We start from the raw sequence: 144179 nt of genomic DNA, 5'->3' as shown, positions 1-144179 counted from the left end.
GCTGATCGAATAACTCCAGCATCTGAAGCAGACCCTTCCCACCCACAAGAGATAAATGTGAAGTTCAGGTTGAGGTCACATGCTACCATGACATTCTGAGATAGTGTGCCTTTCCTATTCATATATGAGGGGGCTTTCTCTTCTGCAATTGTGATAGGCACATGTGTGCCGTCGATAGCACCAATACAATTCTGTAAAGAAATAAAACTTAAAAACAGAGCAAAATGTTGGAGAGACAATAAGGTCTAGTGTTATGCCTCACCTGAAAAAGGGCCAAAATCTAGGATCCGTAATGATCTTTGGTTGAGTTTGGTTGGAAGTAGGAAGCTTCAGAAATCTATAGGTGAGAGTGGGAATGATATTGAAAACTACCGATTGGGTGCATAGAATCACTGGTCAAGATACGTAGAAAGGTTTTTGGTGCCACGTTACATACAAATTAGTGGTTGAATGAATAAAAATTAATTTTGTTGCCGCGTAAAAACCTTTCTACGAGATGGACATTCCACCTGACACAACCGTGGTTGCCTCCACCAACATCACGCTTCCCAATATGAGAATGTATAATTAACATGGGAACAATACATACAACATGGAGACAGCACGCATAAAAAACGCTTAAAAATTGCTCCGACAATGTATAGAATTGTGTACCAATAATGTATAGAATTGTGTAGATGCGTACAGATAACTGCTCCGATGATGTAGTATACAAATTTGTTGTAACAATGTATAGAATGCATATCTGTGTTACAGTTTAGCCATGCATAGAAACTTATGCACACAAGCATACAAACACAAAATCAACATAAAAAACGATGAAGAGGCGTCGCTGCCGTTGTCGGAGATGTTGGGGAAGGGGCCGGGGGCCGGAGGTGCCACCGCGGGCCGTGGTGGGGGAGGGGCGCTAGGAGGTCGGAGCTGCCGCCGCAGGCCATGGTGGTGAGGGGGCGCCGGGATGCCAGAGCTCGCGCGGGGATGCCGTGTCCCGTCGCCGATTGTACGTTGCAGATTCCAAGCCGCTGACCCGTGACCCATGACGCCATCGAGGGGAGGGGGCTCGCTGTAGGTCGGGGGAGGACCATGCTACCGTGGGGAGGGCCGGAGAGGCGCTGGAGAGCCAGCGCCGCAACCTGTAACCAACCAAATCGATGGTGAGGGGCACACACGTGGAGAGAGGGTTGTCATAGGGGAGGAGCGCATCACCTCGTCGCTGGAGGAGGGCCGCGCCGTTGCAGGTCGGGGGAGGGGCGAGGTCGCGCCATCGTCGGACGGGGAGGGGCGGGGCCGCGCAGCCGCTGCTCGGGGAGGGCGCGGGGCCGCGGCGTCGCCGGACAGGGGAGTAGACCGCGCCGTCGCCGGAGGAGAGGGGCGGGGCCACGCTGCCGTTGCTCGGGGATGGGCGGACGCGACGCTCTAGGGACGACAGTCCGCACTCCAGGTGTGGGGAGTGGCGGGTGGCAGTGGGTGACGGGCAGGAGAGGATTGGTGAGAATTAGGGTTTGGAGTAATATATATATATATATATATATATATACACACACACGCGCGTGGGTAGGTCGGGCCTGGTAGGCTGGTGGGGAGCTGGTTTGGTGGAGCCAGACCAATGGTCGGAGCTTACACTAACTATGGGAAGCCCTGTATATATAATTCCGTGCCTCACTCAAGTCTAGCAGCTTGAACTCACCGCCGGCCGGCGAGCCGTGCGTGGCGCGACGCTCGCGCGCGGGGCAGCCGGGGTGGAGCAGCGGGTCAAAACGAGAGGATCTCCAGTTCATTTAACTCCGGATTTTCCCGGAGTGAATGCTGGGTCCTCACCGGCAGACCCGCCACTGCTACAGAACTTCCGCAGTAACGGCGGCAATAACTGCGGATCCTGCCGAATCTGGCGCCCCCGTACTGACGGCTGACGCGTGGGCGTGGCCACACGCCACAGTGCCCCACCCACACTGGCTGCCGAGTTGCCAGTGCAGCACCTGGCGGCCTGTCCCCTGGCTCCCTCTGGGCACTGGCTGCACACAACACCACACCGAGCTCGGCGCCCCGGCCTACGCCATCCGCCCGTCCCTGCCCAGCACCTGCCACGCCGGCCAGACGAGACACAAGAGCATGCGACGCGGCCGTCTGGGCCTGGTCTGGGGTCGCCAGCGCTACGCGACGCCTCAAACGCATGTCCCCGCCCGTTTCTCACGGTCGTCCTTTCCGAGGAGCGGAGGAGGGGAACTGGCGGAAGGCATCGGAGTCTCGGAGGGAATTGATGATGCGCTGCGCTGCCGATCGACAAGGGCCGGCGTACGGCGAGGGCGCTCGCGGCGGAGGAATTTGCCGGCACGGCAGGATGACGCATATGCTCCGAGACTCGAGATTTTTTGTAGCACCTGTCCCTCTGCAGATTCCGATCTTTATTGTTTCTTTGTACAAAGTGCTACACTAAAAAAAATCTTAGAGAGTCGAAGAATCTCAAGTTTGATCAAAATTGTAGAGATAATTATAAAGATTTAAGACGTCAAATAAACATAATATCAAAATATAATTAATGAAGAATCTAATGACATTTAGTTAGTATCATAAATGTTATTATTTTATCATATAAATTTAGTCAAACTTAAGATATTTTGACTTTACGACATTCATAAAATGACTTATAGTTTGCGACCGAGGGAGCAGTGCTGATGCCGTAAATGCCCCCATCCGTGTTTACGACCGAGGGAGCAGTGCTGATGCCGTAAATGCCCCCATCCGTTGTCGTAGCTTGAATTCACGGGCCGGCCGCCCGGCGGCTCTCACTCTCGCTCTCTTGCTGTACGAGGCCACATCTACGCCTCTAGATTCTACCAGGCGCAGTAGCATCGGTCAGGTACCAATGCGTCCATATGCCTTTTGCGAGTAGTACCATGAGATGAGATCTATCTCGGCACTGTACCGGTGGCACCGACGATTTTGGTAGGAGCAGAGAAAACCCTACCGATTCGGCCAAGTGCAATTGGCAATGTACCAATGGGGAGGCCGACGACTATCAAGGGCGAGGCAGGCCAGGGAAACCGCGTGCCGGCAGGTACAGCACTGTCTGCACTATGGACCGGCTGGCTGAGTCCGGCAAGATCGGTGAGATTTTCTACTGCTCTGACGAATCCGATGGCTGCAGCGCTTACCGTTGGTGGATACCCAAAGATGGGATACCATAACTCTCCCGCTCCCAACAAGAAATTCGAATTCAGCTCGTCAGATGCCAGAACAGAAAACCCATACTAAATACACGGATTTGCTAAAATTCTGGTGCCTGAATTTTAGTTTTGTTTCAGGCGATGGTTTTTGCATAAAATTACAGTTTTAGTTCATTACAATTTCTGTAGACATAATCTGCAATTTTTTTGTTCCGAGAGTAAAAAACCCTTTACACAAAACCACAAATCTATTATGTGTTGGCACAAAAACAATTTAACAACTTACAATTATTTCTATAGTCAAACAAGGACAAAAAATTAATACGTTACGACACAAAGACAAATAACAAACCACAAAAGTGATAATTTACTTGTACTAATTGTTAGTACAAGAGTGTTGTCTGAAATCATATAAAAATTCAGGCACCTCAAATATAGGAGATGTGTCTAAATATATAGTTTTTGCTGTATATTTAGATATACGCGTGTCTAGACACATAGTAACAAATGATATGATATATCTAAAAACGCTAAAACACCTTATAATTTGGAACGGAGGGAATAGATCCAGATAAGTTCACAAGTGAAAACAACTGTATATAGACTGTAAAATGGTACTGCTATTTATTGAAATTCATGCCATATAAAAAAAATACCATTGATTTCGTTCCAGAGTTTGGTCACAATACAAAATGATTGGTCAGGCTGGCCATCGATCTCAATCATTTAATATTTCATTTTGCCCTTCCAAGATATATCTCTGGATTCTGGAAAGAATGTTTGTACAGTTGGTTTCTTTGGCTGTAAAGGAACTCTGGATGACAATCATGTATATAATAATATAAGCTTTCCCAAAATGTGAATCCATGGCATTTCAAAATGGAAAGTTCCCTGTTAGCCGGATATGCTCCAGGGTGCGCTTCAGGCCGTACTGAAGAACGGCCCGGTTCCCGGCTCTGAAACCCTCTCCGTAGGCCATGGAAGTATCCGTCTCGATCTGATGCTTGAAAAAATCCCCAAGCTTGTGCTCAAACTGAGACCGCCCCCCCTTTTTGGATGACGTGGATGAAGAAGATCCTGAGGATGACGAAGCAGCACTACTGCCTGATCCGGCCATGATCTCTGACTCGATCCACAGGTGAGCAAGAACTTGGCAAATGCCCTCTTCTACGTCTGGACTCAGTGTCCGGTATCCTGTCATGACATGTTCGTTAGCAGAAATGTCTGTGTAACAGTTTCAAGTAGATAGGATATGTAGGCAAATGATTATGACAACTGCCAAATGAATGCAAGATTTTCTTCACTGTGAAATTAGCATTGATTGCGTTCTTATTTCTAGTTAGTAATTATCCGTGACACCAAAGTTGAGTCCCAACTATTTACATGGCAGCCTCACAAGTTCACTAGCACTGGCTAATAAAAACTTGTTCAGTCTTGAAAACAACTTAATGTCCTTGCTAGCCTAGAACTAAAAGATTACTCCCTCCCTTCCAAATTATAAGTCGCTTTGACTTTTTTGGTACATCCATTTTGCTATGCATCTAGATACAATATTATGTCTAGATACAGAGCAATTTGGATGAACCAAAAAAGTCAAAGCGACTTAATTTGGAACAGAGGGAGTAGTTTAGTTGCTATGTGTCATAGGTCTCCCTTGTATTGGTCCGAGGAAAAACACAAGAACTAGGTATCACCTTTAAGTCGCAACCATGCATGCATCATCTCATGAGCTAAAATTGAACCTGTCAACAATCTGCAAGAACAAAAAATCATAAAAGTCTATGCAAACAAATTTGAGCATCCATAATGATTCAATGATGTAGAAGCAAACAAAACAACATAGTATATCCATATCATATAGGACTATAGGAGAATATTATATTGTGATGATGGACAAGAGTAAACTATTTTCCTCATGAACTGTGCAGTCAGTTCATAGTCCAGACATCTCCAATTACATGCAACTTTTTTTTGAAGCCTCTCATCAGGGTACAGCTGTTCATGCACAAACACACACACGCTACTCACGCACACCCCACTCACACCACACATGCACAACTAGACATACAACTACACGAAGATCAGTAGACCATGTCCTTCTACGGATCACCGGGACCATCCATGGCTCCATAAGCGATTTGGGCGTCGCAAGCCCTTTGTGGCTCCAAGAGAGAGAGGTTGCAGACTATTATTGGGAATAAATCCCGGTGAGAGATGTGAGTCCGATTCTGGGAATCGAACTCGCGCCGGCAGCGAGCTCACCTGACTGCGCTAGCCACCTGAGCACTAGCTCGGTTCTCATGTGTTATGACCGGGGTTCAGTACGCCCGGAGGAGGGCCATTAGTGGCTAGAGGCGCAGGGAATTACGGGCTTGGCCCAATTTATTATTATTTATTTCCTATTATTAGCAAGGAGGAGAGTTATATAAGCAGATGTAAGACACTTTGTGATGGGAGGAAAAAAGAGCCAACATAATTGCTCGGCTTCCTTTAGGGAGCCGGGAGACCCCCAGTAGCCTTAGCCGCCTCCTTCTCTTCTTCTGCGCGCGACCACGGCGCCCAGAAGCCGTCGAGCGTGCCTCCAGCCTCGCCCTCCCCTCGCTCACTCGTACAACCTACGAACTTGCATCGGTAGGGATCGGATTCCTATCAATCTGGTATCAGAGCTCTCTGGTTCTCTGGTTCGATCATATTCCTATCATCATGCAACTCTTTTTTGGGCACACAGAAGGAACAAAATTCTGAAGGAACTGAAAGAAAAACACTTTGCTGACCTAGTTGTCCCCTTTTCTTCAACTCTGACCTCTAAACTGCACGTTTGCCCCTTTTTCTTCAACTCTGCACCATTGCCCCTGCTTTGACCAAATCAAACACACCAATCCCTATGGTTTTGCCTACTTTGATTGCAAAAAAGTGGCAAAACTAGGGGCAACTGTGTGTTGGCTTGGCCAAAGCAGGGGCAATGGCAAATAGTCAAAAGAAAGAGGGCAAAAGTGCATGTAGAGATTAAAGCTGGGGCAGCAGTGCTTATTGTTTCGGTCAGGAGGTGCTGATTGTGACATTACACAAAACAAAAGGTTGATGTTTCACCTTGGGAGACCATACAGAATGAGAATTGCAGTCACTTCACATCGCCGTGTCAGCCTATATGGCTCTGTTATCATTCCCATAATTTTGTTTCCAGCCATTCTTGGTCTCCTCAGTATCTGAAAACATCATTGTCTCATTCAGAATCCAGCAGAACAACAAAATTGGAACAGAACATGAACTAAATGAGGAAAGAATAATCCAATGGGTGTTTGGAAAAACTCTCACCGTGCTAACAGTCTGTTCTTCTGATAAGCACAGTCCTCTTGTTTCTGGAAGATGGTGGTGACCCTGTATCCAAAAGAAACAAAATAGTTACAGCTAAACAGTACAGTGGGGTAGAAAAGGAAATTTTGGGGTTTGAGCATAGTAAACATACAGCCTTCTCTCCTTCCATGGCTTCATTCAAAGCTTGTCTCTCTACCAGAAGCAGAGGAACCTGCTGTTCCACTTTCATATTCAGTCCTTCGTAAAATTCCTGAATTTCAAGATACAAAGGCTGGCACTCGTTTGTATCCATCACTGCAGAATCTAGGCACTCCAGGCAGAGCTTACGACCATCATCCAGTAACACATATCTTGATTCCCTTGGCTGGTAAGTAAAGGGACCATGTTGGAATGAATTGATCCAAATTTCACACAAAGAGGCTCTCTGCTAACCAAGAAATATGCCCACAAGACCAAATTAAGAAAGAAAAACGTGCTAACTGGGCATACCTCCATTCTTTCACAACTACAGCACCTCGGAGTACCATCCACTTCATGTGAGGGACAGTATTTTTGTAGCCAGAAAGGATGTGCCCTATATTCAATAAGGCCATTCATATTTGTAGGAATCTGAAAAGAAGAAACCATAAGATGGATGGCACCTAATAAAGGACATTAAAATTATTGGCAGCGTATGTATGGATGCTCTCTTGAGACTACTCCAATCATTTCACAGCTTCTGGTTGCTACTTCTACCTGTGCTGGCAGTTGGAGGGGTATTTTTGGCATATAAATGTACAGCACGTCTTCCCTGCCTGTGCTTAGCTGGGCCCAAGATCAGATTTTTTAATCTTCTTTCTCTCCCCCAACATTCTTCCCCACACGGTGCCCCTTCAATCAGACATCTGCGCGACTGCGCTCCTGCTGGCCTGCTCCTCGCAGCTCCTCCTCCACCGGCGCCATGCCTTCCTCCTCCCACGCCGGTGACCGAGGTCCCTCTCGGCGCAGGCGGCCGAGCGACCATGGCTGCGCCCCACTCCACCCCAAGCGCGTGGCCAGCGGGCGGCCCGCCCGGCGCGGATGCAGCACGCGGACCTCGCCAGCACAGAGCTTGCCCAGCGCGGGGTGCGGCACGGCGCGTGGCCGGCGGGCAGCCCGCCCGGCGCAGATGCAGCACGGACCTCGCCAGCGCGGGTGCGGCGCGGCGTGTGGCTGGCGAGTAGCCCACCCAGTGCATGTGAGATAGGCCATAGTATATCGCAGGTCAGTGGTGGGTGGGCTAGGCCGTATCGCAAACGCCCAAACAGCTTGGATATGTATCAGTCCACGCATCGGAATTTAGTTTTATTTATTTTTTTGCCGATACTTCACGGATACGTATCCGCCGTGTATCCACTGCGTATCCGTATCGGATACGTATCCGATACGGGATACGTGGCCAACCTCACGTATCCGTGTAACGTAGGATGGCACATATGAAAACCAAAAATAGAAGTCAACACAATCAACTTTCTACTTACTGCGAACATAATCAATCAGCTAACTAAAATGTGTAAGTCTACAAGCTTCCGAGCCTTGGTAGTTGCAAAAAAATTACGACAAATTCATGCAAGTAATCAGATATTAGCAAGAGTAAACATGCCAATCATGGAAAATGTAGAGAAAGCATATTCTCCCTGATATTGGAGGCAGATTTTCTTAGCACAAACAGGCATGTAAGTAAGATGTACAACAAAAACAACTTATAGCATAAACAGATCAGTCAGGGTAAATAAAGTGATTCTTACAAATTGCTTGCAGACATCACATTTTGGGTGAAACTGCTTCTTGTAGCAAGTTTTATGGTACGCATGGTTCCCGGACATGGAGAACTGCAGCATGGCTTTAAGGTCAGTACATTGAAAGAAACTGCTAAAAAGTTAACAAAAAAGTTACCTCATAGTCATATATCGGTTGACTACAGGCATGGCAACGAAAACATTCCGGATGCCAAACAGCTCCCATGCAACTGAGAAAACGCCCATGACCAATCTCTCTGTGACATCCTGCGCACGCTCTGCAGAAAAGTACACTTTGTATTAAAAATAGTAGAAAGAGAAAAAAATGTCAAAATGATATCTTCCATGCCAATCATCCTAGTGTATTCTTGAGCATTACAGTGTCTTTCTTATTACAATCGAGGTGAAAAATCATACACAATTTCTTGTTCTTTTGACCGCATTTGAAAGTTCAGACATCTACAATTTCTTATTCTTTTGATAGCATTGGAAAATTTCACATGTCCAAGGCATTTCTGTTTAAGGCAACCACATCCTTGAGGACATGCTTCATCCTTCTACATATAAGGTATATCATAACCACAGGCCCCATCCACTTTAAAAGATTTGCTTTCATTTTACATCTGAGCTCTAAATTTCACCACAGTTTGTAACTGTTGGAGGTAACAGAGAAAAAATCAGCCAGGGCAACTCTCCCAGGCGACTGCATTGCAATATATAGAGGATAAGTACTGCATTGATTACATACAGCTCACTAGAGCTTTAACTAGACAGAATAGCTGCCTGGGTACCCGCACAACTCTTGGGCTACCCAAGGACTTAATGACATAGATTAACAAAAAACTTAAATACACTAAATGTGCCTGGGAAGCAGGGCTTACAGCTACAGTTCTCCCCCTAAGACCTGCTTCAACCCTTCTTGATCTGCTTGATGCCAATTCTGCTTCTCATATCTTCAAGCTTGGCCTTGCCCAAAGCCTTAGTGAGAATGTCTGCCAATTGATCAGCTGTAGGGATGTACTCAGTCCTGATGCTGCCTTCTTCAATACAATCCCTGATAAAATGTTGCTTAACTCTGATATGTTTGCTCCTGTCATGGAAGACAGGGTTCTTAGCAAGTGCAATTGCAGACTTGTTGTCAACCCTCAGTTCCACAGTCTCCACCTTTCTTCCCAACAAATCAGCCAACAATCTTGACAGCCACAGGGCTTGTGTTGCTGCTGAAGTCATAGCCACATATTCAGCCTCACAACTAGACAAAGCCACCACCCTCTGCTTGATAGATTGCCAGCTAACCAAGCTGTTGCCAAAGAAGAACAGACAACCTGTTGTGCTTTTGCTGGAGTCAATATCACCGGCTAGGTCTGAATCACAGTAGCCCACAAACCTAGCAGAATTTGGGGCTCTTTTGAACTGCAGACCATAGTCCAATGTTCCAGCCAAGTACCTCAGCACCCTCTTGACTGCTTGCTGGTGCTCAGTGGTCGGTTTCTCCAAGAATCTGCTCACATAGCCCACTGAGAAAGCCAAATCAGGCCTGGTATGAACCAGGTATCTCAAGCTTCCAACCAGCCTCCTATACTGAGTTGGATCCACCTCCTTGGCAGTGCTATGCTTGCTGAGCTTCAGGCGCTCTTCCATTGGTGTAGCTGCTGGATTGCAATCAGACATGCCTCCCAGTTCTAGGATTTTCTTGGCATAGTGAGTCTGCCTCATGGTGGTCCCATTCTTGCCTTGCTGCACTTCAATGCCAAGGTAGAAACTGAGCAAACCCAAGTCACTCATCTCAAAGGTGGATTTCATCCTTTCCTTGAAAGCCTTTACTTCATCTTTGACTGCTCCAGTGATGATCAGATCATCAACATAGACCCCAACCAGCAACACTGAGCCCTCTGAACCTTTCCTGTAAATTGCTGCTTCATGTTTGCTCTGTTTGAACCCCATTTCCTTCAGAGCAAAGTCCAACTTAGCGTTCCACGCCCTGGGTGACTGCTTCAGCCCATACAAAGCTTTGTGCAGGCGATATACCTTGCTTTCTTCCCCAGGAATAGCAAACCCAGGTGGCTGCTGGACATATACTTCTTCCTTGAGCTCTCCATTTAGAAAAGCTGACTTGACATCCATATGATGAACAGTCCATCCTTCCTGGGCAGCTAGAGCAAGCAGCAGTCTCACTGATTCTATGCGCGCAACAGGAGCGAACACATCCTCATAATCAACACCCTCTTGCTGCACAAACCCACGAGCAACAAGCCGAGCCTTGTGCTTGATCACATCTCCTTTCTCATCTTTCTTCAGCTTGTAGACCCATTTTAGAGAAATTGGCCGATGGCCAGCTCGGGGAGACACAAGCTCCCAGGTGCCATTGCGCTCAACAGCGCGCAGCTCCTCTTTCATTGCTGCCTGCCATGCAGGATCATCTTTTGCCTTTGCATAAGAAATGGGTTCCCCAGAGTGGGTGAGGTGGAGCTCTGCGAACAAGCGCTGCGCCGGCGGCGGAACTTCCTGTTCCCCGCCCAATATGCCATCTATGGTACGATAGCGCAGCTGCTCGTCGTTGTGATAAGTGTCCAGCCGTTCCTCATCATCTTCCAAGGGAGTCACGTGCTCCACTTGTGGGCTGGCTGGAGCTGGTGGTGGTGAAGGCGTTCTGGATGTCTCAGACACCTCTTCTCCTGCATCAAGCACCGATTCTGCTGCTGGGAAAGCTTCAGGTGAGGCAGAATGGGGCTGAGGAGATGAGTGTGACTGCACTGAACCTCCAGCTCTAGGGACTTCTTCCTCCCAAGGAAATTCCACCACAAAATCACTACCAGCTGCCCCAGACGTACCTGCTGCTGGTGATGTCCAATCCCAACCTCTTCCTTCATCAAAAACCACATCTCGGCTGACACGTACACGCTGAGATGCTGGATCAAAAACTCGATAGGCTTTGGCTCCTTCAGCATAGCCAATAAATACTCCAGCTTCACCACGATCATCAAGTTTCCTGAACTGAGACAAACGGCGAGTATATGCCACACAACCAAACACCTTCAGATGGCCAACAGTGGGTGCTCGGCCATGCCATGCTTCATAGGGAGTGACATCACCTAGAGCCTTGGTTGGTGACCGATTCAGAATATGCACAGCAGTCATCACTGCCTCCCCCCAAAACTTGGCTGGCATCTGGCGCTGCTTGAGTAAGGCACGTGCCATGGCCACCACGGTTTGATTTCTACGCTCCACCACGCCATTCTGTTGTGGTGAATGAGGAGCACTGTAATGCCTTTTGACTCCTTCATTGGCACAATAAGCAGCAAATTCTGCAACAGTAAACTCTCCTCCATTATCTGTGCGCAGAACTTTCAGTTTACGCCCACTCTCCACCTCTGCAGCAGCCTTCACCTTCTTGATAGCATCTGCTGCAGCATCCTTAGATGACAGCAGCACTGCCCACATGAATCGTGTGGCATCATCTACAAGCAGCAGAATATAGCGATTACCTGCCGAAGTTGCTGGTGTAACTGGCCCACAGAGATCACCATGCACCAATTCAAGGTGATCCTGAGCACGATATGTTGCTGCAGCAGGAAATGATCGCCTCCTCTGTTTGGTGGTGACACAAGTGTCACACACTTGCTCAACATGATCGATCTTTGGCATCCCTCTTGCCATTTCCTCCTTGCCAAGCCTCCGCAGGGCCTCAAAATTCAGATGCCCAAAACGCTCATGCCATTGCCACGCCTCCTCATCCCTGCGCGCAGCAAGACACACTGGCTGTGCTGTCTTCATATGCAGTACATACAGCCGGTTCGCGCCACGCCTCACCTTGGCCAGTAGGCGACCGCTGCTGCGTTCCCAAATCCGCAGTACTCCATCATCAATCACCACCTTTGAGCCATTCTCATCAAGTTGACCGAGGCTCATGATCGAGTTCTTCAACGCCGGAATGAAATAAACTCCATGAACAACACGATGCTCACCGGTCTTTGCTTCAAAAACAATTGAGCCAACGCCCTTGATTTCCACCTTGGACGCGTCCCCGAACCGAACCGTGCCTCGAACGTCCGTGTTCAGGTCTGAAAACAGGTCACGCCACCCAGTCATGTGGTGTGTTGCGCCTGAATCAAGGTACCAGCCGCCAGCCATCTCTTCATCATCTGCTCCCAGATAAGCACGCGCACGTGGCTCAAAGAACTCAACGCGCTGCGCTGTATAGTTGAGCTCCGGCGTGCTCTGTTCCATCTCAATGAAGCCGTGAGACAGAAACAGAGCTGCATCTTCCTCACACTCAGCAAACTGGGCACGCCCTTCATGTCCTCCTTGCTGCCCAGCTTGGTTACCGCCGCCACGGCCTCCTCCACGGTTTCCGCCGCCGCGTCCACCACGATTTCCTCCCCCGCCGCCGCGCTCTGTTCCATCACGGCGCGGCTGGGGACATTCACGCGCCCAATGCCCTTCCTGATGGTAGTTGAGGCACGTGTTGGGGCCAACACGGCCGGCGCCATTGCCTTCTCCACGTCCGCCGCCACGGCCAGCACCTCTGCCCCGTCCGCGTCCACCTCCGCGGCTGCGTCCTCCGCCACCGCCGCGCTGGTTCTTGAAACCAGAACCGCCAGCTTCTTCTGCGCCTTTCTTCTCCTTCCTCAAACGCGCACGCCACTGCTCCTCAGTGTACAGCAGCTTGCCGTTGATGGACACCGGCTCTGTCACAGCTTGCGCTTCACGGTCATCCACCGCCTTGAGCCTTCCTGTCACCTCTTCAAGCGTGAGCGCCTCGAAGTCGAGGAACTGCTCAATGGCGACGACGATCTGCGCGTACTTGGTCGGCACCGTGCGCAGAAACTTTTCCACGACACGCGCCTCATCGATGTCCCTGTCTCCATGAAGCACCAGCTGCTGGTGCAGAGTTGACAGCCGCAGGGCAAAATCCTCCACCGGCTCGCCAGGCTTGACGTCAATGTTCTCCCACTCCCGACGCAGTCGCTGCAACGTCGCTCGGCGGACCCTGTCCACACCGATACGAGTCGCAGCGATGGCATCCCATGCCTCTTTTGCCGTCGCCTTGTCGAGGAGCGGGAGCCCCAACTCCTTGGGCACAGCAGCGACGATCACCTCCAGAGCTCGCCTGTCGTCGCGAAACTGCACTGGGCCTCCTTCGACAGCTTCCCAGAGGTCGCGCGCCTGCATCCTGAGCTTCATCGTCTGGCTCCACTCATAATAATTGGTCTTGTCCAGCATTGGCCATGATGTGCCGCTGCCGGAATCGCGGTAGACCACCCTGCCTTGCGGCGACTCATAGCGACCGCCGCCACGACGCCTTCGGTCACGCAGTGGTGACTGCGAACGGCGCCTGTCCCGCGGCGGAGTCCGCGGCCGCCGGTTCCTCCGGTCCTCCTCTTCTTCTTCCTCCTCCTCCTCATCATCTCCCTTCTCTGCTGCTATCTCCGCCCGCAGCTCCTGCGCTGTCCTGGCCGCCGCCTCCGCGGCTGCTGCAGCCTGCTGTGCCGCCTTGACAGCCAGCGCCGCCGCCTCCTCTGCTGCCTTCAGGCGCGCAGCCCTGCCAGAGGGGTCGCCCAGCTCGCCCTCAGTGGCTCCCTTGGTCTTCCTAGCCCGGCGCTCAGAGGAGGTTGACGTCATGGAGAAGATGAGAAGGTGAGAAGGTGTCTAACCTACTCTCTGATACCAATTGTTGGAGGTAACAGAGAAAAAATCAGCCAGGGCAACTCTCCCAGGCGACTGCATTGCAATATATAGAGGATAAGTACTGCATTGATTACATACAGCTCACTAGAGCTTTAACTAGACAGAATAGCTGCCTGGGTACCCGCACAACTCTTGGGCTACCCAAGGACTTAATGACATAGATTAACAAAAAACTTAAATACACTAAATGTGCCTGGGAAGCAGGGCTTACAGCTACAGTAACAGTTTTAATTTTTCAAAAAAAAGTTTGTAACAGTTTTCCTAAAGACTGGAAGAGAAGATAAGGAAACCGAACTTGGCATAATAACATGCACACTACATAAATCAGATAAAAACATTTCAGTTGTATACCTAAAGCTGCGTGGGATTTGTTTTTTTTCTAAAAAAATATGCCATCATGCCTTTTGGCTTCTTTACTGCATAATATGCAAACTCAACTGGATCTTTCCTGATAGGACAACCAAGTTTGTTCAATGGCCGTAACGTAATTGGTTAGTGGGGAAAAACCAGGCCGGGACTTTATATTAGCTGTTGAAAAGTGGAGACACCCATATTCGCTTTTTCTCTGTTCCTTCCAACGAAGAAATGCATAGCTCAGTTGGTGGGAGGTGTGGGATGTACAGTTTGATTCCTCTTCAGCTTTAATTTCTACAGATATTTTTAGCAGTAGTATGCAGCCTGTAAGGTCCATGAGTTCATTTAGTGTACTTCCTTTCTGGTAAACTAAAATAACAGTTCAGTTATATGCTTATTTGCTATTTCATAACCAACAAGTCAAATTGCACAAAAGCCAGAATAATAAAGTAACCAAACTGAAATGAACCTGAATCCGGATGAGAACATAAATGGTAATGGGTGATATGCATTTCCACCATTGGCACTGCCATTTTCGTGAGGTGGCTGATATGCATTGCCACCATGGCCAGTTTCGCGAGGCAGATGATATGTAGTGCCACCATTGGCACTGCCATTTCTGCGAGGGGGTGATTCAACATTCAAACTTTCCTGGATAGCTCTTGCAAGTTGCTCATCCTCCTCCAAATGCATATCCTTATCTAGAAGTAGAACCAAATTAAACCAGAAAGTGTCACACATTAACTGCATGAATTCATAAGAAAACTAGCAGTGCTAGAGACATGGAGTAAATTGAGTAACAATAGTCTTAGAGAAAATTTTGAACACAATACACTACTATGTAACACACTAATGCTCAATTCAGAAATTGGAGAAAAGATTCTTGAATCCATCTTTAAAAGTAAGAATATTGATTGGAAGGAAGGATTCCAAAAAAAAGAATTAACTATAAGATAACTCCTTGTTTTCTTATGGATGGATCTTTTTGCGACCTGATGTTTCCATTTACCTACGAAATCCATAGAAATATAGAACAAACTTTTTCCACTTAAAGATGGAAAAAGGAAAACCACTTTTTTTTATCAAAATTAGACAAGATAAAAAATGAACAGCAATAAGTTAACTATCATAAAGCAAAGATTTCCGATGAACGTACTATCATCATATGCAGTGGACTGGCTTCAAAGGTTTTTTTAAGTACTAGTTAACATGAGAGATAGGTGCTTCTCTAAAACACTAAGTACCTCGATAATGTCACATCATAGGTAAACATAAGTGACAACAATTCTTCTAAAACATTAAGAACCTGGATGAATATCACAGCATAAATTAATAAGAAAGCATACCAACCTATTGTCTTTGCCTTTCTTTGCTCCTCTTCCGATAGAGAGAGCGCTATAGCACGATCAATATCCTCATTGTTAAACTCTGAAAGGATGTCCTACATTGCATGTCAATATTTGATCAGTGAGATAATCAATCTATTACTTAGAAGGCTAAAACAAAGGCATATGGTATTTTTGAAGTAATTGGTCGCTTGGAGCCATCTAAAACTTATTAGAAGGTTATAGTTGTCCAGAAATTGGCTGATGTGTATGTACATATTGATTGAAGCATCAACGTTGCCACAACCACCACAAGCAATAGCAAAAATTTTGTTTTCATGTCATCAATCTCAAAACATTGCGAACATTAGTATCCATATAAGGAAAATTCTAATGGACAAGACATAGTGGTATATATTTATAGCAGCGGGAGTAAAAAAGCTGTCCTTTCAAGTCACTGGGGTACAAAATTCTATCCATTGTATACATCAGAGCTTCCATTTTTCTTAATAACAAGAACATGACAAGTTTTCTTGGAGCTCTCGCCAACTGCATCTCCTTTGCCTAAGCTAGATAAATAGAATGACCTCCTTTTATCCTCAACTAGAGTTTAGGAATGTACCGAGGAACTCCAGTACATGGCATTGTTCAAAAACATAAAATGGTAACAGGAGCGTATTGCATAAGGTTCTTACAGTGACAACAGGAGAGCTAGAGGGTTCGTTCCACGCTGCGTGTTCTGCAGGCCTGCTGTGATACTGCCCTTCCGAGATATTGTGGGTTGAGCCTCTAAAAAACTTGGTCAGCCAACCCATATCGCTCGAACTGGCAATAGAACAATAGCTGTTACCTGCAATTATTATATCGAAATGTTAGGACACACAAAACGAATGGTGGGATCAGAATGGGTGAACTTGGACCCCCACCAATTTTTATTGGGAAACAAACTGCACCAGCACCTGGGTGCCAAGTTCAATTGTGTAAGTCTCAACAGATTATTTATCGTCCAAATAGAGAACCTACTCGAACCATGGATGATTGGATTAGATTAGTACGGAACCACGCCGCAGACAAATCCGCAACTGAACTGAACCCAAGCGAGAAAAAGGATATGATTGATAACTCCAATCACTACTGTATAAGCTCTAGAAAATCTATCCAAGCACGCTGGGCCTGCTTACCAGGAGACGAGACCGATCCAAGTCCGGATGGATCTCCGCTTCACGGCGCCCGTAGAGACGGGGCGGGAGGCGGCGGGCGAGGCCTCTCCTAGAAGAGGGACCTGGCCTGCCCTGTAGCTACTGTACCCAGGCGCCGGTGGGACGATGGCCCGCGCAACAAATTGCCAAGAAGAAACGAGTCGGCGAAGGAATCGGAGGAGAAATCGGGAGAGCGGAGGAAGTCGAAGGCAGGCGAGTTGGGGGCGCGGGGCGGCCGAGAGCGACCGAGCGCGAGCGGGCAGGTTGCGATCCTAAGACGAAATGACCCTCTCTCTCTTTTGGTTCGACGGGGGGGTGTTCAGGCTGGCGTTGCTTGCCTTTTCAGGTGATCTTGGCGAGTAGAGGAGGCGCGGCGGCCGACGCGGTGGTCGGCGCGGGCGAGCCGATTGGCCGGCAAAGCCCGCTCGGGGTCGGGGTCGCGGCGTCAGGTGCCCACGCAGAGAAGCGAGTAGCGGGGTGGGGTAACGGGCCACGAAACCGAGGAACGGAGAGGGGTGGACGCGGACACGCGACAAGTCGCCCAAAACGGCTGCCGAATAGCAACCAGAAAGTCGCTGGGATTCTCTTCCCGTTTTTGGGCGCTTGAACTTGACAGTTTGTCACACTGACGCGCTCTCCTTTGAACGGAGAAACATCTATCTTCAGAAGATCTCTCCTACGGTCAATCTACTAAGCGAAAATTGGTTCGTTACCATCGAAAGGTTACGACCTTCGTAAAATATCATTGAAAGATTTCGGCCCCGTAAAATATCACTGAAAGTTACCACTGCGAACTAAAAATATCATTCCGTCAGTTTTCAGCAACTGAGCCGTTAAATAAGACCAAAATACCCCAAATCAGTAGAACGTGAATACATGACCCTAGCACATAGTAATAGGTTGAACCCATCACATATGATGATATGAACAAATAATTAAGCACCCAGGTCGATCCACATATTAACAACACATATATACAGATTCATCCAACATCATTTTTACCATTTAACACTTACACAAGGACAATCATTCCAGCACATTACAACTATCATTACAGCACATTACATTCATGGAAACACATCCATAGTTTAAAACATGCACCCAACACTTAATAAGTCTGCCAGCACACAAAGGTCTAATAATACCAACGCTAGCTAGAAAATAGCAGTGGCACTACACATAGGCTTTGCTCTTACAAATCCAATGCCTAGCCTACGATAAGTCGCCTCGCAATACCTCCTGGCGACGTTTCTGCCGTCCTACTCCTTGTTGTAGGCCCTGGACAGAGAGGACTAGAAATAGAAGCTACCCATCAACCTCATTGTTGGCCCTGGACTAACCCGTGTTTGTGTAACTAAGAAGTAGAGGCTGCTGCAGATGTCTTCTTAGATTTCTTAGGAGCTTTGGTGGAGTTTAAAGTACTTGTTTTTTCTTTTCTTTTCCTACATAACAGCAAGGTAATCAACAATTATACTCAGAAACAATAGGTATTGTACTAAGTGATAGGAGCATAAAATTAATAATTTACCTAGATTTAGTAGGTCTTGGGTGTGGTAATTCAACACCAAGCTCAGTTGGGGGTTCATGACAACCCATCTCAATGTGCCCAAATTAAAAACATCTTTTGCATTGGTAGGCTCATCATTTCTCTTGATTCTTTTCACTCGTGGTCAACCCGCGGACCTTTCTAGATTTGGAGGCAACATTTGAAACCTGGGATTAACAATAGGCCACTGTGACTTGTCAACCATTAGGTTGACCTCGAACTGATAAGTAGCCTTGAAACGATGACTGATTAGTAGTCATGCACATAGTCATCAAGTTTTATTTGTCTCAATGAACCTATAAAGGCTATAACATGAGTGCAAGGTTTACCAGAAATATATTGTGGCAGAACCGCCTAATCTAATGCCTCTTAGGAGTACTTGTCTTCTGCTACACACTAAGTACTCAAGGGAGGACATCAAATTACGCAGTTTCGTCGAGCACACCTCAAGGGAGAACTCAAAAATCCACATTTTTCCATCAGGATCACAAATGAGAGAATAAAACTTACAACATTTTAGCTATTTCTTACATCACTTTTTATGCAACATCAGAGTATAATATTTATTATTTATAATAGTGGAATATGAACATGTGATCAGAGTTATGAACACATTAAGTTAACAGCGGAATAACATCTATTCATGACATGATGAAGTATTGATATATATATATATATATATATATATATATATATATATATATATATATATATATATATATATATATATATAAACTATGACAACATATTATAAAACTTTTATTTATAAAAATATTTAGTAAGAGTTATAAATAAAGATTATGATCGCAGCGTAAAGGAATCCTCTCCGAGCCCACCATGAGGAATCCATACACAAGAGTCAGCTCTAGCATTCGCCTATCACCTGCAACAGGGGAAAATAAAACACTGAGTACTCAATTGTACTCAGCAAGACTTACCCGACAGGAGGAAAGAAAAGACTCCAAGAATATACAAGACTATCTGGCTGGTGGGTTTATTGCATCTACAGGAAGCATTACTAAGCGTGCGTCCTTATATCCGATTTTATTAGCAGTCATCATTAGTTCATTAACTAACCATTCTATGTAAACACCTGTGCTACTTTCAAGAAGGTGGTAAGCAATCAGAATCATTTTACCATCTTTCATTTTTTAGTTCTTACTACGATGCTAGAGTTTAGACAAGTCGTACCGATATGATGGCGATTAGCGAATCAATGAGCCCAGCCGGGTATCCCAAAACACATGTCCCGCTTGTATCCCAGGCATAAGCAGGACCAACCCACTACCCTCCTATCACGGAGCCCAGATCCCCGTCCAAACTGGGACTCCAAGCCCCGCCCATGAGTCCCGGACTCAGTGCAGTGCAAGGACCTTCACCCAAAAACCACCCTGACAGTCGGTTCGGAAAGAGCCAGAACCCATGACAAGAGAGTAACAAGTCTTTCATGCGCCCATACCCAAGTATATGCTCAGGATAATAAATCTGTGACTTGTCTAGCGTCTATTGCAACGGCCGGTCCTGAACCGACACAGACAGAAAAGCAGTGTAACTAAGCTATGCCCCATTAGCCGCAGGACACAACCTCTTACACCGACCAATACCCATGCCATATCCATGTCCGGTCTTCATTTTTCCTTTCCACTATTTATATTTTCCATGTGATAATAATACAGTAATATATTTCCTATCTCTCGCGAGTGATAGGCAATCACTCGACTTCTATCGGAGTCATGTAGCATAGCAATCTACACGATCATGTCATACTAGTAAGACTTATAGGATAAAGATATTTATATATGCAAGTGGGTTTCAATCAACTTCTTAAAACTTAATGCACAACTATAATTTAAAGTGTAGAAAAGTAGGGGTTATACACCAGAGCTTGCCCGGGTAAAATATAACAAAAAGTTAGCATTCCATCTTTGTGTCCTGATCCCTAGCACCATCTTTTTAGCTACTCCGTTTGATACCATCGATCCACCGTAATTTCTATTATGATATGCAATGCGATGCAAAGATGATGCGACCGTTAATTAACCAGACAACAACAACTCTTAAAACAGAGTACATACTACGAACTAACATGCTGGCTCTAATGACTAACGTACTAATCTACGTATCAACATCGTCAAGAAATGTATCATTTCTCAACAAGTGTTTTAGTTATACAATTCTAAAGTGTTTCTTTATTTCATTCTATCGATTTAATCTTTATTCGAAATAGGGCATCATTAACTATCTAGCAAATTAATTATTCTAGAGCTACAAAATTTATAGTGAGCAGCTAATAATATTAGTAATTTACTGTAAAATTTTCAGAGTCAACACTAACACCATTTTCTCACAAAAATTTCCACAAGTTCACATTTTAACAATATTAAACATTTAAAAATAATTAGAGCAACCCTAAAACAGCACCAACTAGATGAACCAATTACGCTAATAGATAGATCGTGATTTTAGGAACTTAACAAAACTGGTTTCATAATTTTTGGACAACTACACAAATTTATATTGATTTTACAAGTTTATTTTCGAAACTAAATTAACAATTACATTAGAAAACTAAAAGGCTAGCAGCCATCAAATCGGCCCACGTGGACGCGCGGCCCAGGCGCACAACGCACGCACGTGGCCCAGGCGCAAGCGTGAGCGGTAGGCCAGTAGCGCCACTCGGCCCCAGGCGCGCGCGGCCCAGGCAGCAGGTGGACCGCAGCCCAGCACGAGCAGGCCGGCCCACGTGCGGACGAGCGCGGCCCAACAAATCGGCCCACGCGGCCAGGACCCAGAGAGGGCGCGCAACTATGCAAAAAGGACCCTGCACTTTTTCCTTATTTAATTCGAGGTAAACAACACTATGTGATACTATTCATATGAGTCTCGTGATTTGCATTCGGAACCCTAAAACATTCTCTATTTCGATTTCTCACCTTCTCCCCTCCTCAAAAGCAGAGCACGGCAGGAGAAGCAATCCGCCGGCCAAAGGAGCGGCTCGCCGGCAGCGGTGCTGTTGTGGGGCGGCACGTGGGGGCATCAGCGGCTCCGGCCGCACCCGAGGACGACAACAACACGGCCAGGCGGGACTGGTGGAGCACTCGCCACGCACGCACACGGACAGCCGCGGGGCGATGGCGACGGTTGCCTTGCCGGCGCCAGGCAGCAGGCGGTGGCTGGCGAGGGCGGGCTCCTCAGCACCGGGTAGACACAACGTAACCCCAGCTAGGCCCTGTTCATGTCGGGGCAGGGCGTAGCGGCCTGGCAGCATGCGCGCAGCGCGACGGTGGCCCGAGCAGGGACTGCGGGCATAGCGGCGGCCTCGCTGCGCCGGAGGTGGCGCACGGTGGCCCGCTCCACGCGACACGGCATCGGCGGAGGAGGCACGTGGGAGGGACAGTGCGGGGGAGCTGTAGGTCTAGCATGGGCCAAGGTGCTTGCGCGCGTGAGGAGGTGGGTGGGTGGGGGGGGGGAAGACCGGCGATGGGCGAGCGGTTGGCGCGGCGTGACGATGGATGGCCACGGCGTACCGGGGGTGGCTGCGGTGACACGGCCACGACGGGGACACGGCACGGGACAACGCTATGAGCCTGCAGAGTGCTTGCGCATGCTCACGAGGGGAGGGCCGGCTATGGGCGAACTAGAGCTGGGACTCCTCCTCTTCGGTAGCAGAAAAAGAGAGGGAGGGAAAGCAGTGCGAGGCTCGGCCTCCACATGAGCATGAACGTAGGGGTAGGTGAAACGAGCGGCAGCTGCAGGTCGGTGCAGTGGAGGAGAGCAGCCCGGCGTCGGCTAGCGAGCGTGGCATGCCTATGATGACGGTGGCGCTGAGGCGATGGAACGTACATGCGGAGTAATAACGCCGCAGAGATGGGTCGATCGGTCACCGTCTTAGTGCGAGCTCAATCGATGTGCTACCTGCCCGCGCGCATGCTTGCTTGACTTGTTCACTGCTACCGTGGCCAAAGGCCCAATGGCCGAACCCATTTCATTTTCTTGATGTTTTAATGTAATTATTTAGTGGCCCAAACAAGCTCCAAACAATACCAACCATCATATTATCACAACGTACTTAGTTTGGTGCAACCCACTAAATAAGAATATAGCACTAGTGTTTAACTAGATTTTCTATAATTAATTTGCCAAAATGGCATTGCCTACCAACATTTCAAAGTTAAGGCTCAGTTTTAGACTAACAGCTACTACCACTTTTATCCAATTTTTTGGGATACCCAAACATTATTAATTTCGCCCAACGAATATTTCATTCATTAGCCTGCACTACATACTAGCACACGAAGCAGGATACTTAAGCACCTTTTAGCTATTTAGGCCAAATACTCTACCAAAAATGGCATTCGCAACGTAAGTTCATTGCCCCACCAATTGAACGAAACATTCTAGTTTGAATTACGGATTCGATTTCGAAGCTCCCAAATATACTATTAAACAACCTTTACTCACCAGAATAAAAATTTCATTCTCAACTACTAACTTGCACTTCAAATTTTATTTAAGTTCTAAATACAAGTTATATTTTTACTTTATTTATAAAAATTGTTTTCATGCTCAATCCAACAGAACAAGCCATTCACCATTTACTTGCTAGAATCGTTATCGAACATTTTTAAGCGCTTTCTTCATACTTTTTCAAAACAAGCCCTAAACAACTTTTGTCCACAAGATTATTTAAAAGTAGCTAAGCACCGAGACAAGTTGACTAGCGACACTTACTTGCTCGTTTTATTTACGAAAGCGAGTCACACAAACTTTGTTTATAATTCCACGTGTGCTTCAAACTTTTAAACCCAAAAATTTGTTTTACTAATTACTCTTAAGCATTAACCTAGGTGCTAAGCAAGCTCGTAACACTAGAGGTGTTACATATACTACTGCCCACATGAACATGTTTTGGTTTTAAGGTCCATAGCATGCCTCCAAGGATAATTGTCCTTAGTCAATCCAGATACATCGGCCTTAAGACCACCACTCCCTTTAATTGTGTACTTCAAGTTTCTACTCTTCATCTTTAGCTCAATTATAACACTAGGGAGAATTGTACCTTCAAATTTGTTAGCTATATACTGCCTCATAGCTATCTTTTTCATGATCATGGCCCTAATTGTGTCTATGAGGAGGAAACCCTTTGGTCTCTTTAATCCAGTTCATTGTTCCCAAGTCTGGGGTGGCCTTAAGTACCTCCTTGGCCCTGTTAGCAACCCAAGCTTTGCTGGCCTCCTTTCCCCTCACTTGGCTGGTGCTAGCACAAGTATAGCTAAAACCAATTGACACAACCTAAAAATAAACATAAGGGCCCCGTTCGCTTCATTGAAAAACAAGCCGAAACACTGTTCCTGCTGATTTGCTGCGAGAGAAAAACACTGTTCCGGCTGAGCTGAAAAGTACGGATTATAAGAGAAGCGAATAGGGCCAAGATATTAGATCTGAATTTAGTGTTCAAATATGGAGAGAACATGAAAATAATACATGTTGTACATTCTAAAAATAATACAAAGAAAAATAATACATGTTGTACATTCTAAAAATAATACAAAGAAAAATAATACATGATGTACATTCTAAAAATAATACAAAGAACAATAATGCATGTTGTATGTTCTAAAATTATGGGTAGAACATGGAAACAACAATTAGTATACTATGAAAGTAGAGCAACCAATAAGTTTCTTTGCATGAACTTTCCATCCACACTCTGAATCTGCACATCTTGCCCTATGTCTTGATTTATCACTATGCTCTACAAATGTTTGAAACACCCTTTTTATGGCATATTGCTTAATCACCAGTATGAAGGCCTTTTTGTCAGTAAATGTCAAACCTTCCTTTATATCAGGGTTGTCTCTGTCATATGTAGTGAGTGCAACATATGGAGCATCTCGCATCATGGTGGCTTCATCACTTGGCACAGTCTCAGGATCTGTAGTTTCAGTTACATTCTTGCTGCTCTCTGTTTTCTTATTTTTCTTGCTGCACTTTCTCATTGCTTCCTACTTCAGGTACCTTCTTGAAGTACCTTCACTCTTCATATACTCCAACCAGATCATCTCCCTCATGGTCAACACCCGGCTCCATATATTGTTCACCTTCCTCCTCCTCCTCTACTCTAGAAGGACCAGCAGCTGTAACACCAAGTTGAGGTTCCATGGCTCATTCTAGACCACCCAATTCTACACTTGCATGCATCTCCTTGAACTTTTCTATGACCTAAAGTTGTAGGTCATTCTCTTCGTCTATCACTTGTCCTTCATTCTCAATCAAAGCCATATCAACATACTCACATCTATCTACGATCATGATAAACTCTACCATTTTGGAGGCTCATAGCAAAGTTAGAAGCTCCGGTCGACAGTTGTCTGATCTCAACGGTCGATAGTTGACCGGACGCTCTGGCACAAGTGACCGGACGCTGAACCCCTAGCGTCCGGTCGTTTACAGTAAGATTCCAAAACCAGTTTTCTTCGACCGGACATGTCCAGTGGCACTTGACCGGACACAACCAGCGTCCGGTCAGTCACCCTAATTACTGTGCAGCTCCGTCAGCTCTGACCGGACACTGCCTTCCAGCATCCGGTCAGTCAGAGGCCCAATGTCCTGTCACATGACCGACCCTAGGGTATCACTACCACGCCTAACCGGATGCGCCGGTCTCCCTGAGATCAGCGTCTAGCCAGTTGTAAAATAGCAAGACTGACCCTCTATCATCTCTATCTCCTTCATCCTTGCTCAAATGTACCAATCACCAAGTGTATCACCTTGTGCACATGTGTTAGCATATTTTCACAAATATTTCCAAGGGTGTTAGCACTCCACTAGATCCAAAATGCATGTGCAATGAATTAGAGCATTTAGTGGCACTTTGATAACCGTATTTTGATACAAGTTTCACTCCTTTTAATAGTACGGCTATCTATCCTAAATGTGATCACACTCATTAAGTGTCTTGATCACTAAAACAAAATGGCTTCTACATTTTATACCTTTGCCTTGAGTCTTTTGTTTTTTTTCTCTTTCTTCTTTTCCAAGTTCAAGCCTTTGATCATAACCATGCCATCACCATTGTCATGATCTTCGTCATTGCTTCATCACTTGGAGTAGTGCTACCTATCTCATGATCACTTTGATAAACTAGGTTAGCACTTAGGGTTTCATCAATTAACCAAAACCAAACTAGAGCTTCCAATCTCCCCTTTTTTGGTAATTGATGACAACCCTTATACAAAGATATGAAATAAGATTCAATCGAGTTCATGTTGCTTGCCCAAGCATATTTATCATGTGTAAAGGATATGGACAAGTTTCATGAACTCCATATGGTAGCAATTGCCCCCCTACATATGTGCTAAGAGTTTGGATTGTAGCTTTGTACATATGCTTAGATAAGAAATATAGGAGACAATTTCTACCAAATGATGCTAAGGTATAAGAGATGGACCTTTGAAGCGTGATACCAATCGGAGTGCACTATTATACCATCCTTAGCACCATTTGTAACATATATAAAAACTAGAACACCCCATGAGATCAATATTACAAGTAACGGTCTAGTTTCCATATGATGAACATAAGTCTAGTTACTTTAGCTAGATACCACTTGATAGCTAGATACCACTTGTAAATACTTGGAAATGAAATCATTAGATATCCTATGCATGCTAGTTTTTCATTTCATCATTCAAACTTACACTAGCATACACCACACAAGCATGGATATTGAAATTTAAAACTTGTGCCATGCAAGCAAACATATGAGATGCACATTCAAATGCACCATACAAGTTCATGAGCTTGCTCCCCCTACTTGTGTGCTCAAGATTTTATAATTGATCATTGATCCCCTTCCTTTGTCATATCTTATCTCTCTACACTATTTCTCCCCCTATCACTTATCTTTGTTTCTCTCCCCCTTTGTCATCAATGACCACAAAGGCTTAAAGTATAGATAGGTTCAACTTATAGATAGGTTGGGGTGAAACCATGTGAAATGAGGACCATTTTCCAATTTGGTTCAATCTAGATTACTTGCAAAAAATATTTAACTTGGTTTGATCCAAGGACAAGCTTGTTCACACCTCCAAATAAGGGTTATCTTGTACCATGTTGAGTTAAACACTTATAGCTCATTTTATAGATCAAACACTAGGTTTACAAGCCCACAAACATGTCATATGCTACCACTAGATCATTTCAAGCATACAAGCAATAGTGGTACCATACAAGCATCAAATTCATTTGATTTTCATGAATGAGCCTATTCAAATGTGAAATATGTCTAGATGCACTAATCATGTCCTTGGCAAGGATGAATGTCATGCCAATCAATTTATACCTTGTATTGCTCGAAGGAGAGGCATATCATATAACGGGGGTGCATCAACACATATTGGTGAAGTCAAGTATGTTCAATTCATTCCTTAGCTTGCAAAATCTCTTTTCATCAAGTGGCTTGGTGAATATGTCGGCAAGTTGATCTTCGGTACCCACACTCTCTATGCAAATGTCCCCTTTTTGTTGGTGATCTCTTATGAAATGATGACGAACATCTATATGCTTTGTTCTTGAGTGTTGAACCGGGTTGTTGGTGAGTTTGACGGCACTCTCATTGTCACATAGCAATGGCACTTGCTTGATCCTAATTCCAAAATCACTCAAAGTAGCCTTCATCCAAAGTAATTGGGCACAACCACTACCAGCCGAAATGTACTCCGCTTCGGCGGTTGAAAGTGCTACACTATTTTGCTTCTTTGATGACCAAGATACAAGTGATCTTCCTAATAGTTGACATATGCCTGATGTGCTCTTTCTCTCAACTTTGCACCCCGCATAATCGGAGTTCGAATATCCAATCAACTCAAATCTTGCTCCTTTGGGATACCATAATCCAACATGTTGTGTATGCTTCAAGTATCTCAATATCCTCTTAGTTGCCTTCAAATGACTTTCTCTTGATGAGGCTTGAAATCTAGCACACATGCATATACTAAACATCACATCCGGCCTTGATGCGGTCACATAGAGTAGGCTTCCAATCATAGATCGATACATCTTTTAATCCACCATTTTGCCACTAGCATCACTATCCAAGCTTCCACTTGTCCCCATTGGTGTACTAATAGCTTTACTATCATCCATTCCAAACTTTTTGAGCATGTCCTTGATATACTTGCTTTGACTCACAAATGTGCCACTCTTCATTTGCTTGATTTGAAGACCAAGGAAGTAGCTAAGTTCTCCAATCATGGACATCTCAAACTCACTTGCCATCATCTTGCCAAACTCCTCACAAAAATCTTGATTTGTTGACCCAAATATGATATCATCAACATAGATTTGCATTACAAATAAGTCATTTCCAAGCTTCCTGGTGAAGAGAGTGGTGTCAACCTTTCTCATCTTGAATCCCTTAGAGAGTAGGAAATCCCTCAATCTCTCATACCATGCTCTTGGTGCTTGTTTCAATCCATACAAAGCATTTCTTAACTTGTAAACATGATTGGGTTTCTTTTCATCTTCAAAACCAGGAGGTTGCTCAACATACACAAGCTCATTGATGTACCCATTGAGAAATGCACTCTTCACATCCATTTGGTACAACTTGATGTTGTGGGCACAAGCATAAACTAACAAGATCCTAATTACTTCTAATCTTGCAACCGAGGCATATGTTTCTCCAAAGTCAAGACCTTCAACTTGAGTGTAACTTTGAGCCACTAATCTTGCTTTGTTCCTTATTACTATCCCATCTTGATCTTGCTTGTTCCGAAAGACCCACTTGGTTCCAATCACATTATGATTCTTAGGTCTCTCTACTAAATCCCATACTTGGTTTCTTATGAAGTTGTTTAGCTCTTCATGCATAGCATTGACCCAATCAACATCCTTTAAAGCTTCATCTATCTTCTTAGGTTCCATGGATGACACAAATGAGAAATGCTCACAAAATAAAGCCAATCTTGATCTAGTTTGCACACCTCTTGAAATATCACCAATGATAGTGTCCAATGGATGATCTCTTGCAACATTGATTGGTTGAAGCACTTGCACTTGATTGCTAGCATTTGATTGATCACTTGGTTGAGATAATGAACTAGCCACTTGTTGATCTTGCACATTGCCATCAATGGTGCTTACTTGGATTTGATCATGAGAACCACTAGCTTGCGCATTTGAGTTAGAGAGCACTTGATTCTTGTTATCTTCAACATCAATCACCTCTCTAGGCCTTAACTCACCAATGTCCATGTTTCTCATTGCCTTGACCAATTGAGTTCCTTTCACATCATCTAGATTTTCATCTTCCTCTTGTGAACCATTTGTTTCATCAAACTCCACATCATGAACTCCTCAAGAGTACCACTAGCCAAATTCCAAACTCTATAAGCCTTGCTAGTAGTGGAGTAACCAAGCAAGAAACCTTCATCACATTTCTTTTCAAACTTGCTAAATCTAGTGCCTTTCTTCAATATATAGCATTTACAACCAAATACCCGAAAGTATGCTATGTTGGGCTTTCTTCCATTCAATAGCTCATAAGGTGTCTTCTCCATCATGGGGTGACAATAGAGTCGGTTGCTATAGTAGCAAGCCGTGTTGATTGCTTTGGCCCAAAATGAATGACTCACATTGTACTCACTCAACATTGATCTTGCCATATCAATTAAGGTTCTATTCTTTCTTTCAACTAACCCATTTGATTGAGGAGTATACTTGATCGAGAATTGATGTCTAATTCCAAATTCATGACACAACTCATCAATTCTTGTGTTCTTGAACTCACTTCCATTGTCACTTCTAACTTTCTTGATTGTTGTTTCAAACTCATTGTGAACACCCTTGACAAAAGATTTGAATCTTGCAAATATATCACTCTTGTCACCAAGAAAGAAGACCCATGTGTATCTAGTGAAATCATCCACAATCACAAATCCATATTTATTTCCACCAATGCTAGTGTATGTGGTTGGTCCAAACAAGTCCATGTGCATCAACTCAAATGCCTTAGATGTGCTCATCATGTTTTTTCTTAGGATGTGTGTTACCAACTTGCTTTTCGGCTTGACATGCACTACATAGCTTATCTTTCTCAAAAGTGACATATTTCAAGCCTCTAACTAAGTCACGCTTAATCAACTTGTTCAATTGTTTTATTCCAATATGACCAAGCCTTCTATGCCACAACCAACCCATGCTAGATTTTGTGATCAAACATGTTGATAATTGAGCTTCTCTAGTATTGAAATCAACCAAGTATAGATTCTCATATCTAAATCCTTTGAATATCAAGTTAGAGCCATCTACACTTATAATCTCTACATCATCCATACCAAATATGCACTTGAAACCAAGATCACACAATTGAGCTACCGACAATAGGTTAAAGTTCAAGCTCTCTACTAGTAGCACATTAGAAATGCTCAAGTCATTGGATATTGCAATCTTACCAAGCCCTTTGACCTTGCCTTTTCCATTGTCACCAAAAGTGATACTATCAAACCCATTGCTCTTGTTTTCATTGATTGAATTGAACATTCTTGGATCACCGGTCATGTGTTGTGTGCACCCACTATCAAGCACCGAATGCCTTCCTCCGGCTTTATAATTTACCTACAAAAGAAGATCAATTTTTTTAGGTACCCAAACTTGTTTGGGTCCTTGTAGGTTAGTTACCAAGGTCTTTGGTACCCAAATGGCCTTCTTCTTTGGGCCCACAATTGGTGTACCAATGAACTTAGCATTTACACCGTTGGCACCCTTATAAAGCATGTAACAAGAATCAAATTTGTTTGAGGATACATTAGGTAGCTTGTTCTTGTTAGTTTTGCAATTTTGCTCTATATGCCCAACTTGCTTGCATCTATTGCAAAACCGACTATTGCCCTTCACAAAGCTAGCTTTGGGAGTGACAAAGGCCGTATTGCCTTTCTTGGGGGTATAGCCTAATCCCTCTTTGTTGAGAGAAAACCTTTGGCTACCCAAGCACTTTAGCAAGCGGGCTTCTCCACCATAGGCATTGCCTAAGGCACGAGTGAGCTCATTCACCTCCTTCTTGAGGGTCTTATTTTCCACCATTAGTGAGGTTTCACAAGTGAGACCATCACTCAAAGGTGAAGTAGAAGTGGTAGTGCTACAAGAAGTGTTAGTGGGAGCAACAAAAATAGATTCATCAATAAGATCACATGTTAGTCCCACATCACATGATATGATCACTTGCTCCTTCTTAGCTTCCTCCACTTTGCCTTGCTCAATAAGAGAGAAGTGAGCCTTTTCAAGCTTAGAGTGAGCTTTGCCAAGCTTCTCATGGGCTTCCATTAGCCTCTCATGAGTAGCATTGAGCTCATCAAAGGATTGCTCAAGAAGTTTTACTTTCTTGCGCAATTTTTTGCACTCCTTTCTCTTCATCTCATTACAAGCGTGCACTTGCTCACACATGTCCAAGAGCTCCTCCTTGGTGTACTCTTCATCATCATCATCATCATTTTCATTCCTACAAGAGTCACTTTCACATTCATCATCATCACTCTCATCATATTTTACCTTGGTAGGCTTTGCCATGAGGCATGTCGATGGAGTGTTGAAGATGGAGAGCTTCTTGTTGATGGCGATGCTTGCTAGTGCTCTCTTGATAGATTTCTTGTCACCATCACTAGAGCTATCACCATCTGAGGAACCGTCGCTATCCCAAGTGACTACATAGCCTCCACCTTTCTTCTTCTTTTGGAAGGTCATTCTCTTCTCCTTCATCTCCTTCTTTTCATTTTTATCTTTCTTGTGCTTCTTCTTCTCATCTTCATCATTATCACTATTGTAGGGACAATTTGCTACAACATGATTGGGGCTCTTGCAATTGTAGCATCTTCTCACATACTCTTTGCTCTTTGTGTGATCTCTTCTCTTTCTTGCACCATAGCCCTTCTTCTTCATGAATTTACCCATCTTGCGCACAAATAGGCCATGGCTTCATCATCAATGTCACTAAGATCATCATCATCACTTGATTCTTTCTTAGACTTGCCCTTGTTCTTGGATGATGATGAGCTAGCCTTGAATGCTATACTCTTCTTCTTCTTGTCCTCTTCTTCCTTCTTGTCATCCTTGTCATCCCCCTCCCTTTCCACATGGTATGTCTCTTGTGTCATGACATCACCTAGTACTTGGTTGGGGGTAATCTCCTTCAATCCTCCTCTTATGATGAGCAATCTCAACATCTCAAATCTTGGAGGTAGGCATATCAAGAACCGATGAGAGACATCATCGTCCTTGATCTTCTCTCCCAATGCCTTCAAATCATTGACAATCACTTGCAAACGATGGAACATCTCCGGAATGCTCTCATCATCCTTCATCTTGAAACTTATCAACTTGTCCTTGAGGATATATAATTTGGCACTCTTCACCGCCGGTGTGCCCTCATATGTTTCTTCCAATCTTTTCCACACCTCATTTGCTCTTTCACAATCCTTGATTTGCTCAAACACCTTAGAATCAATGGCATTGTATATGGTGTTGAGAGCCATTGTATTGCATTGCTTGTTGATCTTATCTTGGTTGGTGGGATCATCGGGATCGATGATAGCATAGTCATTCTCGGTCACCTCCCATACTTGATCATTGATTGAACCAAGATACATCCTCATCTTTCTCTTCCAATAATCATAGCATGTGCCATCAAAGAATGGTGGTTTGCCCCCCCACATGGTTGAACACAACTTGAGCCATAATTTGACACCGAGGTTGTTAAGCCTTCAATCAAACGGTGACCACGGCTCTGATACCACTTGAAAGGTCCTAATATGGCTAGAGGGGGTGAATAGCCTATTTAAATTCTACAAATCAACTAGAGCAATTTGATTAGTATGACAAATGGCGAAATGCAAACTTGCTCTAGCTCTACAAGGGTTGCAAGCCACCTATCCAACAATTCTAGTAGCAATAATTACTAGGCACCCAACTCGTAAAGATACTACTCACTAAGAGCTCTCAAACTTGCTACTCTAAAGAGCTCCACTAGATGAACTTAAAATAACAAAGTAAACTCTCAATTCTAATTACACTAAAGAGCTTGCCACAACTAGTTTGCAAGAATATAAATGAGTGAGTAGAGTGATTATACCGCCGTATAGAGGAATGAACCAATCACAAGATGAAGATTATGCCAATCACCGGGAGAATACAAATGACAAGAGACAACCAATTTTCTCTCGAGGTTCACGTGCTTGCCAACACACTACGTCCTCGTTGTGTCGACCAACACTTGGTGGTTTGGCAGCTAAGAGGTGTTTCACAAACCTCGTTCACACGATTGGACACCGCAAGAACCTACCCACAAGTGAGGTAACTCAATGACACGAGCAATTTACTAGAGTTACCTTTCGGCACTCCGCCGGGAAAGGTACAACTCCCCTCACAATCATCGAAGGTGACCACGAACAATCACCAACTCATGCCGATCCTCCACCGCTGCACCAAGCCATCTAGGTGGTGGCAACCACCAAGAGTAACAAGCGAAATCCACGGCGCAACACGAATACCGAGTGCCTCTAGATGTAATCACTCAAGCAATACACTTGGATTCTCTCCCAATCTCACAAAGATGATGGATCAATGATGGAGATGAGTGGGAGTGCTTTGGCTAAGCTCACAAGGTTGTTATGTCAATGAAAATGTGCAAGAGAGTGAGCTTGAGCCGGCCATGGGGCTTAAATAGAAGCCCTCATAAAATAGAGCCGTTGTACCCCTTCACTGGGTACTGATCGGGGTGAATGGACGCAGGGCTCAGCGTCTGGTCACCCGATGGCGGCCATGTGTCATCCTGCGTTCAACAGGAGTCGTCTGATCTCAATGGTCGATAGTTGACTAGACGCTCCGGCACAAGTGACCGGACGCTGAACCCCCAGCGTCCGGTCGTTTACAGTAAGGTTCCAAAACCAGTTTTCTTCAACTGGACACGTCTGGTGGCACTTGACCGGACACAGCCAGTGTTCGGTTAGTCACCCTGATTACTATGCAGCTCCGTCAGCTCTGACCGGACACTACCTTCCAGCGTCCGGTCAGTCAGAGGCCCAACGTCCAGTCACATGACCGACGCTAGGGTATCACTGCCACGCCTAACCGGACGCGCCGATCTCCCTGAGATCAGCATCCGGTCAGTTGTAAAATAGCAAGACTGACCCTCTATCATCTCTATCTCCTTCACCCTTGCTCAAATGTACCAATCACCAAGTGTATCACCTTATGCACATGTGTTAGCATATTTTCACAAATATTTCCAAGGGTGTTAGCACTCCACTAGATCCTAAATGCATGTGCAATGAATTAGAGCATCTAGTGGCACTTTGATAACCGTATTTCGATACGAGTTTCACTCCTCTTAATAGTATGGCTATCTATCCTAAATGTGATCACACTCATTAAGTGTCTTGATCACTAAAACAAAATGGTTCCTACATTTTATACCTTTGCCTTGAGCCTTTTGTTTTTTTTTCTCTTTCTTCTTTTCCAAGTTCAAGCCATTGATTATAACCATGCCATCACCATTGTCATGATCTTCGTCATTGCTTCATCACTTGGAGTAGTGCTACCTATCTCATGATCACTTTGATAAACTAGGTTAGCACTTAGGGTTTCATCAATTAACCAAAACCAAACTAGAGCTTTCAAAGTCGGAGGCTTTGAAGCGCTAGACCGCGTGGCGGGATGCTTAAGCAAAAACTTAGCGCCGATGGACCAATGCAACGGCGAAGAGCAAGTGATGTCAAGATCGATGAACCAATAAGGTCACATGATGTTATGAAGTGGATCATATCATTGTTGATCGTGTTGGTGCATGTGTTGCATCGATATTGGAGGAGATGGAATAGAATGCGCAAGGCAAAGGTATAGCCTATAGGGTATTTTATTTCACCGGTCATAGGTGTGTAGAGAAGTTTATGACTGGGTTTAGGATAGATGGCCGTACTATCAAGAGGAGCAAACTTGTTTGCATATCGGTCATCTAGTGCCACTCGAGTGATCTACCTTCACATCATTGCTAGGATCGAGTGGCGCGGTGAAAAGAGTGCTAATCCTTTGGAAAATGTTTGTGAAAAGCGATGGACTACATGGCAGTGAAGCTTAAGCAAGACTTGGCACTGATGGACGAAGGCAATGGTGAAAAGCAAGTGTAGTCAAGATCGATGAACCAATATGATCACGTGATGATATGAAGTGGATCATATCATTATTGATTGTGTTGGTGCATGTGTTGCATCAACTTTGGAGGAGAAGGAATGGAATACGCAAGGCAAAGATATAACCTAGGGCATTTCATTTCACTAGGTCATAGGTGTGTAGAGAAGTTTATGACCGGGTTTAGGATAGATGGCTGTACTATCAAGAGGGGCAAACTTGTTTGTATATTGGTCATCTATTGCCACTCGAGTGATCTAACTTTGCATCGTCGCTAGGATTGAGTGGCATGGCAAGTTGAGTGGCTAATCCTTTGGAAAATGATTGTGAAAATGCTAACACACATACACATGGTGGTGTACACTTGGTGGTGTTGGCACATTTACAAAGGGGATGAAGTTGGAGTTGATGTGGATCAACTCGGCAATGGAACAGAGGCAAGAAAGGTTCAAAACTCCACCGGTGGAGTGTCACAGTGTGCACCGGATGCTGGTCACGCAGTGACCGGATGCTGGGGTCCTACGTCTAGTCAGTGGCAGCAGTGAAGGCGTAGGCATCGGTCTTCGATCGGACGCTGGGTCACTTCGTGATTGGACACTGGGTGGCTGCGTCCGGTCTCGCTGATGTGGCAGCACAATGAAGAGGAGAAATGACCAGACGCTGATGCTGTGTTCGATCGTGACCGACCGGACGCGTCCGATCATCAATTTTCATGAGTGCAACCTTACTGGAAACGACCGGACACTGGGGTCCTACGTCCGGTCACTTTGAGCAGCCGCATCTGGTCTTCACTTGACCATTGAGATCAAGCGACTGAGGTTGAACAGAGGTGACATGTGGAGAGCATCCGTTGATCGGACGCTGAGGTCCTACGTCCGGTCGATATGACCAGCGCGTCCAGTCAACCCAAAAAACATCCAGTGAAAGGGTAACGGCTATTTTAGCCCGTGGGGCTATAAATAGAAGGGGGTCTCGGCCATGGCTTGGGCTGAGCACCTCAAGGGACTTTGTGTCCATGCTTGAGAGTGCTTGGGAGCTCTCCATCTCACATTTGCTTGATAGTGATCATCCGATTGTGTGACAGAGCGATTCTAGTGTGATTGCATCGTAAGGTTGCATCGAGTGGCACTAGGTGATTGAGTTGTAAGCTGGTGGTGCTTGTTACTCTTAGAGGTTGCCACCTCCTAGCTGGCTTGGTAGTGGTCTCCGTCAAAGCCCGCAAGAAGCTTGTGCGTTGCTCCGGAGAAGAGCTTTGTGAGGGGCATTGTGCTCGCCCCACGGGAGCCACGAAGAGCAACTCTAGTAAAGCGTGTCATTGAGCTACCCTCACTTTTGGGGTAGGTTCTTGCGGTGCCCGACATGTAGGCTTAGCCGGTGATGCCAATTAGCCACCGAACCACCAAGTGAGCGGTCTACACAATGGGGACTAGCGTGTTGGTAAGCACGTGAACCTCGGGAGAAAAATCACCGTGTCAACTTCATTCTTCCCATTGGTTTGCATCCTCGTTACACAAGCTTGTAATTACTTTCATATACATCGTGCTTGTGTAGTTGCTCTTGTAATTAGTTTGCTTGTATAGCTCACTAGTTACCTTCTTGCTTGTATAGCATAGAAGTAGCTCCCTTGCATGACTAATTTGGTTTGTGTAACCTTATTAGTCACTTTGCTTAGTTTGTGTAGCTAAGTATTTGCGCTCTGTAATTTGGCATTGGTTGCCTTGTTATTGAGCATTGCTAGTGAGCTTAGTTGGCTTTGTGCTTTTGCTTACTAGCATGTGTAGGAGCTCCCTCATTGCTTGAAATACTAGTGGCATAGGTTTGTGTGACCTTGCTCCTAGATTTTGTTAGGTGAGCTCTAGCTAGCCTGACACCTTTGTTGCTTAATTAGGATCTTTGCAAGGTGCTAGAGAATATAGATAGAGGGATGTAGTCTTGGCTAGACCGATAGTTTTAATTTCGCACTTGTTTCGATTAGCCGACGCGATTAAGTTTTAGAAATGACTATTCACCTCCCCTCTAGTCGCCATCTCGACCCTACAACCGCCCTAATTTTCCAGAGACATGGTGTTTCGGGCACCACCCCTAGGGTGGTGCCACCGCCACACTATTCGGTGACCAACGGCTAGTTGCTAGCCGTTGGAATTCGACCGTTGGGTGGGCACCGCCCTGTCCAATGCTAGGCACCGCCGTGTCCGGTGCCCTCGCAGAAACCAACAGCTTTGCTCCAACGGTTCTATTTGGCTTGGAGGCTATAAATAGAGGTGGAGCTCGGCCTTGGACTGGTTGCTGAGCACCCTTAAGCCTTGGTGGATTGTGTAGGTGTGCTTGGGAGCCCTCTAACTCACATACGCTTGATAGTGATCATCCGATTAAGTGTGAGTGTGATTCTAGTGCGATTGCATCATGAGGTTGCATCAAGTGGCACTAGTTGATCGAGTTGCAAGATAGTGGTGCTTGTTACTCTTGGAGGTTGCCACCTCCTAGATGGCTTGGTGGCTTGTGACTCCATTGAAGCACGCGAGAAGATTGTGCAGTGCTCTGGAGGAGGATTTGTGAAGAGGATTGTGCTCACCCCGCGAGGATTGCGAAGAGCAACTCTAGTTGAGCGTGTCATTGAGCTACCCTTACTTTCGGGGTAGGTTCTTGCGGTGCCCAACGTGTGGGCTTGGCGGGTGATGCCAATTAGCCGCCGAACCACCAAGTGAGCGGTCGACACAACGGGGACTAGCGTGTTGGCAAGCATGTGAACCTCAGGATAAAATCATCGTGTCATCCTTGTCTTCCCGTTGGTTTGCATTCCCTTTACACAAGCTTGTATTTAATTTCATTTACATTGTGCTTGTGTAGTTGCTCTTGTAATTAGTTAGCGTGTGTAGCTTGCTAGTTACCTTCTTGCTTGTGTAGCATAGAAGTAGCTCACTTGCGTGACTAATTCGGTTTGAGTAACCTTGTTAGTCACATTGCTTAGTGTGTGTAGCTAAGTAATTTGCGCTCTCTAATTTGGCATTAGTTGCCTTGTTGTTGAGCATTGCTAGTGAGCTTAGGAGCTTCGTGTTTTTGCTTACTAGTTTGTGTAGGAGCTCCCCCGGTTGCTAAAGTACTAGTTGCATAGGTTTGTGTGACCTTACTACTAGAATTAGTTATGTGACCTCTAGCTAGACCGACACCTTTGTTCTAATTAGGGTCTTAATAAGGTGCTTGTGAACTTAGATAGAGGGATGTAGTCTTGGCTAGATCGATAGTTTTAATTCTGCATTTGTTTCAGTTAGCCGGTGCGATTAATTTTTAGAAAGCACTATTCACCCCCTCAAGTCCGCTATCTCGACCCTACAGAATGCCCAATCAATCACCGAGAGAAATCCAAGAGACAAGTGACACAATTTTTCTCCCGAGGTTCACGTGCTTGCCGACATGCTAGTCCCCGTTGTGTCAACCAACACTTGGTGGTTCGGCGGCTAATAGGTATCACACACCTAGCCAACACTTGGCACCGCAAGAACCTACCCACAAGTGAGGTAACTCAATGACACAAGCAATCCACTAGAGTTACCTTTCGTCTCTCCGTTGGGGAAGGTACAAGATCCCTCACAATCACTGAGAGATGGCCACAAACAATCACCAACTCGTGCCAATGCTCCTCCGCTGCTCCAAGCCGTCTAGGTGCCGGGAACCACCAAGAGTAACAAGAAATCCGCAGCCACAACGATCCCCAAGTGCCACTAGATGCAACAACTCAAGCAAATGCACTAGGAATCACTCACAATCTCACTATGATGATGAATCAATAATGGAGATGAGTGGGAGGTGTTTGCTTAGGCTCACAAGGATGTATCATTGATGAAAATGTGCAAGAGTGTGAGCCCAAGGTGCCCCAAGTCTATTTATAGAGACCCCAAGCTCAAAGAGCCGTTGGTGCCTCGGGGGGGCTGACCGGGCCTAGTAACCGGACCTATCTAGAGTCTGGTCCTGGCGAGTCTGGTCCTCCAACTAGCCAACCAGGGCAGGCCACATCAGCCTGTGTTTCAAACTAACCGTTGGCGCCTTTGATCCCCCGCGCGCACAGACGACAGGACCCGCAGCAGGTGAGACCAGACCCACGGCCCCCTTAGGTCCGGTTCTGTCCAGACAGTTCCTTGAGCGTTAAAATATGACCGGACCTAGTCCGACATCGCATGACCAGACCCAGAGGTGGGTCCGATCCACACACGTTCAACTCGCTCGCGCCAACTTAGTCAAGACCAAACCCTCTTCACAGATCGATCGGACCCTGCCACGCTAGAGTCCGATCACGTAAAAAACTATGCAGAGAGGGTTTTTGACCCTCAGACCGAGTCTGGTCCTCACCACTGGACCCAGAGCCAGGGTCTGGTTCTTCTCCATGTGCCATGTAGCCTCCTGCACACCGCGCTCGCCACTGCGTCGACATCATCACCTAACCGGACTCTGGGCGTCGGGTCTGATTCTCCCGCTCGCCTAGGTCCAGTCATCGCCTGGCCCTCTCGGCCTTGGTGCAGCAGTGACTGAACTTAGGCTGGCTAGGGTCCGGTCCTGGCCGAGCCAGGGTCCGGTCCTAGACCAGCAGCACCTCTTCTTTTTCTAACTCCTCAACCTCTTCACCCTTGCTTCCAAGTTGCTAACCACGGTGTGTATAACTCGTGTGCATGTATGTTAGCATTTTTCAAAGCATTTTTCAAGGGTTAATTGTTAGCACACTAGGTCCCTAAATGCATATGCAATTGCAACTTCACCTAGTGGCACTCGATAACCGCTTAGCCAAAGATTTCTCCACTTTATAGTACGGCTATCGATCCTAAACACACTCACACACTCTATGTTGTCTTGAGTGCCAAAACAAAAACCTATTTGATACCTTTGCCTTGATCATCACTTGATTTTTGTTTTTCTCTTTCTTCTTTTCCATGTTGGAGCACTTGATCTTCAGCTTTGGCCACCACCATCACCATGACCATCATCTAGCTCCATCACTTGGTGTGTACAACCCTATCTTAATCACAACACTTAATGATAAGGGTTAATACACTAGGTTTCATCAATTATCCAAAACCAAACTAGGGCTTTCACCAAGGCGAATTGTTAGATTATTCTGACCCACAAACCAAAAGCTTGCCTCCTGATAACTAGCCCAATTAAAGTGCTTGAACACATCTTTCTCCATATCAATGATGGAGTACTCTTCTGCATCCACCCACCAGTCCAAGCATCTGCCCTTTTTGTACATAGATCGACCATCCTCAATAGTTGAGTAAGAAGAAACATCAATCACTACTCGACATGCATTGTTTGGATCGATCCTGAAATAGTAGTAGTGCAAAAAAAATTAGCACTACAGCCAAATGTCCTTTCTCATCGGTGACCATCCTCATACCTGGTGAAATCGCACGCACAAATGAACCAGATAACACAGAAACAATCGCAATATGTAAATAATTTTAGTTGTACTACGAACCATGAACAAGTAGATAGCTAGGGTTTCATTCTTACCTGTCAGAGATCTCAGATCGATGCATTGTTCCACCACATGCGCACTAGAGGAGGAGGAGTCGACGGCCGGCAGAGGCGCCGTAGTCTCAGCGCGAGGAGCGGCCTACGATGGACGGCGCAGCGGAGTCAGAGCACGACGCGGCGCGACCTGCTCCCTTGTGTGCGACCCTTTCCTAGGTGCCTGAGCCCCTTTCACGTATGAGGATAAGGCAATGACAACAAGGTCACCAAAATTTTGGAGTTTATGTCAAATTAACGCTTCTGTGTGTAAAAATTGACAGAGTGGTACTTTCAGTTCACGGTGACAACTTTCAGTGCTATTTTACGGGGCCGAAATCTTTCAATTGTATTTTACGGAAGTCGCAACCTTTCTATGCTACATAACCAATTTTCCCATCTACTAAATCTAGTTAGATCTATCTCTGATAAAAGTAATGGTAATGTAAACTTTAGGTGGGTAGACCTTTTTAATGATTGGGTAAGCAAATGGGGTTTAATAGAGTTGGAGTTAAGGAACAGGAAGTTCACTTGGACCAATAATCAGGAGAATTTGGTTATGGCTAGATTAGATAGAGTTTTTATGTCAACTGAGTTAGAGGTTGTTTTTCCCCTGGCTAGGGTGAAAGTTCTTGATAGAATTCCTAGTGATCATAATCCTATTTTGGTAGACTTAGAGGATAGTCTCTTTTATGGTAAAAAAAGGTTTAGATTTGAGAAATGGTGGTTATTAGAGGAATCCTTTAAGAAAGTAGTTGAGAAGGCTTCGACTTGGTCTTGTAATGATAGGAAAAGTATAGATATTTGGCAGTTTAGAGTTAGAACTTTTAGAAGACTTGTTAGAGGGTGGGCTGCCAATCAGCTAGCTATTAATAACAAGACCAAAGTCCAGCTGTCTCAGGAATATAATATATTAGATAAGGTGTTAGAAGAAAGGGATTTAGATGAGTCTGAATGGACTAGGTACAACAAGTTAGAGGTTGAGCTTGATAAGTTTTGGAGGATGAAGGAGATTAAAATCAGACAAAGGTCTAGGGATAGGGATATCTTAGAAGGGGATAGGAACACAACTTATTTTCATGCGGTGGCTAACTATAGAAGTAGGAAAAAAAGAATTGACTACTTAGAAAGCCCTATTGGTCATGTGTCTGATCAGAAGGGGATGATGAATATAGCTGTAGGTTTTTATAAAGATTTATTTGCTTGTGAGATAGAGGTGATATCAGACTTAGTGATGATTTCTGGGAAGAGTCCCAAAAAGTTAGTAGAGAAGAAAATGATTTCCTAGTTGCTCCATTTTCTGAGGAGGAAATTAAAGAGGCCATTTTTAATTGTTATTCTGAGGGAGCTCCTAGACCTGATGGGCTATCATTTCTCTTTTATCAGAAATTTGGGATACCATTAAGAAGGATGTTCTTGCTATGTTTGCTGATTTTTATAAAGGAGAGCTAGATATATATAGGTTAAATTTTGCTTTAGTGACTCTAGTGCCAAAATTTAATGATGCTTGTAATATGAAACAATTTAGACCCGTTAGTTTGCTTAATTGTAGTTTTAAAATGTTCTCTAAGCTCTTGACCAATAGATTAGGGAGTGCTTTTATTAAGGGTAGATACATTCTTGAGAGTGTTGTTGTTGCTCATGAGATAGTACATAGTTTACATGAATCAAAGGACAAAGGGGTAGTACTAAAATTAGACTATGAAAAGGCTTACGACAGAGCAAGCTGGGAATTCCTATTTAAAGTACTAGAAACTAGGGGATTTTCCACTAAGTGGACTCAGTGGATTAAGCAGTTGGTTACAGGAGGTTCTTTAGGCATTTTAGTAAATGGAGAGGAGAGCCCTTACTTTAAGCCTGGTAAAGGGTTAAGACAGGGGGATCCTCTGCCCCCCTTGCTGTTCAATCTGGTGGGGGATGCTTTTTTCTAGAATGCTAGATAAATCAGTTAGATCTGGACTTATTCAGGGTGTCCTCCAGGATTTTAGAGAAGGGGGTATTCTATCTCTGCAATATGCAGATGATACTATCCTTTTTTTCAAGTGCAGGCTTTTCACATCCTTATAATTTGAAGCATGTGATCATGTGGTTTGAACAAATTTCTGGGATGAGGGTCAATTTTCATAAGAGTGAAATAATTACTTTGAATTTACAAGAGTAGGACACTCAGAGAGTAGCTAGTATCTTTAACTGTCCCATTGGTTCCTTTCCTTTGAAATACTTAGGGGTTCCCCTTCATTATGACAAGTTATCTAGAGAAGAGCTGCAACCATTAGTTGATAAGTTGCTTCATAGAATTGCAGGTTGGAGAGGGGAATTGCTATCCTTGGCTGCTAGAGATTTATTAGTTAAAACTTGTTTGGCTAGTATTCCTATCTATCTTCTTTCTTTTATCAAGTTTTCTAAATGGGCTATAAGAATCTTAAATACTCATATGAGTAATTGCTTGTGGAATGACTTAGAAGGAGCCCATAAGTATCACTTAGCTAATTGGGAATTAGTTTCTGTAAGTAAGGAGTTTGGGGGCCTTGGGCTGCCTAATCTTAGGGATTTAAATATTTGCCTGCTTGCTTCTTGGCTAAGAAGGTATGAGCAGGATAAGGAAAAACTTTGGAGAGAGGTGTTAGATTTTAAATACAACACTAGCAATGTGAATATTTTTCAAGCAAAATCTATGGGAGCTTCCCCTTTTTTTAAGGGGTTTATGTGGGCTGTTCAAGCAGCTAAGATGGGGTACAAATGGGGTTATTGGGAATGGTAGAAGAGTAAGATTTTGGGAAGATAATTGGTTAGGGTCCTCTAGTTTAGCCATTCAGTATTGGAAACTATATAGACATGTTAATGAGAAAAACAGTTCAGTAGCTAGTTTGTGGGATGGAGTCGAGTTGAAATGCACTTTTAGAAGAATGGGTGATGTGCATATGCTGGAACTTTGGGAGGAAGTTTGTCACTTGCCTCCACTATCAAATTTAGTGAGGAGGAAGACTCCATGATTTGGCAGTTCTCTTCCAAGGATATTTATAATGTGCAGTCTTTATACAAAATCATCAATTTCAGAGGCATCCAACCAGTTTTAGTTTCTTCAGTTTGAGATATTAAGATACCTCCTAGAGTACAATATTTTTTATGGTTACTAAGTAAGAAGAAGCTGTTGACGAGGGATAATCTTGGTAAAAGAAGGAAAGTAGAAGATTCTACTTGTCTCTTCTGTAATGAGCAGGAATCCCTTAACTGTTGGTTTGATCTCCCAACCACAGTGGCCCAATGGCCACTTGGGCCTTGACCTCGCGCCCTGATCGGGGGCGCCCAGTCCATCTATGGCTGGCGGGCCCCCATCACACTGCGCATTAAATAGAGGTGGGGTCGGCGGCTCTCAGTACGAGGTTCACCTGAGCCGTACGCCCCACCTAGAAACCCTACTCCGATCTAACAGAGGGGCGCAGCCAGTGACGGGAAGCATCGCCGCCGCCACTGCACTGCGCCACCACGGTCTTCACCGCTACTCCGACCGTCGCTGCCGTGTGCAGATCTTCATCGACGAACCAGCGAAGGCAGGGAGCTCCTCCGACGGTCAGATGCTCCTACTCTCTCTCTGTCTCCTACTCCCGAAGGAAGCTCTAGGTGTATTTGATTCAACTGACAAAGAAATCACCCACTGGATCCACAACTAGATGATCCAAAGTGAATAACATCGGTACTAGAGCAAGGTTTAGTATGTGGATCTTGTCAGGGGCTAGAAATCGATTAGAAAGGGGAGGGGTACCCATAACCCTAACCCTAACAGAAGGGAAAAGAAATGGACGGCGGACCACCACCGGCTTGCTGACGCGCGGGAAGAGAATCAAAAGAACAGCAAAGAAAAGAACGGTTTAGATCCGTTCGGATCTAGACAAAGAATGAAGGTTTTCTGAACTCTAACCCTAACTAGGTTAAGGAAAGAAAGAAGAATAGTGAATCGAATCGGCCCTAACCCTAACTTGCCGAAACCCTAACCCTAATTCCAATCCCCGTCCCCAAATCGAATCAGATCCGAGTAGAAAAGGAGAAACGCAGAAGGGGAAAAAGAAAAGCAAGGCCGGTGGCTTACCTCACCGCTGCCATCTCCGCCGTCGTGCGGGAAAGACCGGACCACGCCGGTGTTCATCGCCGAGGTGCATCCACGCGGGTATGGGTACAGGGCGCCGACTTCGTCGTCTCCTCCGGCGCGGCTCGCTGTCGCTCAAGATGCGTCGCGCTGCTGAGAGAGAGAGACGCGCGAGAGAGAAAGGGAGAAGAGGAAATGAAGCTAGGGTTTCTGCATCGTGGGCGGCCTGACGATTTTGCGCACGGACGGCCGAGATTGAGCGGGCTGCATCGTGGCCCAGGCGGGGCACGCTGCCGTGGCACTTTGCCGGCACAGGCCCACGTTGCGGCCTGGGCAGGCAGTGCGCGCGCGTGAGGGAGAGGGGCCGGGCTGAATGATGAGTTGGGCCGAGCCAGCTTCTGCTGTCTTGGGCCGAGAAAAGAAAAGAATGAGCCTGGTAATGCACAGTGGTGATTGAGAATTGTTTTTTTTTCAGAAGCAGATTTCGATGATTTCATTCAAAGAGTGATTTAAAATCTCTGATAATTTTTGCACCAACGTGTTAGAATTTTCAAAGAGTAGAAAAGTACAGAAAAATGCTTCTAAAAAGTATATAAAGAAATTTTGTCAAGTTTCCGCTGCAAAGTTAAAGATGTTGTCTTCTTATTAAATTCGAACCAACGGGAGAATTTAATTTGAAGAGCAGTTATAGTTATTCAGTAAATGATGAAAAGTTTATCCTCCAGTTAAAATTGGAACCAACTGGAAAATTTTTTAATTAGAGGTATAGTCGGTTGATAGTTAAGATAAATTATAATATTGTTATTTTCTGACCAACGTTGATGATAACAATATTATAAGTTTATTTATGAGTTTAAGTTTAAAGTTAAATTATGGTATTGTTATTTTCTGACCAACGTTGATGATAACAATATTATAATTCTATGAGTTTTATGTTTAAAGTTTAAATCTCTGATGAATTTTGCATCAAAGTCACCAATTTTTAGAGAATAGATAAAGTTCAAGGAATGCTCTTAAACTAGATAAATGTATTTTCATGTTTCCGCTGCAATGAAGTTGATTGTCTTCTAATTAAATTCGAACCAACGGGAGAATTTAATTTTGAGGAGCAGTTCTATGTTTTCAAGATTATTGAATTTCTATACGTTAATTCCATTTCTGCCCAACGGTGATGTGGAATTAATGTAGAAGAATGATGTTTTATTCTATTTCTGCCCAACGGTGATATAGAATAGAACATAAAGTTTTCAAAGTTTAATGAGCATTATTGTTGAATATTTTTCAGACAAAAGACATACATGCTTTCATTCTTGAAGGTAGAAAGAGAAATGAGCTGGGTACTTGTGACTCAGATGATGAAATGCCTAAGGGCGAGTTATGTATGAAAGTATGCCATTGGTTAAGGGACTGTGTTCTCTTTAAAGAATGGCTTCAAAAGAAAAGAATTCTAGGATATTGATCCAAGAAAAAAGATAGATCAATGAGAGTCTTCATTGAGAAATGTCTTTTATGTACTCTCTGTGGAGAAGAATTTATTTTCAGTTTCACTTAGGAGAGTTGTAAAAGTCATATACATGTTTAATTTGACTAACATTGGATTAAACATGTGTGTTAAAAGAATATTCGGATTTATTTCTGAATTTGATGATTGAACACGAGCCAATCCTGGCAATTATGTCCGTTCAAAGGAATATCTGGCATGGCGGGAAAAAGTTTGTGATAGTACCCGCATGGCGGGAAAAGTTTGAGAAAATACCCGCATGACGGGGTAAAGTTGGCATAGTACATATGTTAACCAATCCTGCATGGCGGGAGAGTTTGGCATAGTACTTATCCCGCATGGCGGGAGGAGGATGTGATGATTCATATGCTCTAAAGAAATATCCCGCACATGGAGAGAAGTTTGGGATAGCTCTTATGCTATTCTAGTATTTACCGTACACTCTGATTGTGTCATGGTCATAAGTACTCAATGAGTTTGAGAACAAAAGAAAGTTGCATGTGAACCAAGAGATAAGAATGATATGCAAGTGTGACTTGCAGAAGTATTGATAATAATAGACTATGTTGAGTTTTGAAGTGTAATGAGGAAAATGTACTCCCATACGAATTTTGTTTGCATGATGTAATCATGTGGATGAAGTAAGTAATCAAAGTTTCCTCATTCACAAGAGTTCTGAATGTTTCGAAATTGTGGTAGAAAAGTTCATACCACATTTCGAGGGGGAGAAATGTAAGATTAATTAAGAAAGACAATTAAGAAAGATACTTCCCCCCATACTTCAAATAATGCAATGCATACTATGCATTGAAGATAAAAGTGATCTATAAAAGATGAATGTGATCGTTGAGGGAGTAAGACGGTCATAATAACGATACCCCTAAAGTAAAGAAATAGCTAAATTCCTGGACTTTTTTATAGTTCCGATGGGAAGATAGCATAGTCGACTAGTATTCATACTGGACGAGTTCAGAGTTATCAAGACGGTGCTAAACACGCCGTATGAGTTTTTTAGCAGATTAAACCCAAAATAAGAAATTTAAAGATACACCATCTTTACAGAAGATGGAGTAATCTGGGGGAGCATGGTATGTAGATACCTAAGGCTTGAATAGAAGTGGGATTACATATCCACTACAGTGTTTTTTAGAGCAACAAATTGCTTTATACATGCTGATGTTGTATGACATATACAACACCAGATGTTAGCTCTTAAAGAGGATGAATAAGTAAATAAGGATCTTGTGATACAGGAGGCTATAGAACAATTGCCTTTTGGCAATGAAGAGTAACAATAGCCCCATATGAAAGAAGTGCCACGAGGCCCTAGAAGGTCTCAAAGAATAATAAAATCAGATATTTCTGGTGACTAAGAAGTAAAAGTTAAGAAAGAAATTCAAATAGAGAGTGATTCCACCTCATTTGAAGAAGCCATGAGAGGCGTTCACTCGTCTAAATGGCAAGAAGCAAAGGAACATGAAATGAAACCGATAAATACCAACGATGTTTGGGACTTAGAAGAAATTCCTAATGGAGCCAAAACAGTAGGCTATAATGGGTCTACAAGACAAAGGTGACTCCAAAGGGAATATAGAAAGTTATCCAAAGGAAATATGGAAAGCTATAAAGCGCCACTTGTGGTGAAATGATTTACATAAAAAGAAGGAATAGATTATAATGAGCTTGCAAGGATTCTTTTATAATCATAATGGTATTAGTGGCACATTACGATTTACAGTTACATCAGAAGGATGTAAAGACACATTCCTCAACGAGGATTTGTATGGAAACGTTTACATGGCATAACTCAAAAGGTTTCGTCGTGGAAGGAAAAGAACGTAAAGGGATGTTGCCTAAAGAAATCCATTTATGGATTAAAGCAAGCTTCAAGACAGTGGTTCTTGAAGTTTGACAGTACAATAAGAAAGTTTGGGTTTTAAAGAGAATGTAGAGGACAATTGTATTTATGCAAAGTTTAAACATGGGAAATTTATTTTCCTAATCCTGCATGTGGGTAGCACCTTACTCACTAGTAGTGGTGTTAATCTACTGTTGGAGAAGAAGCAGTTCTTGTCCTCAAGTTTCAATGAGAATGGTCTTGGTAAAGCATCATTCGTTCCAGGAATTGGAACTTACCGAGATAAAAGGAAAAGGGGTATTAGAACTGTCTCAAGTGTATACTTAGAGAAGATTCTAAAGAAATAAAGTATATATGTGAATAAACCTGCGCCTGTTCCTATAGTCAAGGGTAATAGTTTTTGGAACTTTCAGTGTTCCAATAATAAATGTGAGATCGATCAAATGGACGTCCTATATGCTTCAGCTGTTGGAAGCTTACTGAATGCTTATAAGCAAGAACTTACCCTGACACAGTTTATGTATCCGAGATGTTTTTTTGGCAGAAGTCCAGTCCAGATATAGATCACTGGAATGGAGTTGAGAATGTTTTGCAATTGTGCAAAGATTTATAGGCCTCATGGTAAGTGAGAAAGAATAAGTACTCTCAAATAGTTGTGGGTACAAAAGTTAAATTTTGACGAGATGTTTAGTGAAACCCACATAGTAGCTAACACTCGCAGTTGGAGTTTTATTGTGGAAAAGCTCCAAAGAAACAGTTGTGGTGTCATCAAAGATGCATAACCATGGTATAGCTTGTTATGAGGCTTAAGGACATGCGAAGTGGTTAAAAGAACTTACACCCGGAATTGATAATGGTATGTAACAGCAATAACCATTTAAGTAGTTCGCTCCTATAACAACGGGTCAAGTGTGCTGCCAAACACATTGACGTTAAAGTTGTACGTTGTGAAGGAGAAAGTCCGGAATCATACTAAAAGTATTGAACATATAAGTAACAAGCAAGTGCTTGCGGATCCGCGTACAAAAGGCTTACCACCCAGTGTGTTTGGAGAACACACAGTCGACATGGGTTTATGGTATAGCCTATGATTTCGGAACAACAAAGGGCCCAAAGTTAAAGAATCTGTTTCAGAACAGAGATGTGTATTGTAGCTGTTAAGTCTATCGGCAATTGACCGTGACGATGAAGCATGCTCTATGCACTAATCTGTGATGGAACAAATAAAAGTGAAAATGATTAAAGTCAAAGTTTAAAGTTAAAGTATGAGTTGAGATCAAGGGGGAGAATGTTGGTTTGATCTCCCAACCACAGTGGCCCAACGGCCACTTGGGCCTTGACCTCGCGCCCTGATCTGGGGCGCCCAGTCCATCTATGGCTGGCGGGCCCCCATCACACTGCGCATTAAATAGAGGTGGGGTCGGCGGCTCTCAGTACGAGGTTCGCCTGAGCCGTACGCCCCACCTAGAAACCCTACTCCGATCTAACAGAGGGGCGTAGCCAGTGACGGGAAGCACCGCCGCCGCCACTGCACTGCGCCACCACGGTCTTCACCGCTACTCCGACCGTCGCTGCCGTGTGCAGATCTTCATCGACGAACCAGCGAAGGCAGGGAGCTCCTCCGACGGTCAGATGCTCCTACTCTCTCTCTGTCTCCTACTCCCGAAAGAAGCTCTAGGTGTATTTGATTCAACTGACAAAGAAATCACCCACTGGATCCGCAACTAGATGATCCAAAGTGAATAACATTAACCACTTGTTCTTTGACTGTGTGGTTGCTAAACAACTTTGGGAGGTTCTTTCGAGTATCTTCGGTATCCAGTTGGGGAACTCTTTAGACAATATAGGGAAGTTTTGGTTAAGTAATAAACATAATGGAGTTTTGAATATTTGTACTTATGCTGCTGTTTGGAGCCTTTGGAAGCTTAGGAATGATTTATGTTTTCAGAGAAAAATGTGGAGGAGTATGGCGATACTCCTTTTCAACATGGCTGTGATGTTGCAAAACTGGATCATCTTATGCCCGGAGGAGAAGAAGGAAGATCTCAAACAAAAAGTGTTGCTGATTAAGACGGAAGCTACTCAGGTGTCGTGGCTCCGCTGGAAGTAAACCCTGCCAACTGCTGGTGGGGGGAATCGTTGAATAAATCTCTAATTAACAAATTATTTAAATGACCAAGACCAAATCATGATCGTTGAATAAATCTCTGAGTAACAAATTGTCTAAATGACCATGCAACAAATTACATTTTCGATAAGCACAGGCACATTTGCTAGTAATAAAGTAGAAGCCGTACCAGAACATCGCAGACGACAACAAGCACATTAGGTTCCAGGCTCTATAATAAAGTGCTGCTTTTAGTTGGCATACAAGCCATTTTGTAACACTTATTAAACAACTTTAGCATCTCCCCAGCACATTTACAGCATTCACAACAGTTACATTTCCATCACATAGCATCAGATATGCTCTCGAGGATGCTTATACAAGACGATTTCCTCCTCGACCTCGGTCCTGGCGCCACTCACCAGCACCCAGACCTCGGAGATCTTCTCCACATGCCCTTCAGAGAGCTCAGCAATGGTGAACGCGCGCAGCGTTGGAGCTATGGATCCCGATCCTTCAGGTTGATTTTGCTTGAACCTAGGAATTGTTTGGGCAAATTTCACTCTAGGGACAACTACTCCGTTCAGATATATGGTGTGGTTGGCTCCAAAGGCGATCATCTTCCTCAAGCCTCTCCCATAGGCTAGGCTCTTGTGCATGTGCCAAAAACGACCAGTGGGATGGAAACTCTGGCTTCCCTTTGCAGATCGGAGATGGCTCGCTCAAGATCTACATAGTTTTGTTCAAGCATGCGAAATATGAAGTAGTTGTATGAAGAGAGGCAAAGTAAGTAGAGGGAAAGTATTGACATGAACACCAGACCTGGATCGACATGGTCACCGCCACCAGGTACCCAATCCCGCCCACAGATAGATATCATCCATTCTTGAACCTAGACCTGCATAACCACAGCATTGTATAGTCATGTTATGACTTCAAACACCAATTAAATTTGCTCAATCAAATGTTAAGAGACCTGTTGGTCCATTATGTGCAAGCAATACGACAGAATGTCCCTCTGGTGCACCTGCAGCAGCATCGTATATCTTCTTTGCACTTCCAGCAATATCATTGACACCATAACTACAAGGTATTGTAACAATAGTAAATGGCCAATGGTGATTGGTGAAGACGGATCAAAACTAGAGGTATCAACAAGGGCTAAACCTCCTCAAAGGAAAAGAAGGAAACGAGAATATTGTGTGACATGAAGTGAGTATATTTGATCGAAAAAAAGAAGAAGTGAAGCTATATTTTCTGGAGAGTAGTTATGCAATAATGAAGAAGGCAGTGGCATACATTGCCAACGCAATAAAACCAGGTATAGATCTAAATTTTTCAAGAGCTACTGTGACTGACTACACCAAATAGTAGCCGATTTAGCTAGAGCTGCAAATTTCCTATTTTAGTCTACCATTTGGTCCTAACATCATGGACAAAAGGTGAAGAGTAGTTCAGTGATAAATGATAAATTTTGGGGATGAGTTGTGTTAATCATAGTTAGTGATGTATGAATGTGAATCAAAAAAGTTAGCTCCACAATCAAAATCAAGCGAGCAGACAAACTGTGTGCATCCAGTCATAGGTAGCCATCCTTCTAAAGAAAAATTTGCCTTCAGTCCTTAAAAGCATCAATCTATAGTGCACTGCTGGACAAGAGCCAACTCAAATCGAACAGGTACCAGTTATCAGTTATCACCATTCCACCCAGCTTCCTATCACCTAAGGTCATTCCAGTTGTAATTCTACAGCCTACAAAAAGAACCTGATAACCAGTCAAGTGATACAACTAGGATCTCAACAATACAAAACATTGAATCAAGGCATCAATTCTTATTTCTTGCGAAATCCTGATCCAGATTGGTTTAGGTTCCCCGACAAACCCCAGTGAATGCTCTTGATGGAATTTAAAAAACAAACAAGAAACAGTCGCTTTCCTTATTCTTGGAGGTTAGCCACCCCCATCACTCCATCAGTTAAGTTACTAGTATTTATTCAGACAACTGCATGAACATGTGCAAGAGATTGTATGACTATGCTTTGGAATCCTGCAGCTGAGAGACACACACATGAAAATGGGAGTAATACCATGCATGAAATGCAGTTGGTGAGAAAATAACTCCTACAGTTTATTCCGTCTTGGGTGATAAGTTGTAAATCCATGATTCCAAGAATATTACAAAATCTCAAAATAAATTCAAGGAAATGACAAAAGAAATATCAAAGTACAAAACAGAAAAGTTAACAAGCATATGTGATTATTAGTTATCATATCTCTTACCAACCATTTTGACAGAAGCTTTGGTCTAAATAGCCTATCACCCCCACAGGAAAATGGCCGTCCACCAACAACGCTCAGCTTAATTGATGGGAAGTCCAAACATTTGTATCTGTTATGACCGGTAAGGTCTATAGGCGTAGACGCCTAGATAGGAGTCCGGCTTAGCCGACTAGTTGGCTAGGAGTCCGGCTTAGCCGGCCTGTTGGTTCTCAGGTCCTAGAATTTAGGACGGTTATCTATGAGAGTTGGTTATTGGATTGAATTAGGTTTGAGTAGGTTGAGATCTCCTTGTATAAATATTAAAGAATTATAATAGAAGAGGTAACCTGGGATTGAGACTTACTGTCTCCCTTGGGTGCCCAGCCACATTACTGTTCATCGTCTCTTCTTGCCGCAGCCACCACGGCTCCTGCCCGCCAAGCCCTAGCTCGCTCTCGCGTTCCTCGATCTCCTCCGTACTTCCTTCGAAGCAAAGCCCGCCGCCGTAACAACCTAGGATCAGAGACCATGGTGACATCCGGGGACTCGTCGGCGACGGTCCCTCCTTCCTCCGCTGTTCCCACGCCCGGCGTGTCTGCCGCCGCCAGGCCACAATCCGCCGGGTTGATGCCGCTGGTGGCCACATCGGGCACCCTTATAGCCACTGTGCCGGCCGCATCCCAACCCATGTCGACTGTGGAGGCGCTCCAGGCACTGACACAAGCAATCGCGGGTCTCCAACTCCAGATGATAGCCGTCAACCACCACCTGGCGGACCAGGGTGCCCGGCTGTCGGTGATCGACGGTCTGCCAGCGTTCCCGCAATTCGGCGTGCCGGGGTTCGGTGGGGTTCCAGCCCTACCCGCGGCCTCCGCTCCGGTGATCTCCGAGGTCGCTGCACCATCCGCGGAACCAGCCGTGGCGCCACAGCCGTTTGTGCCAGGGTCATCTTCAGCGGCGCACGGCTCGGGGCCGCCTGCTCCACCACCGTCGACGGGAGTACCAATCACCCAGATCAAGTTCCCGCACTCACCGTCCCCGCTGCCGGTGTTCTCATCTACAGGACTGCTCTACGTCTCGGCGCCGACGTCGCACATGTCCTCGATGCCGCCACAGATCCCCTTACTGCCAGAAGTGGAGGGCGTGGCTGTGCCAAAGTACCACAAACTGACGTTCGCCACCTACGACGGCAAAGAAGACCCGCTCGGCTGGCTCAACAAGTGTGAGCAGTTTTTCCGCGGACAGATGACACGGGAGGTAGACAAGGTTTGGCTCGCATCATATCATCTCACGGGCGTGGCTCAACAGTGGTACCTCGTCTTGGAAGGCGACATAGGCCGCCCCGCGTGGCCGGACTTCCGTCGCATGTGTCAGCAGCGCTTCGGGCCGGCCCTCAGCACCAACCACCTCGCCGACTTGGCGCGGCTGCCGTTCGGAGGATCGGTGGACGCGTACATGGCGGAGTTTCAAGCCCGTGCCGCTCACGCCGGCGACCTGTCTACGCTGCAGAAGGCACGGCTGTTCACCGGCGGGCTGCCGGAACACATCCGCATCGACGTCGAGCTCCTCGAGCCACTGGACCTGCAGCATGCCATGCGGCTTGCGCGTGCTTATGAGTGTCGCAACGCCTCGCAGGCTCCTGCCTTGCTGGCGCCACGCTTGGCGCACCGCCCTATTGGCACACCAGCCACGCTGCCTGCACCGGCAGCATCCAGCGCCACCTCTTCGTCATCAGCGCCACGCACGTTCAAGCGCCTCACACCAGAGGAGATGGCGGATCGGCGCAAGATGGGCCTATGCTACAATTGCGATGAACAATACATCAGGGGGCACAAGTGTGCCCGGCTCTTCTACCTCGAGGCCTCAGATTACATCGTGGAGGAGCCGGATGAAACGGAGATCGCCCCGGCTGCGCCGCCATTCGACCCCGATGAGCCTATGATCTCTCTGTCCGCCATCACGGGCATCTGGGCCGAAAAGACCATGCAGCTCCACGTCCACATTGGTGCACACCAGTTCACCGCGCTCCTGGACTCCGGTTCAACTCACAACTTCATCAGCACAGAGGCAGCTCGGCGTGCAGAACTGCAGTTTCAAGACAGCCACGGTGCACACATGGTTGTGGCGAACGGGGACCAAGTCGCGTGCCGTGGTCTCGCCCGCAACACCAAGCTCGAGATCGTCGGAGAGGTTTTCCCAGTGGACTGCTTCTCCATCCCGCTGGAGTGCTACGACATGGTCCTGGGGATCGCCTGGCTGTGGACCCTGGGCCCGATCCTGTGGGACTTTGAGGGACTTCGCATGGCGTTCGTCCTCCGCAGCCACCACATACTGTGGACAGGCATTGGATCGCCAAGTACGGGCCGCACCGAGCAGCTACTCTCCGGCCACATCCTCATCGACAAGGGGGCGGAGCCACTCCTCCTGGACCGTCTCCTCGACGCCTACGTCGACGTGTTCGCGGAGCCCACAGGGCTCCCACCCACGCGTCCCTGTGATCATCAGATACACTTGAAGCCCAGCGCCGAACCTATCGTCGTCCGCCCCTACAGATATCCCTACCTCCAGAAAGATGAACTGGAGAGGCAGTGCGAAGCAATGCTCCAGCAGGGGGTCATACGGGACAGCACGTCCCCCTTCTCCGTGCCGGTCCTGCTCGTCAAGAAGCAGGACGGAACTTGGCGCTTCTGTGTCGACTACAGATCGCTCAACACCGTGACGGTGAAAGACAAATTCCCGATCCCGGTCGTCGAAGAGCTTCTGGACGAGCTCCATGGCGCCAAATTCTTCACCAAGTTGGACCTCCGTTCAGGTTATCACCAGGTCTGTGTCGACCCTGCTGATGTGGAAAAGACGGCGTTCCGGACACACCACGGCCACTTCGAGTTCTTGGTCATGCCTTTCGGCTTGTCCAACGCGCCTTCGACGTTCCAGGCGCTCATGAACCTCGTCCTCAAGTCGTTCCTGCGGCGCAGCGTCCTCGTCTTCTTCGACGACATTCTCGTCTACAGCTCCACGTGGACCGAACACCTACAGCATCTCCGCACCGTCCTGGACGTCCTCCGCGAGCATCGGCTGCATCTCAAACGGTCCAAATGCTCTTTCGCTACCTCGTCGGTCAACTACCTGGGCCATGTCATCACGGCTGAGGGGGTGGCCATGGACACGACCAAGGTGGCGGTTGTCCAGTCGTGGCCACAACCGCGTTTAGTGCGCGGACTTCGTGGTTTCCTTGGGCTAGCCGGCTACTACCGCCGGTTCATCAAAGACTACGGCGCCATTGCCGCCCCACTGATGCAGCTCTTGCGCAAAGAGGGGTTCAGGTGGTCAGAGACAGCGGACGCGGCATTTACGACCCTCAAGGCCACGCTGTGTGCAGCGCCAGTACTCCATCTTCCGGACTTCAACGCCACATTCGTCGTAGACTGCGACGCATCCGGCTCCGGCTTCGGCGCCGTCCTTCATCAAGACGGGAATCCCGTGGCGTTCTTTAGTCGGCCCTTTGCGGCTCGCCACCTCAAAGCGGCTGCATACAAGCGCGAGCTCATCGTTCTCGTTCAAGCAGTCCGCCATTGGCGCCCGTATCTTTGGGGTCACGCCTTTGTCGTCTGGACTAATCACTACGCCCTCAAGTTCATGCTCGACCAGTGGCTTTCGACAATTCCACAGCATCAATGGGTGAGCAAATTGTTTGGGTATGATTTCAGGGTTGAGTTCCGCCCTGGCAAGGCGAACGTGGTGGCCGACGCGCTGTCCCACCGCGACGGCGACACCCCGCTCTTGGCGGGTCTCGAAGACGCTGATGCGGTGTCCCTCGCGGCGCTCTCGACTCCGACGTTCCGGCTCTTTGATGACCTCCGCCAGGAGCTGGACACCGACGCCACGCTGCGTGCACGCTGCGACGCCGTGGCCGCCGGTGCGCACGGGGCCTCCTGGACCGCCCGGGAGGGCCTCATACTCCACGACGGCCGCGTCTTCCTGCCGGCAGCGTCACCGCTCCTGGACGACGTCCTATAGCTCGTCCACACAGGAGCCCATGAGGGTGTCCAAAAGACTCTGCGGTGGCTTCGTACCCAGTTCTACGTCGAGCATGATTGGCGCGTCGTCGGTGACTTTGTGCGTTCTTGCTCCACGTGCCAGCGGAACAAAACAGAGACATTGCACCCCGCGGGACTGCTACAACCATTACCGGTGCCTTCGCGAGTTTGGGCAGATATCTCCCTCGACTTCATTGAGGCGCTGCCCAAGGTCCACGGTAAAAGTGTTCTCCTCACGGTGGTTGACAGGTTTTCGAAGTATGCACACTTCATTCCCTTGGGCCACCCCTACACGGCGTCATCAGTGGCGCGAGCCTTCTTCCAGGACATCATGCGCCTCCATGGATTTCCTGAGTCCATCGTCAGCGATCGTGACCCGGTGTTCACGGGCCATGTGTGGCGTGATCTGTTTTGTCATGCCGGCGTCCAGCTTCGGATGAGCACGACGTTCCACCCACAGACGGACGGGCAGTCCAAAGCGGTGAACAAGGCCATAGCCATGTACTTGAGATGTCTCACGGGTGACCGCCCTCGCGACTGGCTGGACTGGTTGCCGTGGGCGGAATTCTGTTACAACACCGCATATCACACGGCGCTGCAGACCACTCCGTTTTAGGTGGTCTATGGCCGTCCTCCGCCCGACCTGCTGCCATATGTTCCAGGGGAGGCGCGCACGGAGGCTGTCGACACCATGTTGGCCAACCGGGATGAGTTCTTGGACGAGGTACGCGCTCGCCTCCTCCAGGCGCAGGAGCATGCTCGACGCTTCTATGACGCCAAGCACCGTGCATTGGAGTTTGCCGTTGGGGACTGGGTACTGCTCCGCATGCTTCATCGACACACGTAGTCCCTAGTTCCTGGCGGTCGCGGCAAGTTGGGGCCCAAGTATGCTGGCCCTTTCCAGGTGATTGAGCGGGTGGGCGAGGTGGCCTACCGGCTTCGTCTTCCGGAGGGAGCCCGGATTCATGATGTCTTCCATGTCGGGGTGTTAAAGCCGTTCCGTGGTACACCGCCGACGATCGAGCCTGTACTACCTCCACTTCGCCACGGCTGGCCTCTCCAGCGACCGGAATGCATCCTACACTCTGAACTCCGTCGTGGCATCTGGCACGTCCTCGTCGAGTGGTCCGGCATGCCTGCGTCCGAGGCAACGTGGGAGCCAGTTCCTGCATTTCGGGAAGCTCACCCTTCGTTTCAGCTCGAGGACGAGCTGTTTCCTGAGGAGGGGAGAGATGTTATGACCGGTAAGGTCTATAGGCGTAGACGCCTGGATAGGAGTCCGGCTTAGCCGGCCTGTTGGTTCTCAGGTCCTAGAATTTAGGACGGTTATCTATGAGAGTTGGTTATTGGATTGAATTAGGTTTGAGTCGGTCGAGATCTCCTTGTATAAATATTAAAGAATTATAATAGAAGAGGTAACCTGGGATTGAGACTTACTGTCTCCCTTGGGTGCCCAGCCACGTTACTGTTCATCGTCTCTTCTTGCCGCAGCCACCACAGCTCCTACCCGCCAAGCCCTAGCTCGCTCTCGCGGTCCTCGATCTCCTCCGTACTTCCTTCGAAGCAAAGCCCGCCGCCGTAACAGTATCCAACATGATGCTCACCAAGGCTGATATTAATAAGAAAAAGGAAATGAAATATAAGTACTATTGATCATTTTCCAGCCTAGAAAGTATATTAATCTAGTGAAGAGCAAAGACAGTTAACCCCAGGATCATTCTACATGGCTATAACCTGGTTGAGTACCATCAGGTAGTTAGGCCAGGAATCGGCTTTTAACTTAGTCCTAGAAGGCTAGTATAGTTTTACTCTACTAACTTCCAATTGGTTCAGTATTATTCCAATTTCATTCTTCTAAAGAGGAAAGAAATTGTGACTAGGGGCTCATGTTGCGTTTCAACTCTAGCCTACCCCAACTTGCTTGGGACTAAAAGGCTTTGTTGTTGTTGTAAAGAGGAAAGAAATTACTAAACAATAAAGCTGAAACTCTTAAAGTGGCCGTGATCAAGTGCGAGACAGCTGAAAAGCATAACATCAATTATGCAATCTACAAGGTGCAACATCTACTTCAACAAAATTTCCTTCCTAAGAAACCCTGCTATCCTAGCAAAATATTGAAGTAAACAATTAAACACATAGCTTATTGCAAAAGGCAGGAATATCTTTACCTTGCGAGCTGAAGCCGAACACGATCAACCTTCCTGAATGCCAACCAAGTACATGATGACATAAAAAGAAATTGAATTACTTTAGTACTTTCTCCTTTCAAGATGAAATCATGACTCTTACTTCTCTGAGAATTGATGCGTGTGCCAGCAATCATGATTGCCAAGAATTGCCGCCTTTGGTAACTGAAGATCTGAAATGCTTTTGACAAGTTCAACATTCTCGTTTCCATAATCACCTGCCATATATGGAGCAAAAGGAAAACAGAAGATGGCAAACACCAATAATTCATTTCACAGAATAATTGAGTAAAAAATGAAGTAAAGGAAATATCTGGAAAGCAGCGTACCTATAAAAAGCACTAAATCCGGCTGCATTTTACAGAGAGCAAGTTAGAGTTTCTGAGGAAAAGAGTTTCCTACAGTGATGTTGATACAAATATTTTCTGTTCAGTTCTGATGTTACTGTGCGTGGAAGTATTGCAAATGCATGGAAAGCATATGGAATAGGACATATTTTAGACAATAGCACATTGTAGAACTATAGAAGTAGAGAGAAGAGAGAAGCTAAATATGAAGTGTACACAGCCTAACAAGATATCCAATGGACTAGTTTATAAGAAAGCTGAAAGGTCAATATGCAATACCTGAAGAAATTGGAGTGCCTTTGAATCTTCCTCAAGGGCCCAGTCATTGTGCTGCAAGGATCAACACATAAAATAGCACAAGGATCAACACATAAAAGCCAATAAATTAGTACAGCACACGATCAGAGATCTCATCATATGAATTTTAAGCCCAGAAGAATACATGGTACAGAAGTTATTCTGTTACTACTACAATTAATGGTCTAACACTGACTCTGACCAAGCCACAAAAGTAAGTCATTCACTCCTACTCCTAAATCATATCCACGAGAGGAATCCAAGTGACTAGAAGCTTTGTGTTTGATCAGCAGAACATGGAATCAAAGGATCCGCCAGAGACTCTATGCTTGGTCATGCTCAAATTTGGGGGAAACACAACCCATGTAATTTGTCGACCCCGAAGGCTCAAGGGCCAAAGGAAATCATCTCCCCATTTCAAACATTCTAAACTGGAACACTAGAAATCAAATACCGCCTGAGTCCCGCGCCCATCCACGAACCCTATTGAGGCTTGCATCATCCAGTGACCCCAAAACCGCAACATTCAGGGATTTTTAACTTTTTGCCATCATTACGGATGACACTCCTTCATTTGTCGGTTTTGTGCGTGCTCCTACACAATTGCCATCACAAACAGTAAACCTCATACGTTTTTGTCACTTTTGTTGACGTGGCACACCAGGTAGGCATGCCAGCATGGCAGCGAGCCTAGGAACCTCTACAGAACATGCGAAATGGCCTATTTGCCCTTGTTGCTCTCTCCTTCCACTCATGTATGGGACCCACATGTCAGCTTCTTCTTCAACCTCTAGCTCTGGCTGACCACCGCTCCGGCTGTTGCGGCCTCAGTGCCCTGACCACCGCAGACCTCTCTTGGCGCACTGCTCAACCAGTCCACGTGCCGCCTGCCACTACCGCGCCCTGCTGCTGCTCACCGATGCCGAGCGCGCACGTACACCGACGGGCATCCTTGCTGTTCGCCGCCGATGCCGAGCGACGCGCACACGCCGACGGGTGGCCTCGCCGTCTCGCTGCGGGCAGCCTCGGTCGCTCCGCGCCGGCTCGCCGGGCCCTTACTTGCTTGCACGCACAACTAGGGAAGGTCACGCGGCCTCCATTATGCCGTCGCACACGAGCTGGCCTCCGTGGTGCCGTCGCACACGAGCTGGCCTCCGCGACGCTGCTCGCAGTCGCAGCCAACCACGGCGTGCACCTCCCATGCTCAGTAGCACTATGTCCTCCTATCGCCGGTAGTGCACGCCCCACCGCGCTCGGATCCCACCCGTGTTCCTCTCCACGTTGTTGTGTGTGACTGGAACTAACGCCGTGACGCCATTCGATCGCCACAACGGCCAAGCTAGCTTACCATAAGTCAAGCGCTTATTAATTATTATTGGCGTAGTAGTACTGCGATGTGCGATCTGTCTCCGAGCTCTGGATGGAGTTTAGTGGCAGCTTCTATGCTGTTTTCTCCTTCGCCCTGTCCCAAAGCCATTGCAGCCCCGTCACCTCGCTCTGCTGAAGCAAGTCACGCACGCACGCTGTCTTGCCGAGGCCATGCACGATGCAGCCAAGCACTAGCCGTCGCCCAAGCTCGTCCACTGCAGCCCCACGACCACACCTTGCCCACTTGGTTGGCTGGAGCTCCTCCCCTTCCCTCGCTGCATGGTGATGGTGGGAGGTTGAAGAAGAAACTGACATATGGGGCCCATACACCAATGAGTGGAAGGAGAGAAGTAGTAGGGGTAAAAAGGTCATTTAGCATGTTCTATAAAGGTTTCGGGCTCACTGCCACGCTGACATGCTCACCTGACGTGCCATATCAGCTAAAGTGGTAAAAGCATAGGAGGTTTACTGTTTACGATGGTAATTGTGTACGAGCACACACAGAGCTGGCAAATGAAGGAGTGTCGTCCTTAAGTATGGCAAAAAGTTAAAAATCACCAACAATCAAGTCAATGTTCAGAACCCCAGCTCTCAAATCCTCTCTTGTCTCCTCGCTTCTAATCCTTGAACCTGAAACCCAACATGGGATAACAAAGGGCTATACCCGTACCAAACCCATATGTCTGGCGTCCCCTCCCTCCTAAGGAAGAGAGTGCATGGTTGTCAAGAGAGATGCAGGGTACCACGTCGCCAACGACTGCGATTCGGACGCGGCGGCGGCCTGCGCCGGAAGCAGAGTCCATGACCCTGCGGCTGGGATGGGACGGAGGCGAGGATGGGCGAGGAGGAGGAGGGTTTGCGGAGGCGCGCGCGGCTACAGCTGCTCCGGCCGCCGACCACGAGGAAGGAGAGCAAGACCGCAATACCATTTTCTTTTTCAGTTTTTTATAAGATTTAGAATTTTCGGAACTACTCTTTGCTCGCATTATTTTCCCAACCTCCTGATGGGCCGGGCCGCATTGTTTGGTGGCTCGTGCACGGTGCACTGGACGCACGCGCGCGGACGGGCGGACGGCGGACCTGTGTCTCTCAGAGTCAAGTCAGAGGACGCACTCCGTGTTGACTGTACGGCACTGAGGGCTTGTGTCATTGACTCATTGTGTTTCACTAACTTTAGCATACAATAACTCCATAAAAAAAATGAGTTTCTAGAGTACATTCTTTAGATGCTATGCAAAACAACTGGAGTTGGCTCTCAATTCAGTTTTTTAGTAGAGTTTGTAGAATTGACTCTATTTGGCTAGTAAAGTTAGGAGCGAAGCTGGAAAAGATAGAGCGAACAGTCCCAAACGAGCTCTAAAACTAATTAAGTGTTGCAACTTGCAATAGTAAATTACATAAAGGTATCACTCATAGTCTCGTATGAAATGTCAACCTGTCAAGTCTCTGTTGATTGGGGCTAAAGATGCATGGACGTTGCATGAATCAATATCGGACCGTTCATGCTTCACTTAAGACGTGTTGCACTTGGGCGAGCATCTCTATAGGACAGATCAATACCCCGGGTGCGCTCTCCTCATGGGTGGCACCCGCGGAGTGCTTTTTCCAGCGTCCTACAAAGGTTTATATTACGTATATCCATATGCATGTATGTATCAGCTTGCTTCTTGGATTGGATGTTTTGCATAGCATATTTCTCATATAATAAAAGATAGCTTCATCCCTCTTCTTAATTAATTTGCAATGAGAGCAACAAAAAATTACACGAGACATTTAGTAGCCAAGCTAAAATAAATACCATAGTAATCATTCTATTTTGCACGTATATTGTACTCTATGATGTGAAGTCATATGGAGTGGTATTGATTTTTCAGAAATAACATATAGTTAAGAAATCAGAGATACAAGATCATATTTGTAACAAACAGTTCCGAATCCGATTGAATTTTCTAGAATATTTCAATGTCATTGCTCTGAATAAAGAAACTACCAGTGTCAAGTGAGGCTAAGTCATCACAAGTATTCCCTAGCCTCCAAAATTGCCTTCAAGGCTTTGAGCCTGCTTTAATATGTCAAGTGCCAAAAGAAATTCAGAGAACATAAATCCTCATGCTTAGATACGACCAGTTTGAAAAAAAAAATAACAAAAGGATGACTTAACTTCATTTGTCTACCTTGCCGTAGTTATAACCATGTTTTATTAAAAATTACAATCAAATGACAGTTTGCTCCTCCAATCGGCAGTCCTTGTATTGCACTATGCAGTATGCCAACACTACATACTGATGAGTCAAATCATGGTCTTTAATCCTCGTGATTGATGAGCACATATATAACTTAAGCTTGATTATGAATTGATTTAGTTCAAAACCTAAGCATTTTACTGCTACCATCGACACTACTGGACCTGCGCTGGCAGTCTGCCACTGCATGCTTTTGCATACCGGGAGGGAGAAGCTGTAGTCGGCCGCTGGTCACCTGTTATAGCATGACTGCGTGGTATGGTTCTTTGGCATAAAAAAGGTCGATACAAACAACCCTGATGAAGGATACGGTGGGTGGAACACTCTTTGCTATAGTGACACCATGATGACGGACGCCACATAGAGACAGGCAAAGAGTGGACGTTCACGTTCCTGCTGAGCTCCAATGTGTTAGATAGATCGTGAAGCTATCAGAAAATTTGGAAATATTTGGGTAATGAACAGTTGCGCTATACAACGTCGGGTTGGTTTATTCTCTTTTACTGATGAACTTACGGACAGGAAGAATTGCATTTAAAAAAACTAAAATAATGTTGTGCGCTAACCATAACAAAGTTTTTTTAGAAACAAGAGCTTTATATTACTTCCGTTCTTAGCATGAGACTAAGTCATGTTGAATATATTGAAGTAAAAAGCTAAGGATATTATTCATTCACATACATTCAGAATTTGAAACCAAAGAATAGTTGGCTATATAATGCATAGTGTGTTTGCTTCCCTCCTTACATAAGCAAAATCAAAATGTGTACATCTCCGACAAAAGCTCTTGAATTTGATCTAGACCCAGAAGAATAGCACACATATTGTTAGATTTCGGATGATGCACTGCACTGTACAGTAGATTTCAGATGGTTTCGAATGGTTATGGATGATTCAATAGTGTTCTGTGAGAGAAGAACAAGCTGAAACAAGCCAGCAGTAGACCAGCCGAACACCCCCTATAGCTCTAAAATTCCATAGAGACTAATTCTTAACAATCCGTCTCAACAATAACCTTTGTCAGTTCTAAATTCTTTATTAGTAGTGCCGCATCATGACCGGTATGTAACACCCTAAAAATTGCTCTTTTTGAAATAGGGTTAAAAAGATTTAATTTGGTATTTTTGTGCTCATAAAAACATAGGAAATAAAAATTTTCATTAAATTAAAATTTATCATAAAGCTTAGCAACATTTTTGCGCATACATGCTGGTGCATGTATAAAATTCAAATTTTCAAAAGGATTTAAATTTGAATTGAATTTGGATTTGAAAATTTGCTTTGGAAATTTAGAAAAGTAAAAAAGAATTCTTTTCCTCCCCTTTTCCTCTCTTTTGGCCCAGCTCCCTTCCCCGCGCGGCCCAGCAAGTAAGCCGGCCCAGCAGCAGGCCGTGTTGCCCGCGTCGCTCCTCTCTCTCCCTTGCTCTGTCTCTCTGCTGACCGGTCCCGCGCGTCTCGTCACCGAAGGTGGGCCCGCTTTGTTAGCCGTCTTCTACCTTACTTTCGTTCCCGAGCCGGACTCCGCCGCCGCCGAGAGTCCGCAGCTGCCCCGTCCTCGCCGATTTGCGTGCGCTCCAAGCCGCTCCGTCCCTATAAAATTTGAGCGTCGTGCCACGTCACCCCATCCAGCCCTATCGCGAGCCGCCGCCTCCACCCGAGCTCGCCGCGCCGCCGAATCCCTAAAGCCGCTGCCGCCCGCCGAGCCCCACGCCCTCTCCGTTCGATTCCCCGTCTTCAAAAAGCCCTTGGTGAGTTATAGCTCCGATTAGAGTGCTTTTCGCGTCTGTGTGTTCGTAGTAACGTGTAGAACATCTTTAAAACCTTTTTACTTGCTGTTTATTATGTTTGGTGTACTATTCTAATTTAGTCCTATTGTTTGCTTCGTGTATGATTGTATGGATGCTTGTATGGTGTTCTATGATTGTGTCGAGTCGGTGAGCTTTGCGTTGGTGATATAAAAGAAGTTGGTGATACAGAAGAAGTCCTTTGGAGGTTATAATTTAATAGAAGAAGGATCTGAGTTTAAGGCAAGTATAACATGGGATCTTTCTTGTTATCCTATTCACCTTTAATCATTTAATTCATGCTGCATGTGTCTACCTTGACTACCACTAAGGATTTCCTAATACTTCGTTATCTTGTACCTTGATTCCTACAGGTTATTACATTGGGTAGTATGATGCTGGTGCTCAACTGAAACCATGATCTTGTAACTTGACTGATGGTATACGCAATAAACACTAAAAGATGCTTTTTAGCAACATGAAACAAGGAGGGTAGAGCATTGGGCTATTTTTATGGTGCTCTAGATTCCTCTCCCTAAGGACTTATCTGTAAGCGAATATCCGAGACTTACAGTACAACTGTGAGGGCTATATGGCTCTGGCTTTAGCTCAGTATGAGGACTTTTTCTAGCTTGTTAGATGTTACCTTTATAGCGTAAGAATGGCTTGCCGAATTGGGTATAGTGCGGCCTCTGTCCCCTTGTGTATAGGCTGCGCGTCATTGTGCTATCGAGAAAGGGGGCTCTACATCTGTTTGCCAAGTGAATCTAATGGCCCTAACTTATTAGACGAACCTTTGAAAGGTTTCATAGTGAACTCTGCAGACCTTCCTTGGTAGTGGGTCAAGAGGTTGGCCGCCTCGGGCGAAAGGGTAAATCACGACTCACAATGAAAGTGTACAACCTCTATAGAGTGTAAAACTGGTATATCAGCCGTACTCACGGTCACGAGCGGTCTTGGACCCTCACGAAATAGATGATGAACACTGATGATAAAGATGCCCATTAATGGTTAATTGTTTATGCTATTCATTATTCATGTTTACCTGATCATGTGTTTATATGGGCTTGTGAATAAACTTGTTGCCACCCAATTGCTAAAAGATGACTCATTAAAAGTTAATCGCAGTTAAACCAGTGTCAGCCTTTTAAGCCTCATGAACCCCATGTTATATTTCTTGAGTACGACATGTACTTACGCTTGCTTTATTTTTCAATTATTTGGATAAAAATTCTGGATGGGTACCAAATGGCTAGAGTCTGGAGGAATTAGGCTTGTGATCAACCAGTCAGTCGTTCCTTTGGAATTGGAGTCTTCACCCAAAGATCGGAGTTGTCTTTTCCGCTGTTTGTTGTCGAATATTATATTCTTTATACTAAGTACGGTATATATTGAGCATTGTTTTTTATATTACCCTTATTTGTAGCTATAGGTGAGATTTGACTTTCTGGGCTCATATATGGTGTGTATCTAGTTTTGTTCTTAAAACCGGATGTTAAAGGTATAAGCTTCAGCGATACGAGGCATTAGATATCAAATCATGCCATTTACATTCATTTGCTACGAACCGACCTTGTGCATTACGACGTAAGACCACTCCCATTTGGAGGACATCGGTGAGCTCTCTTCACTTGATTCTTCAGATCGGTATATGACAAGGAGCTATAATGGATAAGATCAGTTGCCATTTCCCATGCCCACTCGTGTGATTGAGTTACAGAAATTGTTCTTTTTCCCCATGTTTTCATCTTTTTTTTCTGTCCATAATGCCCATGCCACATAAGATAGTATTACATTTATCCTGTAAACAATGTACCGTCAAGAAGGTCATGGCTCTAGGTAGTTGGGTGCAGCAGTGGTAATTTAATGTCATACATAGTTTTGAAAGAACTTCATAAAACACTATCCAAAGTGTATTGAGTTAAAGCATGGTAAGTTGTATCCTCTTCAACTGCACAATCTAGACAAAAAATTGGACATCTATATGTTTTTTGGCCAATTTTGCATGACTAGGAACAAAATTATTGATAACAAACCACCAAAAAACTTTAGATCATTGGGGGTGTATTTTAAATCACCAAAGAACTTACGAACTGGATTGTTTTCATTAACTAAACTGCAGGCAGTGTTATTTTTAAAATGGTCAGCCATTCTTGAGCTAGAAATAAATAATCACTAGGTTGAACTTACAATATACATACCATTCTTTTCTACACACCAGACCCAGGTACTTTCCACAAGTCTTTCAATGTGCCTACCAAGAATCTCAATGGTCGATGAGATCTCGAACAGGAAAGCGACCCTAGCTCTGACATGATAAAAAAGGTCAAGATGCGAAGGTTTTGGAGTTTACTAGACTGTAGTTGTTGTGCTCTTTTTCCCCCTTATACGAGTTAGATAACATCTCAATACGAGAGTGTACTTAAGATATACTTGAGATCGCCATACATATGTTGCACTAGCCTAAATACATTGTATTTAAGTTTGCAGGTTTTAGTATCTTATTATTGGTACCATATATTTTTTAGATTGTGAGTTAGGATCATAAATCATATGGAAACATATTATTAATATCAAACATGATTTCATGAATGTTGGAGAGCATAGTGATACATGTTGCAGTTTAATGTTACATTTTTTAGAGACATCGTCTTAGCTTTATAGCGCCAGCTATGCAAAATTATTAATTGTGATCTTCACTGTACAATCTTGATAATAAGGTGGTGCTAGGCACCTTTTCCTTCAACAATGTCACTATATGTATTTGTTAGCCTTTTATTTTTAATGATACTACTATGCTCATTTAGGCATGCCATAAAAACCATTTGTATTAGGAGAATGGATTAGCAGCACAAAGGTTAAGATCGAACACAAACTAAGTTCTACAAGAGAGCAATCAGGAAAAAAAAACTTAAGAAATGGTAAATGTGAAGCCAGCTAAGTAAATGTGGTAGAAAACTTTGAACTTTTTTTGTCTGCAAAACCATGCCTGTCACAAGCATCAGTTCCAAAGGTGCTTATCTGGAGGCACTTTATAATACATTAATTTACATGTTCCCTGGTAGCTAAATACTGGCAACATACTAAGCCAAATATACGTGTTCCTTTGTAGGAGATAAAATTCCCTAGAAGCCTTCTTTTGGCACTTTGCCACTCTGTGTCTCTTGTGTTCTGGCAGGCTTGGGGGCCTGTCATGTGTGCCCCTTTGTCACTCCTGTAATTCACTCTTTTTTGCTTTCTTCTTAATTGAAAGGCAGAGCTCCTGTCATTGCGTTAAAAAACAAGCCTCTAGTCATATAACCAGTTGGACTGAATTATTTTCACTCTTACTAATGATTCCAGAATCAATACCAGAATATGAGCTTTACATTACTCTATGTAATTAGGCATGTGTGAGCCACTGAGCCAAGGTTACAAATCCTATACTAAGAATATTGAATCCAACATTTGCTGATTTGCATATGGATGCACATATTCATATTTCAATATTCAGGAACTAACTATTCCAAAATGAACCAGGGAGAAGGACAGACAAGCACCACCATAGATGTATAATATAAAGGAATGATTCTAGTTATTAAGCTTTAGCTGTTTTTAAATACGTAACCTAAATAATACTGAAGGCATATGTGTTTGGCTTCTTCAACTGCATGGCTGTTTGTGCACTTAGAGCATCTCCTACAGGTTAGCTAAAAATAAATGCTAAATCTCTTGATTTAGCCATCATGTAAAATAGAAAAGCCTCTCAAAAACATGATGGCTATAGCAGCCTAGCTAAAGATGCTCCTTTTCTATAATTAAATGGGCCAAGACGGACCTGAAGGTTCTTGCATTGGCTGCCAGGCCTGCTAGCAAGCAAACGCACGCACCACTGCCGCCAGGCCTAGTCGCCAGCAACGCACCCACCAAGCCTGCTCGCAAGCGCAACGCACGCACCACCGCCGCTGCTCGCAAGCAACGCACGCACCGCCGCCAGGCGCAAAGCACGCCTTGGTACGGCTGTCCCTGCGTGGCCGCGCCGTTCGGTGCAACGGTGTAGCCAAGCAGCAGCCGCAGTGAGCACTTCATGCATTCAGATTTTGTCAGGTGAATCCATCAGCCCAGCAGCAACCGTAGGTGTGTAATGGATTCTGAAGCCGAGTTCAATCTGCTGAATGAAGTGGTCGATTCATCGTCTTCGGATGATGACGATGAATTGTATATTGCCGCTGCAGACATAGTAGCAACGGATATTGGCAATGAACCACGTCATCGTGGTTCCGTTGAGAGACATCGTGTAATAAATCGTGATAGACAGTCAGGGCACGTGAGACTTTATCGAGACTATTTTTCAGATGATCCTACATACGGGCCAAATTATTTCAGGCGCAGGTTTGTACGTACCCCATATTTCTTTTCAATTATACCTTGTATATATATTCGATTGTCGCCTAATTAATTTGTCTTCTTGCATAGATTTCGAATGAGGCGTCATGTGTTTGTCCGTATAATGAATGCTGTCGAGGATTATGACAACTATTTTGTGCAAAAGAGAAATGCAACTGGTACCCTAGGACTTTCTTGTTTGCAGAAGGTTGTGGCGGCATTTCGGATGATAGCTTACGGAGTAGCGGCTGATGCTACGGATGACTATGTTCGTATTGGTGAGAGTACTGCTCTAGAGAGTTTGAGAAGGTTTGTCAGAGCTGTTGTTCATATATTTGGGCATGAGTACATGAGAAAGCCTAATGAACATGATACAGCTAGATTGCTTGCAATTGGTGAGAGAAGAGGTTTTCCAGGTATGCTTGGTTCCATAGATTGCATGCATTGGACCTGGAAAAATTGCCCTGTTGCATGGCAGGGTATGTACGTGGGGCACAAAAAGGATCCTACAATTATACTAGAAGCGGTTGCTTCTAAAGATCTTTGGATTTGGCATGCCGGGCTCGCATAATGATATCAATGTTCTCCAAAGATCTCCTGTTTTTGCAAGGCTTGCTGAAGGTGATGGTCCACAGGTTAACTATAACATCAATGGAAACAATTATATAATGGGTTATTATCTCGCAGATGGCATATATCCATCTTGGGCCACTTTCGTGAAGACCATACCAGAACCTCAAGGTAACAAGAAGAAATATTTTGCTAAGGCACAAGAAGCATGTAGAAAGGATGTTGAAAGAGCGTTTGGGTTCTACAAGCTCGCTTTGCTATCGTTCGAAGACCAGCTCATTTGTGGGATGAGGACACGCTTGGAGAAATCATGAACGCTTGTATCATTATGCACAACATGATTGTTGAGGATGAGGGGGATGATGAAGATGATTTCAATTACGACGACATGGGAGAAAAGGTGACAGTATCCCATGATAGTACCCCTGAGCTCGATGCTTTCATTCAAAATTACAAGAACATCAAGGACAAGGAAACACACACACAACTTCAGGCCGATCTTATTGAGCACTTATGGCAAAATTATCCAGATTTATACAATAATACCATTAATGATTGATTTCAATTGTCATTGGACTGTAATGTTGCCATGATTATAATTATTGTAGAATGTTATGATTTACAATGTAGAAAACAACCAGCACAATGTTTAAGAAATATGGTACTCAGTACAATATGATAATTTATCTAATTTTTTATACGCCGTGCAAGTATGTCATTCTGGAGCTGTTCATATAGTAGCTGCTGTTTGGTGGACATGGTACTCGTATCGACATTGATAATTCTCTCTTCTTCAAGGTTCCTCTCGAACTCAAATTTGTCTTTCTCAAGTCTGATTCTTTCTTCCTCGATTCTGTTCCTTTCTTCCTCGATTCTGATCCTTTCTTCCTGCAATGCAAAGGCTTTTTTGCACCTCTCCTCTTTTTTCAAATCCTTCTCTATGTCAGCCTCTTTCTTCTTTGCCAACAAATAATCCAATGCTTCGATGCTGGAACGTTGTCGTAATTTGTCTTTCTCCTTCTTCTTCCCTGCAGGTCTGTCCACTGTAGGCATTGCTGTCAGACTCTCTTCACCATTCGCAGTGACAACTAATTGTGCAGCCGCTACAGGACTTGAATTCGCCGTGGTCTTTTGCTTTTTCCTTGAAGTCGTTCCACAGGGATTGCTTCTATTTTTCCACTTGGCCTTGTCTTTCAATTTTTCCCAGCAATGGGTAAACCTAAAATAAGTGGACATCCCAAAGAGTTAAACGATTTTAATTTTAACTAGTTTCCCAAGTCAAAGTAATTACAAATAGACAGGCACTTTCCAGCCAGCCCACTCAACATGGAATATTTCTAAAGTACCGCCAAGTGGAAAGACCACGGCAGACAAGTAGTGCTAAATAAAAAATCATGATATAAAAGGATCATCTTAAACTGATAAATCAGACAGGGAAACAACTTATGAATGAAATAATGCTTCCAAATAAAAAGAATCTGTTTGTGTCAGGTTAAAGCATATCGCCTAATCCTAGGTACAAACTGTACGCAAGGATTGCAACTTGAACTCTTGAAGCTTGACTGATCAATCCGGCGCGACTCATCAAATGGTAGTGCAGACAATTGACTACGTTAGCCACAAGACGACGTTGAAAGAACAAACCCCAGGCAATGAGAATCAATACGACAATGCCAGTGGTTAGGGAAAGAGAATCATATATTATACAAAACCATCTTAGCTAGTTCTCAGGTAGCCAGTTTTCTCATGAAGGGCTAGCTAATATTGCACAAATCATCTAAACTGGTTTTATCGATTCAGTGTAAATTAAAGTAAATCAGCTTAGCCAGTTTTACTTTGGCTAAACTTCAGTAAGTACAGCAGTTTGTATCATGACTTATATATCTATCTCCAGTTCTCCACTAGACCTGCGAGACAACAGTATTGACCTGCATTCTAATCAACTAAACATCTTAGGGTGTTGACAAAGAGGACTAGCAAGAGTGGGTGACTCCTTTAATACATTTTACAGTGAAATACCACAGTGAAAAAATACCACAGTGAATAAAATTACTAAACATACTAAAATACACAGGCTCTAGTTCAATAAATAAATTTGTAAATATGCACAATCACTACCTTCACTTTATTGCAACTAGTCGAATTCTACTATCTGAAATTAGCAAGAATGCTTTCATGATTCCTAGCTCACCAAATCTGAGTTCACAAGAATGCTTTCATTCACAAGTAATTGCCAAGAATGCTTTCATTCACAAGTACTCGCAATACATAGCTACTCACAAATTGCATCTGAGCTTACAGGTACATTTCAGATGTGCTATAGAAAAAAATTAAAGCCCGACTAAATTCAATGTGCTGCACAGCTACAGAGATTCAACTGAAAAACAAACTGAAGATTAAAAAACTACTATTGATAGCAAATTAGACAGACAAACAAGTTTCACAAAAATCTGACCTCAACTCATTATATGCACAGTTCATGATTCCTAGCTCACCAAATCTGAGTTCACAAGAATGCTTTCATTCACAGTCAATTGCCAAGAATGCTTTCATTCACAAGTACTCGCAATACATAGCTATTCACAAATTGCTGTAGGAGATTACATGTACATTTCGAGTAGGCTTCATTATTAAAAAACAAAAAAAATCGGATCTAGGTATTTGGAACTCACCGGAATACATGCCAGACAAGGGGGCTGATGCAGCGGGGGCAACATTGGGAGGAAGAACTCCACGCCGCAGCCCAGGTACCCCTGCTCTTTGCAACCAAGGCAACGACAGCAACTGATGTTCCTCCCAACCGCTGGCCACCGAGAAGATGGGGAACGACTGGAGCTCAGAAGAATTGGGGTCCCCGTGGCCGTGGCTCCCAGACATCAGATCCGCTTCTGATTGTGCCTGCGACATGGTGCCTCCGCACGATTCCGAGGTCCTCGAAGGGATCCGCGTCGAGGAGAGAGGAAGACGCAGGTGCCGAGAAGAAGAAGCGCAGGATGGGAAGAAAAACAGGAGAAGGACAGGGGGCGCATGCGGGAGGGGGAGAGGCTGGCGCGCGGAGAAGGAAATCGAGCGCGGGAGTGGCGAAGCCTGCGCATGGGATTCCATTGCCGCCGGGGCGCGGAGAAGAAAAACGAGCGCGGGAGAGGCGAGCCTGAGCGCGGGATTCCATTGGCGCCGCGGGATAGCAAGCGAGTCTCGCATGGGAAAATTGGCCAGCGACGACTCCGGGATGGCGAGCGTTGAAAAATAGAAGACAGGATAGAAAAGCTGTTGGAGAACTTTTTTGGACCACAATAGCTATAATAGCATGCACAAATGTATTTAGCCCATCTGTAGGAGATGCTCTTATGTCTTTGAACTCCATGTTCAGTTGCTGATCCTCTTTTGGAATGTTTGTTCATTAACATCAACAGGATTATTGGTATTGTAATCAAAGAAATAGAAGCTAATATTGGAAAGAATATGTGGGGATATGGCCCCCGGTATCCACAAGACAAGACATGGGCCGCACCCTCAGAGGTGGCCCAGCCCACAAAATCAAGGCGTGCATGGCACTGGTCGACGTGCACCGCAAGATATTGTATAGTACCAAATAGGATACTTTCCTTGTAACCCTACCCCTCCAGAGTATATAAGGAGAGGCAGGGGCCCCCTAGTCGACAGCTACTACAGATCAATACAATACACCAAAGACACATGACGTAGGGTATTACGCCGATCAGATGGCCCGAACCTGTCTAAATCGTTGTCTCTGCGCCTTGTGTCACCATCCGGTTCCTGATCACGCGCACCTCCACCGAGCAATCTACCTTCGTGGGATACCCCTCGGAGGACTGCCGAGCATCTTTTGTCGACAGTTGGCGCGCCAGGTAGGGGCTGTGCGTGCTGATACATGGCGAACCAGATGGGATCTCAAGACTTACGTCCTGGCGAGATTAACTTTCATCTTGCCTGCGACGTCTACACGGAGATTTGCTGCCGAACTCAAGTCGCCGTGCAAAGACCAACAGCCCAGATCGAAAACTCACCGTCTGTCGGATGCTCGCCGTCAAACGCCGACCAGATAACGCCATACGCCGCCGACCAGACATTCTGTCTAAAGCTAAGTCACGCTTTAATATTTTCTAAATATTCTCCAATCTTCGTATATCGCCATAACGTTTCTCCGAGCTGTTTTCTCTCCAAACGATTTTCTGAACCCCCGAACAGTCACGTTGATGCTCGGATGTCCCTAGAGACGGCCCTGTCTCTGGCTCCTCCCTACACGTGCACGAGCGTCTGCCCTCTACGTTATGGGTGGTCAGCAGCGTCTCCTTGGCGATGCTTTGTTCTTCCTACACGCACACGGGCTCCGCGCTCCGCGTTATTGTTAACAGGCTAGCTAGGACTGGAGACTCAGCTACACATTAACTGATCGGGCGGTTTATATTAAATATAAATACGTCTTCACACCAACTGATCGCCGAGCTGCATACGCTGTTTCATCACCATTGCTGATTTTTCTCCGGAGTTCATATATTTTTACATTATGTACTACCCGTTCTACATATTTGTATTGCAGGATCATCGTCCAGGTGATCGGACCACTTGGTGCTCGGACTTCTCCACCGATCAACTGGTCGGACCGCTAGGTTCATGGACTTCGTCGCCGACCAGTTGATCGGACTGTTCGCCGGTCGTTTCTACTCAATGCTCACTTCGCCGTCGACCAGTTGACCGGACTGTTCGTCGCTCGTGCTTCATCATCAGCTACGCCAGGGGCTCCTTGGTGCTCGGACATTGCCAGCTACGCTGGGGACTCTCGGCGCTCGGATTCTTCGTACTCGAGGACTAAGTGAGCACACTTCACCTTGTGGATATCGCCAGCTATGCCGGGGGCTCCTCGGTGCTCGGACGTCGCCAGCTACGTCGGAGACTCCTTCGCTGCTCGGACGTCGCCAGCTACGCCGGGGACTCCTCGGTGCTCAGACATCGCCAGCTACGCCGGGGACTCCTCGGTGCTCGAACATCACCAGCTACGCCGAGGACTCCTCGGTGCTCGGACATCGCTAGCTACGCCGGGACTTCTCGGTGCTCGGACATCGCCAGCTACGCCCGGGACTCCTCGGTGCTCGGACATCGCCAGCTACGCCGAAACTCCTCGGTGCTCGGACATCGCCAGCTACGCCGGGGACTCCTCGGTGCTCGGAGACATTGCCAGCTACGCGGGAACTCCTCGGTGCTCGAACATCATCAGCTACGTCGGGGACTCTTCGGTGCTCGGACATCGCCAGCTACGCCGGGGACTCCTTGGTGCTCGGACATCGCCAGCTACGCCGGGGACTCCTCGGTGCTCGGACATCGTCGGCTGTGTCGGGGACTCCTCGGTGCTCGGACCTCTCCAGCTACGTCGGGGACTCCTCGGTACTCGGACCTCGCCAGCTACGCCGGGGACTCCTTCGCTGCTCGGACGTCGCCAGCTATGCCGAGGGCTCCTTGGTGCTCGGACATCTCCAGCTACGCCAGGGACTCCTTGGTGCTCAGACATCGCCAGCTACGCCAGGGACTCCCTTGATGGTCGGATCTTGCTACATCTCATCGGTGTGCTATCAAGCTGCTCCATACTGTTCAGATCAGGGTGCTGATCTTGGGCAGCACGTCTGGGGTCTTGATACGCGCATGTCAGACGACGTCGGCAAGCTTTCAAACTTCTTTTTCTTTGACCCTGCTACAAGATTCATTCTTTATCTTCCAGCAGGTTCGGGGACTAAGTGGGCACACTTCACCTTGCGGTGAATGTGCGCTTTTCAATTCAGGGCTCCTTCCGTGGACTGGTTGCCTGCTCGGCCGGTCTTCTGCCTTTCTTCTACTTTCTGACCCTGGCACCACGTGACTATGTCATCTACTGCCAGGCTCGGGGACTAGCTGTGGGGATATGGCCCCCGTTATCCACAAGACAAGACATGGGCCGCACCCTCAGAGGTGGCCTAGCCCACAAGATCAAGGCGTGCACGGCACTGGTCGACGTGCACCGTAAGATATTGTATAGTACCAAATAGGATACTTTCCTTGTAACCCTACCCCTCCAAAGTATATAAGGAGAGGTAGGGGTCCCCTAGTTGACAGCTACTACAAATCAATACAATACACCAAAGACACAGGACGTAGAATATCACGTCGATCAGACGGCCCGAACCTGTCTAAATTGTTGTCTCTGCGCTTTGTGTCAACATCCGGTTCCTGATCACGCGCACCTCCACCGATCAATCTACCTTCGTGGGATACCCCTCGGAGGACTGCCGAGCATCTTTTATCGACAGAATACGTTCCTTGCCAACTTTAGAATGAGCGCACTCCCAGTTCTTTGCAAGAAATTTGTAGAGCTTGTATCTACCTTGGTAATGCAATTTTACTACTTTACTCAATGTTCTCCTATTTGGCAATTTCAGTGTTTCAACTTTTTAAGACAGACGATCAATTCATGTATTGATTGTGATGCTAACATTACACGGTCACCTGCAGAAAGAAAGAGATGCCTCAAAGTTTGATAATGTGGTGCTGTTGCTTCAAGACATGTTAGAAGTGATAACAAGAGATATGATGGTTAATGAGATTAGGTTCTTTGTTGAGCTCCTGATAATTATATACACATCTTAATGTGAATTGGCAACTAATTATTGTTACCTTTTATCATTTTCAGAGAGCTGGCTGAGTTTGGTTATGGTAACAAGGATTCAGTTCCAAGAAGACAGCTTTTTGCTGGTTCTGGTACAAAGCCTACAATTGTTTTCCCTCCTCCGGTTTCAGCACAGTGGGAAGAACAGGTTATATAAGCAAATTGTTGATTGCCTTTATTACCAAGCGTGCATCTTAGAGTATAGTCTTGTATAACAGTGTTCACAAACTCCAATTGTCTACAGATTAAGCGACTGTACCTTCTTTTGACTGTGAAAGAATCTGCAATGGACGTCCCAACAAATTTAGAAGCTCGTCGAAGAATAACATTTTTCACTAATTCACTATTCATGGACATGCCACGTGCACCTAGAGTATGCAAAATGCTCTCATTCAGGTTATTCTCATATAGCAACTTGTTCACAATATTGCAAAATTGCTGTAGGGTCTAATGGTAGCGCAGTATCATAATTCTTCTGTTTCTCTTGACTCGCTGCAAGAAGACCCTGTTCAAGAATTTCATAAAAAAAAATGAGAGAACTAAAACTTATTATGCATTTAAACTATTTTGATTTAATTAATGAGGACAATTAGGCATTAACTAGCTGGTATTCTATCCCTGTAACCTTGATATTTTTCCTGTCTTTCAAATATTTTGATTGAATCCTAGTCTGTTCCCACCTCTGCTTAGTATTCCCTAAAATGAAAAACTGAAAATTATGATGATCTGTTGTTCATAAGTTTACATGAATACTTTCGGAATGAACTTGAATCTCAAACTGTACGTGTGCCCTCAAATAAAGAGAAAAAAAACTTCATTTGGACTATGCACAAGTTACTGTGGATATTGGATTTGAGCAAAAGTTTTTGTGAAACAAACCAGACAGTTGCCACTGTACAAACTACAAAGTTATCAATTATTTCATCATAAATCCTCTGGTGATGTCATAATGGCGCTGGTTTGCTTGTGAAACATTCTTAAAGTCCTGTGAGTTTTACATCTGTTGCCAATTTTGCTCTGGCTTGATTCAGACAGTCCTGATTTCAGACCTGAATCCCTGATGGCTGAGTTGTGATGTTTACTAGAACAGAAGTTACTCTTCTGTGTTTTTTTAGAAGTTACTCCCTCCATACTAAAAAATGAAGTCGTTTTGGATAGCGACATAGTCTCCAAAGCATAACTTTGACTACTTATTTTTATAAAGATATTTATCAAAAAGTGATATATGTAAATTTTTGTGAAAGTATTTTTCAAGACAAATCTATACATATGGTTTTCACATTTTCAAACTCGACAACTTAAAAGTTATTCAGATTTATATTCCCAATGTTTGACCCAAGCCTTGTCCAAAATGACTTTATTTTTTAGTATGGAGGGAGTACTTCATATGTGTTGCTTAAACCAATGGCTGGAATGTGGCTATTGTTGATTCATTTCAAGTAGAACAGAATACGTCCAGAAAAGGGACAAGCCAAATAGCCAATGTGGGAAATATAAATACCATCACCAAACCCTGATCCCATTTTTATTCTTGTGTTGACCAAAGTGTACGCTTTTCTGTTTGAAGAAACACAAATGTTTTTTTCCTTGAACAACACAGAAGAAACACAAATGGTTTTTTCAGATGCGATCTAGTACATAAAAAAACTTTTTTCAGATGCGATCTAGTACATAAAAAAAACTTTTCTGATTTTCTCTAGCAACCATGTTGTACATGTGGCATTTAAACGTATTATAACCAGAAAAAGTATAAATTCACCATGACAACATCTCTTATCCCTGTTAGGTTTAAGTGTACTCTGTAATAAGAATTTCAGTGCAAAAGATTGAACTCTACATAATTCTATGTCACTCTATGCACCTGGCAGTGTTATGACTCCTTACTATAGTGAGGAAACTGTATATTCGAAAAGTGATCTTGATCTGGAGAATGAAGATGGTGTATCAATTATATTCTACCTACAAAAAATCTATCCAGATTCCATTTTTCTTTGGTTTCCCTTCAGTCTTAATGCTTCAATTATTTATTACTATGTCACCAATTTCTCCCCTTTTTTATCCTGATTCCTGATGTAGATGAATGGAACAATTTCATGGAAAGAATTAATTGCAAAAGAGAAAGTGAGGTATGGGGAAACGAGGAAAATGTCCTACAACTTCGTCATTGGGCTTCTGTTAGAAGGCAGACACTCTGTAGAACAGGTAATTTGATCATCATCTGCCTTATCTTATCTAATAAGGATGACTTGGCTAACTACCAGATATATGTTTTTCTTTTAATATGCGAGTAGTTAGAGGCATGATGTACTATAGGAGGGCTTTGAAGCTTCAAGCGTTCCTTGACATGGCTTCTGAATCTGGTAAGCTTGTTCAAATTCCAGGTGGTGCATTTTTTAAGTGCCTTAAAAAATGCTACTGATCTGTGCTCTTTATTTCTTGCAGAGATATTGGAAGGGTATAAAGCAGTTGCAGATCCAGCAGAGGAGGAGAAGAAAAGCCAAAGATCTTTGTCCTCTCAACTCGAGGCTGTAGCAGACATGAAATTTACATATGTTGCTACTTGCCAGATATATGGAAATCAGAAACAATCTGGTGATCGACGTGCAACAGATATCTTGAACTTGATGGTGAAGTAAGCCGTCTCTTCTGAGAAAGAAATAAGAATTAGATCATTTTGCCAATCACTAGATATGATATATCCAAGATGTTTTTTCCAATTTAAGGAGACTACTTCAGTTTTTTTTTTATTTCAGTAGTTAACACTCACTACTACAGAATGGACCTGTTGTCCCGGGCGGTAACAGCCTTTAGTCCCGGTTACCGCGCCGGGACAACGATCCCGGGACTAAAGGTGGAACCTTCAGTCCCGGGTCATCGAGCCGGGATTAAAGAGGGACCTTTAGTCCCGGTTGGTAACACCAACCGGGACTAAAGGCCCTCCAGCCGAGCGAACCTGGCGCACCCTTTAGTCCCGGTTGGGGTTACCAACCGGGACTAATGGTTCACCCTTTAGTCCCGGTTGGTAACCCCAACCGGGACTAAAGGTTCCTTTTCTTTTTCTTTTTTTTTGTTTAATTTGTTTTCAGTTCAGTTACACGTATTTGTTTAATATATAATATGTTTTTATGTACGTATTCTACGTTGCTAATATAAATACACGCATGCATATAATTACATCTAATTCTCATCTTGAGCATTATTATATTCGAATAAAGTATGAAACTATATATATTATAGATATATATATATGTATATATACAACACTTTCATAATCTTGTTCTCGAAAATAACGATATCAATAAACATTTAATTTACATCATTTATTCCTTAAGATCAAAGTAGAACTCGCCGTTGGGATTTAGCACTTTTTCTAGAAGATATCCTGCTATTGACTCTTGAACTGCTTTCAGATGGTCTTTTTGCATGACCCTTCGTTTCAACCATTCAGTCTTGCATTTGAAATAAAAGGAAAAGTATTAATACACATATATGTATATATATTCATTTAAAAATAAATAAAAATTGATATATACGTACTCTGAGGACATCTTCAGGAGTTCTTCTTATGTGCGCAGTGATAAATTCACAAACGTAGTATCCACACAAGTTATTACCTGGTTCCTGCCGCAAACACCACTGTACGAGAAGAAGATTATTCTCATCATCTCACACGTAAATTGAAGTACGATATAGTAATTAAACACGTGGGGAAGTGTATAGTACAACTTACTGGTATTTCAACTACATTAAGTGGTGCCTTGCAATCCTTGCGATGTTGCCGAATAAACTCTTTCCAAACCCTGTGCGACCAATAATGTACGATCGTTAATAAATTATGGCAAAGTCTATTCAATAATAGTTGTGCGCGAGAGATCGAAATTACCCCTGGATAATGTCTATCATATCTTGGTATAGTGCCCGTTCTTTTCTCAACGAGTCAAAGATTAGTAACCGACTTGAGTTTAACTCAATGACAATGAGTATCCAGTGAAAACTGCATTGGTTTATACACACACGTACATGCATATAAGTTGTATTGATATTACATAAAATGTGTAGACTACATTATTATTAACACTTACTCAAAGTTGTACGGGAAAAGTATTGTTGTCTTGTCGTGCTGCTTCACGAAGAACTTCATGATATTCGTCTGTGCTTCAGATACCCAGTGGTCCTTGACAATAATATCGGTTTTGAATACGATATAAGGATCAATGAAGCCAACACTGGTGTCTTGTATTCTTTGGAGCTCTGACATCTGGAATCTATATATAAATATAAGTTACATGTGAGGATAATTATATACACGTACGCATGGAAGTGAGTTTATTAAATAAAAGTAAGAATCACTTACAAACAAAAGGAGCTCATGATTGATTTGTCCAGAGCGTCCAAGTGGAATAGTTGATGCAATTCTTCGAAACTAATATGTAAGATGTCATCGCCACGGAAGTAATGATGGTCTCTAAATCTGACAAAGATCCACTGCTCACCCCTGCCACACGCCTGCATGTACCACTTGTTGAGCAAGTACATTTGCGTACCCAATTCATTCAGAGCCGCAGGGTTGTACAGACTTTTGCCATATTTATAAGTCTTCCAGGTATCAACTTCCAGGTTCTGGATTGGAGCTTTGCCCGTCAATTGATCCAAGGTTAAACCAGTATCTTTAAAAAAAGCATTAAGGGCTTGAACCGACACTTCTCCAGAGTTGTCTGGTCGATAGACTTCTATGTTGGAACCATATTCATTAGCAACAACAAGATTTTGCATTGGTTGCTTCTGTTGTCCGAGCTGTGGGACATCCTTCCCTGATGCTCTTTTCCTTTTCTTATCTGCATCATGTGACTTCACGAGGGAGCGGTCATAGTCTGATAGTGGCGAAGGCTTACGAAGTTCAATCATCTTTTTCTTGTGAGCATCGACCTTCTGCCTCAGCACATCTCGTGGTATGTAAAAGTACGGCTTCTCCTTAAGCTTTGCTTGACTCTTGTTTTTGATATCTATAAAAAAATCTTTTACTTTTTTGTCTTCTTCAGCTGCTATTTGCTCATCAGTCTTTTCAGGAAGTATTTCTTGAGAAATAACTCTTTTTCTTGGGGTCTTCTTTGCCGCCGGGACCTTAGACGTCTTTGTAGTGCGTCGCTGTGGAGGGGGTGGGGGCGGTGTTGGAGATCGGCGTGGAGGCGATGAGGCCGGTGTTGGTGGAGACCGGCGTGGAGACGTTGGAGATCGTTGTGGAGGCGGTGGGGCTGGTGTAGGAGTTGGAGATCGTTGTGGAGGCAATGGGGCCGGTGTAGGAGTTGGCGATCGCCGTGGGGATGAAGTCGTCTCGCCCCCCGCGACGCTGTGATGAGATGGGGAATGAATGATTAGGCTAGGCTGGGGAGAGACCCTGCTATAAAAACAATTTGTGTGTCAATTATTTTTGAAGCCAATAGAAAATTAATGGAAAATAATATTTCATTCACTTTCATTCGTACCTAGGGTGAGGTAGGGGAAGCGGTGGCGCCCCAGGAATGATGATGAAGCGTTTGCGCCATTGAATAAATGTCTTCTCTGTTTCTCCTAGTGTCTTCTCCCCATCACCGCCTTCAATGTCAAGAGGAACATTGCTGTAACCTTTGAGCACTCTATCGACCGAGACGCTAGCATATCCAGGTTGAATAACTGACCCATGGATTCTTGGTGTCTTCGTTCGGTCTATTGGAGATACAACCCCGACAGCCACCATGATTGATGCATTACCATCTGGAATGTGCAGCTCACATTTTGTTAGAGGCTCGGTAATGTCATCAACAGGGAAGCGCAACCCAGCGTCGTCTTGAATAACTGGCAGCTCCGTAGAAGCACAACTGCTTTTCATCTGACCAACGGGGCTAATGGTGACTCCCTGGCGTTGATTGCGATTGCATTTGACTCATTGCTAGCTGCACTTGCCTCTTGATCTCCTCCTGCATTCTTGCCTCAAGAGATTTTTCTCGTTCACGTGATTCAAGCAATGCTTGTCGTGACTCATCAACAAATTGCTCCAATGCACGAATTCGTTCTGCCTCCTCATCCTTCTTTCTCTGGCGGCTTCTGTAGGTATCCTTGTCTGCTGGGAATGCGTGTAGCCACGGAACCGCCCCATAGCCTCTTGTTCGACCACCGTGTTCGGGATTCTCTAGGGCATATGTCAATTCATCCTTCTCTCTGTTGGGCTTGAAAACACCACTATCAGCTTCTTCCCTAGCACGAGCTAGTCTCTGTGTTGCTCTCTCAATTTTTTGGCCGAAAATTAGCTTGCCAGTGTCTGGGTCTAGGCTTCCCCCATGAGCGTAGAACCAATTCTTCGCGCGTTGAGGCCAGTTCTTTTCTATTGTTTCAGGTATGATTCCCTTGGCAGTAATCTCTGCTTCTAGGTTCTGCCACTTGGGAATAGCACTCCTATAACCACCTGATCCCATGCGATGATGGTATTGCTTCTGTCGGGCATTCTGCCGATTCCTCATCACACGTTCCTCACTGTCTTGAGATGTCTTGTATTCTACGAAGGCATCCCAATGGGACTCCAACTTGACAAACGCCTTAGCATTGAAATTCGGCGTAGCATTCTTCAAGATAAACTTTTTATACAATGTCTTCTTCCAACTCTGGAACAATGTTGCCATCTTCTTCATTGTCCAATCCCTCACTAGCTCCTTCAAAGCATCATCTGCTTGTAATGTGAAATGCTGAGTGATATCTCTCCAAGCTAGGTTCTTATCACGATCAGATACAAAACTAACATTAGGAGCGGATATCTTCTGCTTCCATTCACGAGCACTAACTGGGATCCTATCCCTTACAATGAACCCACATTGATTGACATATGTCTGAGCATGTGGTCCCAATGGTTTGCCGGTGTCGGTGTCGAATTCTGATATTATGAAACGGCCCTCTAATGGCTTTTTTGGCCCTCGGACTTTCCTACTTTTGTCGGTGGTTGATGTAGATCCAGAGACCGGCTACATGAGTAGAAACACAACGATTAACAACAAATATACGTACGCATGCATCTATAAGAGATGATAGATAATCGAATATACCTCGCCAGTATTTTCTTGCGCGACAATTTGTTGATCTTCAACCACCGGCATATTCAGGATATCCTCATAATCAGCAAAGTACTGACTCGTGTCATCTACATCCACATTGGTGCCGGCGTTGATAATATCCGCCATTATGTCATCACTCAAGTTATCATCCGGAGCAGCCATTTGTATCTTCAAGATAACACATAGATAGAATTATTATGGTACATAACATAAGTACATGTGATAACATATATAGAATTACTAAATCCAATTAAATATAATAACACATAATATTTCATAAGGATAAACAATAATAAGGTATAGGCTTTGGAATCGAATCAAAAACACTTTCGATCCAAAAATATGGAAATAAGTACATGTATATATATACACATAGAATGATACAATATATTTTCTCTCTCTCTCAACACATAGAAATAAGTGCATATGTCTATATCTCTAGATATGCATGTGATAACACATAGAATGTCTCTCTAGATACAATTTTCTCTCTCTCTCAACACATGAAAATAAGTACATGTATATATACATATAGAAATAATTAATTAAGTACCATATGTATACATATAGAATCTCTCTCTAGATATATATATATAGAGAGATAGAATATATAATTACTAAATCCAATTAAATAAATCTAACATGAAATTAGATAAACTAGTAATAGATAATACATTTTAATCTAACATATATCAAAAACTATAATAAAAAACTATCTAAAAAAAACTATCTAAATAAAGTACTAATTAAAATTTAATACATTTTAATCTAACATATATCAAATACTATAATAAAAAACTATCTAAAAAAACTATCTAAATAAAGTACTAATTAAATTTTAATACATTTAAATCTAACATATATCAAAAACTACTAATTAAATCTAACATTTTAATCTAATATTGGCCGACCGAGAGCAAGCTAGCTCTAGCAGGCTGGGGATCGAGGCGGATGGCGCGGGCCGGCAGGGCGTGCTGGCCGGCCACGCGCGGGGCCGAGCTGAGCACCTCGCTCGAAGACGACGTACGGCGGAGACGGCGGGGCTCGACGACGAGGCCGCCGGGCGCGCGGGAAGCGGTCGACGGAGGGGGCTCGGGTGCGGGCAGAGACGGGATGCGGCCGGGCGGATGGCGCGGCCGGGCGGGGGTAGAAGACGACGGCGGCGCGGCAGAGACGAGCTCGACGTACGGCCGGGCGGGGCTGGGGCGACGGAGGCGAGATCGAAGATGGCGGTGGCGGCGGCGATGATCGACGTGTAGATCGAAAGGTAGAAGATGAAACCGTTCGATATATATAGGCCGGGACCCTTTAGTCCCGGCTGGTAACACCAACCGGGACTAAAAACCCTTTAGTCCCGGCTGGTATTACCAGCCGGGACTAAAGGCCCAACCCTTTAGTCCCGGCTCGCCTTACAAGCCGGGACTAAAGGGTTTTTAGTCCCGGTTGGTGTTACTAGCCGGGACTAAAAGTATTTTGGGCGGGCACCGAAATTGCCGCTCACCCTTTAGTCCCGGTTCTTGGTCTGGGCCGGGACTGAAGGCCTGAAAATTTTGGCAACCCGCCAGCGTAATTGGAAAGACCTGGGATTTTGATTTTGTTTAATACTAGGTTAATCAATTAATTCCATAGCAACTTCAATACTTTGCAATATTTATTTTAAAAAATTCTATTGATTAACTAATTATTTATTGTAAATAGGAAAATTTTGTAACCTATAGTTTTTAATTTCTTTTATGAATATAGAATATAAATGTTACTAATACTAAGTATTTTGTTAATGCAAAAATATATTTGTAACTTAAAATTAATAAAACTAATATTATTCGATAGGAAATTTATTATCACATTATTGTAACGTCAATGTTTCAATTTTTTCTCGGTTTTTGACCAAAATTGACAGGAAATTTTTGTTAAACCTATAAAAATAAAGAAAATATAGTATTTTTTGTTGTACAACTTTTTCAAATGAAAAAATGGCCTATATAAGGATTGTTGTTTTTTCAATTCGACCAAAATTAACAAACTTGGTATTCAAAACTTTTCAATTCGAAGTCATTTAGAGTCCATAATACTAGGGTCAAAGTGTTGTTTTTTCATTTGACCAAATTTGACTTGGTCAAACTTGCTCAAATGAGACACTAAATGACCTCAGATGAAAAAACTCTGAATACCAAGTTTGATCATCTCAGCAAGATCTACAATTGTTACATAGCTCATTTTCTCATTTGAGAAATTTTTATCAAACACTAGTCACAATTTTCCTTATCTCTTATAGACTTTCTAAAACTATGTCACACACTTGTGAAAATTGAACTACATTTTGTTCAAGCTTTCTCAAATGAAAAAATGGTCTATATAAGGATTGTAGATATTGATGATATGAACAAACTTGGTATTCAAAACTTTTCAATTTTAGACAATCTAGGGTTCCGAAAACTAGTTTGTAGGCATCGAAATTTAAAAATCACAAATTTGAACCGTCCAAACTTTCTCAAATGGAAAGTTGACCAAAACAACAATTGTAGATCTTTTTGAGTTTAACAAACTTGGTATTCAAAACTTTTCAATTCGAAGTCATTTAGAGTCCATAATACTAGGGTCAAAGTGTTGTTTTTTCATTTGACCAAATTTGACTTGGTCAAACTTGCTCAAATGAGACACTAAATGACCTCAGATGAAAAAACTCTGAATACCAAGTTTGATCATCTCAGCAAGATCTACAATTGTTACATAGCTCATTTTCCCATTTGAGAAATTTTTATCAAACACTAGTCATAATTTTCTTATCTCTTATAGACTTTCTAAAACCTATGTCACACACTTGTGAAAATTGAACTACATTTTGTTCAAGCTTTCTCAAATGAAAAAATGGTCTATATAAGGATTGTAGATATTGATGATATGAACAAACTTGGTATTCAAAACGTTTCAATTTTAGACAATCTAGGGTTCCGAAAACTAGTTTGTAGGCATCGAAATTTAAAAATCACAAATTTGAACCGTCCAAACTTTCTCAAATGGAAAGTTGACCAAAACAACAATTGTAGATCTTTTTGAGTTTAACAAACTTGGTATTCAAAACTTTTCAATTCGAAGTCATTTAGAGTCCATAATACTAGGGTCAAAGTGTTGTTTTTTTATTTGACCAAATTTGACTTGGTCAAACTTGCTCAAATGAGACACTAAATGACCTCAGATGAAAAAACTCTGAATACCAAGTTTGATCATCTCAGCAAGATCTACAATTGTTACATAGCTCATTTTCCCATTTGAGAAATTTTTATCAAACACTAGTCACAATTTTCCTTATCTCTTATAGACTTTCTAAAACTATGTCACACACTTGTGAAAATTGAACTACATTTTATTCAAGCTTTCTCAAATGAAAAAATGGTCTATATAAGGATTGTAGATATTGATGATATGAACAAACTTGGTATTCAAAACTTTTCAATTTTAGACAATCTAGGGTTCCGAAAACTAGTTTGTAGGCGTCGAAATTTAAAAATCACAAATTTGAACCGTCCAAACTTTCTCAAATGGAAAGTTGACCAAAACAACAATTGTAGATCTTTTTGAGTTTAACAAACTTGGTATTCAAAACTTTTCAATTCGAAGTCATTTAGAGTCCATAATACTAGGGTCAAAGTGTTGTTTTTTCATTTGACCAAATTTGACTTGGTCAAACTTGCTCAAATGAGACACTAAATGACCTCAGATGAAAAAACTCTGAATACCAAGTTTGATCATCTCAGCAAGATCTACAATTGTTACATAGCTTATTTTCCCATTTGAGAAATTTTTATCAAACACTAGTCACAATTTTCCTTATCTCTTATAGACTTTCTAAAACTATGTCACACACTTGTGAAAATTGAACTACATTTTGTTCAAGCTTTCTCAAATGAAAAAATGGTCTATATAAGGATTGTAGATATTGATGATATGAACAAACTTGGTATTCAAAACTTTTCAATTTTAGACAATCTAGGGTTCCGAAAACATATTACATAATATCCGTCTCTAAAACATAATATATTAAACATGCATCGTTGTATCATGCGGGCACAACAGTGAATTTCTTCTTGACGTATGACCCTTGGTTATGATCTTGTCGTAACCATGGAGTGTCTTCATCATTTAACATGATGCTTGGATCTTTCTTCACTATGAAGGGTGGAATTCGGACATTTCTTTCGTAATCTTCTGACATGTCTGACTTGTCTTCAATTCCTACTATATTTATTTTCCCAGAAAGAATTATGTGGCGCTTTGGCTCATTGATCATTGAGTTGATGTCTTCGTTTTTTCCTCTCTTTGATTTTGTAGACATGTCTTTCACATAGAACACCTGACTCACATCGGCAGCAAGGACGAATGGTTCCTCTTTGTATCCAATATTGTTGAGGTCCACTGTTGTCATTCCATACTCTTTGTCGACTGTTACCCCTCCTCCGGTCAGCTTCACCCATTGGCACCGGAACAAAGGGACTTTAAAATTAGGTGCGTAGTCTAGTTCCCATATCTCTTCTATGCGGCCATAATATGTTTGTATATTCCCATTTGGATCTGTGCCATCTATGCGAACACCACTATTTTGATTGGTGCTCCTTTTATCTTGGGCAACTGTGTAAAATGTATTCCCATTTATCTCGTACCCTTGGTACGTGAGGATATGCCACGATGGCTGCCTAGCCAACAAATACAGTTGCTCATCAATATTGTCATCGCCTTGACATTCTTTTCAGCAACCAACCACTTGAAACTTTTCATGTGCTGACGCCTAATCCAAGCTTCAGTCTTCCCTGGAAACTTGGATCGTAAGAACTCCTTATGTATCTCGATGTACGGATGCACCAATGATGAGTTCTGAAGAACTGTGTAGTGTGCTTTATTGAAATAATCGTCTTCCATGCCAATATATGTTTTCTTCCCTAAAGTTCCTTTACCACTGAGTCTCCCCTCATGTCGTGATTCGGGAACGCCAATCGGGGCAATGTCAGGAATAAAGTCAACACAGAACTCAATGACCTCCTCTGTTCCATAGCCCTGGGCGATGCTTCCTTCAGGCTTAGAACGGACTTTCACATATTTCTTCAAGACTCCCATAAACCTCTCGAAGGGGAACATGTTATGTAAGAACACAGGTCCAAGAATACTAATCTCCTTCACCAAATGAACTAGGATGTGTGTCATGATATTAAAGAAGGATGGAGGGAACACCAACTCAAAGCTGACAAGACATTGAACCACATCGTTCTGTAGAGTAGCTAGTTCCACTAGATTGATTGCCTTCTGAGAAATTGCATTGAGAAATGCACATAGCTTCACGGTGGCTAGACGTACATGTGGAGGTAGAATTCCTCTTAAAGCAACTGGAAGCAATTGCGTCATAAGCACGTGGCAGTTGTGGGACTTTAAGTTTAGGAATTTTTTATCTAGCACATTTATTATACCCTTTATATTGGAGGAGAATCCCGATGGGACCTTGATGCTGCTTAGACATTCGAACATGCTGTCCCTCTCTTCTTTGCTAAGCGTGTAGCTAGCAGGACTTAAGTAATGACGTCCATCACCTGTCTTCTCTGGATGAAGGTTGTCTCGTTCTTTCATGCACTGCAAGTCCTGGCGTGCTTCAAGTGAATCCTTTGGCTTCCCGTACACACCCATGAATCCTAACAGGTTCACACAAAGATTCTTTGTCAGGTGCATCACGTCGATTGCGTTGCGGACCTCTAGGACTTGCCAATAGGGTAGCTCCCAAAAGATGGACTTCTTCTTCCACATGGGTGCAATGTCCATTAGCATCTTTGGGAACAGATTCACTGCCTTGTCCCTTTCCAAATACTACTTTCACATCCTTGACCATTGCGAGTACATCTTCCCCGGTTCGGTTATGAGGCTTCTTCCGGTGGTCTGGCTTACCTTTAAAATGCTTCCCTTTCTTTCTTACTTGGTGGTTCAAAGGAAGGAATCGACGATGGCCAAGGTACACGACCTTTCGACATCTTTTCAAATATATACTGTCAAGGTCATCAAAACAATGTGTGCATGCATTATATCCTTTGTTTGTCTAACCTGAAAGATTACTTAAAGCAGGCCAATCATTGATGGTTACGAACAACATTGCTCGTAGGTCAAAGTGTTCTTGTTTGTACTCATCCCAGACACGTACACCTGGTTTGTTCCATAAAACTAGAAGTTCTTCAACTAATGGCTTCAGATATACATCAATATCGTTGCCAGGTTGCCTCGGACCTTGGATGAGGATCGGCATCATAATGAACTTCCGCTTCATGCATAACCATGGAGGAAGGTTGTAGATACATAGAGTAACTGGCCAAGTGCTATGACTAGTGCTCTGCTGTCCAAAAGGATTCATACCATCTGTACTTAAGGCGAACCTTAAGTTTCTAACCTCATTTGCAAACTCTGAAAATTCTCTGTCTATCGCTCTCCACTGGGACCCATCAGCTGGGTGTCTCAGCATATTGTCTACCTTACGGTCTTCTTTATACCACCGCAACAACTTTGCGTGGTCTTTATTTCTGAACAAACATTTTAAGCGTGGTATTATAGGAGCATACCACATAACCTTGGCAGGGATTTTCTTTCTAGGACGTTGTTCACCCTCGACGTCACCAGGATCATCGCGCCTGATCTTATACCGCGATGCTTTACATACCGGGCATTCATCCAAATTCTCGTATTCATTGCCATGGTAGAGGATACAGTCATTAGGACATGCATGTATCTTCTGGATTTTTAATCCCAAAGGGCAGACAACCTTTTTTGCTTCGTACGTAGTGGTGGGCAATTCATTTGGCTTCGGAAGCATCTTCTTTATGAGATTTAATAAATTCCCAAATGCCTTATCGGATACACCATTCTTTGCCTTCCACTGTAGCAATTCCAGTGTTGTACCCAGCTTTTTTTGCCCCTCTTCGACCATCGGGTATAGCAACTTCCTATGATCCTCAAGCATGCGCTCCAACTTAACTTTCTCTTTTTCACTTTCCCATTCTTGTTGTGCATCACGAATGGCATCGCCAAGAGCATCACCGAGATCATCTTCTACCGCTACCTCTTCTTCATCTCCCCCCATTGTAGTATCATCAAAGGCACCATACTGAGCAATAATGTCATCAATGTCTAAATCTTCTCCTTCACCTTCTTCCATCATGACCCCGCTTTCTCCATGCTTAGTCCAACATATATAGTTTGACATGAAACCTGACTTAAGCAAATGTGAATGAAGACTCATTGAGCTTGAATATTCCTTTAAATTCTTACATAGGGCACATGGACAGCATATGAAACCATCCTGCTTATTTGCCTCAGCCACACCTAAGAAATAGTGCAAGCCCTCTATAAAGTCTTGGGAGCGGCGATCGGCATTGTACATCCAATGGCGTGACATAATCTGTATTACACGACAAATTATAAAAACCTTGAACATAATTAAGTATTTTATTACACAACATAAATGACACACACACGGTTGATTAATTAACTAAGCCTGGCTACAACGTAAGCAATCCCAACTATCACTAAACAAACTAAAACTACAATGCACTTCAGTAACATAATTATTTTGTGATCGTACGCAACTAAAACAGACAAATCATTCTTCTGTTGAATATCAATAAGCTTCTCCTGTTGGCTCACTGCCTCATCAGCAGCAGCCGCTACCTCAAGCGCACCCAAATTCTGTACGTATGTAGCATAATCTTCCTCCCAGTACCAACCATCGCATCCATTGCCCTCCCACTGAAATTAAAGCCAAAAAATATTTAGTCAAAAATATTCAAGAAAAGCAGGTCAATTAGCCATAATTATAAAATACGTAAGAAACTCACATCGCGATCCGGGCACTTGTAGAAAACACGACCCTTGTTGGGTCCCTGTCTCTTGACTCGGTACTCCATCACAATCTTCTGCTTACACTTGCCGCAGATAATGAGAGGGAGTTCTGGCCTCAGTCGTTTCGCAACCGAACGAGAGGCCGAGGATCCGGTAACAGTTGTCATCTACTTTCTATACTTATTTTTGCAAACTAGTGTAAATTTCATATTTTCTAAAATGATATATTTAAACAAAACTAGTACGGATTTCACATGTTTCAATAAATAACCATCCGTACTAGTTGACCTTGCTTACGTGATCATCTCGGTGAGCATTTCTCCACCGGACGGCACCGTACTTGGCCAAGGAAGAGCTCTGATTCTACGAGAAAGGGAACACGGTCTTCCACGACCGTTGCCGCTCTCCCTCGTAGAATCAAAGCTCCTCCTTGACGTCTGTTACCGCTCGGCAGAGAACATGCTCGCCGAGATGAACACGGTCCGCAAGTTCAACTAGTACGGATTTTCTACAATTTTCTAACAATTTTCTAAGTTTTTCATTTCATGGAAAATTAATTCTAAGATCACGTAAGCCACCGGGGACGAGGATGGCGCGTGCTCCAGCGAGGACGAGCGAGGCGTGATTTTGATGAACTAATTTAACTTTTGTTTATCCAAACATATATGCAAATCATCATGTGATTTTGAGCTAAAAATGACATATAAAATCATAATAAAGTCCAACATATAAAGTTACACATGCATCTACATCGCAAAATGAGATAAGCTACTGACAAAACATAAGAGGATTAAGTTTCTTACCTCCAAAATCGAAGAGCAACACTAATGGAGGGGGAGAGAGCAAGAACAACAGCAAGCTGAAGAACAGAGGCAGTGAGTTTGAATGCAATGGTTCGGGCTCGGGGAGGAAGAAATGAGCTGAATTATAGGCCGGGATAATTAGTTCCGGTTAGGGGTTCAAACCGGGACTAAAGATTAATCTTTATTCCCGGGGCATCACCCAAACCGGGACTAAAAGCTTTACCAACCGGGACTAAAGGTAAACCTTTAGTCCCGGTTGGTAATACCAGCCGGGACTAAAGATCCCTGCCCCGCGGACGACCGTTGGGCAGGGACCTTTAGTCCCGGTTGGTATTACCAACCGGGACTAAAGGGTCCTTTAGTCCCGGGGGCAAAAAATGCCGAGGCTAATGCTAAATTGGGACATCGTTCTAAAGTCTGTTCTCTAGTAGTGACTGAATTATAGTGAAGTCTCCCAAAAAAAACTAATCGATTTGAGGTAATTTCAATTTGAAACTACAGTTACCCTGGTCTGCGTGTGGCATACATTGATGAAGTAGAAGAGAGAGAAGGTGACAAGGTGCAGAAGGTCTTTTATTCAGTTCTAGTAAAAGCTCCCGACAATCATGATCAGGTGAGCTTAACCATGAGTACGAGTCCTTTTCCACCATTCCAAACCTATGGTGTCAACTTCAATAATGCTTACACTTTGTATCTGTGAAGGAAATATACCGTATAAAACTGCCAGGACCAGCAAAATTAGGTGAAGGCAAACCAGAAAATCAAAATCATGCAATCATTTTTACACGGGGTGAAGCACTCCAAACTATCGATATGAATCAGGTGAATTGAGTGTCTATGGTACAAGTCATGATATATGTTGCAATATGTGTTGTATTTATGAATTATCTTCAGGACAACTATTTGGAGGAGGCTTTGAAAATGCGAAATTTGCTGGAAGAGTTTAATGAAAACCATGGTGTCCGTCAATCCACGATTCTTGGAGTGCGTGAGCATATATTTACTGGAAGGTAGGTTAAACTTTGTGGTTATCATTGTGTTTTCTTCATCATAATTTCCACATCAGCAACTAATTTTTGATAACTGTGGATTGTAGTGTCTCGTCACTTGCATGGTTTATGAGCAACCAGGAAACCAGCTTTGTGACAATAGGACAGAGGGTCCTCGCTAATCCATTGAAGTAAGTATGAATCATTTTTCTTATGTCATATTGGAATGAAACAATATCAATTATTATCATGATGTAACACCGAGTGTCTTATATGTTGCAATACCATATTGGATCTGCTGAGCATCTATGGCAACTATTCCTAAGGAAAATATTACGAGATGATCATTTAAGGATATTCTTTCTGCACTTGAAAGCACACATGAACATGTCTCAGATTACAAGTAAATAAAAAATAGATCAGTTGCTTGAAAATTTTTCTGCATGAAGCGTTTCAAGTTTAAGCATTCTGGCAATAATGAAAACGTACCCTGCACAGATAATGAAACATGCGCTCAGGCACATTCTCAACAAAAGTTTTTCTTCATGTATTTCTGTTTGTTACCCATCTCTGCTCTTGAATGCATGGAGTTGAATATTATTTTCAGGTTTCAACTCGACTCTAAGAAGAGGAAATGTCACCCATCATGAGTACATCCAAGTGGGAAAAGGGCGTGATGTAGGTCTCAATCAAATTTCTCTCTTTGAGGCCAAAGTGGCTTGCGGAAATGGGGAGCAGGTACTCAGCAGAGATATCTACAGGCTTGGTCATCGATTTGACTTCTTCCGGATGCTTTCGTGCTATTTTACAACTGTTGGGTTTTATATTAGCTCAATGGTAATGTATATATGGCACCAGCTTGCATTACAGTATTTGTTAGCAACAGCTCTCCTCCATCACATGTTTTCTCATGTTCTTGTCTTAATTTTGTGTAGATGGTTGTGATAATAGTTTATGTTTTCTTGTACGGAAGACTGTACTTAGCATTAAGTGGACTGGAGTTTGCAATTATGAAACAAGCACGGATGAGAGGGAACCGTGCACTTCAAGCCGCTATGGGATCGCAGTCTATTGTGCAGCTAGGTTTTTTGATGGCATTGCCAATGTTTATGGAGATTGGGCTAGAAAGAGGTTTCAGAAGTGCCCTAGGGGATCTCATAATCATGCAACTTCAGCTTTGTTCAGTGTTCTTCACTTTCTCCCTTAGTCCCTTGGGACCAAGTCACATTATTTTGGCCGCACAATTCTCCATGGCGGTGCAAAATATAGGGCAACCAGCAGAGGCTTTGTTGTTCGCCATGTAAGGTTTGCTGAGAATTACAGAATGTACTCCAGAAGCCATTTTGTGAAAGGACTTGAGCTGATGTTACTGCTAGTAGTCTATCAGTTGTACGGTGATGTTGCTACAGATTCGACTGCCTATATACTTCTGACATCATCAATGTGGTTCTTGGTCATAACTTGGCTATTCGCTCCATTCCTCTTCAATCCATCAGGATTTGAGTGACAGAAAATAGTAGATGACTGGGATGACTGGAACACATGGATTAGCAGTCGAGGTGGCATTGGGGTTCCTGTTAACAAGGCTTGGGAATCCTGGTGGGAAGAGGAGCAGGAACATTTACAGTCCACAGGTCTACTGGGCCGTTTCTGGGAAATCATACTATCTCTCAGATTTTTCATATTCCAATATGGTATCATGTACCACCTGAATATATCTGCTGGCAACAAAAGCATCTCAAGTTCTTTTTTCATTTGAGTTTCTTTCTTCAAAGAGTTCAATGAACACAAGGCTTTGTGGATAAACCACCACACAGTTCTTTTCTTGTTTAAGAGAACTATTCGACGCTATTATTGTGGCTGTACACTAAAAATATGATTTGTGGCTTCAGGTTTACGGTCTTTCTTGGCTGGTTATTGTTGCTGTGGTGATGGTACTAAAGGTGAATTTTATTTCCCTGGTAGTTTTGAAATACATGTATATGCTGTGTGTGCATCTAGTTACTGTCTTCTTTAAGTTCTTCAAAATGAGCTGCCCTTGTTAAGTTGCTGATCAAAGTCTTCTTTAGGTGGTATCCATGGGTAGGAAGATATTTAGTGCGGCTTTCCAGCTTATGTTCCGGCTTCTCAAATTGTTCTCAAATTGTCCAACTGCCAGAGTGCGTTCATCAAGAAAAGAAGTATTCATGACAACTTCCTACATGTACAGTCAATGGTGAGAAAAATGCACAAGGAAAAGATGCCCACACTTTTCATGAAGCTCGATATCCACAAGGCTTTTGACACGGTGAACTGGAGCTACCTGCTGGAGGTCCTACGCGCTCTTGGCTTCGGCCCACGTTGGTGTGAATGGGTATCCATCCTTTTCCGCACAGCCACGTCGAGGGTAATGCTCAACGGCCTGCTAGGACCGAGCTTCCACCACGCCAAGGGGGTCCCCTCATCCACGGCCAGATGGAGAACCTCCCTATACGCAGATGACGCGGCTATTTTTATAAACCCTCGAAAGGAAGACATAGATGCGATCAAGGTGATTCTCCAGGCCTTTGGGAATATATCGGGCCTCCACATAAATTTGGAAAACAGCTCCATTCACCCGATCAGATGCGACGAGATAGATCTAGACCATGTTCTAACCTCCTTTGCAGGGATCAGGGGATCTTTCCCTTGCCGTTACCTTGGCCTGCAGCTCCACACGCGTTCGTTACGGAAGGTACACGTCCAGCCGCTCATCGAGCGGATCGGCCAAAGATTGCCTGGATGGAAAGGAAAATGGCTGAACAGAGCCGGTCGCCTCGCCCTGGTTTCATCCGTTCTCTCAGCAATGCCAACTTATCATCTAACGGTATTCCCATTGGCGGCTTGGGCTCGAAAAAGCATCGACAAAATTAGAAGGTCCTTTCTCTGGAAAGGAGAGGAAAACGCCAATGGGGGGCACTGCCTTGTTAATTGGCCGACAATAACTAGGCCAAAGGACCTCGGGGGGCTTCGAATACCTGACCTTAACAAGTTCAGCAGGGCATTGCGCTTAAGATGGCTGTGGCAGGATTGGGTGGACACTTCTAAACCTTGGGCTGGAATGGAGCTTCCCTGCAACGATCTAGATCGGGCACTTTTCAATGCATCTACGACAGTCACAATTGGCGATGGGCAAAAAGCTCGCTTCTGGAATGACAGCTGGCTGGACGGTGAGGCTCCAAAGCATCTTGCGCCCAGTTTATTTGAATTAGTGAGATGTAAAAATAGGTCAATCCATCTTGAGCTCCGTAACAATGGCTGGGTCGCCGCTCTGAGGGGCCAGATCACTACAGCATCATAGGTGGAGGAATTCAGATATCCACCTAACGCCGTGCACTCCAGACACCATTACCTGGAAATGGACAGCCAACGGAGCCTACTCCACCCGATCGGCCTACAGAATACAATTCTGCGGTTCCTACAGAGCATTTCGGAGTGATCTCATATGGAAAGCATTCACTGAAAACAAGTGCAAAGTATTCGTCTGGACCATGGCGCGAGAGAAAATCCTCACTGCGGATAATCTACAAAAGAGAGGTTGGCCACACCAAGACCGATGCGCCCTATGCAACGGCCCGTTGGAAACGTGCCTCCACTTAGCCTTGCTTTGTCCGTTCACCGGAGCAGTATGGAATCTCATTCTACATTGGGAACACTTCGATGCGAGCATAATCCTCCCGGCCGAAGATCCAACCCATTTGATCTCGTGGTGGGAAGAGGTCCAATCCAAGATAACCAAGGACGACAGAAAGCGCTTCAACGGCTTTGTAATCTACATCGTCTGGAACATTTGGAAAGAGAGAAATAGAAGAATATTCACAAACACCCACGAAACGGCAATGCAGGTGGCCTCAAGAACGAAAGAGGACATCCTTCAGAAGAAGATGGCTCATTCTTAGGGAGAGTAATCGTCCTAGACGATTATACAATTTTTTCACCTCTTTACCCCCTTGTCCTGCTCGGGGATCTCTACAGCTCTTGTATATAAACTCTATTTCCTATCTTAATGGAAAGGCAGAGCTCCTGCCATTGCATTTCAAAAAAAAAAAAATCGGATCTGTTGGAACACTGGCTGTTCTTTTCACTGTTTTGCATCTTACAGTCGGTGACATATTCGCAAGCTTCCTTGCATTTGCACCCACAGGATGGGCCATTCTGCAGGTACCTCCATCAGTATCACCCCTCTAATTTCATTTCTCAAGCTCCTAAATGTCATATGCTAAGTATGATGCCTAAAAAACTGTTGAGATGAAAATAACTTTAAACTATTGGCCAGCTGGAAGTTACCTCTGCGAGTATTCGATGTTTTCTGTAAAATGGTTGATTGCTATAGAAAACATTTCAAACTCCAATTCGTTTCTGACCTTTACAACAGATATCTCAAGCAAGTAAACCGGTGATCAAGGCATGTGGGCTGTGGGGATCTGTGAAGGCCCTCTCGAGGGGGTACGAATACCTGATGGGGATCGTCATCTTCGTCCCGTTGGCGGTGCTGGCATGGTTCCCATTTGTCTCGGAGTTCCAGACGAGATTGCTCTTTAATCAGGCATTTAGCCGAGGGCTTCAAATCTCTCGGATCTTGGCTGGCGGCAAGAAACAAAGATGATGTTAGTGCAGGAAGCATTCGTAAACACAGGTTAGACAAGGGATTAGCTCCAGGATTGTTGTACATGGGTGTTAGGGATAGTAAGGCTGCTGATGCTTTCAGAGTTATCGCTGTATACACAAGGGTGGTTTTTCTTTGGCATTTTCGTTGTATGTCATACGACATTGTTACCTCTTGGCTCTTGGTACATAGCTTTTTTCTCGAGAACGGGCCTTTCCGTCTCGTGTTTCATTAAGAGGAGGTTAAAGTTTGTTATACAACACATATCACTCGGCTCCCCATGAGAACCACGATTGTTGCACCGTAGGGAAGCCGAATGTATGCACGACCAAGATACTTATACAATTATGCACGCAAGCTTTCGACCAATACATAAATAGAGCAATTCAAATTTAGCCCCAGCAGTGAGCGTGCCTTCCCCCCGGCACCCTCGATGAGTCGACGACACCCATGGTCCATGGAGCAGCTCCCGCAACGCCTCCTGCTTGGCCAATGAAAGTTAGCCACCTTTGTCTCTTGCAGAGAGAGAATGGGGACATATAGTGCCTGTTTAGTTTGCAAAAATTTTCAAGATTCTCCGTCACATCGAATCTTTGGACGCATGCATGAAGCATTAAATATAAATAAAAAATAAAACTAATTATACAGTTTAGACGAAATTCACGAGACGAATCTTTTAAGCCTAATTAGACTATGATTGGACACTAATTGATAAATAACAACGAAAGTGCTATAGTACCATTTCCCAAAAAATTTCGCCAACTAAACAAGGCCATATTCCTGAAGAACAGCAGACTCTCTAGCTAGGCCACAACGAGCATCGTTGTTCAGACCGTGGACATTCCAAATTATGATGTGATCGACATTCGTTAAGCAGAAATGTATTTTCAAAGTTCTATGAACCTATATGACACCGACTTACAAGTTTAAGGAATGCTGGTGCATTTAACTCTAAAACTTATATAGGCTTTTTATAAATATAGTTTTTGGACCTTAGTTTTTAAGTGACCTACTTCACCCCTCTTAGACCATTAGGCGTCATGGTCCCTTAACTCATATTAAAATTGTAGTTAACGATTTTTAAAATATTTTTCTAGAACGGTTTGACGCTATTTCTGTAATTCCTTTGAAACTGAGTATATTTTTTGTAATTCTCATTAAAATAATGAATTAAAAAATTATGCTCTAACATGGCATGCACCTAGTCTAGCCGGACAGTATGACTTGGCCATCCAAGATGTGTCATACACGTGAGATTGTGTTAAACTTATATTTTCCTCATGTCATGTACTCCTATATGTTATATTACCGTGCAAATTCATTTGCTTAGCACAACTGACCAATTTAAAGAAAAGGAGCAAAATTTCATTAGGAGTTGGGAGGAGCAAAATTGTCATTTCGTACCAACATAACAGCAACTTAACGGTTTAATGATAGAAGTGGCATCAAGGAAAACACAAGTTTCAAATAATGGTACTAGGGGGACGTACAATTTTAATGACAATAAGGGAGGCTCCACAAATAACAATGGCATCAAAGAAATTTACTCAAAAATGAAATTGCTTCTTTTTTAGGACGGAGATGTACAATTGCATGGATTGCAGCGGACATGAATTATGCCGGCAGTTTACGAGTAACAGAGACAACTAAATTTTCATTTTCCATTTAAAGCAGGTTGAGATTGACCAGCCGAGGTCAGTCACTTCACCGAAAGCTGAATCATCCTAGAATGCAGTGTGCACCCCCCCCCCCCCCCCCCGGCCCCACATATATTATTATATGTACAAAAGCTAAAAGAAAAGGAAAAGAAAGAATCAGTGATGTACCCCCTCATTCCTTCCCGGCCCAGACATTCATTCCTGTGGAAGCAAACATCGATTGCAACGGCCCCAAACAAACTTGCGTATCAGCGGTGTCCATGCTCTCTCTCCTAGGCCATGTTTAGATTGTAAAAAATTTTCCGATGAATAGTAGCACTTTCGTCTTATTTAGTAAATATTGTCCAATCGTAGATCAACTAAGCTCAAAAGATTCATCTCGTGATTTTCAACTAAACTGTGCAATTAGTTATTTTTTTTACCTACATTTAATGCTCCATGCAAGCGGCTAAAAATTGATATGATGAAGAGAGAGTGAAAAAACTTAGAATTTGGAGGTGATCTAAACAAGGCCCTATTCCAATTTCCAAGCGCGCACGTCCGGGACGCTCAGTATCGCATCCCAGCAAAACGAGCAGGGGAAAAGGCGACGCCCAGCGCGGGATTTTTGCTGTTTCTACTACAGCTCCTGTCCTTGTCACCATTCACCAAGGCAAGGCGGGTGCCGGGGTCCGCGCGCGTCCCGGGGCGCGAGTTGCGCGACCCCCGCCCACCTTTGTCTCGCCAGCCGGGCGGGCGACCAGTGCCAGCCGCGCACAAGCTAGCTACTTGTGGAATTCGCCGTGCAAGCAGCGGCCGCGGACGCGACGGGAGACGCGCCGGCGAGGCGGATTGATGGGCTCCTCGGCGGGCTCCACCCCGACGGTGCGGGCAGCGCGGCAGCAGCAGCAGCGTGGTGCGGGCGAGGCGGCGTCGGCGTCGAGCCCCGTCTTCCTCAACGTGTACGACGTCACCCCCGCCAACGGCTACGCCCGGTGGCTCGGCCTCGGCGTCTACCACTCCGGCGTGCAAGGCACGTTCGTTCACCAGGCACCCCCGCGCGGGTTCCCTCCCTCCTTCCTCCTCCGCCGCGTCCTAACACGACGACTCTGTGGCTGTGTGCTGACAACGACTGGCTGCTGCTGCAGTTCACGGCGTGGAGTACGCGTACGGGGCGCACGACGGCGCGAGCAGCGGGATCTTCGAGGTGGTGCCGCGTCGGTGCCCCGGGTACACGTTCCGGGAGTCGGTGCTGGTGGGCACGACGGAGCTGAGCCGCGCCGAGGTGCGCGCGCTCATGTCCGACCTCGCCGCCGAGTTTCCAGGGGACGCCTACAACCTGGTGTCCCGCAACTGCAACCACTTCTGCGACGCCGCGTGCCGCCGCCTCGTCGCCGGCCGCGCACGCATCCCGCGCTGGGTCAACCGCCTCGCCAAGATCGGGGTCGTCTTCACCTGCGTCATCCCGGGCAACGGCCGCGCCGTCGTGCGCGGCCGCGGGGGCGGCGAGTCGTGCCCATCCTCCGCCGCCGCCGCCGTCGGGAGCCGCTCCGCTCGCCAGGAGGCCTCGCCCGCGCCGCCAAGGACGAGGACGTTCTTCCGGTCCCTCTCCGTGGGCCGGCGGAACAACCTGACGATGCCCCGGCCACTGTCTGCCTCCCCACCGCCGCCGCCGCCGCCGCTGCCGCTGGCAGACGCCTCGTCGGGGTCCACCACGTAAACGGCTCCGTTTCTTCTCCAGAACATCATTTTCTTTTATTACAGTCTTCTTACCTGATTTTTACTATACTAAACAACTCTGTGCATATTATTTCAATCTTTGCTAGTAGCAGTAGTGCGTGCCTGCTGTAGGATCGGAGTAGTACTTACCGTGGTTAATTCAGGTCTTTAATTCCGGTTGTTGGTACTAATTCTGGTAGGCTCTAGTGATAGTATCATCCAGTGGGCCGACGGAGCTACTGTCTGTGTTTGTTGCCAGCTGCCAGCACTATTTGGTGGTTAATAATCATAGCAGGTTGTGATCAACGACGTGTCTCTTGCTGTTTGTCATTGATCCATCCATGTATATTCTCTTTGGGCGAGTGATCCAACACCAACTTGGAATGCATTCGTCTTTTCCTCTTTCTTTGGATCCAACACCAACACAGACACAGGCTGCACTTGCAAGCATCGAAGGCTTGAAGACCAGCACATAGGCTTGGCGATGCTAGGAATAGGAAGAGTGGTGACTGAATGCAACCACTAACCAGGGTGGCTGCTCTCGTCACCTTTGCAGTTTTGCTTGTTCAGCCCTAGGCCATTGGTGCTAGTGCACGTACGTAGGGAGTTTGATGGTGGGCGTGGGTCGAGTGGGACGGCGCACTTGCGGTGTACGAACGCGTCGTTTTAGTGGCGCTCCACGCCCTGGACCGGCAAGGCTGTAATGGTATTTGACTCCGATGACGCCTGCGGTAATAAAGCGCCCGTCAAGACGACGGACTGCACGTCTGTCTGCACGTACTACTGCTAGTAGTCGTCCCGTCGTGCAGGTATAGCAAGCTGCCTAGCTAGCGACTGCCACTTGCCAGTTGTTGACAGCCCCGTTTGTGGGTCTTTAAACTTGCTTAATTCGTTTATTTTTTCATCCGAAACCATGTTTTTCTCTTACAAATTTCTCCAACATTCTTCTAAATCATCCAAATTCCTCCAAAATTTCTCCAAGCGAACGTGCCCATAGTGCTCCGATCCCACCAATCGACTCGCTGATGCGTGTCACCTTGACCGGATTGGAACATCCCGTACGTTCAAATATCCGCTGAAACTGGCAGGGCAGTGCTCGAGAGAATCCAATCCGATAATATCTTTGTTGTGTGGATTCTAGGAGTACATCGGCACAGCGCAGAATGATGAGATTCAGGCCTCTCTGGTCTGGGGCTCTGGGCAGGCCAAAGCGGAGGCGGCAAGGCTAATCATGGATGCTGATGGGGCATGGGCTTCCTTCCCTGTGGACACCGGACAGCGCCTTTTCCGCGCTTGTCCCCCTGCCGGCCACCGGACCGAATCCATCGCCAGCTGACGAAGCATGCCGTCTGCCGCGCAAGCGCAAGCTGGAACGTGCCGCCCGGCCGCCCCCGCACACCGGACGTGGCCATGGAGACTGGAGAGTAGGGCGGCCTTTCCAGCTGCCGCGGTTGCACCCCCAACTAATCCCCGCGGCCACCAATGATTCGCTGGCTGCCTCGCGCTTGCTCTCCTACCCAGACCGCCGCCTGCACTGTGCAGACGACGGTCCAGGATTTGTTGGATCAGAAGGACAAGGGAAGGGGTGGCATGGCATTGTACTTGTACCCGGATGCACGCAACAGCGGGCAAATGTTCAGTTCAGCTCCCCGTCCGTCGTGGGTGCCCGTCACTCTGGCCCCTGGCCACCTCCCTGTTTCTGATGCAACGCATTCTCCGGCGGAGTTTCGCCCTGTTCGCTTGGCTTATAAGCTATATTTTTTTAGCCAACGAACAGTATTTTTCTTTCACAACAAATCAGCCAACAGTACTTTCAGTCATGGCTTATCAGCCAAGCGAACAGGGCATTTAATGCCCGTCGTCCAGTCTCGCTGACCGACCGGCCGTACCCCTACGCGCAGAGGGGAATGCCGCATCCATCCAGATTCCAGACTTCCAGCTTCCAGGTATCTTAACCAGTGCAGGAAATGAACCAGTAGCCGAAGCGTGGTGGACACGGACCAGCTAGCTGAGCCGGCCAAGAGCAAGAGTCGGCGGCAGGGCGTAGGCGTGGCGTTGACGCCAGTCGCCAGCAGAGCGAGCGGATCCTCTTGCGCCGGCGTCGGGCAGTCGTAGTAGAGCAGCACGCAGCTCGTCGGTGGAGACGGCGTGGTTGGTCTCTGAACATTTGTCGTGATCGATCAAACGATCTCCCCTCTCCCCAGTTGTCAGCGCCGAACAGAACGTTCGGCCGCCGCAAGTACCGGGCACGGGCACGTCGCCCGCGGCCTGACGAGACGGGCCGGGTCGGCGCACGGGGCAGCCCAGCCGCTGGGGGGTTCCGCGAGCCGCGCAGCGCACGGCTCCAGCCCGCTGACTCCGCCGAATCAGCCCACACTGCACGCCGTTCCCCCACTCCCTACACTACCGGCCCAGCTCCAGAAGCCCACCGTCGCGACGCGAGGCCGCCTCGGCGTTCACTCTCAACGGGAGGAAGTCAAATGGAGGCCTATACTTGCGTGGCAACTCTTTTTCAAACAAAATAGGAGGTCGCCCTCTGCGGGCGTGCAGTGTGGGCTGATCAAAATAGGGGTTGGGTTTTGTTTCGCCCGAGAGGACCCGTGGAACGGACCATCGGATTTGAATATCGACGCGGTACATATGCAGCCGGCGCCATCTCTGTCGTTCGAGAAAGCCATAAAAGGGTACACGTATATGTCGCTGTTGAGTGTGTACAGCCAAATTGTTTAAAATCTTTGACGTAGAGTGTCCACACGCGGAAGTGAATTTTACTAATTACACGTGACGGCGATCCCTCGTACGTAATACGCCATCACTGGCGCACTAGGAGCGATATTGGAGGAAAAAAAAAATAAACAGTGTCTTTTTACGCTTCATTCACGGAAAAAGGTACCGACAGGTGCCGTATTTTGGATGATGCAGTAGGTACTCTTGGTAGTAGAGAGGTACTGACTTCCAAATCCAAATAGTATAAGACATGACTGAAGTTTGCCCCCCTAAATGTAATGGATTTAGGGTAAACTAAGGCTCCTTCATCATTAATTCATTTATAATGTATCTCTCCCGGCCCACCTCTTTCTTTCCTCATATTTGGGCCAATCAAATCAAAGATTGTAACACTTTAGTTTCATGTGGGGGGTACATTTCACTTTTCTTACCTCCCTTAAATTGACCTAAAATCCAATCCTAGGATACCTTGTATTTACGAGCGACTGGAGCAACATTTTCAACTAAAAAAAATGTCATATTTCAAGTGTCTGGAAAATTAAAGCTTTCGTTATTCTCCATCCAATACCTGGTGTCTTCTCTTTTTCCTCCATTCAACACCCTGAGTATCTTCTCTATAGGCGCCACAGCAATACACTCTCTACTCCTACATTTAACTTCCTCTCATCTCCGGTGCCAACCAGCATCACTGCCGTCTGTGCTCACTACGGCGGCGTTCGGCTGGTAAGAAAACCAGCCGGAATTCACTGTTCACGGGTTTTCACTGTTCATGCTCTCATAAATTCCTCCAGATTCCTCCAAATTCTTCCCAGCGAACAGGGCATACATACCCATCCCCACACTAATCCATTGGCTTCCTCTCACCCCTGGCTCGACTCGCCAGTCTTGCACTACCCATAGCTAGGGGTGTGCTGCCTCATCACCGCTCCCTTGCACCCATAGCCACAACTAGGCCACTTATTGTCTCGTCGGGCCTCTTTTAATCTTGAGTGTATTAGAGAACCTCAGAACTCAGAACTCTAAAACCAACGCCACTATTCTTATAAGCTCGACCATTCAAGGTGTCGCTTGGAATCATCTCGACTTGCAATTTAGGATATTTGTTTCCACTATGTACCAAAATCCAAGTTATAATTTAGGTATCTTTGTAAAATGCTAAAAAACTTTCAAAATTAAACTATTTTAAGTTCGATCAAAATTTATAGAAAGAGCATCGATATTTATGGCACCAAATTACCATCACTAGATATATTATAAAAAATATATAATTTCATAGTATACATATTTATGTCATAGATGTTGTTATCCTTCTCTTAAAAATAGTTAAATTTAAAATAGTTTGATTTCCGGTGATTTTAGAAATTGATTTATTTTAGACGTATAATGAAGACATGAAGTGTGAATCAGGCATGGACAAATGAGCTTGAGGGGAAATTTTTACTTCGCAATTAGAGCAATGCGCCGCTAATGCACCAGTCGTGGCTCTTGACCTTTTCTCAGTCACAGCACAACTTTTGTGCTTGTGACGGAGTCAAGGGTAATCAAAATAACAAAGCTAATGCACTGCTACGAAACGACTTATGGCTGAAGGTTTAGAGCTGTATCACAAACAATATCCATTCCATTTTGCTATAAACTTGAAGTGTGCTCGTGATAGCTCATTTATATATATAATCTCAGTTGAATTAAATAGGCAAAAGAGAATCAGAGCAAATCGCCAAGTTTTGAATTTGTTGCCATTTTATGGACCGAGCCGCATACAGAAAGCACGACAGATCAAAACTTTACTCGCAGATCGTTCATCCAGTTTGACAAAATCTTTCCTCTCCGCTCCGACACGCATTGGTTTCCAAATTCCAAGCACGAGCGAGATCGATCGATCTTCTTCCATGCAATGCTAGGCAGGCAGTGCAATGGATTGGCGACGCACTTACCACTATCTCCTCTTCTTCCAGAGCTGGACGACGAGGGAGAACCCGCCGCCGTCCTTGAGCGCCGCCGCCTCCTCCGCGGCCGCCCACTCCGACACCGTGGCCACGCTGCCGGCCGACGACGCCGCGGACGTCGACGCCACCGACACCGACGGCGATGTGTCTGAGCCCGACCTGAACGGGCCGCGCCTCCACCCCCTCCTATCGCTGTCGCTGCTGTACCAGCTCTCGCCACCGCCGCCGCCGCCGTGTGCCTGGTGGTGGTTCCTGAAACTGAAAGAACTCTGCCTCACTACGTGCGGGCTGGCGCCGTCGTCGTACTCGTCCACGTCGTCCTTGTCGTCGTCCGCTTCGTCCGCGTCGGGGGTTTCGAACCGGAGGACGAAGACGGCGGCTGCGTCCGGGCAGAAGAGCCAGCCGTGGAGGTCCCACGTGACGCGGATGCGGCGGCCGCTGGGTAGGTCCAGCCTCTCGCTGCCGCGGAACTTCCACTGGAGCCGGCGCACCTGGAGCGCCTTCTCGCCGTCGATGGCGACCCGCATGGTGGAGCCCTCCACGGCGAGGGGACACGTCGTGCCTCTCGCCCGCGACGCTGACGGTGGTCGAGTAGGCCTCGCCTCGGCCGTCGTCGGCGACGGCGTTCTCCCGGCGGGAGAGGAGGAGCCCCGCGGACGACGCGACTGGCGCGTGGTCCCCGACGGCCAGCGCGAGCTCGCCGTCCACCGAGACGTACAGGTAGTACCGGGACACGGGCTCCGGCCGGCGTCCCGTGGCGGCGAAGCGGGCGCGCGACAGGTCCCACGAGAACTTGACGGCGCGGCCGCCCGGCGCGGAGAACCGCTTCGACCCGCGCCGCCGCCAAGGGAGCCACGGCCGGAAGGCGAACCGCGCGGGCGCGGTGTCGCCGTCCCCTGCGAGGCGGAGCTCCGCGGCCAGGAGGAGGCCGATCGGAGCGCGGGACCACGTCAGCGTGACGCCGCCGAGGTGGGTCCAGTAGACGGACGTCGCCGAGGAGGACGGCGGCGCCGCGGACGGATCGCCGACACCTCGGGCGCCGGCGGCGAAGCAGGAGAACGGCATGGGTACTGGGGCGCGGCGCACGCGGGACGCGGCAAGTACGGCGGCTTCTTGATGGACCAAGTTTTGTTGGCGGCTCGAGAGGGAGGGAGTAGTTGCACCAGTGCGTACGTAGCGGCGAGACCGGCGACTCGAGATGGCCGCGTGTAAAATGTGACGCGGTCTTCCACCCTTTTTTTGTGCGATTTTTGCATTTTCGCGCATGATTGAAATTTTCCAAACGCCCTCTCTCAGGAAAAAAAAGGAGACACCATGTTTTTCGAGTTCATAACAGATTTGCAGTTGCGTGTTTCTGCATGAACTTGAACAAATAAAAAAAACGCGCATCCTATTCTTTTATTTTTGAAAATTTTAGGCAATATTTTTAAAATTTCATCCCGACGTGAACGGACGCTAGGACGGCTGGTTTAGCGCTCTAAGTAGCACCCTCGCGGTGCGGGTTCGAGCCCCAAGCGTGGTGCGGTGCACCCGCGCGTTGTTTTTGGGGATTTTCTCCGAGCGAGGCAAAAAAAAACTTCCTCGTCTACCCCATGTCCAAAACACGGGTATGTGGTCAGCTCATCCCAGAAGGAAGTACGTAGATATTGAAGAGAGAAAGCGTACGTGGCGTGACGAAATAACGCACCACATTGATTCGCAAATTTTTTAACTTTATAAACTCATCTCGTATGTTGAAAAACACTGATACATTGAAGAACTTGTCGGCCTGTTCGCTGGTTGGGGCTGGTGCTGGTTTTTTTGTGAGAGGAAAACACTGTTGGCTGGTTGGTTTGGGCTGGCTGAAACCAACAAGCGAACAGGCTCTGTGATTCTTTATATGCCTGAGAAATGCTGGATCTTTCGGGGGAAAACAACTCGTATGTGGAGAAACAAAAACAAAATTATTCAATGGTGGATTAGAGCAACTGAAATGATTGAAGAGGCAAATTGAACAAAAATCAGAGTAGTGATTTATTGGGCACATGTCTAAAATTAAATGGTGATTTGTATCGTGGGCCCGCGGCGGTGAAAAGTCAACCAAGGCCCCTGTGTCAACTATTCGCGGCCGGCTGGCTACCCTGACGCGTCCCGGAGAGCCACACCCCACCGGTGGCTTCCAAGTTCCAACTCGGCCCACTGTCAACACGCCAAACGGTCAATGCGAGAGATGCTGTAGACTGTAGTTACTTTTCAGCACTGGCGAGTAAGTGCGTGTTTAGTTCGCTTATTTTGGAAATTTGGCTACGGTAGTACTTTTCGTTTTATTTGGTAATTAGTGTTTAATCATGGACTAATTAGGCTTAAAACGTTCGTTTCGCAATTTTCAACCAAACTGTGCAATTAGTTTTTTTGTCTATATTTAATGCTCCATACACATATCATAAGATTCGATATGATGACTATTGTAGCACTTTTTAGGAAACTTTTTGAAACGCACCGAGGACAAACACAATTCCAATAGTCTACAGGGGACGGCAACAGATACAGTATGCTGACCATTTCCTGTCAAACTCTACTACTCTGCAGTCTGAACACTGATTGACTGCCAAATTTGGTGGGGTCCACCACAAATCCCTGTCCGATTTTAGGTGAGGAAGATTAAGTGGGGATTTACGTCAAACTTAAACAGGACAAAAATTATAACTAGACAAACTCACAAACCCAAAGAGGCTCTGGCATTTATCCCATGTGTTTCCGTAGGTGGGGAAACATGCCCACACACAGTTGTCACGAAGACATCCTGCGTCGTCCTATAGTTCGCGATGTGTTTTGGTCTTCTAAACGTTTACAGACACAAGCTCTGCATTAAATTCGTGTCCTGATAATTGGGCCATCAGATGGGGGAAGATATTGAGCTAGTCCACTCTTAGAACAAAGATCATGCATTCAGTTTTCTGGATCGATTCCTCTCATAATAAAGCGAACAAACTTTTTTCAGTTTGTGCACCAAATCTATATCTAGATCTTGGTAAAAATTAAACATATCTTTTACGTTGCACCACAGTTTTAACATTGAAATCAGAATGTATTAGGAGATCTGTCAAAGTTGAATTATAAAAATTAAAAGATAACATTTTTCTGCCTTTCCCTTTCCTTTTCATATAACATTTTCCAATACAAATGAAATGGTTCCAATTTAGCGTTGGGTACATGAAATTTTATGTACAACAGGGTGCATTCGAAATATCTAGGTGATTTCCATTTTTTTGTTCATTTGGTGACCAAACCAAAATCATTCTGCATTTCAATAAGTACCAACATATGGAAATAATTGGAATAGCTTAAGCCCTTATGTGGCCGACCATGCTCATTACATACACACAAGCATAGCCTAATTATACAAGGAAATTTTCTAGTGTCTCATTTTGTAGGTGAGCTGTGAGATGTGTGATCATTTCAGTGAAGATTACTTCTAGTCTAAGAGAATAATATTCAAGATTTAGGAGAATAATATTCCAGATTCAAGTTGATAATATTTCAAGCTAAGAGAATAATATTCCGGTCCAGGAGTCTAACAAATTAATTGGAATAAAATGAATAAAAGACTTTAATTTAAGATAGTAATAATATATGTCATAGTTTAGAAGAATAACATTTGTATGCACCAGAATAATTCTTCAGTCTACGAGTAAAAAGATGAAGAAAATAATAAAACAAAACAAATAAAAAATGAAAACAATAAAGGAAAAAGATAAATATAAATAACTAAAATCACTACACCACAACACCGCTTCACCGTCAGACATCTGACGCTAAAAATTATATTTAACGATGGATGATCTGACGCTAAAGATAACTCAGAGACCATCTGACGTTAAATCCTCATTTAGCGATTTAGTGTCTGTCGCTGTAGGTATTCATATTTAGCGTTGAACCATCTGTCGCTAAAGCCAAGTGTACCGTCAATCTGTCTGTCGCTAAAGAAAATGGGCCCCACGCTGAGCTCGCGTGCCCCACAATATGGATCAAGACATCACGGCCCACACTCACAGCCGCAACAAGCCCATACGGGCCCAACCTGGAACCCTATTGGCGGCAACCCCTGCATACCCCCCCCCCCCCCGCGAGTTCGCGCTCTGTTCCCCCAAAATTTCCCCATTTCCTCCCCCTCCCCTTCCACCCGCAGCTCCCCGCACCTAGAAGGGGAACCCAGCCGCCGCCGCGTAGCACGCCGCCCATGGCCTCCTCGTCAGAGAACACGGGCACACCGCTGGAGGAGGAGCCGCCCCAGGCCCCGTCGACGCCGAACCCAGAGCCTACCGAGGCGGAGGAGCCGCAAACCCTAGAGCGGGCGCAGGAGCTCTTCGACAGGGGCGCCATAGGCCATCGAGGACGAGGACTTCGTCGAAGCCATAGACTGCCTCAGCCAAGCGCTCGAGATCAGGTTTAGGGTTTCCTTTCCTGCTCCGATTTCCCTCCACTTCTATGACATGTAGTTGTGAAGCGACTCGCGCGTGTTGGCGTATTTTGGAGCAATTGGCGGTTAGTACGGTGCGTTTCTGTCCGGATTTGCTGGTTTTTGCATCAGTGCTTGGGTGGCTCAGGGATTCAGTCCACCTAGGGTTTAAGGGGTTCTGCAGCAGACTGCTTGACAGGGGTGTTAACATTTCATTTATGTCGGTGAGTGAGATGTAGAGAGTCTGTCTGTCGGTGCAGAAAGTGACCAACAAGTAAATATTTGTAGTTTTGCCGTATGTTGTGATCGGAGGTGGCCTAACACTCAATGACATAGGGTTTATACTAGTTTAGGCAACATGTCCTACATCCAGTTTGAGGGTCGGTCTGTGGCTTTATTCCTGAGCCACAGGTGCTCAAAGTTTGTAGTGGGGTTACAAACGAGAACGGAGAAAGATGTGGGGTACAAGAGGTCTGATCGGACTCCGGTCGAAAAGGGCCAGAAGTGATGGGAGCCCTGCTATGAGCTAAGTGTTCGAGTGTGTGCTCGAGGTTCAAACCTGGCAGTTCTATGGTTGTGAACCTAGTGAACTTGATCGACCTAATGAATCTGGATCAACTTAAATCTGGATGAGCTTGGATGTTGGGAGAGAGTGGCATCCCCTTTTATAGATGAAGAGGATGGCCTTACAAGTGAAAGGGAGAGAGTATGTTTGCTCTGAGCCTTGGTTGCCCACGCTGGTAGGTACATGATGATGGTAGGTGCCACAATACTATTGAATATCAGATGCACGTGGGAGGTGGTGTTGTCTTCTTCGGGTATGGCAGACGTCGGCGCCTGCCACACTGTTGATGCCCAGAGGCATGCGAGGAGTTTCACCATGTTCACTCAGTACGATAAATGCCGGCGCCCACAACACTGTTGATGCCCAGAGGCATGTGGGGGGAGCCTTACCGTATGGGAGTTAATAGCGCCCACAATACTGTAGGGGAAAATGTTGGCACCTACGACACTGCTTGGGCTCTGCCATGCAGGGAGGTGGTAGAGTACTATTTTCGTAGGTGTATAGGGTACGGACCCCGGTATTGTGATTTGACTTGTGCGCCCCACCTTACTTTCTCCGTTCGTTTACTGGTCCTTACCGAGCGGGTGTCCCTGGTTGGTTGGTCCTAGTCAGCTCTGATCGCGCTAGTCGGAGAAGAGCAGTGAGCAAGGTTTTGGCACATCCCTGGTCGGAGACGCGGGTCGGAGTCAGAAGTAGTGCTTTGGCCAGGCCTTCCGGTCAGAGAAGCCGTCCGGAGGTGGGCTGGAGACCGACGCGGGCGCTCCGGTCGGATAGGTGGGCCAGAGTCAGAAGCGGACGCCGTTCCTCCTCGGCCAGGCCTTTCGGTCGGTGATTGGATTGCCCTTTTGGCCTATCGTTCAGGTACTTGGGCCGGTCCATGAGTTGCGCGTTGTCTGCTTGGGCCGAGCCTTTGTTGGGAATCCAGTCCGCGAGGGACCCTGGGTTTATGAACCCAACACTATCGTTGTCAGGGATCTATTGGATTTGGCTCCGAGACCTATGGTGGTTTGTGGAGGAACACTTGGCCATGGTTTGTCATGGTGCCTAAATTGTGTTCGCCATCAATTGGAGTGTACTATTTTTTTAAACAACTTTGGCGTGTATTGTAGTATACATTGGTTAAGGAAAATGTGTTGTCTATCTGAGATTATGCAAACATTTCGGAAGTCAATCAACAACAAACTAACTTAGGACCTTGTATCAGTAACTTGGTTGATAAAATCTCTGTATCTATTAGTTTCAGTTGTGCTGCTCTATCTCGTTTTACATTGCCCCTCATGGCCTGATGCAAGCTATGTTAATAACCTTTACAGTGGTGCACTAACAATTTTGTGCATTCTTTGCCCACTAGGACTTCACATTATGGAGAGCTCATGCTGGAGTGTGCCAGCACATACTTCAAATATGGATGCGCCCTACTATACAAAGCTCAGGAGGAAAGTGATTTTTTGGGAAATGTTCCCAAGAGCATGCCAAATGAAGAGTCGGTGAAGAGTACAACTTCTAAAGATGATAGTGGAACCTCAAATATCTCTGGTACCAGTGTGGAGGATGCCGTGTCATCGGAGAAAGCTGATGCTGAAGAAGGTATATGCTTACCACGTACATCTAAGCAAAGTTCACTGAATCACACTTTAATTTTGTGTCTCTTTTTGATCTATTATTACCAAACACTATGTTTGATCTCTTTCCCTTGCTTTTTTATACCTGCTAAGTATTCTATAGAATGCAGTCTTAAACTCCTAATCAGTAGTGTATATCCTATGTCACTGTGTGCTTGCAAAGTATTAGTTGAGTGCTAGAACTAATGTCTTCAATCACTATTAGCATTCCATAGGATTCCATTTCATTGAAGTGCTATTTTTTAACAATATTTGTGATATTTTAGTATATGAGTAGGAGATAACATATATAAGTTTGTTTATATCATCATATGTTGATCATATTTCAAACTGGACCTGATTTAATGAGTTTCTTCTATACTTGTATATTGAATGCTAAGTATGGAGTGTTAGAACTCATGTTTTTCATTGCAATCAGCATTCAATTGGTTCATCAAAGTTGTTTGTTATTACAGTCATACATGAGTCCCTAATACTTTCTATTCAATACTTAAACATCTCAGGTGCGTCGAGTTCAGTCCCCTGTCAAGACAAAGAGGTGCAGACCAGCTGCATCGCCGTCCTCACATTGCTTGCATCCAACAAATTCAAGCCTTGCAGGTACACACTCAATACTTGTTAGTATTCATGATTGTCGCTTTATGAGTTTACTGCAGCCTCTATTGCTTGGTGCTCATCCAAATATAGGAAGTGTTTGTTATCCTTTTTTCTTTGGCAAGTAATACAACAAAATAGACATCAGAGAAAGTTACAGATGTGACAGTGAGGCATTGATTTGTATTGTTCAGTTTAATTGTTTTGTGAAATAAAAATTAATTTGCTTCCAATATCAACCAAAAACTTGGTTTCTCCATAAACCTGGATCAAGATTTGATGAGCAACAATGATCTTCATACATACATTAGTTTGGTATTAAGGCTAGTTCTGTGTTAATGTTAGTTGTGAGCAATTCCAACATTCATACAGTATTTTCATCACTCTTATGCCATATAAGTGCTATATCAATGTCAGTTTCATTCTTCTGTGGATGCATTATTATCCTCACATGTTTAGACCTCTCCTATCATTGTTAGTGTGTGCTGTTGTGAGAATACTTTTCCGGTTAATCGAATGTGCAATATCATCTTGGTTTTGCCTGAACCATGAAATGTCTCTCCTTTAATTCTAGGTTTTCGAAACATAACATAGTTTTTGACCTGGGTGATTCAAATGAAAGAATAATGTTACATGTACACACTTGGTTCGGTGTTTGACAATACTGGGATGGAAAATTTTGGTAATCCAGTGTCCGGACCATAAGTTCAGAGCAATACTCTTGTTATCTAGCTTCTGTTAACCGGATTGACCTCTCCACATTCACATTATGTGCACCAAGTACTTGTGTCAATTACATGCAGCTACATAACTGTTGAGATCACGAGCATTTTAGATTTTAAATTCCTTGCCTACAAGAAGTGTCAAGAATACTGAGATTTGTTCAAGAATACTGAGATTTGTTCTTGCACATGCTAAATTGTTCGCATTCCTATTCCTCTGTTGATTTCCACCCTTTTTCATTCCTGGCAGTGTTGCTGTCATGACGAAGGCATACCCAAGTATTGAAAGGAATGATCTGATTTTGCTCCAGGAGATTGCTAGCTACATGCTTCTTGCATGTGGAGCTGTCTATGTGATCTCAGTAATAGAAAATTTTGGATGTTCATGTGTTGAAAGATTGTAACTGCATTAATAATTCTGAAAGTTTGAGCATAACAATGTAAAATGGCTAAACATTAAAGCTCTTATAATTTTTAGTCATCTTTGTTGGGGAAAAGTAGTACAGTTACTACCCAACCTAATTTCACAGGCTGCATAGCATTATTAACCTGTTGAATGCTTGTAGCACAGGCTAAAAATTTTAATACAAACACTCCCCAAAATATTATCATGATTATTCATGAAGTCCCTACCAGCTGTGTCTATCATAGGTTCATACCGCAATATGATCTTATGATGTTATGAAACAAATTGTCGACATTGCCTTCTTTTATTGCATCGTCACAAATGTAGTCAACTGGAAAACTTTGAATATGTAGGGGATATTGTGCATTGGTGTCCTAAAACGTTCTAGGCAGCAGAAAGCGACATCACAGGATCAAGCAGTCAAGGATCTGCAGGTAAGTATTCATACTTTTAAATGTGATAGCATGGAATCCAGTGATTGGATATTTCTGTGTTTTGGCCCATTGTCTTTCAGTCTGTAAGACCCCCTTTCTGCAGCTTGTGACTAAACTTACTCAGTGTGGCTTAGTTTGATCTTTAGTAGTTTAGTTACTCCACTTTTAGTGACTGCCATAAGATTATTCTTTTCTTGCAGTCCTACATGTTTTGCTTCCCATGGATAGTTCAGGAGAATCTATAGCTATAGCTTAAAACCAATTGTAGCTCGTTAGAAATATAAAAACCTGACTTATATAAAGATGGTGCCCCCTTTATCCCCTCGAAACAACTGATCACCCTATTTTGCAGTGTTTATCTTTGTTTAATTTAGAATACTATGTTATAAGTATTACCGAGCCATATGGCATCAAGTAAAATATATGTTCACTAGGGAACTACTTCTGTTTTCTAAAAGAAAGTATACACAGCCAGACAGCCTGCAAAAAGGAAAATGAGGCTATAGACGACTATTCTTTTGTTGATCATAGCTAGGCACTATCTATTGGATAGTGTATTGCCAAAATCATTGCTTAGTTTTGATGTTAAGGGTACAACCTAAATGGTACAGGCATAATTTTTGTTGTGTACACCATCACTGCCAGCTCATCTTTCCGCTTTTCCTCAATCTGTATGGTGTTTCAGGAGCTGGAGAAATGGAGAGAAGAACTTGAGGCCTTGTTACTTGTTGAGCGGTCTGAGTTGGTCTGAAGGCTGACCACAGTGATCTAACAAGTTCTCTTCCAGTGTAGATAAATGTTTTTTCCTGATGATAGCATACTGCTTGGTCCGGGCCATGAGGCATTCATCAGAAGTCACTTTGTTGTAGTGTATCTTCTTTAGTTCCTCTGTAAGTATGGATTCTTTGTTATGTTTATATCAAAGTTAATAGATTTGAAACTTATTATCTCTATTCTATTTTGCAGTTGCATGTTCCTCATATTTGACAGTTTGCATCATAGTGACATCTATCTTTTTTTTATTACTGATGATACAGGATCACAGATGTTAGCAAGTTTGTGGATGATTTGCATCATATTTGACAGTTTGCATCACAGTTAGCAAGTTTGTGGATGATTTGCCACTCAAAGCTGATTTAGGTGCTAGCCTATCTCTTCTGCATACAGGTAGCTGATACTGTAGACTTATCATTGATGAATCATTGATTCATGTTTGTAATGGTTGACCATATATGTATGCCTTAGTGAGTGTTTGGACTTGATCATGAATGAATCTATTTGTATGAGAAACGTGCACAATGATGTTACTTTTGTATTAATTTGCAACCAAATAGCCTTTTATTTTTTTAAATGCATTTAAATGATCTCGTCAAACCACCGGTCAGTAAAAACATTTGTAACTTCAAATTGTCTGTCGCTATAGAGTACTAGCAGGCTATCTGTCGCTAAAGAGTAGCAACAGACTATCTGTTGCTAAAAAAATTCAAGGCAACGGACTATCTATCGCTAAAAGTACTGTCTATCGCTAAATATTTTTAGCGACAGGACTTACAGCGTCTGCTGAAGTCTGTCGCTATAACTTTTTAGCATCAGATTGTCTGTTGCTATAGCCGCTTTTAGCGTCAGACCGTCTATCGCTAATCTTGGTGTTGTGTAGTGAATTCATGTAACAGTCAAAAATGAAAAGGAGAAAGGAAAAAAAAGAGGGAATTGAATAAGCTTTTACATGAACCAAAATAACTACATAGGCTGCAAGTATGCGAGGGAATTGAAAATTGGCCATAGTCAAGAGAGGGTGGTTGCCTGTATGTAAGCGTTTTCATCCGTGAACCCATAAATGGGTTTAATTTCTACGGGTTATACATTTGTGTGGATTATATTAGTAATCCATAAATTAAATCTAATCACATGCCATGGACCCAAACATTGTTGGTGAAACAGGAGCGTAGATACTAGTGCTCGGGCGTCCACACGGACACGCGATGCACGTGCCTCCTCCGTCATGCGTGCCCATGGGAAATGCCACACCGGCAACGATTCGCTCGCCCACGCGTACACTGGGACCACCCAAGCTCATTCCGTTTCACGAACCCGCACGAGGGGGCCGCCCGCGCACTCCCCCTCTTCCCACGCATCACACGGAGACCACCTGTGCCCGCTCCATATCTCGCACGCGAGGGCTGCCTATGCTGGCACCGCTTCCCGTGCCTGCTCCGTGCGCTCGCACCCCACCTGCAATGCATGCCACAGACTCCTGTCACCCCATCCAAGAGTATACGCTTGAAACATGAATGAAACACTTGCAACGTGACAACACATGCTGCAATATACGACTGAAACAACTAAAACATTTGGAACATATTCTTGCAACATACATATGTGAAAACATCCAGATCAAACACTTGCTGCAAGATACGACTAAAACAACTGAAACATTTAGAACATATACTTGAAACATATGTGTGAAACATATGCAACATCCAGATCAAACACTTGCTGCAACATACGACTGAAACAACTTAAGCATTTAAAACATACTCTTGAAACATATATGTGAAATATATGCAACATCTAGATCAAATATTTTCAACATACGTTTGAAATAGATGAAACATTTTGAAAAAAATGCTTGCAACATACGTATAAAACACTTGCAACATATACATGAAACACTTGCAATATATGCAATATTTGATCTACTTTTGCAACATCCAAATAAAACACTTGCAACATAACTCTGAAACACTTGAAACATATGTTTGCAACATACGCTTTCAGCGTAACATCTCCTTGCTGCGGTCTGAAAGGTCCTAATATGACTAGAGAGGAGGTGAATAGCCTATTTAAAAATCTACAAACCAACTAGAGCAAATTAATTAGTATCACAAAAGACGCAATGCAATTTTGCTCTAGCTCTACAAGGGTTGCAAGCCACCTATCCCAATAATTCTAGTTGCTATGATCACTAGCACACACAATAGCTCAGTCACTACTCACTAAGCTAGTGTGCTGTCATGGGCTAACTAAAGAGCCACACTAACTAAACCTACAAGCTCTCAAAGACTAGCTACATTAAAGAGCTTAACAACTAGTTTGTGGGAAAGTAAATGAGAGAGTAGGGTGATTATACCGCCGTGTCGAGGGATGAACCAATCACAAGATGAATACCAATCAATCACCGAGAGAAATCCAAGAGACAAGCGACACACCAATTTTTCTCCCGAGGTTTACGTGCTTGCCGGCATGCTAGTCCCCGTTGTGTCGACCAACACTTGATGGTTCAATGGCTAATAGGTATCACACACCTAGCCAACCACAAGTGTCGCCGCAAGAGTCTACCTACAAGTGAGGCAACTCAATGACACAAGCAATTTACTAGAGCTACCTTGCGGCTCTTCATAGGGGAAGGTGCAAGACCCCTCACAATAACCGGAGCCAGCCACGAATAATCACCAACATGTGCCGAAGCTCCTCCGCTGCTCCAAGCCATGTAGGTGGCAGCAACCACCAAGAGAAACAAGAAATCCGCAACCACAACGATTCCTAAGTGCCACTAGATGCAATCACTCAAGCAAATGCACTTGGAAGTACTCCCAATCTCACAATGATGATAAATCAATGATGGAGATGAGTGCGAGGTGTTTGCTTAGGCTCACAAGGATGTCAAGCATGTCAAAGTGCCAAGAGAGTGAGCCCAAGCCAATCAAACACTATTTATAGACGCCCTCTAGAAATAGAGCCGTTGCTCTGCTTGTGGGCTGACCGGACTCACCCCAGCGTCTGGTCAACCAGCGTCCAGTCGCCCTTAGCCATCCACGTGTCCTTGTTCAAACCACAGCCATCGAATCCCAATGGTCACTTAATGTTCAACGCCATAGTCAATGAGTGATTGGACGCGCCGCTCAGTGATCGGAATCCAAGCTCCTCAGCGTTAGATCGACTCCAGAAAGGTTCTAGAGCCGATAAAAGCTAATCGGACGCGCTCGGTCGAACGTGACCTGACGCACCGTGGCGTCTGGTCTTCACGGGCCTCCTCTTCGCGTGCGATGTTAGCGTATTTGCTTTACGCCTACGCGTTCAGTCGCTCCACTGCTCCTGCGTCCCATTGCGCCACCGAGCACTATGCCTCCACTACTATGCGTGACCGGACGTGACTCCGTCTCAGGTCCAACATCTGATCACGTTCCCTGCGCTCTCGGCCAACGCTGCGCCACCTCGCTAAAATTGACCCTACGCGCCGGGGTGAGTCCGATCACCCCGCGGCCAGCGTCCGGTCGTGGACTTTCTACTCCTTTTCTTTTTCTAAGTCCACAACCACTTCACCCTTGCTTCCAACTTGCTAACCAAAAAGTGTAGAACTTGTGTGCACGTGTGTTAGCATTTTTCAAAGTATTTTACAAGGGTTAGTAGTTAGCACACTAGGTCCCTAAATGCAATGCATGAATTATGTCACCTAATGGCACTCGATAAACCTCTTAGCCAAAGATTTCCCCTCTTTATAGTACGACTATCGATCCTAAATCACTCACACCCTCTATGATGTCTTGAGTACAAACCAAAAATGGCTCCTATCATTATACCTTTGCCTTGAGTCTATTTTTGTTTTTCTCTTTCTTCTTTTCCAAATGTGAAGCACTTGATCATCTCTTTTGTGGCCATTACCTTCACCATGGCCATCATCTAGCTTCACCACTTAGGTTGGACCACCTTATCTAATTCACACACTTAGATCAAAGGTTAGTCCTAGATTTCATCAATTAACCAAAACCAAACTAGGGCTTTCAATCTCCCCCTTTTTGATAAGTGATGACAACCATTCACAAAGATATTCAATAAAATTTTCTTTGATTCATGTTGCTTGTCCAAGCATATTACCATGTGTAAAGGTTATGGACAAGTTTCATAAACCCAAATTGGTAGCATTAGCTCCCCTACATATGTGCTAAGAGTTTGAATTTGAAAGCTTGCACATATGCATAGATTAGGAAGTGTTGGGAGGTAATGTCTACCAAATGATGCTAAAGTGTAAAGAATGGACCTTTAAAGTGTGATACCAATCGGAGTTGCCATTTGAACACCATCCTTAGCACCATGATTTGCTAGATATCACTTGACAACAAAAGACACTAGATGCCTCGTGAGATCAACATTAGAAACAAGGCTCTAGTACCACTTGTAAGACCAATTCAAGTGTCTAGCTATCCTATGCATGCTAGTTTTCATTACATCAATCATTTCCTACAATCTAGCATACACCGCACAAGTATGGATATGGAGCTTAAAAACTTGTGCCATGCAAGCAAACATATGTAATGCACATAGAAATGCAACATGCAAGTTTATGAGCTTGCTCCCCCTGCTTGTGTGCTTCAAATTTTAATTAATCCCCTTCATTTCTCCTATCTTATCTTTGTGTTACTTTCCCCCCTTTTGCAATATCTTTGGGAATCTCTCTCCCCCTTTGTCATCGATGACCAAAAAAGGTGAGCTCAAATTTTAGATAGGTTGTGTGAAAATGTGTAGTGAGGATCATTTTCCCAAATTTGGTTCAATCTAGATTACTTGCAAAAGATACTTAACTCGGTTTGATCCAAGGACAAGCTTCTTCACACCTCCAAATGAGGGTTATCTTGTACCATGTTGAGTTAAACACTTAAAGCTTATTTTCTAGATCAAACACTAGGTTCACAAGCCCACAAACATGTCATACGCTAGATCATTTCAAGCATACAAGCAATAGTGATACCATATAAGCATCAAATTTATTTGATTTTCATGAATGAGCTTAAGACATATGACGAATGACTAGATACACTAAAGAAGTCCTTAGTAATGGGTGAATGACATGTCAATCAACTTTACCTTGCTTTGCTCAAAGGAAAGGCATGTCATATAATGGGGGTGCATCAACACATATTTGAGAAGTCAAGTATGGTCAATTCATTTCTTAGCTTACAAAAGCTCTTCTCATCAAGTGGCTTGGTGAAGATATCGGCAAGTTGATCATCGGTGCTCACACTCTTAATACAAATGCCCCCCTTTTGTTGATGATCTCTTATGAAATAATGGCAGACAGCTATGTGCTTTGTTCTTGAATGTTGAACCGGGTTGTTGGTGAGCTTCATGGCACTCTCATTGTCACATAGTAATGGCACTTGTTTGAACTTGATTCCAAAGTCACTCAAAGTTGCCTTCATCCAAAGTAATTGAGCACAACAACTACCGACTGAAATGTACTCCGCTTCAGCGGTTGAAAGTGCTACACTATTTTGCTTCTTTGATAACCAAGACACAAGTGATCTTCCCAATAATTGACATGTGCCCGATGTGCTATTTCTCTCAACTTTGCATCCCGCATAATCGGAGTTTGAATATCCAATTAGCTTAAATCTTGCTCCTTTGGGATACCACAATCTAATATTTTGTGTATGCTTCAAGTACCTCAAAATTCTCTTGGTGGCCTTCAAATGACTTTCTCTTGGTGAGGCTTAAAATCTAGCACACATGCATACACTAAACATCACGTCCGGCCTTGATGCTGTCATATAGAGTAGGCTTCCAATCATAGACTGATATAACTTTTGATCCACCATGTTGCCACTAGCATCACTATCCAAGCTTCCATTTGTCCCACCATATTCCCATTGGTGTACTAATAGCTTTGCTCCATCTTGGTTCTTTAACTTCTTGGTTCTTTAACTTCGTCCTACTATCTGTGTCTGAGAATTTCAGTTTAGCTAGATGGTATTGAGTCTGAGTCCATCTGTTCTTTCCTTCTAAAAACAAACTCTTGTATTTCTGTTTTATCTTGAAATGGAAATGGAGGATGGCCTTCCCATGGAAAATCAGGTTAGGCTCTCCTCGCTAGACATGTCGGGAAGGCCATATTGGTAATGGGCCATGGGGTGTTGCATACTTGTGATTAGGTCCCCTCCCTAAGCTAGGCCCCTCATCGTCGCACTTGTCGCACTCCCCATAGCCCCTAGGCTGGGCTCACCGAAGCTGGACCTGTAGACGCCGCTGGTCCACTCTGCCTAGTCCTGCCTTGCACGCAGCCACCTGCCCTAGTAACCGGAGCCAGAGCCACCACCTACTGACTCAAGCTCTCTGCCAGGGATCTAATCCATGGTCATGGAGCCGCCACCTACCGACTCGAGCTCTCTACTAGAAGCTGACCAGTGGTCCATAAACATTGATGACCTAAAAAGCTAACATGCGCCCTTATCGTCGTCGATGAGCTCCAACCTGCCAAGGAGCATCTAACAGCCATCTCATAGCCTAGGGAGAAAGGGGCGACAACCGTGAAAGAATGGAAGGTGCAGGAAGGAAGTTCCGGAGCTGATGCAAAAGAAAATAAACAAACAGAAATGCTATGTAGGACGTCCGCCCCATCCCGAGGCCTCTTCCTGGCCTACGAATAGCCCAATAGACTTCTCACATATGTCCCTTCTGTTGCTCCTACCATTTGCCCCATCGACTCCTATTCCCATTCCGACGCCTGCCCCGCTGCTCCTGCTCCGCGTGCCTACCCCACCTGACAACGTCGACAGGCACCGCCAGCACAAGGAGAAGCGCCGGGCCCTGGCGCGGAAGCCTTCTAGCGTCTCCTCTTGCTACGGCTAAGGCACCCCGATGCTGACGGTAGAGGAGGCCGCATCGGGATATGATGCATGTTGTAGGTGTACATTTCAAATGTTTCATATGTTTTAGAGGTATGTTGTAAGTGTTTCATATGGATGTTGCAAACATAGATCAGGATGTTGCAATGATTGTACACGTATGTTGCAAGTGTCTGTTCTCAATGTTTCATCTGTTTTTTTAAACGTATGTTGCAAGTGTGTTTATCTGGATGTTGCTATATGTTTCACGCATATGTTGCAAGTGTTTTGTCTGGATGTTGCATATGTTTGCAATGTTTTTCAAGTGTTTTTGCAAGTGTTTCATCTGTTTTTAAACATGTGTTGCATCTGGATGTTTCAAAAGTAGATCGGGTGTTGCACACAGGATGAGCCTAGAAAGCAGGAGGGGGCGTGAGCGGCCCCTGTGTGGGCGCACTAAAAGCAGGCGTAGGCGTACTGGCAGAGCGTGGAGTGCAGGTGCGCGCAGGGGAAACGAAAGCCACGGCACCGTCCGAAGGATCGGTATCCGATCAGATGCCCAGGCGCCAGCAGTTCTGACAAACGGAATGATACAAAGGTCATGTAATCCATGGTAGTGGTGGGTAATTTCTCTCCAAGTCTAATGTTTAAAGTTTGAGATTCGACATACTTCCTTCGTCCCAAAATAAATGCACATATCACTTTTTGAGGAGTCAAACTTTTAAAAGTTTGACTAAGAATATAAAAAATAGTATCAACATTTTTATCTTCAAATAATTTTGTTATGGAAATATACTCTATGCTCAAACATTGGGATACTTATTACTCCCTCTATACAAAAAAATAAAGTCGTTTTAGACAAAGCTTGGGTCAAACATTGGGAATATAAATCATGAATAACTTTTAAGTTGTTAAGTTTGAAAATCTGAAAACCATATGTATAGATTTGTCTTGAAAAATACTTTTACAAAAATTTACATATATCACTTTTTGATAAATATCTTTATAAAAATAAGTAGTCAAAGTTATGCTTTGGAGATCGTGTCGCTCTCCAAAATGACTTCATTTTTTTAGTATGGAGGGAGTACAAATTTGTTAAACTTTAAAATTTTTGACTTATTGGGAAACAAGATGTTTATTTATTTTAGAATGGAGAGAATACAATAACTCGTTGGACGGTGACTTCGTGAGACACTAGAACACTGGGCTCGGTTCAAGGCCTGACAGGAACATAACAAGATCACCCAATGATTCCGATCAGTTATAAAGCCATGACTGCATTGGAAGACTTGAGCATCGTGTCGAATCATCTCTCAGGCACAAAGCGGCGCTGAACTAGCTACTTGCGGGTCCGCAACCTGGCTAACTAGGGCAAATATTCGATCAATTTAGCTATAGTAGCGTGATTGGTTGAGTGGCTCAACAACAGTTTGGCAGGGCTAAAACCATTCCCACGGTGGCCAATATGTGCGCATGCGGTTGCGGACATTTTTATTCGGTTGCTTGTTTTTCTCTCGCCAGATTGCATCGAACTACTGATTTAGAGATAATAAGCGTCCAAGTTGCACTATGCCAGTCAAGCCCGTGAGAGAGAGATTTCAATCTCATTTCAGCGAAACCAACCTAGTAGGAGGAGAATCTTGCATGAGGTAGACGTGGCATACAAATACAAAATAACCCTTCCTTACATCTAATCCGTATAAACCCATCTAAAACACGCTATTAGTACTTTTTCACCGATGTTGATAAGTAGGTTGTATTTTTAGGGTAGGGGGGCATTATGGAAGTTTGGCGGTGGTTCTCCTCAAGTGCTCCTCTAGACAAGCAGAGCATTTAAAGATGAGCCACTTTTTGCGCCTCTAATATATGACCTCAAAACTGGCAGCTTTGATTTATGACCTCAAACAGCTCCAGATCATCTACTGTTCACTCATTCTAAAGTGTTTGGTACAGCTTTTCCGCAAAAGGTGCTACCAAAGCCGTGCCAAACATAACCTATGTCAAATTGTCAATACAGTATATGCACATAATCATGATAATATACCACAATAGCCCCATAAGTCAGAAGTCAAAACAAAGAATTTCACCCTTTAAGATAAAGAAAAAAGAAAAAGAATTTTCATTTTGCTCCTGCAACTGAGCAAACAAATCATGGACAGTAATTACGATTAGCTATTCGGCTGATGGTTTCTGCGGCTGATAAGCCGACTGATACTGTTTTGTTGTGAGAGAAAAACACTATATCATGGCTGATAAGCCGAGCTGATAAGCTCAAGCAAACAGGGCGAATATCTACAGCCATTCGGGGGAGAGATCAGGCAGTACTGCAGTAGCCAGTAGCATCAATCTAAGAGCAGGAGATAACTGCCACAGGACATTCATAACTACCTAACTAGTAAACTCTGCTCCAACCATAACATGAAGTGAAAATATGAATAATATACTGCAAAACCTGACCTGCATAGATCACTACAAGTCTACAACCTCGATTATTCATGCCTCAAAATCTGAATTTAAGCTATTTGGTAGAATCTGACCTACCAACAGTTGGCATAAAAAAACATTCAAATAACACACACAACACTACAATTTTGTGAATACTTAGCAGTCAGCATTAGATTTGTTACAAACACTCTGTGAATCATTATAATTTCACCAATCCTCGGCCTTAGAATTTAGCACAAGCATCGAATAGATAGCATAAGACTCATATTTGCATCACTAAACAGCTATGGAACAGATAGCATTAAGACTCATATTTGCATCACCAAACAACAATGAAACTTCTTATACAACCGAATCAGGCTCTGGGGTTCTGCTATTTGTGTGGATATTACTAGATCTCGCCCATCCAACAAAACAGGGTGGCAAATCTGGAACGGTTTATATAACTCTAGAATAGTGCACCCATGAGGATTGACTAGACAATAAAACACAAGATCACAATGACAATGCATCTACCAAAAATCCAAGGAACAAAGTTGGGTATCTGCCTTTATTTGCACAGAGAATGTCAAAAAAACACGTAAGGTCCTGAAGATTGCATTGAGAACAATGATATATATTCCTAGTATCCTAGTTACTGATTCCATGTTCCATAGTTACATACATTACAACTCAATATTTCCATGGTTGAACTTTCCAGATGTTTACCTGTACAGACAAACAACTCAAATCAATTAGACAACAAATGAATGAAAAATAATATCATACGGTTAAAACTCTAGTGCCTCCGAAATAAAGCACATGTACAGATTGTACTGCTATGATATAGTAAACTGGAAACAACAGAAAATGATAGAATTAAGTCATACGATGAATCACAGCTAAAAATGATTGGAGGATCAAATATTTTTCAGATCTTGTGGTTAAACTAATTGATAATACGCAAAAAAAAAATCAAACCAGTACCACATATAACTAACAGTTTTTTAGGCAACAATATTCTACACTTACCTGCATAGTTAGACCTTGGCAAGGACAACCCTCAAAAAATTTAGTACAAAGACAGTAAAGATAAAGGCACACTAAGAAGCAGGAAGCCTTGGTCTCATCATTACTCAATTGGTTGAAAAGAACACGTACCAGCAATTGTCCTTCAGACTTGGGCAAAACCAGACAAGAAGATTGTGACATAATTCAATCAGTTGCTGGCAATCTGGTATACCATTTCATTAGTGCTGTACAGAGACCAATATCTGCCCCATTAATTGATGCAACTAGCTAAGCTGCAACATGACAGTTGACAGCAAATGAAGGGCCTTCCATGGAGGAAGGCCTCAAGAGAAATTACACAGTACTGTCACAATAGATGATAGCACACCATTGATGCTTCAAAACATGTGCAATGTGGACTCAAAATGACTGTCATAATTCAAGTACTCCCTCCTTTCCAAATTATAAGTCATTCTGTCATTTCTAGGTACATAGCTTTTGTTATGTATCTAGATATATGTTATGTCTGGATATATAACTTTTACTATGTATCTAGAAAAGCCAAAACGACTTATAATTGAAACCGAGGGAGTACTTGGCACTGTCATGTCCAATCACAAGGTTAAGGAGGGTCATTTAAAAAAAATCAGATATCATGAAATAGTCAATCTATCAATAACTTGTAATCCATAATCGACATGCATGGAAGGTTACAGTTAATAGTAAATATTGAAGGACCCCAGAACATCTTTTATATCTTTACTAAATTCTTAATAAACGAAGAGTGTAGTCTGATACCTCATATGTGAAAGAAAATAAACAAACGGAAATGCTATGTAGGGGGCATGTCGGCTTTTCAGGTCATCAATGTTCATGGACCACTGGTCAGCTTCTAGTAGAGAGCTCGAGTCGGTAGGTGGCGGCTCCATGACCACGGATCAGATCCCTGGCAGAGAGCTCGAGTCGGCAGGTGGTGGCTCCGGCTCCGGTTACTAGGGCAGGTGGCTGCATGCAAGGCAGGACTAGGCAGAGCAGACCAACGGCGTCTACAGGTCCGGCTTCGGTGAGCCCGGCCTAGGGGCTAGGAGGAGTGCGACAAGTGCGACGAAGAGGGGCGTAGCTTAGGGAGGGGACCTAATCCCAAGTATGCAACACCCCATGGCCCATTACCAATATGGCCTTCCCAACATGCCTAGCGAGGAGAGCCCAACCCAATTTTCCACGGAAAGGCCATCCTCCATTTCCATTTCAAGATAAAACGGAAGTACAAGAGTTTGTTTTTAGAAGGAAAGAACAGACGAACTCAGACTCAATACCATCTAGCTGAACTGAAACTCTCAGAGACAGATATCAGGACGAAGTTAAAGAACCAAGAAGTTAAAGAACCAAGAGTTTGTTTTTAGAAGGAAAGAACAGACGGACTTTTGATCCACCATGTTCCCATTGGTGTACTAATACCTTTGCTCTCATCCATGCCAAACTTCTTGAGCATGTCTTTGATGTACTTGCCTTGACTCACAAATATGCCATTCTTCATTTGCTTGATTTGAAGACTAAGGAAGTAACTAAGCTCTCCAATCATAGACATCTCAAACTCACTTGTTGTCGACAGAATATCATCGGCAGTCCTCTGAGGGGTATCGCATGAAGGTAGATTGATCGGCAGAGATGCGTGTAATCGAGAACAAGAAGGCAACAGAGACACACGAGTTAGACAGGTTCAGGCCATCAGTATGACATAATACCCTACTCCTATGGTCTGTTGGATTGTATTGGCTATCGTATGATATTGCGTGAGTTTAGAGGGGGTCTCTTCCCACCTTATATAGTCCGGGGGGCAGGGTTACAAGTCGGTTAGATCTAAGAGATAACTGGAAAGTAATAACAGATTACAGGAATCATGGGATCATACGTACCCTAACAGATCTCGTAGTATCTTCAGGATATCTTCCCGGTGTCTTGTGGGAGACGCCGAACAGCGTCGTGCCCCGCAAGGCTTCGTCTTGTGGGCTGGGCCATCCCTGGGGGCGCAACCCATGTGGTCTGCCATGGGTATCCAGGGTCACACCCCCCACACTTGCCATGATCTTTCCAAACTCCTCACAAAAATCTTGATTGGTTGATCCAAAGATAATGTCATCAACATAGATTTGCAACATAAATAAGTCATTACCTTGCTTCTTGGTGAAGAGAGTGGTGTCAACCTTGCCCATCTTGAATCCCTTAGAGAGTAGGAAATCCCTCAACCTCTCATACCATGCTCTTAGTGCTTGTTTCAATCCATACAAAGTCTTTCTCAACTTGTAAATATGGTTGGGTTTCTTTTCATCTTCGAAGCCGGGAGGTTGCTCAACATAGACAAACTCATTGATGTACCCATTGAGAAATACACTTTTCACATTCATTTGGTATAATTTGATGTCATGGGCACAAGCGTAGGCTAACAAGATCCTAATTGCTTCCAATCTTGCAACCGGGGCATATATTTCTCCAAAGTCAAGACCTTAAACTTGAGTGTAACCTTGAGCAACTAATCTTGCTTTGTTCCTTACAACTATCCCATATTGATCTTGCTTGTTCCTAAAGACCCATTTGGTTCCAATCACATTATGATCCTTAGACCTCTCAACTAACTCTCATACTTGATTTCTTGTGAAGTTGTTTAGCTCTTCATGCATGGCATTCAGCCAATCAACATCCAACAAAGCCTCATCTATCTTCTTAGGTTCAATGGATGATACAAATGAGAAGTGTTCATAAAATGATTGCTCATTTGTTTGAGATGATGAACTAGCCACTTGTTGATCTTGTACTTTGTCATCACTTGCGTTAGCTTGATTTTGATCATGAGAACCACTAGCTTGCACATTAGAGTTAGAGAGCACTTGATTCTTGTCATCTTCAATTCAATCACCTCTCTAGGCCTTATGTCACTAATGTTCGTGTTCTTCATTGCATTAACCAATTGAGTGCCTCTCACACCATCTAGATTCTCATCTTTCTCTTGGGAACCCTTGGTTTCATCAAATTCAACATCATGCACTTCCTCAAGAGTACCACTAGCCAAATTTCAAACTCTATAAGCCTTGCTAGTAGTGGAGTAACCAAGCAAAAAACCTTCATCACATTTTTTTCTCAAACTTGCTCAATCTTGTGCCTTTCTTCAAGATGTAGCATTTGCAACCAAAAAGCCAAAAGTATGCAATGTTGGGCTTTCTATCATTCAAGAGCTCATATAGGGTCTTCTCCTTCAATGAGTGACAATAGAGTCAGTTGCTATAGTAGCAAGCCATGTTGATTGCTTTGGCCCAAAAGGAATGACTAACATTGTTTTCACTCAACATTGATCTTGCCATGCCAATCAAGGCTCTATTCTTCCTCTCAACTAGGCCATTTGATTGTGGAGTGTACTTGGCCGAGAATTGATGTCTAATCCTAAACTCATCACACAAATCATCAACTCTTGTATTTTTTAATTCAATTCCATTGTCACTTCTCACTTTCTTGATGGTTGTTTCAAACTCATTGTGGATTCTCTTGATGAATGTCTTGAAGGTTGCAGACACATCACTCTTGTCAACAAGAAAGAACACCCATGTGTATCTAGTTAAATCATCCACAATCTCAAATCCATATTTGTTTCCACCAATGCTAGTGTATGTGGTTGGTCCAAACAAGTCCATGTGCAATAACTCAAATGCCTTAGATGTACTCATCATGCTCTTCTTAGGATGTGTGTTGCTAACTTGCTTTCTGGCTTGACATGCACTACAAAGCTTATTCTTCTCAAATGTGACATCTTTCAAGCCTCTAACTAGATCATGCTTAATCAACTTTTTCAATTGTTTCATTCCAATATGACCAAGCCTTCTATGCCATAACCAACCCATGCTAGATTTAGTAAGCAAACATGTTGACAATTAGGCTTCGCTAGCATTGAAATCAACTAAATATAGATTCTCATATCTAAATCCTTTGAATATCAAGTTAGAGCCACCTACACTTATGATCTCTACATCATCCACACCAAATATGCACTTGAAACCAAGATCACAAAGTTGGGCTACCTACAATAGGTTGAAGTTCAAGCTCTCTGCTAGTAGCACATTAGAAATGCTCAAGTCATTGGATATTGCAATCTTACCAAGCCCTTGGACCTTGCCTTTGCCATTGTCATCAAATGTGATACTATCAATCCCATTGCTCTTAATTTCATTGATTGGATTGAATATTATTGAATCACTGGTCATGTGTTGTGTGCACTCACTATCAAGCACCCAATGCCTTTCTCCGGCTTTGTAATTGACCTACAAAAAAAGATCAATTCTTTTTAGGTACCCAAACTTGCTTGGGTCCTTGAAGGTTAGTTACCAAGGTCTTTGGTACCCAAATGACCTTCTTTGGACCCACAATAGGTGTACCAATGAACTTAGCCTTCACACTATTGGCACCCTTAATAAGCATATAGCAAGAATCAAATCTAATTGAGGATACATTAGGTTGCTTGTTCTTGTTAGTCTTGCAATATTATTCTATATGCCCAACTTGCTTGCATCTATTGCAAAACCAACCATTGCCCTTCACAAAGCTAGCTTTAGGAGTGACAAAGGCCGCCTTGCCTTTCTTGGGGTATAGCCTAATCCTCTTTGTTGAGAGAAAACCTTTGGCTATCCAAGCACTTTAGCAAGCGGGCATCTCCACCATAGGCATTGCCTAAGGCACGAGTAAGCTCATTTACCTCCTTGAGGGTCTCATTTTCCACCATTAGTGAGGCATCACAAGTGAAACCATCACTCAAAAGTGAAGTAGAAGTGGTAGTGCTACAAGAAGGGTTAGTGGGAGCAACAACAATAGGCTTATAAAAAGATTTATCAAGAATATCACATGTTAGTCCCACATCACAAGACACAATCACTTGCTCCTTCTTGGCTTCCTCCTTCTTGACTTGCTCGAGGAGAGAGGATGTCGACAAAATCTAGTTGGTAGTCTACCGAGGGGTATGCCCATGGTAGTAGATGAATCGGTGGAGGTGCGCATGAGGAAACCGGATGGTGACATAGAATGCAAGAGACAATGATTAGACAGGTTCGGGCCATCAGCTTGACGTAATACCCTACGTCCTGTGTCTTTGTGGATTGTATTGTGTGTGTTTAGATGAAAACGAGGGGGGGTCCCTACCCACCTTATATAACTTGGGGGGTAGGGTTACAGATCAGTTATTCCCATCCTGATCGGTTTACTAGATAGGAAGTTATAGATCGTACAATATCTATCATATCCAAGTAGATTTCATAGATCACCGAGGATCTTCATGTTGCCTTATGAAGCATGTTGTCCTGTGGCATACTTCGCGTGGCGTTGTCTTGCGAGCTAGACCTCGACCAGTGGCACGACCCGTGCATAGTCTTGTGGGCTAGGCCTCCCCTAGCGGCTCGGCCCACGTGGAGCCTTGCGGGTACCAAGGGTCATACCCTCACAGCTAGTCCCCGAGCACGTTGCATCCGCTGAGCAACACCATCTTGTGTCCATCCGAGCTGTCCAACTTGCAGCAACTCATCAGGATCAGTCTTTTGACCAGTTCAAGTAGGGGCCGAGCTATTGAAGCAAGCATCCGAGCAGTTCGAACGAGTGTTCGAGCAGCTGAGATAAGTGTTCGACCAGTTTAACTAGGCATCAAGCTCGGACTCACTCAAAGTCATGGTTTGCCATAAGGATGTAAGGAGTTCAAGTAAAAATTTTGAAGTCTTGGTCGGTGAAGTGTACGCACTTAAGTGCCAATTGTGATGGTCCTAACGACGTGGTCATCTAGGTAGACCATTGGTGGAGACTTGACAAAGTCAAAACACCATGAAGAAGAAAAAGTACGTGCACAACAAGGTGCATTGTACACAATGTAGTCCCCAAGCCTACTGAAAGATGATGAAGGAATCTTGTTGCAGGGTCAAAAAAATATGTAGTCCCCATCATTGCCGAAAGATCAAGTAATCAGGGAACTAGTACATTCACCGCAAGGTGAAGTGTACACACTTAGTCCCCGAGCCTGCTAGAAGATGATGAAGAAATCTTGTAGCAGGGGCAAGGAAAAATATCTTGGCATAAATGCATAACTAATTCCGTTGACCCAGTGCTGACCCTGGAGATTCATTTCGTCATTTTGCATTCAACACGATTTAACACCGCAACCCACCTTGCTCATTTGGTGGCCCATCAACATGTGACGGTTTTAGGAGGGAATGCAGTTGGTTAGGCACAGTTTCCCAAAATCCCTAGAAGGCAAAGGGTCGGGGGTCAAACCGTTATAGAGTGCCGTAGCCCCGGTGCACATTCTCCACCTTGCTCTCGCCTCTTCATCGTCTTCCTTATGCCCATACCACATCACCTGGCAACTGCTCCCCCATTTTAGCAACCGTAAGCTCGTAATCTCCAACCATTCCTCAGATTGGCGAGATGGCGCCCAAGAGAAGCCACAACAGCTCGAGCAGGGCATCGTGCGAGCTCAATTGCGTTGAGGAATGGGTGAGCTCCATCAGCAACAAGGTAGCGCTCAACCAGTTAGTAGTGGATGGCGTGCTATCATATAGGGTGATGGCGGGATGGCGTCCTACTCACGGTGAGAGCTTTCCTACCCCCCGCGGCGATGAATTAGTCGTGTTTGAAAATTATTTCTATCGTGGATTTGGTGTTTTGATCCATTCGTTCCTCTGCGGATTGATTGAGTATTATGCCATTAGTCTTTGCAATCTGGGCCCGAACTCCATCCTTCATGTTTTTGTCTTCATCCATTTCTGCGAAGCCTATCTTGGCATTCTCCAACATTTTGATCTCTTTTGCCACTTTTTCTGTTTGAAATCTCATGGGGGATCTAGATCTAGGGTTGTGGGTAGTGCATACTTACTGCTGCGGGATGGGATGGTTGGGCCGTACATCGCTACCCTGTTGAACACAAACGTGAAGTATTGGGCACAACGATGGTTCTACATGCCATAAGGGGAACATTATGTAGCATGCGACGTTGATCAGATTCCTGTGAGTAATGCCAGGTGGTCAGAGAGACCTAGTGCCAATGGAATGGAGTTGGTGAGGGAGCTCCTGGCGTTGATTGACTGAAGGAGAGTAGATGGGGTCATAGTGGCGACGAACTTTACTTTTCGGCGATGCCAGTCTACCAAGGAGAGTGCACACCCTGTATATGAATTCTGGGGGATACTAATGGGACCCAAGAGGTGCCTGAGCTAATTGATTGAGAGGATGTCAAGTGGTGGATTGGGGTGTTGTTCAACCTTATGGGGCGTAGCAAGGTTGACGACCAGCAGAGGGCCTTCAGTATTGGGAACCTTCCACCACGGGTAAGAGTCTTTGTATTAGTTTGGCCTAATTCCTTTTTGTTGTGATGTACTCATTCATGCTCTTGAAGATCCATGGATAGGACCGAGCAGCATACTTCTCAGCCATGTCATCGATGGACTGGACGAGGGGTGTTGATGTCTGGCCGAGCAGTCCCCAGCGTCGAGCCAGCTCGAAGGCTAGTGGGGACAACTCGGATGACAACGATGACGAAGATGGAGGTGAGAGGACATTAGATATCCATGAGAAACTTCGGGGGAAGCGGCCTGCTAGCGAGGAGCCATCCCTAAAGAGAAGGAAGATGGTGGGATCGTCCTATCGAGAAGAGCGGCCGGTGAGCATCGGCGCTCCCGCTCACCCCCAAAGATGGCAAATGGTGGTTTCAAGCTCATTGGATGACGATGGGTTGGTAGCACCACCATCTTTGAAGGACACTACACCACCACCGGCTGTGCCAGCTGGAGTGGAGACCCATGAGATGTGATCGATGTGGCAAGCCATGGCCACGGTGCCCGATGATGTTTGGGCATCATCAGCGGTGATGACTCATGTAGCACCAACATTGATAGTCTGGGCAGCTACTGAAGCCCCTGAGATCACAGTTACACCCCCTGTGGTAATAGCGTAGGCAGCCACCATAGTCCCCAAGACCACATGGATGACTCCAGCGGTGGCGGTGGAGACGCCGAGCGGTTTGGGTGGTGGGCCAACGGGTAGTAGGCGGGGGCACTAGTTCCAAGTTGCACAATAGGAGTCACAGTTGTAAGTACCTTGTTTACTTGCTATGTTGCTTCGGTATGGTAGTTTGCTTCTTTAACGTATTGTTGCTTATTGAAGCATGAAGTCAACGGAGGAACTGTAGCCATTGGCTGCTAGCGATGAAAGGACCGGTGGCTCCCCCACTGACCTAGCATAGATAAGAGCAGATCCAATTGCCCATGCCTTGGAACAATCAACAGCTGTAGGGCCAACTGGCCCTACTATGGGAGAGCCCTCGATAGCTGGACTGGCGTCGCCTGTCGGCGGCGACGTCAAGTGGCCTTGCCGGATCAAGTACGGAGCCCGCAGGTAATACGCCGAGCAGTGTGGCATGAGGCCCACCTGTGGTTGCTGAACAAGTGGCGACGATGGCGAAGGAGGCGCTTGGACACCCTATCCAAGCACGGCAGTAGCCGAGGAGGGTGCCTATGCCGGTGGCCGCCGTTGAGGTCAAAGAGATAGTGTGGGAGCCCACCCCGCCTCCCCAACTTCTCCGCACGGTCATTCAGCGCGGCGAAGAGTTTGAGTTGCTGGAGGAGGGGGAGGCGAGCGTGGAAACAAAGAAGCCGAGGGCCGATTTGACGTCAATGATTGGCCATATTGAGGTAAGCTTGAAGAGATATTTTTTGTCCCTTGAAGAGCATAGTCTGTTAATCCATTTGTCCTCTGTAGAATGTGATGAAGGTGTTCGAGTAGCGCCACACGGCAGCTAGAGGAGTTGACTCCAGTACTAGAGGAGAATAAGAGTTTGCAAATGTCGGTGAACGACCTTCAGGCGTGCCTGCTCTAAGAGCACCACCGTAGGGAGGACCTGAAGGTGAAGGTTCTGGTGTTGGAGAAGGAGCGTCAGCAAATGGAGGCTGAGGGCCAGTCGATGGCCGAGCAGCTTGGCCGTAGCGCTGATCGGGAAAAAGGTTTGGCTTGGAATTTTGCTTTGTTGTTAGTCAGTGTTGTGACATGTCTGTCTGTTGTGCGCAGCATGGGAGATGGAGCTCGGCCTGTCCTAGGAAGCCATCAACCAACTTCTGGAGGCGAAGGAGAAAGCAGAGGAGAGGGCTAAGAAGGCCATTGAAGACCTTTGCCTTGAGTGTTTTTCATGCAATTTTAACTTGTACGGCCTTAGGCATGCGTTTAGCATATAGCTATGTTGTTTGCAGAGTATCGACATCAATCTCAAGTGCAATTCCAAGTGCTCGTGGAGCAGGTAAAGACTCGAGATGATAAGCTAGAGATGATGATCGTGGGGATCTAGCCCGTGTTAGACTGTGTCAATCTAGAGCAGCCCGAGGGAGAACGACTGCCTGACGATGGGCCGCACCGATCGGTCGTGGATCGTTGCCGGATGGCGTGGATGGAGTTCAAGGAGTTCGCGCGTAGTGCGACCCATGGAGCTATCATCCACGTACTTGCACAGCTGAAGTCTCATTACCCTTCGGTGGATGTCCAACGAGTGGCGACCAGATATGCGCAGGGAATGAACGTGTATAAGATCACCAAGCTAGAGGACGATGTAGAGGAGCCAACAAAGAGGTTGGCCGAAGATGTCGAGCTGTTTGGTGAGTGCGAGAGCAGTGCTCGGTAGAGTTTTTAGAAAAAAACTCCTATTGAATATCTGGCGACATTTGTTGAACACTTGCAGTTATGATATGTTTGTGTTTATATTTGATATAAACTATCCGAACAGAAGTGTATAGCTGAGTCCCCAGCCTTAGCTAGTCTGTTATCCATAATGCGCAACATAGGGACCATGTGCATGTGGGAAGAAATAGGGTGTCACTAAGGAACCACTGCCGACCACCCATGACACAGAGGGCGGATGCTCATGCATGTGCAGGGAGAGGTCAAAGACAGGGTCATCTCTAGAGGTGTCCGAGCGTCAATGTGTTTGTTTGGGTATTTGCGTGGAACGTAGGTGGCATATCGTCTTTAAGACATTGAGCACAGAATTAGAAGCACTTAGCATGGAGAGAACAATATGGAGAGATGTTAGTGTAAAAAACTTTATTGAGTACTCAAATATTAAAGGTACATATCTTTTGGAGTGAAAGCTTCATGGGTAGAAACGTCTAAGTAGGTCGATGTGCCAAGAATTTTGGACATCTCTGTCATCCATGTCGCATAGTCTATAGGAACCTGGTCGGGTGAACGCCTTGACGATGAAGGGGCCTTCCCAATATGAGGAGAGCTTGTGCATCCCATCTGTCTTCTATTTCCTGCGGAGTACTAAATCTCTGACCATGAAGAATCAGTTGTTGACATTGTGGTTGTAGTATCTACGTAGGCCGTCAAGGTATTTTGCCTTTTGAACATAGGTGACCAGATGTTCCTCTTCTAGGCTGTCTAGTTCAATGAGCTAAGCATGGTTGGAGTTCTCCTCATTGTAGTTTTCCACACTAGGAACTCGGAAGGCGACATAAGGAGGCAGTACGGCCTGAGAGCCAAAAACCATAAAGTATGGGGAGATGCTAGTGTTATGACTAGGCTAGGTCCTTAGTCCCTAGACCACGGCTAGTAGTTCCTTGAGCCATTTTCCCAGGTGCTTCTGTTCCTTCTTGAAGAGTTGTTTCTCTAATGCATCTAGGATCATGCCGTTGGCGCACTCGACTTGGCCGTTGCCCCTTGGGTGTGCCATGGAGACATACTTGACTGAGATGCATCTTTCATTGCAGAAATCCTAGAAGTCACTGCTAGCAAACGTGGACCCAAGGTCAGTGATGATGCTGTTCGACAGACCAAACTAGTGGATGAAGTCGTCAAGCAGCTCGGTTGCTTTCTTTGCTGTAGTCTGGACCAGGGGTTTGTATTTGATCCACTTGAAGAATTTGTCAATGCAGACATAGACCCAGCGGAAACCTCCTAGCATAGGCTTGAATGGTCCAATCATATCCAGTCCCCAGCATGCAAAGGGCCATGACACGGGGATCATTTTACAAGACCTGAGCCAGGATGTGGATTTATTTGGCAAAGAACTGGCAGTTCTCACATCGGTGAACGAGGGCTTCAGCATCGGCCACGGTGGAAGGCCAATAGAAGCCAGCTTAGCCACGGTGGTAGTTCCAACTAGTGTTCTAGATGCTGCGTGGTTGGCGCAGGTGTCGGCATGGATCTTGTTGAGTATCTTCTCGTCTTCTTCCACGAAGACACACTTCTGTAGTAGCTTGCCTTTGGCGTTTCTATGATACAGCTTCCCATCAACCAGGACATAGTGCTAACTATGGTGAGTAAGGCGGTCTCTCTCTGTGTTGTCAGCTGGGATGTCTACAGTGGTTAGATACCTGATGAAAGGTTGTCTGCAATCGCTGCTAGGATCAAGGACCACTGTGACTATCTGCTCGACAGGTGGTTTTTCTTCAATGGCTTCTTGTTCCTACTTGATGGAAGGAGCCACAAGGTCCTAGACGAACACTTTGGCTAGAACATCAGCCTAGGTTGATCCTATCTTTGACAGCTCATCAGCTGCTTCATTATTGGCCTAGACCACATGGTGGTATTTGATGCCATAGAACTTGTCTTCAAACTTTCTTATCATGGCACAGTAAGCGTCCATCTTCTCATTGGTGCAATTCTAGTCTTTGTTGAGCTAATTGATCATGAGTGCAGAGTCGTTGTACACCTGGAGGCGTTTAACACCAAGCTCAATAGCTATACGGAGACCGTGAAGTGCCGCTTCTTATTCAGTGGTATTGTTGGATGCTAGGAAGTGTAGGCAGAGGACATAGCAAAGCTTATCCCCTGATGGCAAGATGAAATATATGCCTACCCTAGCACCATCAAGGTTGAGAGACCCATCGAAGTATATAGTCCAGTGCTCGAGGTGGTCGACCGGGATAGGAGTCTGCATATCCATCCACTCGGCGATGAAATCGGTGAGTGCTTGTGACTTGATCATGTGGCAGTGCCTAAAATTGATGGTATAGGTGCCGAGCTCAATCGCCCATTTGATGATACGGCCACTGGCTTCCTTATTGCGGAGAATGCCGCTGAGCGGGTACTCCATGACTACCGCTATGTGGTAGGCATCGAAGTAGTGGTAGAGCTTCTAGGACGTGACAAGGATGACATATAGTAGCTTTTGGACTTCTAGGTAGTGAGTCTTAGACTCATTTAAGACCTTGCTGATGAAGTAGATTGGGCGCTGGACTTTGTATATGTGGCCGGCCTCTTCTCGCTCAACAACAATGGCGGTGCTAACTACCCGGTTAGTCACTGCGATGTAGATTAGCAGGGTCTCATCCTTTTGGGGGGCGGTCATGATCGGAGGTGTGATGAGGAACCGCTTGAGCTCAACGAATGCCTTGTTAGCGTTCTCTGACCAGACGAATTTCTCTTGAGCTTTAAGTAGCTTGAAGAAAGGGAGTCCCTTTTCACTCAGGCAGGATATGAAATGAATTAAAGCCGTCATGCACCCTGTTAGCTTCTAGACATCTTTGACATAGGTCGGTGGCTTCATGTTGGTCACCACCACTATCTTCTATGGGTTGGCTTTGATGCCGCGATGACTGATGATGTTGCCTAGCAATATACCAGACGAAACACCAAAAATACACTTGGTGGGATTTAGCTTCTATCGGTACACATTCAATGCTTTAAAAACTTCGGTGAGGTCAGCGATGAGGGTGTCAGCAGTCCTAGACTTAACTACCACATCATCAATGTAGGCCTCGACATTCTTCCTAATTTGGTCCTTGAGACAGTGCTGGATGGCTCTTTGATAAGTCACGCCCGTGTTTTTGAGTCCGAAGGACATGGTCGTATAGCAGTAGGGGCCGAAGGACATGATGAACGATGTCTTGATCTAGTCTTCTTCCTTCAGCATGATCTGGTGATAACCAGAGTAGCAATCTAGAAAGCATAGGAGCTCACAACCAGTTGTAGAATCTATGACCTCGTTGATGCGAGGTAAGCCAAAGGGGTCTTTAGGGCATTGTTTGTTGAGATCGGTGTAATCAACGCACATTCTCCATTCTTTATTCTTTTTTCTTACAAGAACTATGTTAGCAAGCCAGTCCAGATGGTATACCTCTTTTATGAAACCGATGGCTAAGAGCCAGGTTATCTCTACCCTAATAGCCTCCTTTTTGTTTAGCGTGAATCATCGACGCTTCTGCTTGATGGGCTTGGTGATCGCCAAGACGTTTGAGTGCTCAATCAGCTCCCTTGGCACGCCGAGCATGTCTATAGGTTTCCATGTGAACACGTTGACATGCTCCCGTAGGAAGCTGACGACCATGTCTTCCTATTTAGGATCAAGGTCGGCCCCGATCCGAGCAGTCTTGGACTGGCTATCGGGGACGAGGACCACTTCCTTGAACTCCCTGGACTTGGTTGAAGCTCGGGTGGCCTCTAGGGTAGGGATCTCTAGGTCCTCCGGAGGGATCACCTATGAAGTCATGATGCAGTCCTGCTTACAGATGGAGATGTCAGTTGCCTCGGTGAGCGTGAAGCTTTCCTTCTCATAGTTGTAGGCGACGTCAAGGTTGGCACTCAGGAAGAGGACCCCCTACTTTGTTAGCGTCTTTAGCACTAGGTATGTATAGTGCAGCATAGACATGAACTTGGCAAGAGCTGGTCGTCCAAGGATGGCGTGGTATGCCATGTTAAAGTCAGCGATGAGAAAGTTAACATAGTCGACAAGGAAGTGCTTCGTGGTGCCGAACTGGACCGGCAGTATAATCTATCCTAAGGGGAGGGATGCCTTCCTAGGAACGATTACCTAGAATGGAGAGTCCATGGGGGTGAAGTCTTCCTTCTTGAGTCCTAGCTCCTCTAGAGATCTAGCAAAAAGAATGTTAAGGGCACTCCCTCCGTCGATGAGGACCTTCTGGAAGCACATGTCCTTGATTATGGGATCTAGGACATGTGGGAAATGCCCTGGGTATGAGATGTCCAACCACTGATTGTCCCTAAAGAAGGTGATCGGGTGCTCTGACCAGTCGAGATACTTCGGATCAGAGATGGGGCTGTCATATGTAGCGACCGACATGATGCGTTGGGCTATGAGCTTCTGCTCTCGCTTGTCTTCGTCGGCCTTAGGGGCCACTTCTGTGTCTTGGTGACGTTGACGATCGGTGTTCTTCGCTAGGTGAGCATCGTGCTCTTCAATGGTTTCACCCTCCTTGGTAACACTATCATGGATGACATGGAAAATCATGCCCCTGAACCCCGGAGAGAAAGTAGGGTAGCTCGATAGGGTCCTAGTCGAGCCCTCAGAAGAATCACTGGGGCTTTCATCCAAGACATGGTGAAGAGATTTAGTCAGAAGAGGGGAATCCTCCAAGAGCTAATGAATGGCCTCCATGTTGACCATGGGCATGGGCTAACCGGAGTTAGTTGGGTCGATCACGTAGAGGTCGATGACGTGATTGCGTTTGACGTGGTCCACGAAGAGGTGGTGAATGGTGTTCTGATATGCAGATCCTACACCCTCTAGCCCAAAGGGGTAGGGCCTCAGTGGGTTCTCCATTGGGGTTTCATAGTCATCCAAGTGAAGGTCGGTGGTGAGAAGTGGTCGGCGCCGCACCATGCGCCCTTCTAGAGTAGCCATGATCACTAGATCAGAATCTATCTACCTTGCGTGTTGTGGCCGAGCAGGTCACTCAGTCACTGTGGCTTGGTGATCTTAGAGCGCAGGACAGTCGTCGCTCGCTCTAGATCAATCTAGGACCAAATCTATGAGGAACTAGCATTCTATTAGGCGATCTTTTGACCCAATCGATGGATGCGATCAGGTCGTCGTTGCTGATCGATCTCCTAATCCAGCGACATGACACCGGGACCAGAGATGTAATTGCTAGTGTTAGTGCAATCGATGTAGGGTGGTCCTGCACCACCTCCATGATTTCCCTGTTGCCATTGGGGTCGATGACCTAGGTCATAGATCCGACCATGAAGATCTGGCTCGGCTCAAGGGGGGCTTTAGATCTTGGGAAGGTGACCATCTGGTTCATCATGGATTCAGCATGCACACCCCCTACCTGGCGTGCCACTATTGATGAAATCTGATCGTAGTCTACCGAGGGGTATGCCCACGATAGTAGATGATTGGTGGAGGTACGCGTGAGGAAACCAGATGGTGACACAGAACGCAAGAGACAACGATTAGACAGGTTCGGGCCGTTGGCTTGACATAATACCCTGCATCCTATGTCTTTGTGGATTGTATTACATGTGTTTAGATGAAAACAAGGGGGTCCCTACCCGCCTTATATAGCTTGGGGGTAGGGTTACAGATCTGTTATTCCTATTTTGATCGGTTTACTAGATAGGAAGTTACAGATCGTACAATATCTATCATATCCGAGCTAATTTCATAGATCACCGAGGATCTTCACATTGCCTTGTGAAGCACGTTGTCCTATGACATACTTCATGTGGTGTTGTCTTGTGAGCTAGGCCTCGACTAGTGGCGCGACCCGTGCATAGTCTTGTGGGTTGGGCCTCCCCTAGCGGCTCAGCCCATGTGGAGCCTTGCGAGTACCTAGGGTCATACCCCCATAGAGGAGTGAGCTCTTTCAAGCCTAGTGTGAGCATTGCCAAGCTCCTCATGGTCTTCCCTTAGACTCTCATGAGAAGCATTGAGCTCATCAAAGGATCGCTTGAGAGCTTTGAGCTCTTTCCATAATTCTTTGGACTCCTTTCTCTTCATCTGAAGACATGTGTGGGTATTTTCCAACATGTCCATGAGATCCTCCTTGGAGTCCTCCTCCTCATCATCATCATCATCACTCCTAAAATCATCACTTTCACAAGTATCATCATCACTTTCATCATATTTTACCTTGGTGAACTTTGCCATGAGGCAAGTTGATGAAGCGCCGAAGATGAAAGGCTTGTTGTTGATGGCTATGCTTGCAAGCGCTTTCTTCTTGGATTTCTTGTCATCATCACTTGAGTCATCATCCTCCGAAGAAGCATCACTATCCCATGTCACCACATAGCCACCACCCTTCTTCTTCTTTTGGAAGGTCATCTTTTTCTCCTTCTTCTGTTTCTTCTCCTTCTTTTGCTTCTTCTTCTCATTCTCATCATTGTCACTATTGTAAGGACAATCTACTACAACATGGTCCGTGCTCTTGCAATTGTAGCACCTTCTCACATATTATTTGCTCTTGTTGTTGTCTCTTCTTTTTGTTGCACCATAGCCCTTCTTCTTTATGAATCCTCCAAACTTGCGCACAAAGAGAGTCATGGCCTCATCATTAATGTCACTAGCATCTTCATCATCACTTGATTCTTGCTTCTTTAACTTGCCATTGTTCTTGGATGATGAGCTAGCCTTCAATGCTACACTCTTCTTCTTCTTGTCTTCATCTTCCTTCTTCTCATCCTTGTCAACCCCCTCCTTTTCCACATGGTATGTCTCTTGAGTCATGACATCACCTAGTACTTGGTTAGGGGTTAATTGCTTCAATCCTCCTCATGATAAGCATTCTCATCATCTCAAATTTTAGAGGCAAGCACATTAAGAACCGATGAGATTGTAGGATCACTGGTATGCCTAGAGGGGGGTGAATAGGCCTATAAAAATTTAACTCAAATCGAAGTCAAATTCACCCGTGTCACTGCCGCTCTATGAGCACGGCACTGCAGCACCTGCAGGAGAGATTAATTCATAGTTCAAAATCTACCCAATGAAATTTAGAGCATGTAAATTTCTTAGCTTCCTGTAGGGTAGTAGATTATAGATCGACAATAGAAAATGGTGGGAACACCACACACAAGTAGATCGGCCTCAATCCTAGAAATCACCTCAACAGCAACAAGAACACAAGTGTAGCAACACGAGCACAAGATGACACAAGGATTTATCCCATGGTTTAGCTCACCACCAAGGCTTGCCTAAGTCCACATTGTTGAGGTATGCCACTAAGGCTTAGGGCTCTACAATCCTACCTCATTCTCAAGTCAAGAGAGTGAACTCTTGAGATGAGGGGTGATTTTACTTGTTGCAAGATGTGGTTACAAACCTCCTAGGGCTGCCACACAAGTTGGCAAGCTCCACGGGCGACGCTCTAGCCGGCTAGGAGCCAAGCTCCAAGAGTAACAAACACATCCGTCAGCTAAAACGTGAACCAAGTGCTCTTTAGAATTTGGGAATCAATGGAGTCGCTCTCTAATCAAGTTGTGGACCCTTTTCACTCAAGGATTGATGAGGAAATCAATGGATTTGCTTAGGGGCTTTAGGTCAACAATGGAGTGAGAGAGAGAGAGAGCTCCTGCTCTATTTTGGGCATGCTAAAATGAGAAAGAAGAGAGCAGGTTCGTTACCATTGGGGAGGAAGGGGAAGGTATATATACCCCCAGCCCCCAACGGTCACTTAAATCACAGATAGCTGTTGGGGAGAAAAGGGAAAGGTAGATATACCCCAACCCCCAACGGACACCGCACCCAAGGGGTCGGGCGAGATGAAGCCCATGGCCTTGAGGTCGGGTGAGCTAGAGCCCGTGACCTTAGGGTCAGGCGAGATGGAGCCCGTGACCAAAGGGTCGGGCAAGCCGGAGCCCACAACCTTGGGGTCTGGCGAGACGGAGCCCGTGACCAAAGGGTCGAGTGAACCTGAGCCCACGCCCAAGGGGTCAGGTGAGTTAGAGCTCACACCCCGCAAGACAACAAAGGGTAATAGTAAAGTGGGGACTGTCTTGGCTGTGAATCTGAGGATGCTTGTGGTTGTTTGAGCACTTAGTAGCACATATTAGCTTAAGCACTGTGCCCCCATTTATAGTATAACTTTTCCTATACTCAAATTCAATATATAAAAGAATTTAAACCTCCTTTGAGTTTGAAGCCATCTACATTTGTAATTAGGGGCTCCTCTATTTTATATAGCATCCTCAAATATAAATTCTCTGCTTATCATCTCAATAAATCTCATTAGTTCTCTAATTGCGTGGTCATTATCACCAAAACCCACAATTAAGGCTTGATTGCATTTTCAATCTCTCCCTTTTTGGTGATTGATGACAACCCAATTAGAGCTTACAAAAGATATGAAATAAATACTGAGATTTTTGAGCCATGGGTGTAGAGGCTCCCCCTTAGTATGTGAATAGATAATTGAATTCTCAAATTGGCATAAGAAGCTAAAATTCACATTTTAGTGAAAGTGATGGGGCTCCCCCTACATCCATGCTCCTATGGGGTGCTGCATACTATGTCAGGTATGTAAAACATGATGCAAATGACAATTTATGCATACATGTGCTTGCTGTTGTGCGACAGCGCCACACCTGATTGTACGAGCAAGATAGAGTCAAGCACCACACAGCTAGCTCAGATAAAAATATATGCAACCTAGCACAATAAGATGACTTCTAATCCACCCAATGATACATATCCATATCCGATACACAAAGAGTCAAATAGTAGCATTATTTCAAAATGTAGAGTTTTGAGCGACTCTCAAACTTTCCACCTAGAGAAGACTAACACTCATCGAATAGGACATGAAGTGCAACTGCTGACCATGGCATTGAAAAGTTGTTGACCCCTCTAATTTTCTCCCCCTTTGGCATAAAGCACCAAAAAGAGAAGAAAAGAAGAAAGATCAACACCTACTCATCATCTCCCTGGATGTCCGTCCAATCAATATCATCCCCTCCTGCAGCAGTCCTAGCACCACCATCACCATCATCGTCGTCGGAGTCAATACGTGCATGGCCCAGACGGTGAGTAGTGGCAAGGTAGCTAGTGGATCAAGTGGAATGCCTCGGCTCCTATCTCTGATGGTATCTCTCCAGGGTCTCATCCCAATCTACTGCTCATCCCTGCTCCACCTCCTCCTCATCATCATCATCATCTAAATCTATGTCAGAGAGACTTGGAAGGTCATACTATGGAGGAGGTGGAATAGGAGGAAGTGGTGGAAGGTCCTGTCCATGCTGCTGACGCTGCTCAAGCTATGTCTCACATGCTCTGTCAGCTGCATAGGTGCACTTGCCGAAGATTGCCTTCAACCACTTGTCAAATTTCTTCATCTTTCCTCCTATGTGAGACATAGGATGTAATAGAAGCTGTGTAGACCACTCCTCTTGCCATCTACAATCTTTCTATCTCTCCACATGTAACTGATGTCACGGATCTCAGCTCGAGGCTCATCGTGAATGTAAGTGTAACCTCTGTGCTCCTCCCCAAAGCCAAGAATCCAGCTGAAAGTGATAAAGTCAACTCGGTAGTGCCAACCATCAGTC

The 144179-nt window shown here is 44.9% G+C and overlaps 3 protein-coding genes, 1 long non-coding RNA gene and 5 pseudogenes across 8 annotated transcripts; 4 read left to right on the top strand and 5 right to left on the bottom strand.

Moving 5' to 3' along the window:
• Positions 1 to 3764: 3764 nt before the first annotated feature.
• Positions 3765 to 17322, bottom strand: LOC136529752 (protein DA1-related 1-like). Of its 4 annotated transcripts, XM_066522825.1 has the most exons (13): positions 16785 to 17322; positions 16530 to 16622; positions 16299 to 16453; positions 15629 to 15719; positions 14748 to 14979; positions 8394 to 8514; positions 8246 to 8329; positions 6969 to 7088; positions 6631 to 6843; positions 6480 to 6542; positions 6255 to 6370; positions 4859 to 4917; positions 3765 to 4358 (listed from the first exon to the last, which is right to left on the bottom strand). In XM_066522825.1, exons 3-13 carry the CDS (start codon positions 16416 to 16418, stop codon positions 4039 to 4041), a joined length of 1539 nt encoding a protein of 512 aa, XP_066378922.1. In that variant the 5' UTR covers positions 16419 to 16453; positions 16530 to 16622; positions 16785 to 17322; the 3' UTR covers positions 3765 to 4038. The 4 variants fall into 4 exon arrangements, with proteins under 4 accessions (XP_066378922.1, XP_066378923.1, XP_066378921.1 ...); XM_066522826.1 differs by lacking the exon at positions 16530 to 16622 and having other exon boundaries at positions 17141 to 17322; XM_066522824.1 differs by lacking the exon at positions 16530 to 16622 and having other exon boundaries at positions 16785 to 17321.
• A 32439-nt stretch (positions 17323 to 49761) lies between these two features.
• LOC136525710 (uncharacterized) lies at positions 49762 to 52236 on the bottom strand (annotated as a pseudogene).
• A 128-nt stretch (positions 52237 to 52364) lies between these two features.
• Positions 52365 to 55853, top strand: LOC136525709 (uncharacterized). The gene has a single exon (XM_066518601.1). It carries the CDS (start codon positions 52365 to 52367, stop codon positions 55851 to 55853), a length of 3489 nt encoding a protein of 1162 aa, XP_066374698.1.
• A 2188-nt stretch (positions 55854 to 58041) lies between these two features.
• On the bottom strand, positions 58042 to 60994 carry LOC136529630 (uncharacterized). Of its 2 annotated transcripts, XR_010777378.1 has the most exons (4): positions 60815 to 60994; positions 58686 to 58736; positions 58163 to 58410; positions 58042 to 58074 (listed from the first exon to the last, which is right to left on the bottom strand). It is a non-coding gene; the product is annotated as an uncharacterized lncRNA (long non-coding RNA). The 2 variants fall into 2 exon arrangements; XR_010777377.1 differs by having other exon boundaries at positions 58048 to 58410.
• A 7227-nt stretch (positions 60995 to 68221) lies between these two features.
• Positions 68222 to 69592, top strand: LOC136526720 (protein ALP1-like; annotated as a pseudogene).
• Positions 69593 to 71938: 2346 nt separating this feature from the next.
• On the top strand, positions 71939 to 97046 carry LOC136525708 (callose synthase 5-like; annotated as a pseudogene).
• On the bottom strand, positions 86825 to 90907 carry LOC136528505 (uncharacterized; annotated as a pseudogene).
• A 2293-nt stretch (positions 97047 to 99339) lies between the features above and the next one.
• Positions 99340 to 101066, top strand: LOC136529520 (deSI-like protein At4g17486). Its single transcript, XM_066522589.1, has 2 exons — positions 99340 to 99716; positions 99832 to 101066. Exons 1-2 carry the CDS (start codon positions 99539 to 99541, stop codon positions 100401 to 100403), a joined length of 750 nt encoding a protein of 249 aa, XP_066378686.1. The 5' UTR covers positions 99340 to 99538; the 3' UTR covers positions 100404 to 101066.
• A 3774-nt stretch (positions 101067 to 104840) lies between these two features.
• LOC136529631 (uncharacterized) lies at positions 104841 to 106199 on the bottom strand (annotated as a pseudogene).
• Between the last annotated feature and the right edge of the window lie 37980 nt (positions 106200 to 144179).

This window comes from Miscanthus floridulus, chromosome 19 (genome assembly GCF_019320115.1).
Source record: "Miscanthus floridulus cultivar M001 chromosome 19, ASM1932011v1, whole genome shotgun sequence".
In the NCBI taxonomy this organism is placed as follows: Eukaryota; Viridiplantae; Streptophyta; class Magnoliopsida; order Poales; family Poaceae; genus Miscanthus; species Miscanthus floridulus.
Note: the sequence above shows the minus strand (reverse complement) of the source record. Positions and strands in the feature narration are given on the sequence as shown.

Coding starts and splice junctions, on each gene's coding strand:
- LOC136529752 (XM_066522825.1), bottom strand. CDS start 16,418: ATGGGTTGGCTGACCAAGTTTTTTAGAGGCTCAACCCACAATATCTCG. Junction 8,330..8,393: donor AACCGATATATGACTATGAG/GTAACTTTTTTG, acceptor GCCATGCTGCAG/TTCTCCATGTCCGGGAACCA. Junction 6,371..6,479: donor AAGAACAGACTGTTAGCACG/GTGAGAGTTTTT, acceptor TGATGTTTTCAG/ATACTGAGGAGACCAAGAAT.
- LOC136529520 (XM_066522589.1), top strand. CDS start 99,539: ATGGGCTCCTCGGCGGGCTCCACCCCGACGGTGCGGGCAGCGCGGCAG. Junction 99,717..99,831: donor CTACCACTCCGGCGTGCAAG/GCACGTTCGTTC, acceptor CTGCTGCTGCAG/TTCACGGCGTGGAGTACGCG.
- LOC136525709 (XM_066518601.1), top strand. CDS start 52,365: ATGGTGACATCCGGGGACTCGTCGGCGACGGTCCCTCCTTCCTCCGCT.